The 144,179-nt window shown below is 42.8% G+C and overlaps 2 protein-coding genes across 2 annotated transcripts; both read left to right on the top strand.

Moving 5' to 3' along the window:
• Window positions 1-1,542: 1,542 nt before the first annotated feature.
• On the top strand, window positions 1,543-63,257 carry galnt11 (UDP-N-acetyl-alpha-D-galactosamine:polypeptide N-acetylgalactosaminyltransferase 11 (GalNAc-T11); the record flags this gene model as incomplete). The annotated part of the gene is made up of 9 exons (XM_034165324.1): window positions 1,543-1,709; window positions 1,952-2,077; window positions 2,562-2,811; window positions 4,466-4,583; window positions 18,581-18,733; window positions 18,810-19,031; window positions 19,113-19,217; window positions 20,485-20,622; window positions 62,734-63,257. Coding segments are annotated over 9 exons (1,411 nt in total), but the record flags the coding sequence as incomplete, so codon positions are not given.
• A 15,378-nt stretch (window positions 63,258-78,635) lies between these two features.
• LOC117505785 lies at window positions 78,636-135,065 on the top strand. Its single transcript, XM_034165325.1, has 5 exons — window positions 78,636-78,770; window positions 90,940-91,348; window positions 99,262-99,807; window positions 104,250-104,980; window positions 133,148-135,065. Exons 1-5 carry the CDS (start codon window positions 78,762-78,764, stop codon window positions 133,664-133,666), a joined length of 2,214 nt encoding a protein of 737 aa, XP_034021216.1. The 5' UTR covers window positions 78,636-78,761; the 3' UTR covers window positions 133,667-135,065.
• Window positions 135,066-144,179: the final 9,114 nt, after the last annotated feature.

Genomic DNA, 144,179 nt, shown 5'->3' with positions numbered 1-144,179 from the left:
ATAAATTACCCGCATCGTTGCTTAAGCCGCAGTGTTCAAAGAGTGTGAAAAAAGTAGCGGCTTATAGTTCAGAAATTGCGGTATTTGGAACAGTCTAAAAGGTAATTATTTGTAATGTTTATATTGTAATGGTTTGGTAAAACAGTTGCATGTTCATTCATTCTTATGAGTAGCTGTAAAAGGACATTTATGAAAGATTTAACATCTCATTGCAATCGTTCAGACGAGCTGCGCTGTGATGCACTGACGCATTCACTCGCACTCACATAGTTTTTTTTTAACTGTTTGTGCAATGTTCACATGAAGTTAATGTAATTAATGTGTGATGAAGATTTTGAACATTTAAAAGTTTTCTTTGCACTCTTGCACGAAGCCGCTCAGTTTACGATGAATTTACTCTCTTGATGGCAAAGTGCGTGCAAGTGCGCCGATCAAAGTTGTACAAGTGGCAGGGCACCTTAACTAAGGTATCTGGAATTAATCATTGAAGAGAAGATCTGTCTGTGATATTTGTTGGTGGCGTGATGGTGAAGCTAAGACTCTGATCCAACCTTTTGGTTATGGCCCGGTCACACGGCATACGACGATTCCTGAACGACAAAAAAACAAACAAATAAAAAAAGCCACAAATTGTTGAGAAAAAGTGGACGAATGAGCCGGCACGTCTCCCATCACCGAAAAGCCTGCGAGTGCAGAACGCATAAAAGACCAAACCCAACAAAAGAAAAACGATGCGAACGGCGACCTTGACGCTTTGCACCTGTGAGAGCTAGATATTTTGACAACAGGTTTGTCAGCGTGTGCACATGTACGTTGGAGCCAGAGATGGCAGCAACGTGCGTAAATAGCTAAAGTAGTTGATGAAACGTTCTTGCCGCTATGGGTTCTGTATGAAAACACTGCTTTTCATCCCACACATGGACGAGTCACGTTCAGCTCGTGTGGCCTTTAGTTATTGATCCGATAAATTCCTGGAAAAACACTAGAAGCACTTATGGAATTATGAGACAACTAGACAAAGTTGACTAGTACTGAAAATACACTACAGGACAATAAAGGTCCAAGTCTCAAGGTGCATCCTAACGGGGTGTAAACCTGCGTGACCCCTGATCTACTGTGACAGACATTAGATTCTCCTCTTGCTGCTGTCCTCATGGACATTCTTACCATTTGAAGTGAGCCCACAGCACCAACTGCTGTTCCTAACAGAACCCCAGTAAGTGGGACTTCATGGGTGTTGTTTTCTGTTGAGGGGTCTCCAGTTTGTCCAGAGCCGTCATACAAGTCCCAGACCAGGACTTCACCACATCACCAGCTTTTAGAGTCAGGGTTTAAGAGGAGCAAAAATGGCCACTGCTGCCATGACAGGACCAACACACACACACACACACACACACACGTTTCTTGCTTTATACACATATGTGTGTTTATATAAACGTGTGAATAAGTGGTGCTGAAGTTTTACAATGTCTTTTAACGTGACAAGACCTATGAACTCATGATCACTCTCTCTCTCTGTTTGTCTCTCTGTCTGTCTTTCAGGTGTAGAGATCAGGTGTATCCTCTGGCTCTACCTTCTGCCAGCGTAGTGATCTGTTTCTTTAACGAGGCGTTCTCCGCCCTGCTGAGGACGGTGCACAGCGTGTTGGACCGGACTCCACCCGCTCTGCTGCATGAGATCATCCTGGTGGACGATCACAGCGACCTCGGTGAAGTTACAAATTTTAAATGTTCTACCAGCCAATTGCAGCCCGTGTTTGATTTGGCGCTCTGAAAATAAATATAAATTGTTGTCCCCACAAATCAAACGCCCGTCTCATCCTGTCCATCCAGCCTGTCAGACCTGACAGTTTACTCGTCCCTTCAGTTGACCGACTCCACCGGTGCCCGTTGACTTGTTGATGATTGAAACCTGAGGATTCTTGCTGATGCTGGATGTTGTCTCCTGCAGAAGAGCTGAAGGAGGACTTGGATCGCTACGTCAGGGACGAGCTGCAGGTCAAAGTTCAACTAGTGAGGAACCAGAAGAGGGAAGGACTCATACGAGGACGTATGATAGGAGCCTCCTATGCTACCGGTAAGTCCTCCGTGGAGTCTTCAAAATGATTTACCTTCATGTTCTGCGTCTTTCATTGAGTTCAGTCACATTTAATTCATCGAGCTTCAAATGTATCAGTGGACTTTATGCTGTTTCCAGCATGCAACAATGAGATCTGAGGGATACCAAGATGTTTGACTGCAGCATGAAGACATGTTTGGTTGTCCACTGAATTTAAATTCTTCTCTGGTGATTATATAACCAACAGTGGCCTCTAGTGGCCACCAGCACCCTGTGTTTAGCAGCAGCAGCTTTCATTTTATTTTTTACGGCAAGATTCTGCCTGAGCCAGAATAGGAGGTTCACTGCTCCTCTCCTGGATCCATCAGAACCCAGAGACCTGAATATGCAGCTGGTCTTGTGGATGACAGAAATTTACTGGACCCACAAAGTATCTCCATGAATCCTGTGCAGCTTCAGATGGGGCCTGGACCTGGACTGACTGTCTCTGTATGTGGTGCAGGTGAGGTGCTGGTCTTCCTGGACAGTCACTGTGAGGTGAACCAGGCGTGGCTGCAGCCTCTGCTGGTGCTGATCCAGAAGGACCGGCACACCGTGGTCTGTCCCGTCATCGACATCATCTCTGCTGACACGCTCTCCTACTCGCCCTCTCCCATCGTCCGGGGCGGCTTCAACTGGGGGCTGCACTTCAAGTGGGACCCCGTCCCGCCGTCTGAGCTCAGCGGGCCTGAGGGAGCCATTGGACCAATCAGGTGGGTTGGCACCAGACTGAGGACGTTCTGGACTCGAGTCACCCTGAATTTTAAGGACAGAATTAATACCATCTTTACTAATCTATGAATATTTAAGAAAATAAAATCCACCAAGATGCCTGTGACAGCTCAGGAGGAGCTTCAGGCTTCTGTGGCTGTGACTGGAGAAACTGATGATGTCACAGACAAAAGACACACTCAGTTCGAGTGTGTCTTTTGTCTGTGACATCATCAGTTGTCCAGCTTCATGGTGGAACAGCTCGGGGCTTCCAGGATCTCAGCTTGAGGCGCTCATGTTCCTTCAAGGAAACTAGCAGAAATTTCCCGTCTTCCTTTTCTTCTCTGTTCCACCATGAAGCTGAAGGACAGACTCACAAAAACCAAAGACTTGTCCAAAGACTTGTCCATTTTTTTTAGTGTATTTTTGTTTCACTATTTCAAGGCCTTTTTTCATAACTTAGGATGTTTTATTAAATATTCTGGTACAGAATCTGGGGTCATTCTGTGCCAAGTCGACCAACCAATGGTCCCCATATGACCCCCTCAAAAAAAAACAAAGAAAAAAATTCACTGGTGTTCCCTGACCAGAGAAATGGAATTTCTCCAAATTTTAATGATGTAGCTTTAGAAAATACAGCCATTTCAAAATCACAGCATTTTTTGTTTAAAAAATGTGGTTTTTGGCCAACTTTGGAAAGCTATTTGTCCTGGAGTGTTGAAGCTCCACTCCTGAAACTTGCAGTCCTGGAAAAGATCATATCTGGCTTCAAAACAGTGGTAGCTGGCTTCACGTTTGATCCATCAGGCTTTCAAAACTGCTGAAAATGCAGTTTTTTCAGATTATTACAGAATGGGTGAATAATTCAATTCAATTTATTCATTTTATATCGTGTCGGTTCACAACAGTGTCGCCTCAGATTTTTTTTATCAATTGGACACCTGGTGATTTTTGTGTTCGGTTGTAGGGTATTTTTGTGAAAAACAGAAATTGAGTAATTTGTCTTTTGCCGCACAACCACAATTTTCATTGAACTATAAAACTGAAACATACTAATGTTGCAGTTTGACCGTGAAAGTGTGTACCAGGTAAGAGAAGTTTTTGCATTCATCCATTTTGTCACAGTGCACACCCAAAGTGAGATGTTGTTTTGAAAAGAAAAAAAAAAAAAAATTTTGTCAGTTTTTTGTTGGATCAAACCTGCAGCCAGCTACCACTGTTTTGAAGCCAGTTTTGCCCCTTCCTGTGTGTTTTTACCCACGACTGTGTAGCTTCAACACTCCAGGACAAATAGCTTTCCAAAGCTGGCCAAAAACCACATTTTTCTAAATAAGCAAAAATTTTCTAAAGTATTAAAGCTGCATCATTAAAATTTGGGGAAATTCCATTTCTCTGGTAAGGGAACAACACGTTTTAAAATCTGGTTGATTTGGAATGGAATGACCCTCTGTTCCTCTCTGATTCGTTTCTCAACATATTTTAAATTCTGTATTTAAATTTCAGGAGAAACAATTATACTAAGTGAATAAACCAAATCTCTATGAAATTAAGACATGAATCTCTGTTATTTCCTTATTCATCTGTTGTCTTGTCTCCTTGGGTCTGAACTTGTTTTGTAGTAATGGTTCTTGAATCAGACTCTCTTCTTTCTCTCAGGTCTCCCACGATGGCAGGAGGCCTGTTTGCTATGAACAGGAACTATTTTAATGAGCTTGGACAATACGACGCAGGCATGGACATCTGGGGTGGAGAGAACCTCGAAATCTCTTTCAGGGTGAGAGCAAAAGTCCTAGCCTTCTGCTAGCATGTGTGCGCAGGCGGTCTGGCACCCTGGCCATCTGCTAACGTGTGTACTAGCATGTGTACAACATGTGAATGATGTCAAATAACTTGGATCAGGGACTCATTTCCTCAGAAACAGACTTCAGACTCGGATGTTTTTCTCATGTTAGATGTTGTGAGTCTGAGATGTTTTTGACAAACTGGTCCAGATCTGAGACCTTCTGAGACACTCTGTTGATTTTAAAATGTCTTCTTGGTGATTTGGGTCAAAGTGGACAGCTGAGACACGTCGTCATTCAGTCACGTATCTCTGAGGTGTCCCGCTGAGCGGAGGTCAAAAGGCTCCGCCCACACTGTAGTCCAGTCAGTATATGAGCCAGAACCCACTACAAATTGCAACAGAATATTTTTCTTCACAATGCGTTTTGCAGAGGTTTCCTGAACAACATATAAAAATGTGCCAATATGGCTGCCAAATGACCACGCCCAACCATAATTTGACATGTAATAAGTTCTAAATGAGGTTGTGGAGTGCTCCTAAAGCTGTGATATATAAGTGTTTTTGTCATCTTGAGCCTGTAATGGAGTTTGTTTGGTACTCGTGAATTCAGTATTAATGCCAGAGTTCTGATGACCACATTGCAGATGGTAGTTAATGTCCAGTGGTCAGTAGTCCAGACAGAACTGGCCATTGGAAACTTCATTTGCAAGACATGCTGCCTTATTGGGCAGCTCGTGGACCCAACCTGTACACGAAATAAGTGTATTTGTGCCTTCAGGACATGATTAAACTCCAGGTACAGCACCCAGAGGTGCATACTGATTTTCTACAAGGACACCCTGTGATGCTTCTAAGCAGTAGTTAGTGGGCTGGATTGTCCCTGATGAAGTCAATGAAGACTACAGGAGGATTGACAAGAGGGAGAGATATGTCAGAGGTTCAACGTCCTGAGTGTCTGATGTCACGTCCTGCCTGCTTGGAGATCCACACCACCACGTAGGATTAATAAGTGAACCACACCAGAAGAATGGAAAGGGACCTCCATCCATCCATTCAGTGATGGATCCACATCGCACGACCTCACCACGGGAGGAACAGCCGAGGACAGAGGAACAGCTGATGATGCCATTCAGGTGGAACTACAATTCAGTGGTGGGAAAATGTGTTCTGGATCATTCCTTCAAGACAAAAAGTCAGATTGTAACAATGACCTCAAATAATGTAGTCAAGATAAGTGATGTCATAAATATTGATCCACAGCTGTTTTTCAAAAGACTTGTCACAGCAGGTAGGAGTGTTTCAGTATGAATGTTGAAGCTGCACTGCTGCTTTGACATGAAATATGTCATGAAAGCTGCCAATGAGCCAGTTTTAATGGATGCTGTGAGAAGACAGGCCAAGCTTTTCTGTTATTGATGGAGGTTCACATATGACAGCATGTGCCACAGATATGCCGATTATGTTAAAAAAAACACTATGGAAATCCTGTTGTTGTTTTTGATGGGTCCAGAATTGGACCATCAACAAAGGAAAACAGCCACTTGAGGAGAAACCAGGGACCAATGACACAAGTGCATTTCACAACATCAACAGTTATGAAAGTTGTTTTACCTTCTCATGTGGAATCACCCTGCATTGCTTTCAAACACAAAGACCCAGCCGTCTGTTAGTCACCTGCTGAGCAGAATCCTGGAAGAGGGCGGTTGCCAAACAAAGCATGCCAGCGGTGGTGCCGACGTGCTTAATGTTCAAACAATATCAAACTCCTGTAGAGTCCTTGTTGTTGATGATACTGACCTGCTGATCCTCCTTTGACATCATGCACCGATTGACCCGTTCTATGAAATTTATTTCAGGCCTGAAGCCAACACAGGTCCACACAAGTTACCAAGATGCTGGAACATAAAGCTCCCAAAGTAGATTCTGTGAGAATATCCTTTTTGCCCAAACCTTGTTCAGATGTGACACGACCTCGAGAGTGTTTGGCACCGGCAAAGGTGTTGCTTTAAAGCAACTTAATCTCCAGGCACAGACGTTCAGTTACAGACTGCCTCCACCTGAAGACATTACTACTGGTCAGTCTGTACAGTGGAAACCAAAACAGAGACACGTTGGGCCAATTACAGCTACAAAACCACTGTCAGAAAGTAGGCTCCAGTACACCCAGCGTTCAGCCTCACTCAGTGCCCCCAACATCAGCTGCAGCCTGTTACCACAGCTTCAGAGTTTACCATCAAGTGCAGGCATGGAAAGGAGTTGATCGACCGCCCGCTGACTGGGGCCGGACAGCGTCTGGGCCAAAACTAATTCCAGTAATGACAGACAGACATTGCACCAAAGCCTTTCCTGGACGTCATCAGATACTCGTGCCAGACTGGCTGCTCAACAGTGAGGTGCTCCAGTCGCAAGGCAGATCTTGACTGTTGTCCTGCATGTGGAGAACATTGTGGTGTGTGTGCCAACACAAAAGATGTTGATCAAGAAGACTAATCTGTTGATGATCAGACTGAACAACCTAATTATCTAGAGATGATTCACAGGGTTGAATTGGAGTACAGTTTCAAAGTGTTCAGCAGTGGTGGACTCTGATGATTAGAATAGAATAGATCCTTTATTGTCATTGCGCACACACACACACACATATATATAGATATATTAGGGGTGTAACAATACACAAGTCACGGTTCGGTACTTATCTTGGTTCTGAGGTCATGGTTCGGTTCATTTTCGGTCCAGTATGGGAACAAAATGCAAAACCTAAATTTACTTGTTTTTTAAACCAACAATTTATTTTAACATTATACAAACAGCAAAATAAAATAATTGCAAAGTGCTGCCTGGTAATAAGTTAAATAAAATGTTCTCAAACAAACGACAAATGTATGAAATATTATAAAAAATAAATTCCTAGTAAACAGCTTTAACCCAGTATGCCTGTTGTCGCAAATTTGCAACATAACATTATAACAGTCATTACCAAAATACCAAAATTCCGATTTAGTTTTTGTGCAAAAGTGAAATTAATAATCTCAACATTATTTACCATCTACTTAAAGGCAAAAACACACACAAAACATTTTTTTATATACAGCTATATAAATTCAAGCGTTAAGGGGTTAAACAAAACCTTTCCACAAGTAAAGAGCAGCACAACATTTCCAGCATGAAGCCCTGTTCAATTTTTTATTCACCTTCATATTTTTGCCAGAAAAATTAACTTGTCCAAAACTGTCACACTCTATAAGGGATTTTTAAAAAAGAGAATTAATGTTAAAGAATCCCTTTACTTTTGTACAATTTATTTTATTTTCTGTTTCTTTCTGTTAAAAACAAAAACATTGTGGGAGAGGCAAAAAAGTGAGTAAAACCACCTTAAAAATATTTAGAACCACAAATAAACTTGATTCTTGGTTTGTTTATTTATTGTGCCATTAAAATTGGCCATCACTTATTAAAATAAAATAACTTCTCAAGGTCGGTGCTTCTCAAAGTCTGGGGACTGTTTAATCACAGCGCAACAAACCAGGTCAGTATGGTGTCCGAGTGAGGAGGATTGTAGATATCCCTCTGCTCAGCGCTTTACAGGCTGCTGCAGTGGCGGCGGAGGAGACCCGCTGCCGCTCAGTGACAACAGAGACTCACTTTCAGTCACAAAACATCAGAAAAGTCTCCGGTAATGCCAGGAAAAGTAGTTAGATTTGTCACTAGTCGCTTTTGAAAAAATAAGTCGTCAAGAGGGTTTACAAAGTCGTCAGATTTAGCAAGAAAGTCACTAAGTTGGCAATACTGAATGTAAACACAACGAGAACTCAACTATGAAAAGCCCTGTACCGAACTGAACATCCTGTACCGTACCGAAACGGTTCAATACAAGTACATGTACCATTACACCCTTAAAAAAAAAAAAATATATATATATATATATATATATATATATATATATATATATATATATATATATATATATATATATATATGGAAAAAAACTACAGAAAAAACGCCTGAAAAAAACAGTTATTTAAATTTGAGCTTTTATGGTCTCTGAAAAAAGGTGTAAAAAAAAATTTGGTTTAAAAAAAAAAAACTGAACTGTTTAAATTAAAATTAAAGTGTTCACTCAGATCATATAAGCTAACATTAGCCGATCAATAAACCTTCACAGCAGTTCAGTAAACGTCATGTCTTATTTTAATATTATTCTCACCTCTATAAAGCTGCAGAACTAAACTCCGTTGGTCAAACTGGGACTTCACATATATCCAAAAAGTGGGAGATTTCGGACTGAGTGGGTTTGTTCCATCACCCCGGCTGCCTGCCTCGGTCTGCACAGTGATGATGCCTGAAGGCCGGCTTCTCCGTGCGGGTCGGCCCGCTGTCACAGTTCGATCGATATCCCACCAAGTCGTCAGTCCTCCCTCGGTCAGCGTCACTCCCAAAAGTAGCTGAAAAAAAGCTTCTTCCAGCAGGGTGATGGAGAATCGTTCTACTGCTGTTTTTTAAAGGTTTTTTGTGGTTCAGGCGACACAGATTCAAGATGGCGATCGCTGAACTTTTTTCAGGTTGTGGAAACAGCCAGAGTGTGATGTAGCAATCTCCGCCCCCCTTGCCTCTTCCGAAGCGAAGCTTCTGATGTCACGACGTGTTGGGAAGTTTTGACGCGTTGCGCTGACGCGTTCAATGTGAAAGACCCATAAGACGGCAGACACGCCCCCCATAAAACACAGGTTCTACCAGGACCCTGTGAAATGTGGCACTTAAACCAGGGCGCATGACAAGGCATCCGCTACCAGATTTTCTTTTCTCTTAATATATTTTATGTCCAGATTATATGCCTGAAGGTACAAGGACCAAGGAACCAAATGCAAGTTAGGCACTTTAACCGAGGCCAAAAACGTGAGTGGATTATGATCAGTATACGGTATACAGTAATTTTGGCCCCACCACTCAAATACACCTCAAAATGCTTCAAGGCCAAATTTAACGCAAGTGTCTCTTTTTCCACAGTTGAGTAATTTAGCTGATGTTTATTAAATTTCTTTGAAAAATAGCTAACAGGTCTATCCACACCTGAACTATCCAACTGCATCAGGACCACTCCAGCCAGTTATAATTACAATTGAAATGGTTTGTTTAAACGTGGGGCAGCCAACACTGGATCTGCACAGAGGAGCTTCTTCACACTCTCCAATGCCTGCTGACAAGGAGAAGACCAGACAAATTTAGCATCTTTGCACAACAAGTTGGTTAACGGCGCAACCACTGAGGAAAAGTTCTTACAGAAACAATGATAATAACCGACCAGTCCAAGAAAACGCATAAGTTCTGTTTTAGTACTGGGAACTGGAAATTCCTCCACTGCATGAAGTTAGCTGCAACAGGGCGAACTTCCCCCAGACCAACTACACGACCCAAATAGGTAACAGTCGCCCTTACAAACTCACATTTTGCAAGATTGACAGTCAGCCTCACCCCCGCCAGACGAGTGAAAAGCTCCTCCATGCACTCCAAATGCTCTGCACAACCAGACATGTCGCCCACAACAGCATTCATCAACTGTTGGCATGTAGCCGGCACATTTCTAAGTCCAAACGGCATCACTGTGTAGGAAAACAAGCCTGACGGAGTAATAAACGCAGACACCTCACTAGCACGCTTAGACAATGGCACTTGCCCGTAGCCCTTCAAGAGATCAAATTTATTCACAAACTTGGCAGAACCCACCTGGTCCATGCAATCTTCCATTCTCAGCAAAGGAAAACAATCTGGTTTTGTAACCACATTAAGCTTACGAAAATCAGAACAAACACGCGAGGTATTATCTGACTTAGGAGCCAAAATACATGGAGACGCCTAACTCGACGCGCTTGGCTCCACAATGCCATTCTCCAACATGTAATTTACCTCCGCATCCAGATGCTTGCGTTTATCCAAACTGATTGTGTAAAAGTGCTGCTTAATCGGCCCAGCATCCTCCACATCAGTATCATGCTCAGTAAGATGTGTGCGCCCCGGTATATCCAAAAACAAGCACGGAAAATGATTGATCAAATCACATACTTGTTCAGCCTGACACCGAGCAAGCAACACATCCAAGTTTGACAAAACGTCTGAGTTCTTAAGACGCCCCTGTACAAGAGCACTGTCCAAAGTACCAGCTTCACTGTCACTCCCTGGGTGCACCTGATCCAAAAGGCCTTTTAAAGACACGTCAGCATGTTGCTCCGCCACCAGCTCACTGTGAGACAAAGACACAGGAAAATCTGACAGAGGTACATGAACATTTTTTTCCACATTTCCCCTTCTTAACCTCATTCCGTGCCATAGCCCGAGTAACTGCACACGCAGTGAACACCTGAGGGAACTGTTTACCGCACTCATCAATCTGAGGAAGCAAACAAGGAACTGACTCCACCTCCTTCTGTACAACTGACCCAGCAACGTCCTTCCACAAACGCGCACCAGCAAAACCATTGCCCAGGATGACAGAAACACCTTCCACTGGCAGTGCAGGACGACCAGCCAAAACTGCTTCCCCACTGAACAGTTACAATCAAGTGACACTTTATGCAGCATCATAGAGAACACGTTAAGACCCATCCCTCAATCTGGAACCCGCGTGCCTGTCTCTGACTCCACAGACAGCAGCAACACATCAGCTTGGATAACGAGTCAAACGCCCCTGTGTCACGCAAAATTTTGATATGCACCTTTTTAAAATCTCCCACCAATGAGACAAACCCCTCACAAAAGAAAGGAAAGTACGAGTCACACGTTCAGAGCTCATGTTCTCCACCTTGAGTTTCACAGCGTTACGCACCGGTGCAGCTAAACCTACTCCTTTGGGCTTAAGAGACGTTCTTGACTTTAGCAGAGCACAATCTGCTTTAATGTGCCCGCATCTGTGACAGTAATGACACACCTGATCACTATCACGCCAAACAGAGTTCTTTACATCCCCCTGTTTCACCCAACTGGACTGACCAGAGCCCTCCGAGTGCCCCTCTCTTAGCCCACTGGAACTAAGACTCAAGTTTGAAGTCATATTTTGTGAAAAAAAAAACTACGAGTCAATACGTACTCATCCGTCAACACAGCAGCATCTGAAACATTCACAGCCTTTTGCTCACTAATATAAGTTGCAGTCCTCTGTGGTACACAGTTCCTGAACTCTTCCATCAAAATTAGCTCTCACAGCTGATCCAAATTTTTAACATTTTGCGCAGGGCACCAACGATCAAACAACACAGTTTTGTCGAGAGAGAGAGAGAGAGAGAGAGAGACACTCCCTCCTTTTATAGCTCCCCTAACAGGAAGTCTAATCAGTGCCTCCCAGGTGGCCGAGACCTCAAGACACACAACAGACACATTAAACAACACACAGATACATTAAGACGGCAAGGAACACGACATGAGATACAGTCATATAGTTATTCATGTCGGTGCTGATGATGTCAGAATGAAGCACTCAGAGGTCACAAAAATAAACACAGAGATTAGTTGTGATCTTGCTGGAAAGATGTGTCGGAATCAGTTGGAGGTCTCTGGTCCCCTCCCCTCTCGGGGTGGTGATGAGGCATTTAGCAGGCTGTTTTTGCAGCTGGCTGCCACAGTTTTGTGGACAGCACAGCTTGAGGTTTTTTGATAATTGGCCTTTGTTTTGGGGAGGGTGTGATTTGCTGTTGCCGGACGGCCTCCACCCTGCCGGGGAGGGTGCCACCATCCTGTATGTGAGCATAGATGGAGCTCTACGGGCGGGGTTAACATCAGGAATTTACAGCAGGCCACAGAGCAGGTGATTAGAGACCTTGAACTTCAAGCTATATTGCCTAATATCTTAGCCTCAAGCTTAGGGGATGCCCAATCAGTAGACAGTCTTGTGGATGGTTTGAATTCAGTGCTTAAAACTACATTTGATGTGATTGCACCACCTTCACTAAAACCACACCTTCCCAAAGCATGGTCACCTTGGTTTGACAGAAGGCTCGAGCTCACACAGTTCAAAATTAGAAGTATTCCACCTTGCATGGCGTGATGCTGTCTTAGACTATAAGCATGCTTTAGTGGCTACAAAGTGGACCTATTACTCTGATAAGATCAATAAAAACAAGCATAACTCAAAGTTCTTGTTTGACACGATGGCAACACTTACACATGAACAACCACCTGTAGTTCATTGTCCTTTTACAGCACAAGATTTCTTGGATTACTTTGAGAAGAAAATTTAATATATTAGGTTAAACATATCCCAGCACCAGTGGTGGGCACAGATCTGCTAACCCCTAATTATTGGAGCTAACTTTTTTGTTAGTGGATTAGCTTTTCGGCTAAGTTCAATCAATCAATCAATCAACTTTTTTCTTATATAGCGCCAAATCACAACAAACAGTTGCCCCAAGGCGCTCCATATTGTAAGGCAAGGCCATACAATAATTATAAAAAACCCCAACGGTCAAAACGACCCCCTATGAGCAAGCACTTGGCAACAGTGGGAAGGAAAAACTCCCTTTTAACAGGAAGAAACCTCCAGCAGAACCAGGCTCAGGGAGGGGCAGTCTTCTGCTGAGACTGGTTGGGGCTGAGGGAAAAAACCAGGAAAAAGAGATCGATCACTAATGATTAAATGCAGAGTGATGCATACGGAGCAAAAAGAGAAAGAAACAGTGCATCATGGGAACCCCCCCACAATCTACGTCTAAAGCAGCATAACTAAGGGATGGTCCAGGGTCACCCGATCCAGCCCTAACTATAAGCCTTAGCGAAAAGGAAAGTTTTAAGCCTAATCTTAAAAGTAGAGAGGGTGTCTGTCTCCCTGATCTGAACTGGGAGCTGGTTCCACAGGAGAGGAGCCTGAAAGCTGAAGGCTCTGCCTCCCATTCTACTCTTACAAACCCTAGGAACTACAAGTAAGCCCGCAGTCTGAGAGCGAAGCGCTAAGCGCTTCAGAAACCATCAGCGGACCAATTAGCTTCTGATAAATGTAGTTCCGATAACGTTTTCACCGCTAACATTTTTGTACATAGTAAGGGTGAAAAACATTTAGAAACCTTGTTGGCTCCAGTCTGCTACATATTTTGCAGCAGTGAGGCAGTGAAGGGGAGCTGAGCTCAACTCTACTCCAGCAGGCCAGGCTGCCACAAAAAAAAAGCCATTACCCTTTACAGCATACAACGGGCCAGCCGTAAGGCTGAAGTCCTCAAAAGAAAAGGTTTGACTTATGTTTTTTGATTTATAAACCAAATTAATCTGGATAGTTTAATGATATTAAAGCTGGAATATCGGCAATCTTCAATAGATAAAATGTAGTCAAGTTTAATATATATACAGTGAGGAAAATTGTCAGGACTGGACGAGGGCAGGACACAAATGCAGGCTCGACAAAAGGAAATATACTTAAAGGGTGGTTTATTCAGGCTAGGGATCGTTAACAGCAAGGCAGTCCACGGAGCAAAAATACTTGACAAGGATTAAGCAAAAGACGTGGTCCAAAGAACAAGCAAGGTCTAAACACGAGCAAACAGGTACGTCAGAGCAGAGGCAAAAAAACAGGATCCAGAACACAAATCAGAGTTCAAAAACAAAGCTTGGCAAAACAGGAACGAAACAAGAGGCTGGTACGTGAGGGAGTCAACGAACGAGCGGGGAAGAAGTGAACAGACTCAGGTTAAATAGGGACAGGTGTTAATCAGGAAATGAGGTGCACGTGGAAGAGGAAAGGCCTGGAAAGGGGGGCGTGGTCAGGTGACAGCTAAGAGGCCAATGATGCAGAAGGGCGGTGACAAATGGGCAAGAGAATGACAGATGAAGGGGCGTGGCTGACTGAGAGGACAAAGTGCAGGTGCGGAACAGAGTGCAGTGATCCGGAAAAGACTGTGGAAACACTGAGAGACTGACAAGCAGGAGCAAGAGAAAGGTGATCAGATACAAACATGACAATAAGAGATAGTACAAAGAAAACCATGAACACCACCCTAACTTGAACACAACTGAAAAGCATACAAGAACGTGATAAGTGAATCATGGGAAATAATACAATAAACCTACTAAGAACAGACAGAAGAACTACAAGAAAACAAAACTGAAAACCAAAACCAGAAATACCCAAATACTTAACAGAAGAGAGAACAGTAACATAAGCAAACAAACACTAAATGCTGAAACATAAAAACAGACTGTGGATAAACTAGAATGGAACTAAAACATAGCTGTAAAGTAACAAAGAAAGAAAGTGACAAAGCAATATGAGAACATTGAATAAACGTGAAGAAAGAGGCAATAACAAAACAAGACTAAGACATAACTGAGGTGAAAAGTAACAAAGGAAGAAAGTGACTAAGCAAAAATCAGAACATGGAAAAAAAACCCCACATGAAGAAAAAGGTAATTAACAAAACGAGGCTGATGCCAAAGGAACAGAACTAAATAAAGAAGGGCCATATGGGCTGAAGCCTGGAAACGGCCGGGACATGACAAAAATAAGTATTTGAACACCCTGTAATCTCATTCACATAAAATCTTTGGAAGATTGCCTTGTATCAGTGAGAAGTTGGATGTCTGGTAACTTTCTACTTCTAAATTCTAATAAGACTGAAATTATGGTTCTTGGTCCAGCAAGATATCGGCATCAATTTGTCCAGCTAATGCTTGGTTTAGTTTCATGTGCCGTGCATCATACGGAGAGGGTGAGGAAACTTGGGATGATTTTTACCCTGCGTTGTCCTTTGGTCTTCATGCTAGGGATGTTATGCAAGGTGCCTTTTTTCATTTGCAAAATAATGGCTGATGCCGAGACCCTGATTCATGCTTTTGTTTCGTCCAGATTGGATTATTGTAATGTTCTATTTTCAGGGTTGCTGCAGTCCAGTATCAGGGGTCTCAGGTTAGTTCAGAATGCTGCTGCCAGACTTTTGACATGGAACAGAAAGTTTGACCACATCACACCTGTTCTGGCATCCCTTCATTGGCTACCTGTCTCTGTGAGATCAGATTTTAAGGTTCTGTTGTTAGCCTATAAAGTTGTTCATGGATTGGCACCGACCTATTTAGTTGATCTGTTTAAACCCTATGTACTGTCTTGGGCCTTGCGCTCTCGTGATGCAGGACTGCTTTGTGTTCCAAAGGTAAAACCAAAAGTCTGGGTCAAAGGGCCTTTTTGTATCGTGGAATGATCTCCCAGTGTCGATAAGACAGTCTGATCCTGTGGAGTCCTTCAAGTCAAGATTAAAGACACATTTTTTCTATCAGTGCTATGGGTAATCAATACAGTGTGTTGTATTTTATTCTTTTTAATTCTTTTAAAATTTAGCTTTTTTAATTGTGTTTTTAAACTTGTTTTTAATTCAATTAAAAAAATTTTGAACTGTTTTGTGTGAAGCGCCTTGGGGTGACGTTGTCATGATTTGGCGCTTTTGTAAATTGAAATTGAGTTTTCCATGCCCTAATATCTATCTGTGGTGAAAATTTGGTGAGAGTCCGTGAAGTCGTGTTGATGTAATCCTTCAAAGCCGATATAAAGTGAACCTTTATCCAGAATCCGGATCCGGGTGAGGATCCAGATCACCTCCAAAATTTATTGGAGTCTTCCCTGGCGTAATATGTATCAGTGTTGAAAATTTCGTGAGAATCCGTGTAGTTTTGACGTAATTCTTCAAAGCCAATATAAGTGTGTGTGTTTGCGCACGTGTGCTTTCAACCTAATTGCCCAGCGACCTCCCCCTTGGATCCCCCAGTCACCATACCAAGATTGGTGTCGATTGATTAATTACTGTGGCAGTTCAGCCCAAACACAAACCGTGTCACATACACACGTACATACATACAACCCCAATTCCATTGAAGTTGGGACGTTGTGTAAAATGTAAATAAAAACAGAATACAATGATTTTCAAATCCTCTTCAACCTATATTCAATTGAATACACCACAAAGACAAGATATTTAATGTTCAAACTGATAAACTTTATTGTTTTTGTGCAAATATTTGCTCATTTTGAAATGGACCCTCAGATGAAGAGAGGAGCAGAGCTGTCAACTGATCACAATCTGGCGGTGAGTTGGACCAGAGGGTGGGGGAGGACTTTGGACAGACCTGGTAAGCCCAAACAGATAGTGCGGGTGAACTGGGAACGTCTGGAGGAGCCCACTGTCTGACAGATCTTCAACTCACACCTCCGGCAGAGCTTCTCTAGCATCCCTGTGGAGGTTGGGGGCATTGAACCAAAATGGGCAATGTTCAAAGCTTCCATTGCTGAAGCTGCAGCAGGGAGCTGTGGCCTGAAGGTCTTAGGTGCCTCAAGGGGTGGCAACCCTCGAACACCATGGTGGACATCGGTGATCAGTGAAGCCATCCGACTGAAGAAGGAGTCCTTCCGGGATATGATATCTCAGAGGACTCCAAAGGCAGTTGCAAGGTACCGACAGGCCTGAAGGGCAGCAGCCTCTGCTGTGGGGGAGGCAAAGCAGCAGGTGTGGGAGGAGTTCGGAGTAACCATGGAGAAGGACTTTCAGTCAGCACCAAGGTGCTTCTAGCGAGCCATGAGGCACCTCGGGGGGAACCACCCAAGTTGTCTACAGTAAAGATGGGACTCTGTTGAGCTCAACTGAGAATGTAATCCAGCGCTGGAAGGAACACTTTGAGGAACTCCTGCATCAGACCGGAGCACCCTCTATAGTAGGGGCAGAGCTTGAAGCTGATGGAGGATTTTCATCAATTTCCCTGGTGGAAGTCGCTGAGGTAGTCAAACAACTCCGCAGTGGCAAGGTCCCAGGGGTTCATGAAATTCGTCCAGAAATGCTGAAGGCTCTGGGTGTGGAGGGATTTTCTTGGATGAGATGTCTCTTCAACATTGCGTTGAGGTCTGGGACAGTGCCTAAGGAGTGGCAAACTGGGGTGGTGGTCCCCATATTTAAAAAGGGGGACCAGAGAGTGCGTGCCAATGATGGGCATCACACTACTAAGCCTCCCTGGTAAAGTCTACTCCAGGGTACTGGAAAGGAGGGCTCGGCCGATAGTTGAACCTCTGATTGAAGCGGAACAATGCGGGTTCTGTCCTAGTCGTGGAACAACCTACCAGCACTTTACTCTCACAAGGGTCCTGGAGGGTGCCTGGGAGTATGCCCACCCAGTCTACATGTGTTTTGTGGACTTTGAGAAGGCATGTGATCGGGTACCCCAGGAGATACTGTGGGAGGTGCTGTGGGAGTATGCAGTGAGGGGGTTCCCTTTTCAGGGCCATGCAGTCTCTGTACTCGCAAAGCCTGAGCTGTGTTCGGGTGCTCGACAGTAAATTGGACTCATTTCCGGTGGAGGTTGGCCTCCTTCAGGGCTGGGCCTTGTCACCACCCTGTTTGTGATATTCATGGACAGGATATCGAGACGTAGTCGGGGGGAGGAGGGTTTCCAGTTTGGTGGGCTCAGGGTCTCATGACTGCTTTTTGCAGATGATGTGGCCCTGTTGGCTTCATCGGCCTGTTACCTCCAACACTCACTGGATCGGTTTGCAGCCGAGTGTGAAGCGGCTGGGATGAGGATCAGCACCTCTAAATCTGAGGCCATGGTTCTCAGCAGGAAACTGATGGATTACCTAGTCCGAGTAGCTAATACGGTCTTGCCCCAAGTGAAGGAGTTCCAAGTACCTCCGGGTCTTGTTCATGAGTAAGGGGACAGTGGGGCGTGAGATTGGCCGGAGAATCGGTGCAGCAGGGGTGGTGTTGCATTCACTCTACCGTACTGTTGTGATGAAAAAGGAGCTGAGCCAAAAGGTGAACTCTCAATCTACTGAAGCATTAGGTTAATATATTTTAATTAGGTGTTTTTTTTTTTTGATTGGTCCCCAAAACGTTGAATGTGCCCCGCAGTGAAGATGCTGCGTTCTTTTGCATCAGGACATGTTCACATCTGTGTCCTCGCTCGCCTCAGTGAGCAGTCTGATGGACCACGCTGCCTCCTGGTGGTAGTTTGTGTTGAACATTGTGTGTTTTTTAAATGGTCAGATCTGGATGTGCGGCGGTCAGCTCCTCATTGTCCCGTGCTCCAGAGTTGGACACATCTTCAGGAAGAGGCGGCCCTATGGCTCTCCGGGGGGGCAGGACACAATGGCCCATAATTCCCTGCGGCTGGCGCATGTGTGGATGGATGAGTATAAGGTACCCGCGAGCTTCGAACCGCAAAGCAGTGGCCCCCTCTGCTTCTCGCTGACTTCACTTCCTGTCTGTGATCAAGGAGCAGTATCTGTCTCTGAGGCCGGAGCTGCGCGGGCGGGGCTACGGTGACATCAGCGACCGTGTGGCGTTGAGGAAGCGGCTGCAGTGTCGGTCGTTTCGTTGGTACTTGGACACAGTTTATCCCGAGATGCAGACTGTCGTCAATGGCAACAAGCAGCACCAGCAGCCCGTCTTCTTCAACAAGGGCCTGAAGCGGCCCAAAGTGCTTCAGAGAGGGCGGGTAATTGACCTCTGATCTCTGCATCTTTTTCCACATCATTCTGCAGCAGATTAAACGTCCTGCACCTGTCCTGTCTTTCAGCTGCGTAACCTAGCAACAGGACACTGCCTGGTGGCTCAGGGACGGGCGAGTCAGAAGGGCGGGTCAGTGGTGCTGCGACCGTGTGACCCCGGAGACCCTGAACAGGTGAGCTGACCCCCACTGGTCATGTGACACGTGCATGTTTCAGGCCTGTGAAAACTCCGCAGACCGGCGGATTTCATCATGGTGGGTGTTAGTGTTGTACTCTGTAACTGTGATCATCACTGAGTTTTTAAAATGCCTATCGCAAAGCATTTCCTTTTTTTTTTTTTTTTTACGACACCGTGCAAGTTTTCTAAGTCCGTGGACACTGACCTGTGTGTTACAGATACAAATCAGTGTCCTCTGAGCCTTGGAAAAATCCCAGTCAAAGCATGGCTTTTACGACATTTGTCGTAAGCTGAGACTGACTGGTTGCTACGGCGACACAGTGAGACGCTGTTCTTAAGCTAAACGTAGCATGTGGACATCGCACACTTTTACAGCCATCAAGAAGAATTTTGCAGCATGTCTGTGTGACGCCACGACGTCGGACAGACAGAAGATGGCGAGAAAGACGGTGTGAAAAAGACAAACGGGAAACGCTCACAGCATCTTGTGCCGTCAGGAAACACAGTAAGAATTTTTCTCTCCCTGGAAAGTAAACATTGTGCTGTTCAAAGAGAATTTCAGAGAAGATTATGTGACTTTTTTATTAATACAGACTTTCTTTCATTGAAAAAAAAAGACTGTGAATGTATTTACAGGAATTTACACAAGAATATGTGACTTTTTTACTATAAGGTGTGTTATTGATATTTGAGCCTGATTTTTAAAATATTCTCCAAGCTTTAGCTGTGGCTTCTGAAATACTCTAACAGTCTTTTCAGTCTTCATGAATTCCATGAAGATTAATTGTTCTGAGTTAATGCATAATTTGGTTTACAATTAAAATGAAAAATCATTCCAGGTCCTACTTCCACGTCATATTCTGTTACTTCAACATGATCACTGACGGTTCAAATGAAAGGGTGAATACAGGGTCGTTTAAATATGCACTTCTTTTGAGACTTTTTCTTCCAGGAGATGGTGAAAATGTATAATTTGATACCAAATTAATTTGGTTTCTGAGGTCCCACGGGCCCTAAACCCCGGCTCAAGGGGGGCTGCACCCCCCCAGACCCCCTTCAAATTTTCATCGGATTTCACAATTTTCATTTCACAGGCCTGATGTTTATGTTTTTTTTGTTTTGTTTTGTGTCTGCTTGAGTTCCAGAGTTTGTCTTGAAGGTCAGAGGTCAGACCATTCACACGTTTCTGGTCTCAACGGTAAAGTTTGCTCCTGTGATAGAATGTTGCACCATTTGAAGTGTGACCTTTGCCCTCTGTGTAGCACTGGACGTATGATGACGATGGTCAGCTGGTCCTGGCAGGTCTGCTGTGTCTGGACGTGTCAGAGGTCAGGACCTTTGATCCCCCCAGACTGATGAAGTGTCACGGCTCAGGGGGGTCCCAGCAGTGGGGTCTGGGGGTGAGATGCTAATACACGCTAACACCTCAACGCTAATGTCTCAGAGTCCATATTATAATAATACATAAATGTTCATATGCTAATTTTCTAAATGTGCACGTGGTCAATTGAATGAGTGTTTACCTGCATGATCATGCTAGCATGCTAATGTTAATGTAACATGGCCGTCTTAGTGTGCTGATCTAGTGTTAGCATGCTCTGTTACCGTGTTGGACTCGTAGTACAATGGAAAAATCAAAATGATGTACACGTGCTGATAGGATGTAGGTCTGTCTGCTAGCATGAACGTGGGCATGGCGTTGGGTCATTTTTAAAATGTTAGCATGCAGGAGTGCACAAGCTACACTTCTATTAGTCAACAGCAGGGGTCGCCACTGTGATGGGGATTAGTCCGCACACTTCTTACTGATGTCACGGCGTTCTGAGGCGGCGCTGCTGATCCACAGGAAGCTGCTGCTGCTCGCATCATCAGCATCCTGAAACTATAAAACTGTCTTAAACTGATGCTGCAGGTTTTACTGAGAACCTGAAAACACACCTCTTAAACAAACAAACTCTATATGACTGTCTGAAGCAGATTACAAGTGACATGAACCCGGGTTCAGTGGGTTACAGTTCAATTTCAATTTAATTTATTTCATTTATTTAGCACCAAATCACAACAAAGTTGCCTCAAGGTGCTTCACACAAGTAAGGTCTAACCTTACTAACCTCCAGAGCAAGAACACAGGTGACACTGGTAAGAAAAAACTCCCTCTGATGATTTGAGGAAGAAACCTCCAGCAGACTTAAAGGGGGGACCCTCTGCTTGGGCCATGATCAAATCAAATCAATTTTATTTATATAGCGCCAAATCACAACAAACAGTTGCCCCAAGGCGCTTTATATTGTAAGGCAAGGCCATACAATAATTACAGAAAAACAGAGCAAAAAGAGAAAGAAACACTCAGTGCATCATGGGAACCCCCCAGCAGTCTAAGTCTATAGCAGCATAACTAAGGGCTGGTTCAGGGTCACCTGATCCAGTCCTAACTATAAGCTTTAGCAAAAAGGAAAGTTTTAAGCCTAATCTTAAAAGTAGAGAGGGTGTCTGTCTCCCTGATCTGAATTGGGAGCTGGTTCCACAGGAGAGGAGCCTGAAAGCTGAAGGCTCTGCCTCCCATTCTACTCTTACAAACCCTAGGAACTACAAGTAAGCCTGCAGTCTGAGAGCAAAGCGCTCTATTGGGGTGATATGGTACTATGAGGTCCCTAAGATAAGATGGGACCTGATTATTCAAAACCTTATAGTAAGAAGAAGAATTTTAAATTCTATTCTAGAATTAACAGGAAGCCAATGAAGAGAGGCCAATATGGGTGAGATATGCTCTCTCCTTCTAGTCCCTGTCAGTACTCTAGCTGCAGCATTTTGAATTAACTGAAGGTTTTTCAGGGAACTTTTAGGACAACCTGATAATAATGAATTACAGATTAAGATTTGTGGGGCCAAGTACAATAACTTCAGTTTTATCTGAGTTTAAAAGCAGGAAATTAGAGGTCATCCATGTCTTTATGTCTGTAAGACAATCCTGCAGTTTAGCTAATTGGTGTGTGTCCTCTGGCTTCATGGATAGATAAAGCTAGGTATCATCTGCGTAACAATGAAAATTTAAGCAATACCGTCTAATAATACTGCCTAAGGGAAGCATGTATAAAGTGAATAAAATTGGTCCTAGCACAGAACCTTGTGGAACTCCATAATTAACCTTAGTCTGTGAAGAAGATTCCCCATTTACATGAACAAATTGTAATCTATTAGACAAATATGATTCAAACCACCACAGCGCAGTGCCTTTAATACCTATGGCATGTTCTAATCTCTGTAATTTTATGGTCAACAGTATCAAAAGCAGCACTGAGGTCTAACAGAACAAGCACAGAGATGAGTCCACTGTCTGAGGCCATAAGAAGATCATTTGTAACCTTCACTAATGCTGTTTCTGTACTATGATGAATTCTAAAACCTGACTGAAACTCTTCAAATAGACCATTCCTCTGCAGATGATCAGTTAGCTGTTTTACAACTACCCTTTCAAGAATTTTTGAGAGAAAAGGAAGGTTGGAGATTGGCCTATAATTAGCTAAGATAGCTGGGTCAAGTGATGGCTTTTTAAGTAATGGTTTAATTACTGCCACCTTAAAAGCCTGTGGTACATAGCCAACTAATAAAGATAGATTGATCATATTTAAGATCGAAGCATTAATTAATGGTAGGGCTTCCTTGAGCCACCTGGTAGGAATGGGGTCTAATAGACATGTTGATGGTTTGGATGAAGTAACTAATGAAAATAACTCAGACAGAACAATCGGAGAGAAAGAGTCTTACCAAATACCGGCATCACTGAAAGCAGCCAAAGATAACGATATGTCTTTGGGATGGTTATGAGTAATTTTTTCTCTAATAGTTAAAATTTTATTAGCAAAGAAAGTCATGAAGTCATTACTAGTTAAAGTTAAAGGAATATTCAGCTCAATAGAGCTCTGACTCTTTGTCAGCCTGGCTACAGTGCTGAAAAGAAACCTGGGGTTGTTCTTATTTTCTTCAATTAGTGATGAGTAGTAAGATGTCCTAGCTTTACGGAGGGCTTTTTTATAGAGCAACAGACTCTTTTTCCAGGCTAAGTGAAGATCTTCTAAATTAGTGAGACGCCATTTCCTCTCCAACTTATGGGTTATCTGCTTTAAGCTGCGAGTTTGTGAGTTATACCACGGAGTCAGACACTTCTGATTTAAGGCTCTTTTTTTCAGAGGAGCTACAGCATCCAAAGTTGTCTTCAATGAGGATGTAAAACTATTGACGAGATACTCTATCTCACTTACAGAGTTTTGGTAGCTACTCTGCACTGTGTTGGTATATGGCATTAGAGAACATAAAGAAGGAATCATATCCTTAAACCTAGTTACAGCGCTTTCTGAAAGACTTCTAGTGTAATGAAACTTATTCCCTACTGCAGGGTAGTCCATCAGAGTAAATGTAAATGTTATTAAGAAATGATCAGACAGAAGGGAGTTTTCAGGGAATACTGTTAAGTCTTCAATTTCCATACCATAAGTCAGAACAAGATCTAAGATATGATTAAAGTGGTGGGTGGACTCATTTACATTTTGAGCAAAGCCAATTGAGTCTAACAATAGATTAAATGCAGTGTTGAGGCTGTCATTCTCAGCATCTGTGTGGATGTTAAAATCGCCCACTATAATTATCTTATCTGAGCTAAGCACTAAGTCAGACAAAAGGTCTGAAAATTCACAGAGAAACTCACAGTAACGACCAGGAGGACGATAGATAATAACAAATAAAACTGGTTTTTGGGACTTCCAATTTGGATGGACAAGACTAAGAGTCAAGCTTTCAAATGAATAATCCTGCTAAACTGCAGGATTGTCTTACAGACATAAAGACATGGATGACCTCTAATTTCCTGCTTTTAAACTCAGATAAAACTGAAGTTATTGTTCTTGGCCCCACAAATCTTAGAAACATGGTGTCTAACCAGATCCTTACTCTGGATGGCATTACCCTGACCTCTAGTAATACTGTGAGAAATCTTGGAGTCATTTTTGATCAGGATATGTCATTCAAAGCGCATATTAAACAAATATGTAGGACTGCTTTTTTGCATTTACGCAATATCTCTAAAATCAGAAAGGTCTTGTCTCAGAGTGATGCTGAAAAACTAATTCATGCATTTATTTCCTCTAGGCTGGACTATTGTAATTCATTATTATCAGGTTGTCCTAAAAGTTCCCTAAAAAGCCTTCAGTTAATTCAAAATGCTGCAGCTAGAGTGCTGACGGGGACTAGAAGGAGAGAGCATATCTCACCCATATTGGCCTCTCTTCATTGGCTTCCTGTTAATTCTAGAATAGAATTTAAAATTCTTCTTCTTACTTATAAGGTTTTGAATAATCAGGTCCCATCTTATCTTAGGGACCTCATAGTACCATATCACCCCAATAGAGCGCTTCGCTCTCAGACTGCAGGCTTACTTGTAGTTCCTAGGGTTTGTAAGAGTAGAATGGGAGGCAGAGCCTTCAGCTTTCAGGCTCCTCTCCTGTGGAACCAGCTCCCAATTCAGATCAGGGAGACAGACACCCTCTCTACTTTTAAGATTAGGCTTAAAACTTTCCTTTTTGCTAAAGCTTATAGTTAGGGCTGGATCAGGTGACCCTGAACCATCCCTTAGTTATGCTGCTATAGACGTAGACTGCTGGGGGGTTCCCATGATGCACTGTTTCTTTCTCTTTTTGCTCTGTATGCACCACTCTGCATTTAATCATTAGTGATCGATCTCTGCTCCCCTCCACAGCATGTCTTTTTCCTGGTTCTCTCCCTCAGCCCCAACCAGTCCCAGCAGAAGACTGCCCCTCCCTGAGCCTGGTTCTGCTGGAGGTTTCTTCCTGTTAAAAGGGAGTTTTTCCTTCCCACTGTAGCCAAGTGCTTGCTCACAGGGGGTCGTTTTGACCGTTGGGGTTTTACATCATTATTGTATGGCCTTGCCTTACAATATAAAGCGCCTTGGGGCAACTGTTTGTTGTGATTTGGCGCTATATAAAAAAAAAATTGATTGATTGATTGATTGATATTCATCCTGCTGTAACCAGGTTTCTGTAAGGCAGAATAAATCAATATGTTGATCAATTATTATATCATTTACTAACAGGGACTTAGAAGAGAGAGACCTAATGTTTAATAGACCACATTTAACTGTTTTAGTCTCTGGTGCAGTTGAAGGTGCTATATTATTTTTTCTTTTTGAATTTTTATGCTTAAATAGATTTTTGCTGGTTATTGGTGGTCTGGGAGCAGGCACCGTCTCTACGGGGATGGGGTAATGAGGGGATGGCAGGGGGAGAGAAGCTGCAGAGAGGTGTAAGACTACAACTCTGCTTCCTGGTCCCAACCCTGGATAGTCACGGTTTGGAGGATTTAAGAAAATTGGCCAGATTTCTAGAAATGAGAGCTGCTCCATCCAAAGTGGGATGGATGCCGTCTCTCCTAACAAGACCAGGTTTTCCCCAGAAGCTTTGCCAATTATCTATGAAGCCCACCTCATTTTTTGGACACCACTCAGACAGCCAGCAATTCAAGGAGAACATGCGGCTAAACATGTCACTCCCGGTCCGATTGGGGAGGGGCCCAGAGAAAACTACAGAGTCCGACATTGTTTTTGCAAAGTTACACACTGATACAATGCTAATTTTAGTGACCTCCGATTGGCGTAACCGGGTGTCATTACTGCCAACGTGAATTACAATCTTACCAAATTTATGCTTAGCCTTAGCCAGCAGTTTCAAATTTCCTTCAGTGTCGCCTGCTCTGGCCCCCGGAAGACAATTGACTATGGTTGCTGGTGTCGCTAACTTCACATTTCTCAAAATAGTCGCCAATGACCAGAGTTTGATCCTTGGCGGGTGTGTCGTCGAGTGGGGAAAAACGGTTAGAAATGTGAACGGGTTGGTGGTGTACACGGGGCTTCTGTTTAGAACTACGCTTCCTCCTCACAGTCACCCAGTCGGCCTGCTTTCCCGGCTGCTCGGGATCTGCCAGAGGGAAACTAACGGCGGCTAAGCTACCTTGGTCCGCACCGACTACAGGGGCCTGGCTAGCTGTAGAATTTTCCAAGGTGCGGAGCCGAGTCTCCAATTCACGCAGCCTGGCCTCCAAAGCTACGAACAAGCTACACTTATTACAAGTACCGTTACTGCTAAAGGAGGCCGAGGAATAACTAAACATTTCACACCCAGAGCAGAAAAGTGCAGGAGAGACAGGAGAAGCCGCCATGCTAAATCGGCTAAGATCTAGTAGCTGCGCTAAGCTAGCGGATTCCTAAAAACACACAAAGTGAATAATGTGTAAATAATTTAGAGGTGATTCAGCAGAGGGAGTGCTTTAGTTAAGGCACGTGAAGATTACACTGTGAAACAAATCGTTATCTAGTTATCTAGATCAATCTAACTACGCAGATTAAACAGCTAACAGATACAGAAAAACACCGCTGTGCTCATGATACAGACACAAATTACAAAACAATTTACAAAACGAATGTACAGGAAATGTTGCTGGTGCACAGGACCGTTCACTGGGGCTATGGCTGGTTTGGTCCATTTAGGGTCCGGTTTGGTTCAGTTAGGGTCCAGTTTGGTTTGGTTATGTTCTGGTTTGCTCTGGTTCAGTTTGGTTTGGTTAGGGTCCGGTGAGCTGCTTCTCATAGGATCTCTCGGCACTGATCGGCACCGAGCCATGACGCTGAAAAACTGAAGCCAGTGCCAAAGTGCCAAAACCTGCAGTTCCTCTAATGGCCTCTTGGGGCTGGCTCCAAAAGCAAGTCTGTCCACAGAGACGTCCACATTAAAAATTCCAAGTTAAATGCAGAAATAAATGTTTCCCCGTTATGATGGGGAATTTTTAATCCAACTCATCAGCTTAAGCCAGTTTGACACATAACTGGGGGTGTGGTCACCTTGAGTGACAACTTCTGTCCAGTTGGCCTGCGTGAGTGTGACCCCAAAAAATGAGTCCTCATATCAGCTCGTTCTTTTGAGATCCTCTTAATATTCATAACTTGGCGAAGCACCAATTAGCAGGTATCAGTAGCTGGTAGGTCGACAATTAATTTAGTAGTCAACGAGTCATTTATTTTATTCACGTCTTTGTTTTTCTCTCAGTTCATAGTTTTAGGCAGTGAGCCGTCCTGCCGTCATTTGGACGTTCAAATTTTGAAAAAGACAGCCGATTAAAACAGTGGCCGTCTTGTTCAAAGCCGTCTAAAATACACAGGTAGGTGTCTGTCTGTCTGTCTGTCTGTCTGCCTGGAGTCAACCGGCTGCAGACTGTGAGGGAGGGAGATTCCTGAGGCACGAGACGTTACATTCTGCTGAGAACCATCAGTGCATGTGAGACGGCGAGCGCGCAGCAGAGAGAGAGGATTTTAACCCGAGTGAAAATGTTAAAAAAACAAACAAACCGTGGAGCTGCCTTTATTTCTCTGTACCTGTGTGGTTCTGACGGCACCGACCTGTTCACACCATGTGTGCGTCGTATACTGAATTTATGAGATCATGAGCTGAAATAAACGGTCAAATATCATAACAAAAAAAAAATCCTTAAAAAATGAGAATATATAAATGAACTGAGCAAAAATTACACATACATGGGTTAAAAATAAAACCCTGCTGTGGAGAAGCTGCAGTGATGTTCAGAGGCACAGATCACAAAAAGGTGGCGAGAACTCTGAACTTTAACAGCTGTTATTTTCCATAGGTATTTATTTGTTCAGTCTTAAGCCTAATGTCGTGTTCAAGCACAAAACGTGACTGATGAGGAGAAAAAAGGATGACTTCATCACAGTAAAATGAACTGGAGTCAGAATAAAAATACAAAGATTTTTTTTCACTTATTATAAGCTGCAGTGATATGTTTTATTAATTTCAAAATGAGTTACCTCTTATTTTATTCTGGGGAGTCAAATCAGCCTGCATTGTTCTGTTCAGTTTAGATCAAAGTTTTCCTGCACATCTTTGTATTTTTTCCTTCTTTATAAGAGTTTGGTGTTTGCATTTGCTCCACAAAGTTTTTGAACACAATAAAATGTTCACACTTTTCTTTATAGCAAGTCTGTAATTTCAGAAAAGCAACATAAACAACCACAAATCAGAAAAAAGTTGAGACTATATGTAAAATGAAGATGAAACTAAAAATGTTGCACTATTCCCGGTTTCTCCACTCATAGAAACCAAACATTCTTCCAGAGTTGTGTCTTGGTGGCTTCCCTCACTTGTCTCCTTCCAGAATGGACATTTAGTTTTTGAGAACTGCCTACCTGACACAGATTTACTATAAAGTACCACACTGTTTATATTTCTGAATGATTGCTGTAAATGAAGTCTAAGAAATATTCACTGATTTGGAAATGTTCATGTTTTCATCCCCTGACGTTTCTCGGAAAATGCTGCAGGTCTTAAATTAGGAAATTACATCTGATCCGACTAGTCGACTAATCGCAAAAATAATCGTTGACTAGTCGACCATCAAAATAGTTGTTTGTGGCAGCCCTAGTAACTAGGTAGTGTTAGCTGTATGGATAGTACCACAAACAAGACACCGCGCAGTCCACAAAAGTCCACATTAACCGCCTGAATCCAGGCCATGTAGCTTATTAGCCTCAGATAGCTTGGTAACTTTGAAATAGGCGGGTGTGTTTGGACTTCCAGGTCACCCTGGTTGTGCCTACATTGCACCCCTTTATCCATTTATGAGTTGGCCAGGAATTGGATGAAGTAGGGTGCTACCAAGGTGTTGACGTCCAAAACCAATGCACTTCAGCATCAAACCCGTCCTTTACGAAACCTGCAGGTGATGTTAATGTAGCATTTCTCCTTTATATACACAGTCTATGGTGCTGAGATCACGCTAGCTCAGCCTTATATTGTAGAAAGGCTCATGGGCGCTCTCACTATGCCACACATACAACAAGGATGTGCCGCCCTGTAATCCGGTCGACCATTTTGAAAGTGGGCAAAACATTAGTAAAATGCCCACATGTACACACACACAGTTTTTCTTCTTCTTCCTAAGCCTGTCCGGTCCTTGTAGAGCATCGTAGGCCACCGACGAGCTCTCTCCACTTCCTTCTGTCCCTGGACATCCGAACCATGGAGTGCCAGTCTAAGCTGGCTTGTTTCATTTCTGCCTCCCAGGAGTGATGCTAGGTGTTTCTTGCGTGTCCACATCTTCTCTTGCCAGGCGGGTTCCAACACAGGGCATGCCGGTGTTGCAGACTGAAACACCCCCCCCCCCCCCCCCCAAAAAAAAATCGATCCGCCTGCTTTCACTGCGCATGTGTCATGTGGGACCACAGCAGCTCATCTGAGTCTCTTCACCCAAAGCGATCAAATGGATTAATGAGATTATTAGCCATCAAATGACAGTTAAACCTCTTAAATCATTAAATCTAAAGTCAGTTGGGCGATAATCTGTGACCTTTTGAAATGTCCAACATGTAGTGAACGCATCAGCTAGCAGCTCGTGTAGCTGCGGCACTCTGATCGCTTCCTCTGTCTTTTATGATGAAATAATGCTGAATTTATGTGGACATGATTGTTGTAGAAAAGCTTCAGATATCTGAGGCATCTGCCTCCATGGCTGGAGGTAGATGCCTCATGTGCTGCCACAGCATTCAATATCTTCTCCGGCCATCCCATGCCAAGGATTTTGCAGAGACAACAGTTGATAAATGGCTGAATTCTTCTACTGAGGACTACCGTAGTCTTCCAAGTCTCAGCACCATACAAGAGGATAGTCTTCACATTTCAGTTGAAGATGCGCACTTTGGTCTTTTCCCTCATCTCTTTCAAGTCCAGACTTAAGACACATCTACTCTCCCTTTGGTATGACTAGCATACTGGCATAGTATGGTACTATGCTTTCTACTATTTTAAATTCATTTTGTTAGTAAACAGAGCAGGTCTCAGCCTCAACTTTATCTAAATGTTGTTGTGTGGTCATAGTCTGTTTCTGTGTTACTGGGACTACAGATGGAAATTAGCATCCTGCTATAATCCGGCATATGTAACAATGTTCATTGATATGCATTGTCCCACTTCAACTAAACATATATATATATATATATAATATATATACAACCCCTGGCAAAAATGATGGAATCACCGGCCTCGGAGGATGTTCATTCAGTTGTTTAATTTTGTAGAAAAAAAGCAGATCACAGACATGACACAAAACTAAAGTCATTTCAAATGGCAACTTTCTGGCTTTAAGAAACACTATAAGAAATCAAGAAAAAAAATTGTGGCAGTCAGTAACGGTTACTTTTTTAGACCAAGCAGAGGAATAAATTATGGAATCACCCTGTAAATTTTCATCCCCAAAACTAACACCTGCATCATATCACATCTGCTCGTTGACATTGACCCTATGTGTCTTTTTGCAAGGAATGTTTTCACAGTTTTTGCTGTATGGCAAGATGCATTATCTTCTTGAAAAATGATTTCATCATCCTTAAACATCAGAAAAGTGTCCAAAATATCAACATAAACTTGTGCATTTATTGATGATGTAATGACAGCCATCTCCCCAGTGCCTTTACCTGACATGCAGCCCCATATCATCAATGACTGTGGAAATTTACATGTTCTCTTCAGGCAGTCATCTTTATAAATCTCATTGGAACGGCACCAAACAAAAGTTCCAGCATCATCACCTTGCCCAATGCAGATTCGAGATTCATCACTGAATATGACTTTCATCCAGTCATCCACAGTCCACGATTGCTTTTCCTTAGCCCATTGTAACCTTGTTTTTTTCTGTTTAGGTGTTAATGATGGCTTTCATTTAGCTTTTCTGTATGTAAATCCCATTTCCTTTAGGCGGTTTCTTACAGTTCGGTCAAAGACGTTGACTCCAGTTGCCTCCCATTCGTTCCTCATTTGTTTTGTTGTGCATTTTTCGATTTTTGAGACATATTGCTTTAAGTTTTCTGTCTTGACGCTTTGATGTCTTCCTTGGTCTACCAGTATGTTTGCCTTTAACAACCTTCCCATGTTGTTTGTATTTGGTCCAGAGTTTAGACACAGCTGACTGTGAACAACCAACATCTTTTGCAACATTGCATGATGATTTACTCTCTTTTAAGAGTTTGATAATCCTCTCCTTTGTTTCAATTGACATCTCTCGTGTTGGAGCCATGATTCATGTCAGTCCACTTGGTGCAACAGCTCTCCAAGGTGTGATCACTCCTTTTTAGATGCAGACTAACGAGCAGATGTGATTTGATGCAGGTGTTAGTTTTGAGGATGAAAATTTACAGGGTGATTCCATAATTTATTCCTCAGAATTGAGTGATTCCATATTTTTTTCCTCTGCTTGGTGTAAAAAAGTAACCGTTACTGACTGCCACAATCTTTTTTTCCTGATTTCTTATAGTGTTTCTTAAAGCCAGAAAGTTGCCCTTTGAAATGACTTTAGTTTTGTGTCATGTCTGTGATCTGCTTTTTTTCTACAAAATTAAACAACTGAATGAACATCCTCCGAGGCCGGTGATTCCATAATTATTGCCAGGGGTTGTATGTGAAATCTGGGTCTGTTAGTGAAGCTAATGCTGTGTTTACACATAATGACGACAGGACATGAATGACACGAATTATACGCTCTTGGCCACTGATCACAAATGTGATGATTTGGGGCAGAGTCATCAGGAGTCCTCAGGAACTGTTGGAACCTGGTACCACATGTTACAATTAATGGCACATGTCGCTGGTGAATTATCACGAATGAACCAGCTGTTGCATTGTTCCACATGCATTAATAACATTTACATTTACCCTGATGGACTACCCTGCAGTGGGGAATAAGTTTCATTACACTAGAAGTCTTTCAGAAAGCGCTGTAACTAGGTTTAAGGATATGATTCCTTCTTTATGTTCTCTAATGTCATATACCAACACAGTGCAGAGTAGCTACCTAAACTCTGTAAGGGAATTAGAGTATCTCGTCAATAGTTTTACATCCTCTTTGAAGACAACTTTGGATGCTGTAGCTCCTCTGAAAAAGAGAGCTTTAAATCAGAAGTGTCTGACTCCGTGGTATAACTCACAAACTCGTAGCTTAAAGCAGATAACCCGTAAGTTGGAGAGGAAATGGCGTCTCACTAATTTAGAAGATCTTCACTTAGCCTGGAAAAAGAGTTTGTTGCTCTATAAAAAAGCCCTCCGTAAAGCTAGGACATCTTTCTACTCATCACTAATTGAAGAAAATAAGAATAACCTCAGGTTTCTTTTCAGCACTGTAGCCAGGCTGACAAAGAGTCAGAGCTCTGTTGAGCTGAGTATTCCATTAACTTTAACTAGTAATGACTTCATGACTTTCTTTGCTAACAAAATTTTGACTATTAGAGAAAAAATTACTCATAACCATCCCAAAGATGTATCGTTATCTTTGGCTGCTTTCAGTGATGCCGGTATTTGGTTAGACTCTTTCTCTCCGACTGTTCTGTCTGAGTTATTTTCATTAGTTACTTCATCCAAACCATCAACATGTTTATTAGACCCCATTCCTGCCAGGCTGCTCAAGGAAGTCCTACCATTATTTAATGCTTCAATCTTAAATATGATCAATCTATCTTTGTTAGTTGGTTATGTACCACAGGCCTTTAAGGTGGCAGTAATTAAACCATTACTTAAAAAGCCATCACTTGACCCAGCTATCTTAGCTAATTATAGGCCAATCTCCGACCTTCCTTTTCTCTCAAAGATTCTTGAGAGGGTAGTTGTAAAACAGCTAACTGATCACCTGCAGAGGAATGGTCTATTTGAAGAGTTTCAGTCAGGTTTTAGAATTCATCATAGTACAGAAACAGCATTAGTGAAGGTTACAAATGATCTTCTTATGGCCTCGGACAGTGGACTTATCTCTGTGCTTGTTCTGTTGGACCTCAGTGCTGCTTTTGATACTGTTGACCATAAAATTTTATTACAGAGATTAGAGCATGTCATAGGTATTAAAGGCACTGCGCTGCAGTGGTTTGAATCATATTTGTCTAATAGATTACAGTTTGTTCATGTAAATGGGGAATCTTCTTCACAGACTAAAGTTAATTATGGAGTTCCACAAGGTTCTGTGCTAGGACCAATTTTATTCACTTTATACATGCTTCCCTTAGGCAGTATTATTAGACGGTATTGCTTAAATTTTCATTGTTACGCAGATGATACCCAGCTTTATCTATCCATGAAGCCAGAGGATACACACCAATTAGCTAAACTGCAGGATTGTCTTACAGACATAAAGACATGGATGACCTCTAATTTCCTGCTTTTAAACTCAGATAAAACTGAAGTTATTGTACTTGGCCCCACAAATCTTAGAAGCATGGTGTCTAACCAGATCGTTACTCTGGATGGCATTTCCCTGATCTCTAGTAATACTGTGAGAAATCTTGGAGTCATTTTTGATCAGGATATGTCATTCAAAGCGCATATTAAACAAATATGTAGGACTGCCTTTTTGCATTTACGCAATATCTCTAAAATCAGAAAGGTCTTGTCTCAGAGTGATGCTGAAAAACTAATTCATGCATTTATTTCCTCTAGGCTGGACTATTGTAATTCATTATTATCAGGTTGTCCTAAAAGTTCCCTAAAAAGCCTTCAGTTGGTTCAGAATGCTGCAGCTAGAGTACTGACGGTGACTAGCAGGAGAGAGCATATCTCACCCGTGTTGGCCTCTCTTCATTGGCTTCCTGTTAATTCTAGAATAGAATTTAAAATTCTTCTTCTTACTTATAAGGTTTTGAATAATCAGGTCCCATCTTATCTTAGGGACCTCGTAGTACCATATTACCCTCATTAGAGTGCTTCCCTCTCAGACTGCGGGCTTACTTGTAGTTCCTAGGGTTTGTAAGAGTAGAATGGGAGGCAGAGCCTTCAGCTTTCAGGCTCCTCTCCTGTGGAACCAGCTCCCAATTCAGATCAGGGAGACAGATACCCTCTCTACTTTTAAGATTAGGCTTAAAACTTTCCTTTTCGCTAAGGCTTATAGTTAGGGCTGGATCGGGTGACCCTGGACCATCCCTTGGTTATGCTGCTTTAGACGTAGACTGCTGGGGGGTTCCCATGATGCACTGTTTCTTTCTCTTTTTGCTCCGTATGCATCACTCTGCATTTAATCATTAGTGATCAATCTCTGCCCCCCTTCACGGCATGTCTTTTTCCTGTTTTTTTTCCCTCAGCCCCAACCAGTCTCAGCAGAAGACTGCCCCTCCCTGAGCCTGGTTCTGCTGGAGGTTTCTTCCTGTTAAAAGGGAGTTTTTCCTTCCCACTGTGGCCAAGTGCTTGCTCATAGGGGGTCGTTTTGACCGTTGGGGTTTTTCATAATTATTGTATGGCCTTGCCTTGCAGTGTGGAGCGCCTTGGGGCGACTGTTTGTTGTGATTTGGCGCTATATAAGAAAAAAGTTGATTGATTGATTGATTGATTGTTACGTGTAATAACATGCAACAGCGCATCGTTCTGTCACGTTGTGAATCCGGTGAATTGTCTCCACCCACCCCCCATATTCATGCTACCGTCAGCTGCTGAACAGTTTGCTCCAGATTACTCCTCAAAATCCAGATGAATCCACAGCAGAAGAACCTTGTGACTGCATGCTGAGTTGGCCATGGCGTCGTGCAGAAAGAGGAGGAGGAGACAGAGAGAGCCAGATGTCAGGCTGCACACAGCCTGACTCACTCTCCCAAACATCAGGCTCAACAGCAGGTGGAACACCTGCAGGAGCGCGCTGAGGAGCAGGGCAACGAGACTTAGCTGACTTGGCGTCACTGTCCTTCTTGTGGTGCAGCAGGGTTTAATTGTGCTCACGTGAGAGAAGTGATTCGTAGTGGTGCACAGTGAAATGTGACATCATGTTACAATTCCTGTCAAAACTTGACAGGTCTGTGTCAATTCGTAACAAAGCGTGACACTTTAGGCTCCAAGAACCATCACAGGAACAAACGCTGTCACGCTCTCTTAAGGATCACCACTAATCAAGATGGATCAACACACTCAGTTACGACCTCCACAACATGAGGCGAAATGAGGGTGGTGCGCGACATTCGTGGGAGATTTTTTGACAGTCAAAAACATGCTCCACAAAAATAACACGCACTATTAAGAAACCTACTCAGATGTGCTAAGTCACGTTAAGAATGTCAGGAATGTGCCAAGAATGACACAAATACGACATTTGTAACATGTCCTGCCTATGTGTAAACGCGCCATTAGGGCTAGTGGCCAGCGATCACCTTCGTATTTCTTCTGCTTTCCTGTTGCTTTATGCTTTAAGTGTAGTTTTTCTGCCGCCTGATTGTTTTCTTTTTCTCTCTGTCCGAGATGCGGCTGGGACCACGTACTGGGTTAGATGATTTCTGTGGTGGAAGTGGGATGTACTTTGCTGTAGGAACAGATCCGATAAGTGGCTCTATGACCCCCCCCCCCGACAGTGGACTGGGCACCTGCATGAGCGCTCATTAATTGGTGCTGTGTTGTGTTATGTACTGTAAACTTTTTTGATATCATGGCCCAAGCAGAGGGTCACCCCTTTGAGTCTGGTCTGCTTGAGGTTTCTTCCTCCAATCATCAGAGGGAGTTTTTTCTTACCACTGTCGCTTGTGTTCTTGCTCTGGTGGTTGGTAAGGTTAGACATTACTGTCTGTAGCGCCTTGATGCAGCTTTGTTGTGATTTGTTGCTATATAAATGAAAATAAATGGAAATTAAATTTAAATATGTTAACTTTCACACTCAGTGCAGCAACTTGAATGTGGTTCATGCCTTTCCAGTAGGCCAGCGCACTCTCGTTTGAACCCCTGTGTGATATTGCGGGGTTTTGGCCATCAGCCTGCCAGTGCACAACACAAACACAGCATCAGTTGACATGGAAAGATGGTGTACTGTTTTGATTTTGGCTGCAATCGCTGAAGCGTTTTTTTTGTTTTGTTTTTTTTTTCGGTTCCCGGTGGAGATGGGAAGACGAGGCAATGGGAGAGCTTGTGTCTGTATTTTTGGTGAGATTTAATGTGAATAATGATAATGGGACTGCCCCCAGAAGTACAGTTTTTGCTTCATATGCTCTTTCATTTAACCCCTTTATCACCCATCTATCTGATCCTATCGTCTGTGTCCGTTGCGTTTCCGAGGTATGTAAATGCATTAACTTCCTCTTTAGCTCCACTGCTTCTGTTCTTCATGTGTTGATCTTCATAAGCTTGGTCTTCTCCCAGTTGATCCTTGGTCCTAGTTGTGCGGCTGCCTCGTCTAATCTTGCTGTCTTCCTTTGCATCTGTTGGAGAGAATGTGACAGTAGGGCAAGGTCATCAGCAAATTCCAGCTCATGGAGCTGTTGCATCAGGGTCCACTGTGTGCCGTCTCTGTGGCCTTGTGTTTAAGGTTGCAACTGATCCGGTATCAGGATCGGATTCTGATACCGACATAAGTATCGGAAAATACAGATCCAGCCCGTGACATTTTCCGATAAGTGAGGAGCCACCATGAATCCTCTCAACTGCTGTTTGCTCTCTGCTTTGTTTGCTGCCGAGGGAGGTTTTCTGGAGCTGGGCTGTTTGAGAGAGCTCTCTTCTGTAATGTTCTAGTTGTGGGTAGTGGCAAATTTCTGCCCTGCTCTCGGGTTCAAATTGTCTATTCGTCGAGCACAGATTTTCCAAAAAATTAACAGAATTGTTGCTGAGAATGTGTGCTGAAAATTTAGGTGCTTCAGTGTCCTGATGCTGTGAAACGCGTTGAAACTCCAGCTCAGTATGCTGCCGAGGAGGAGGGCGAACAGAGATTCTGTCCACTGAAAGGGAGAAAATCGCCATTAAAAACCCGGCACGTGAGCGATGATGATGATACATTTAGAAATGTACGGATTTACAGTTGAAAGGTTTCATGTTTCCAAAAAGTTCGAAGTTTGCACAGCACGAGCAAGTGAGAGAGAAAGAAGAGAGACCGAGGGAGAGAGAGACAGACAGAGGGAGATGTAGAGAGAGAGGAAGAGAGAGACAGAGGAAGAGAGAGAGAGAAAGACAGAGAGGAAGAGGGAGACTTTGACTTTTTAAAATGCATTTATTTCTGCCAACTACTAGTTAAAGCAGTGACATAAAATCAAGCACCACAACAAGACTTGAAACTACAGATCCAAGTAGTCCATGAGCAGCTGCCCCCCTCTCAGTTTACAGAGTGCTCCCCTGTAACGTCCACATGGCCTCAAACTCCTCCAGCTCCCCCACCAATGAGCTGTATGCAAACTCCAGTCTGAGGCGCGCCCTTATCAGTTGCTTCAGCAGGAGTTCAGGGTCTGTGCAGTCCACTCTCCAGTTCCTCCTTGTTATCCAAAATACTCATCTTGGCCTGTCCCAAGATGAAATTGGTCACTACTATATTCCTGCGCTGCGTTCCTGAGAATTTTGGTCCAAGCACAAAGAGTTTTTCGGTAAAGTCTCGCCCAAGTCTCTGAAACCATTGTTCCAGGACATTAAAAAGAGACGTCAAACGAGGGCAGGTCAGCCACAGGTGCTCCAGGGTCTTCCCTGCTGAGCAGAAGGCACACTGACTGTTTGAGCCTGGGTCAGAGTGGGCCACATGTCTGTTCATAGCACAGCCCCGTGCACCACCCTCCACTGGAGATCAGCACAGTGTTTCTCGATAGGAGGGCAGTACAGGGACCTTCAACTGCCTTTGGGAGACAGCCCCGGGGCCAACACAACCAACCACCCGGACATAGTGGCAGCCAACTCGGCTCTGTGGCGGACTCGGTGGGCATCATGTATATGTCCTTCTTTTCCACTGTAGCCATGTCTGACAGGACTGGGAAAGACAACAGTATTCCCATTGGCTCTGGCTGCGCTCCTACGGCCCGCACAGACAGTGAAGGAAATGGCACAGGGTGGACCAGCGGACGGAGTCTGTGAATTTCCAGGGCTTCTCAGAAGTGTGGCCGGAGACCGCTCTACGCGTAAACTCCCGCAATAGCCATTCCATCACTCGCTGAGACCTGATCCCAGTCTCCTGACTCAGCTGGACAGCACTTTGCCAACCGTCCTCTGCCCTCAGGTCGGCCAGCCTGGTCAGCCCTGCCGCTACAAAGGCTTGTTTCAGCTGAGGAGATTCCAACAGGCTACTGCTAATTACTAGATTGTGAAAAAGTGGCTCTTCTTCTGCACATCCATATGGCACCTCTCATGAAAATGACAGCACCGAACTCCAGGTTTTCAGTACAGAATGGTAAAAACCTGTTGTTCCCACGAGCTCCACACCAGTCAGATCCATCAGAAACAAATGTCTGTAATAACCAAGTCCTCCAACTCTGCGAAGCAGGACGGCCACCATCTCTGTCCACAACTGCTGTGGGCTGTAGAGCAGCCGCTGCACAGTTTGTAAACAAAGGGCCACCACTCGACTGGTGATATCTATCAGCACCTGCCCGCCTTCGTCCACCAGCAAGTGCAGAACAGCCGCCTTTAGCCAGTGGAAACCACCCCAGAAAAAATCCACCAGCTTCCTCTGTATATTCACCAGCACAGAGTCTGGAAGCTGCAGGATGGTGAAACGATGCCACAAACAGGAGGCAGCCAGGGTGTTAACCACCAGAGTCCTCCCCCTGTAAGACAGCTGAGGCTGGACCCAGGTCCAACGAGACAATCGGCACTCACCTTTTCCACAAGGCCCTCATGGTTTTTTGTTTGGAATTGGTCGCTTCCCAGGAACACACCCAGATACTTGAGCCCCTCTGTGCTCCATTACAGTCCTTCTGGAAGGGTCGGTCTTGCCTGATGGTCCCGCTGCTGTTCCATAGGACTGAAGCATGCTCCACTCCCCCTTCCTACCCCCCATCTCACACACACCCCTACTCCGGCTTCTGCTAATGTCATCCCTTCCCTTCTGTGGGGGTGGCGCGGTTATAGCTGCAGCTGGTCCCCCCCCCAAGCTGACGGTGGCGCGACTCAGGGTTGCTGCGAGACCTTCACCCACTTGCCTCAATTCGGATAACGGACTTCTTCAAACTTAGTGCACATAAACAATGTCAAATGTGTATGTGCTGTCTTTAATTCTGATGTGTGCCATTATTACGGTAAACAAGTAATAATTGTGGACTAATTGCTGTCTGAGGTAACTGGAGTGTAAACAGAATTTCTCCACTGTGAGATCAATAAAATATATCTCAATATTACTAAAGCAAACAGAGCTGTGGTATCAGATCGGAAAAGTATCGGTATCTGCAGACATCCTCTTCAGGATTGGATCGGAAGTGAAAAATTGTGGATCGGTGCATCCCTAGTTGTATTGTCTGCTTCATCAGCTAGTCAATGGTGAGGAGAAATGGGAACAGAGACAAGCAGCATCCCTGCTTCACACCAGGCTCTCCTGTGCTTGTTGTGTGACTGATGATGTTGATGTACTCGGCTGGAATTTCATCAGTCTGCATAGGCACTCCCCCTCAGTGGACTGGATAGCACTTTTCCATCTGCATCAGACGCTCAAAGCTCTTTACAAATAATGTCTCACATTCACCCCGATGTCAGGCTGCTGCCATACAAGGCGCAGTCATAGGTTGTCAAGGCTGTCCAATGCCTTTTCAAGTCTACAAAATTTACCAGCGAAGACCTCTTCCACTCTAGGGACTGCTCAATAATGATGGGCAGCGTGGCTGCTTGGTACATGGCCGCTCCTTTCTGAATCCCACTTGGCTGTCCCTCCACTTGGCATCTACTGTGCTCTACATTCTCTCTAGGATGATTCTGTTGCAGATTTTGCTGCCTGTCTGCTGCAGCATGATACCACTGTAGTTCTGGCAGAAGGCTAGATCACCTCTCTTGGCTAACTTCTAGGGATATCCCGAGCCGATCGGTATTGGATGCTGATACTGCTATTTTGTGAGAATCGCTTGGTATCAGATTTGGGAATGGTATCGGGCCAATTCACGTTACTTTTCAGCATCGTTGCACTTTTCAGCATTGTTGATGCAGCACAAATAAGCCAGTTTCAAGTTTTCAGTGCCACAGTGGCTGCTGAATGCATATAACCTGTATTCACCCACCGCCCGAGCTCGGCGGGGTTTTGCATCATATTTTGTAATGCCCACTATTGCATGTTCATATTTAAACCAATACCTGCATGTTGTACCTCTTTAGAATCAGGCAATCTCAAAGAAAATGACCAACTCCAATCTAAGCAAACGAACCACCAGAAAGACCAGTAACTAATAATTTGTCATCGTATCAGAATTCATAATTTTCCGTTCTTACCTCGTCCGGGTCTTTTGGACCTCCAACACAAGTTCATATCCGGCCATAAGTGAGCTCACTTTCATGTTTGTGACACTCCACAGAAAAATAATGTCCAGTTGTATGTCCTATAAAGTAATGTTGTTATATAATCTGTCAAATGAAAAAGTTAAAATATGGCAATAAAAACACATCTTTCCCATGAATAACAACCGGTTTTCGTCAGTTTGGGATTTTCCACATGGCTTGGGCCCGGTCCCACTGGCATTTAGGAAGATTTGCGCATGAATTGTGCACAAACTTGGTTTATAGTCGCTAAACATCTGCAGTATCCATGAAACATGCTTGTATGAGCCGGCTGCCATCCACACATGTCCACAAGTATCCGCGGAGGCACGTTTTTCTGTTGCCAGGAATTATTGAGCTGCACAAAATTTTGGTTGCGGATGACATCCGCCTTACACACTCAATACATACACAATCTATGAGCTGTATGTCCACCGTTATCCACGGATATCCGCAACTGATGGAGTTTTGCAGCTTGTCAGCGGACTGGGACTATGTAAAATGGATATACGAGGTCTGTTAGAAAAGTATCGGACCTTTGGCTGGGAAAAAAAACTGGCATACCTGGAGCGTTGGAAACCTAATCACCCTCAAAGTAGTCTCCTTGGGACTCCACACACTTCTCTCAGTGGTGTCGCCACTGTTGGAAGCATTCCGAAAAAGCCTCTTTTGAAATGGAGTTCAGCTCCGCTGTCGTTGCAGCCATAATGTCCTCTCGTCTCAAATCGCGTTCCTTTCAATGGCATCTTGAGTTTGGGGAACAGCCAGAAGTCGCAAGGGGCCATATCAGGAGAGTAAGGAGCCTGTTGAGCCACTGGAGTCTGGTTTTTTGTCAAAAAAGTCAATTAAGTGCGAGGAATGTGCTGGAGCATTGTCGTGATGGATGCGCCAATTTCCTGTGGCCCACAACTCCGGTCTCTTGCGCCTCACAGCATTACATAGGCGACGTAGGACATCCCTGTAGTACTCCTTGGTGATTGTTTGACCCTGTGGTGCGTACTCGTGGTGTACCACACCGCGGGAGTCAAAGAAAACAGTCAGCATCACCTTGACATTGCTGCGCACTTGGCAAGCCTTCTTTGGTTTTGGTGACGTGGAATGCTTCCACTGGTGACTGGAATTTGGTTTCCGAGTCGTACCCGTACACCCAGGACTCATCACCAGTGATTATGGTGTCCATGAAGTCGGATTCACTCTTTGTGAAGTCCAGCATGTCCTGTGAGACTTCAGCACGAAGTTGCTTTTGCTCTGCTGTCAGCAACTTCGGCACAGATTTCGCCGCAACTCTTTTCATGGCCAAATCTTCTGTCACATTGGAATGTGCCGAGAAAGTGCTGATGTCCACCTCTTCCGCAATTTCTCGGATAGTCACACAGCGTTCACTTTGGAAATGATTTGGTCATTTCGGTATGTTGATGGCCGACCGGAGCGCGGCTTGCTCTCCACCGTTACGCGGCCGTCTTTAAACCGGTTGTACCACTCCTTAATCCATGTGATGCTCATTGCATCATCTCTGGAAGCCGTCTGAATCTTCCGAATGGTTTCCACCTGGCTGTCGCCCAGTTTCTGGCAAAATTTGATGCAGTTGCGCTGCTCTAATCGTTCCGTCATTTTCCTTGTAATAAAAATCCGCCCAGCGCACTCCACACGTCCTCACACAAAGGCTGCTTATCAGGAACTGACGCCATCGACAGGTGGGAAAAAATTCACGCATGCGCACAAAGATTCAAAGTTGGCTCATGCAAGCACACATGATTCAAATCCATCAGGTTTTTGCAAAAAAATAAAAAGGTCCGATACTTTTCTAACAGACCTCGTATTGCGTGCCTATCACGTCCACATCACAAACTAAAATAAGTTGTAGCGAATGCATACAGATTGGCCATGGATAAAGCATTTGTATTACATCTGCTTTGCAACTGATTTGCGGACAATTTGTGAATACACAACAAACACTTCACGTAAACCCAAAGTACTATATAAATGTGGCAGAAATCGACATACCTGCCAGTCAGTGCCAGTCCAACTGTGGAGATGTACAGATGTAATTATGGATCCCCAAAGACGTCGTGTGATAGTTGCTGCCATCCAACAACATACCAGTCAACGTGTCCAAGTCCAGCAGTTGCTCCAGAGGCTGTGGTGTTGGTGTGAATAGTGATGCCAAAAGGCCCGAGTGCGCTGCTTTTATGACCGCAATACAGCCGCTATTTCCGTAACCCGTGTGCAATGCATTCTCAATACATGCGTAATACTTCCGTGATAATTGCAATGCGTCCGATCTGTTTGCTCAATACATGCATTATACATCATGATTGTTTGTCATATATTCACTGTGCATTATTAATATATCCGTAATTCATACTGGGGAATTTGTCATTTTCTGCCAATTTTGTTGCGGACGACAGCGAACGCCCGAAATTTGTATACTCAATTCATGTGTAATTAATCCTCTCCACAGTGGGACCGGGCCTTAAGGTGTTTACTCTCTAAATCCACCGTAAGCTCCATTCTCTGTTTGTGCATTCGTCTGGTGGAGGCGCGTTTGTAGCACGTGCACTCCAAGGCACTTCTGTTTTGAAGGCTTTGCCCAATCAGTCAGCAAACCCAGTGACATATCAAGCCTATGACATATATTTTCTGTTAGCCAATGAGATAAGCTTTCCAGTGCACCATGGGAGTCGTAGTCTTTAACTACAAAGGCGGCCTGCATGAACACACACTGCCCGAAGCTTCTGACTGTGTTGTGGTGTGCGGTCATCACTGCAAGTCCGACCAGTCCCGAACGGTTCGCTCGGTAACTTCCTGCATTTATAAGAGATACATATAGATGAAGCTTATCACAGTCTAGTACTTCTAATATTTTTTATTTTCCTTCTGGCACATGTGTGTTATGGCTGACGTCACCCAGAAAATTGCACACCGGCAGGAAGCTCGTCAACTTGCAAACAAAAATCAGGATATTATCATAAATATAAATAAAGTTGATGACACGCTGAGAACAGTCGTCACTCCACTTGAAAAGTCTCCTGGCTGGTGCAAAACTGATGAGAGCTTAAAACATGTAGGAGTGGTGAGTGTTCTCAGCACGTCAGGGGCTTTATGTTCATCTGTGTCAATATTTTAATTTTGATGATCAATTATATTTTTATTCCTATTTACATTTTTACTTACACTCTGTACATTTGGCCACACTTTCTGTCCGTCATGCAGTGAGTGAACGAATGAAGTCAAATCATGTCTTATTATAGGATATAGTTTTATCTTATTCAGGAGAGAATAAGGAATAATAATGGTTGTGATTTTTAATGCTTTCAAAGTAGGTATCGGTGTTGATAAAGTGAGTACAGACCCACGTTAGGGGGGCGTAAACGAACGGTCAATAGGAATTCCAATAAATAACAATTTACTATGCCAAAAGGTGCAAACAGAGTCCAAATATGCTGAGTCCAGTTAACAATAATGGTGACACGTGGGCAGTCCCGAGGGTAGGAGACGCCCATCCAGAGAAGAGCCGGGACCCACGAAGTTCCACCGCCAGCCGTAGGCCTACAACACACCAGAGCCGCCAAGTCCTGGTACCCCCAGGTGGCCATCGCTCGAGGCTGTCAGACCGGTACTGCTGGCAGGAGCAAAAACAGATTAGATGGGGGTGTGTATGTTGGGTATTTTCTCCTCCAAACATTCTTAAAACCTTTGATAAGACAAACAGAGTCAAGAAACACCAGTGAGACAGAAAGTCAAATTAATCACGCGCGGAGTGCAGTCCAGGCTGTACACCAAGGCTACACTAAAGTCTGGCCTGTGCTCCCACTCTTTTTATTAGAGATGCCCTCATTACATCATAAAACTTGTCCTAAGGGGGGGGGGGGACAACGCGAGACAAGTTTCTTCCCGTAACATAAACACATACGTCAATAAGCGCAGCTGTAAGGAAAAACAGTTTCTTTCTTTTACTCTTATCGTCGGAGGTCAGCACATCTCGTTCGTCTGTTGCAGTTATCAGCTGTTGTGCATCTGCCTGGAGTGTCCTGGTCTTCACACTAAGCATCACATCACAACAGTCAAAACAACCTTCAGGTCTATTACTCCCAGTGTTAGCGGCTACAAAAACAAGTTGTATAATAATAATAAGTACATCCAGCTCTTCATTCCCAGTTCAGATTGACCCCAGCATGCTAAAACAAGGTTGAATAACACGTACATTCTCAGGGTTAGTGCAAACAGCACAACACCGTTCTCATGAGAAAGAAGACAAAGGTCCAAATGTTTAACAGTGATAACATATATACAAAATCTTTAACATTCCCCTCCTGTTTATCGCCTGTTAAACATACAGTAGTAGTTATCACCTAGCTTAGCACTTCTTTTTGAGATTTTCACTAAGAGGTTCATCATGGTATGTTCTATAGGCTTACACCCCAGAGGTGATGTCATCATTGTCACCATCATCGGTGTCTGGGTCATCATACTTCCATTGGTCTGGGTACAGGTCATGGGAGTCATCGTCCTCCTCGGTGTCGTCTTGCCCCAGGAGTTGATATGATGCTGGTCCCCCTCCTGGTCCTGGACTTATTGCTGTGGTTATCATTCTATTTACAAGGCCTCGGAGACATGGAATACAACAACATCCACACAATGTTAGAATTGCAGCAAATACTGCTATAGACACTAATAGTGAAGAAATCAAAGACCTCCATCTTCCCATCCCTTCCAGCCACCAATCCCAGCCTTCGGTGTTTACTCCACTGTGCTCTTTCATCTTCCTGTTCAACGTCCTCAGCCCGTCAATGGCTTGAGTGAGACTGCCGTCTGCAGCCGTGTTGTTGGGAATGAATGTGCAACATTGTTCTCCGAACATGGCACAAACACCTCCTTTCTCCGCCAACAACATATCCAGAGCAATACGATTCTGGAAGGCCATAAGGGACGTGGCTTCTAACTGTGAATGGACAGCCTTAAATCCTTCCTCAGTCCAATTTCCTAATTTCTGTACATTGTAGTGGATGTAGTTTATTCTGTCCACGTTTTTATTAATTGAACACCACCAACAGATGAAAGATTCAAATCCAGCTGCTATTTGATCAACCAGTTTATACTCGTCAGGCACTCCTCTGGGGACTCCTATTGCATCAATATATGTTGGATTTCCTACTCCTTTCCACTCTCTTTTTACTCTATGTCTGGCTATGCCTTTCTGCCAATCTTCAGGAATAAGAGAGGCTGCATATGTCATAACGTCTTCAGGGGTCATGGGTATGGCTTTAACTGGTAACAATAATGATATTAATGCACAATAACCTGACACATTTCGTGGCAGTCTGTCAAAGATTCTGTTATCACCACACCACCACCATACGTCACTCCTACCAACAGGTTTGAATGTGGGAGTACTATGGACCACATTCTTACACCAGGCAGTGTGGCTTAAGCTACCCAAAGTCTTACTTGTCCCTGTCAAGTGTACACATGTATGGTTAGCATGCCCAACTTTGCTTGAAAATAAAGGTTTGATCTTAGTCAATTTGGTCAGTGGATAGATCTTGTCCCACTTAGAACAATAGTTGTTTGCTGCAATGTATGTCTGTGTCATAACAGTCAGCAGACAGTCTTTGGGTAATGCTGCCGGTATCACCTGTAATATAGGTCTGGGTCCCATACATACAACACAGTCCTTCTTTGCTGCTAGTCCTGCTTGTTCTGCCATTAAAAGCCAATTGTTATTTTGTCCACTAATTCCTGTAGTTACTAGGAACCAGTCATCTGCCTTCATGTCTTTTGTGCCTTGTACGGACATCCCCTTTGCTTGTATGGGCACCCCCTTTGCTTGTATGGACACCCCCTTTGCTTGTATGGACACCCCCTTTGACGTACTTAATTCTGTCAATATTGGTTGCTGTACTCTATCTGTTTCACAGAGGAAAAAATGGAAATACGGATCTTTTCCTGGTTTGTATACCCAAAGGAGGAACAACCAACAGTCTCCCTCTATATCAGGTGGGAATATGGTTCCTTTTTCTGTGGTATTCACCACTATAGACAGCTTATCATCTGTTTGATACATTTTGAGAATTTGACTCTGGTACTTAGCCCACTCGGTTTGTGCCCATCTTGGTGTCCATCTACTCCATTCATCGGCTACCAACGTTTCCCATCTCTTATCTTGTTGATCATTGGTCATATACCATGAGAAACTATTTCCGTAATTAGTCCCTCTGTCACCATCCCCACCATCCCATATTCCATGGGTAAGAGCACTATATGGTACAGAGATGACCACAGAAGCTTTTCTAGGAATGCAGGCTTGTATACCAAATCTGTACGCATTGTTCCTATCACAGCTATGTACTGTGGCATTTATTTTCGGACTGGGGTCTTCGTTACTTCTTTTTGGTCTCTGCAATCTGCGGAGGTGATCCTTATCATCATGTCCCGTGCTTATGGCTTTTAATAATAAGCCCAATCCAAAAAAGAAAAGTAGCATAACAAGGACTGTCCATGGGGTCCAGAAACCCTCGTTCTTTAGTTTTTTTTCTTTCGCCATTTCTGCACACTACAGCACACCTATGTTCAGAACAGTGGCTTCTTAATGTCTTCTGCTAGCTTTCGTGTCTAACCTGGATCTTAACACCAAGCTCACACACTATTACTAGTCTTGTCCTACTGTTCTTACTGTTTGTCTGTGTCTGCAGAAATGACTTTCTTACAGTGAGTCAAATGAATCCATGTACTTCTTTCCCCAATTTTCAAGGCTGTGGGTGTTGTGAGTAGTACTTGATGGGGCCCTTCCCATTTAGGTGAATGCCAGTGTTTTCTCTTGATGCTTCTTATCAACACCCAGTCTCCAGGTACCACTTTAGGGTCCTCCTGTGGAGAAATGGGATCATCAGTGTTTGGAACTCTCCCTCGTTGTCCTTCTAACATTTTTCTCATGTAATCCGCCAAATTGGCTTCCTCAGGTACATCCCAAATTTGCCCATAATATGGCAGTCGATATTTTCTGCCAAACAATGTTTCATACGGTGTCAACCCCATGGTACTAGTTATGTTTATATACATTTTTACCAAATCTACACAATGTGTCCATGGTCTGCCTGTTTCCTCCATTGTCTTTCTAAGTCTGTTTTTTACTGTTCCATTCATCCTTTCCACTAATCCGGCGCTTTGTGGATGATAAGCACAATGATTTTTGAGATTGACCTGTAGCGCTTCTCCTACGTATTGCACTATTGTATTAACAAAATGCGCTCCATTATCTGAATAGACTGTTTCTGGTATTCCAAATCGTGGAATGATGCCTTTGCATAATGCCTTAGCCACTGTAAGTGCATCTGCATGTTTGGTAGGGAACAATTCTACCCATTTTGAGAAGGCATCAATTATGACTAAACAAAATTCCTTCCCTTCATGTTTACTCAGCTGTATATAATCCATATGAATCACTTGAAAGGGATATTGTGGTGTTGGAAATTTGCCTCTTTGGGGTCTCAAATTGCCTTGTGAGTTGTGTTTTGCACATATCATGCATGCTCTACAATGCTGTTTTGCATATGCATCGAACCCATAAAGACAAAAAATAGATTGCAATTGCGATATCATACCCCCTGATGAGACATGCGTCACGCCATGGCTCATAATAGCTGCCCATTTAAACATATTTTTTGGCAATATGGGTTTCTTTTGTGGTCATACGTACAAATCATTTGCATACGTAGCCCCTTTAGTTATCCACATTTGTTTTTCTCTGTCAGTTGCCTGCTGTTGCATGTCAGCAAGCAGTGTATGACCTAAATGCAAATCTGGAGTGGTTTCCTGTACAACAAAAATAGAAGAAGCTGCTGCTGCCTCTTTTGCTGCTCTGTCAGCAAAATCATTTCCTTTTGAAATACTGTCAGAGCCCTTGGTGTGAGCCGCACATTTGCATATAGCAATTTGTTTAGGCAATTTCACAGCCTTCAGTAGTGCAGTTAGGAGTGTGGCATGAGTCACTGGCTTTCCAGATGATGTCACCATTCCACGCTCTTCCCACAGATTTGCAAACACATGCACTGTGCTAAAAGCGTACTGGCTGTCTGTATAAATTGATACAGCCGTACCTTTAAACAGATAGCAAGCTGCAGTTAAAGCAACTAATTCAGCTGCTTGTGCTGAAAATGACGATGGCAATGAAGCAGAATCCAATACTTCTGAATTTGTGACAACAGCATATCCAGATTGTGTTTGTCCATAAGCGTTTTTAGTGGAAGAACCATCCACATACACAATTGTACTGTTTGGGATGGGTGTGTCCTGGAGGTCTGGGCGTGCTTTCGTACAGACTGTAGCTACATCAAGACAATTGTGCGGCTCACCATCCTCAGGTAAAGGTATCAATGTGGATGGATTCAATGTTGTACAGCGCTCTACCGTAAGGTGTGGTTGTGATAATAGCAAGGACATGCACAAAAGATGTCTTGCTGGGGACAAAAGGCTCATGTTTGTCTGCAACAGAAGTGCAGAGACTGCATGTGGAACTTTCAATGTCAGCTGATGGAATAGAACAACATTACTGCTACTTTGAACAGCCATAGAGGCTGCAATAACAGCTTGTACACATGGTGGTAGAGCACTTGCTACTGCATCCAATTTAGATGAGTAGTAGGCAACTGGCCTTAATTTTGAGCCATACACTTGAACCAAAACACTAGTCATGAACTTATTCTTACAATCAACTGTTTGAATGAATGGTTTACTATAATCTGGTAGTGCCAAAACTGTGGATGACACTAATGTTTGTTTGACTTTTACAAAGGCTTCCTCAGCATCTTTGTTCCATTCCAACACAGTTGACATTGAAATATCATCCTTGTACATCAAATCAGAAAGTGGACTAGTCAATTCTGCATAGCAGGGAATCCATGCCCTGCAGTAATTAGTCAGTCCAAGAAATGACATCATCTGCTTTTTGGTTTGTGGTTTTGGAGCATGTAAAATTGCTTCCTTCCTGTCAGACAGGATCATGCGCCCTGTGGCTGATAATTCATGTCCTAAATATTTTACTTTATCCCTACACAACTGAACTTTGTTTTTACTCACTTTGTGGCCATTGTCAAATAAGAAACATAATAATGCTACTGTGTCAGTTATGCAGTTTTCTCGTGTGTCAGAGGCAATCAAAATGTCATCAACATACACCAATAGTTGGCTATCTGCCGGTGGAACGAAATTGGCTAAACATGCTGACATGACTTGAGAATAAATAGTTGGACTTTCTGCGTAACCCTGCGGTAATCTGGTGAATGTATATCGTTGTCCTTTAAAGGTAAAGGCAAACCAGAATTGACTATCTGGGTGTACTGGCACAGAGAAAAACGCATTACTTATGTCAATTACTGAGAAACTATTAGAATTTGGTCTCAGCGAATTTAACAAGGTGTGTGGATCTGGAACACATGGTGCTCTTTTAATCACAGCAGCATTTACTGCCTGCAGATCTTGAATCATTCTCCACCCCACTGAGGGCGGAGCCTTTTTTACAGGAAATATGGGTGTGTTACATGGTGAATCTGGACATGGCACTATTACTCCTGCTGTTAATAAATCCTCTATTACTGGCCTGATTCCTTCAATTGCATCAGGTTTCAATGGATACTGTCTTACACATGGTCTGTATTCTGTTTTTGGTCTTATAACTACAGGTTGTGCATTTTTTATCAGTCCTACGTCTGAAGGACCTGTTGTCCACAATCCTGATGGTACTGAAGAGAGAAGATCATCCTCTTCAGGACTCAACTGAAACACTCAGGATTGTGAAGTGGACACATCAATATGTGTTCCAGCTGTCAGCACCAATGAGACATTAACTGGCACTTTGTACAATTTAGTTGATGGACTGAACTCCGTTCGTGGTCCAACTCTGCTCCAATCAGAGGCTGACAAAGCTGTTATGACTGTCAGTCCCAATTCTTGCCATTCTGTCAAATATGGTTTACAAAGTGACACATGTAATGGCATACCTGTGAATCTCAATTTTGAAACATCTTCAGTGGCGCCTGTTACTGTTATGACAGCTGTTGAGTTGCCATCATGAATCAAATCGGTTATTGTCAGCTTCACAGGTGAAACATTTTTCAATTTAGTTTCATAGTCACCATCCGGACCTGGAGGATCTTTATGCCACATTGTGACATGCAGGTCAGGTGGTGACATCTTTTGTTCAGGATTTTTTAGTAGGGCTGTTGCTTGCAAGACGACATCTTTACCCCATCCTGCAGCATCTTCCTTTGAAATGTCAAATGTATAGTAATAGTGGAATGTGGGGCCATCGCTTTCTTCTCTTACCATGTTAACGCCTCCTGTGCGTTCAACAACTAATTTCCCTTGTTCCACAATTATGGACAAGCCCAATGCAGTCAATCCGTCTCGTCCTAAAAGGTTAACTGGACATTGTGGCATGTTCAACACTGACATAGTACATGTCAGGCCAAATGGATCTGCCAACGTTATGGGTTTAGTGATAGGGACGTCTGATGTTTGTCCATTTGCAGCGCGAACCCTAAAGATTTCGTTGCTTAATTGATGGACAGGTATGTTGTCATTACATGTGGTTCTACATGCTCCTGTATCACAAAGGAATGTCACTGGTCGTCCATTTACCAACAAAGTCACTTCGGGTTTTGGTACCGGATTTCCCAGTAAGGCACACAGATCCATATCACAATCAGACTGCCTATCTGATGTGGAATCATGGATTATGGATTCTAGTCATTGTGGATACTGTGGCTGTGGAGGATTATTCCGTTGTGGAATTCCTCCTGCTGCTCCCTCAGTAGGTGGATTCGGACAATTTCTATACATATGTCCCTCTCTCCCACAGTTCCAACAAATCAGGGGACCACGTGGTGGCCCTCCCTGTCTGTGCTGCTGTTGTGGTTGCCATGGTCCTTGACGTTGTGGCTGTCCACCTTGTCTGTTTTGCCATGGCTTTTGGGGGCGTTTGCACTGCTTCTGCTGTTTTAAGTTACCCTGTTGGTAACATATTTCATCATCTCCGTGTGCTACATACACTCCTTTGTTGCTGTTCCCTGTCTTTTTCTGCTTTAAGACTCCCTCTGCATGACAGCAGTGTGTATGTGTTTCTTCCAATGTGCCTGTTGGCAGTCCAATCCAATGTTTCTGTATCCAAGCTTTTATATCCTTATTGGAATGTTGGATCAGAGCGTTTTTCAATTGTTGTTCATACACTGGTGTTCCTGGCAATATGCCACTATGGACCCTAAATACACTCTCAAATCTGCATCTAAACTCTATCCATGGTTCTCCTTCTTTCTGTGTTGTCCTGGTAATTTCAGTGTAATTTATTTTTGGTCCTAACACACCTTTTGCACGTGTAATCATAGCTTCCACTCTTGTTTTCAAGACTGGATCATCATGTGGCAACGGTACGCCATCCTGGTCTGCAGGATTCCAGTCTCCGCGTATCTGACTCCATTTAGGGCCACATGCTTTCATCCACACCTGTTGGACTTCAGGTCCACTAAGGTGGTAAGAACTTCTAATGTTTTCTATATCCTGCATAAATCCCTCAATGTCGACATGTGGCGATGGTATCATGTCGACTGCTGCTTTGATATCATCAGCATTCCATGTTCGATATACGAGCATGGTTGATCGATGTCCTGCTGTTCCTGCACGAGGATTTGGTACTTCTATCATAGGATAGGCACCTCCCTGGTCACTGTGTTCCACCATGGGAGGGGCTGTGGGCACTTTCGCTTGACTGCGTGTTTGTGGTTTTTCTGGTTTTTCTGGTTTTTCTCTTTTTACCTTAGGTTTTACTGCTAAATCATACTGTGGTGGCGGTACATCGTCATCCTCTGGTAGAGGAGATAAAGGTGTTGTTGTCACCGACAATCCAGCCGGCGGTGGTTGTTGAGGCTGTTCTGGTTCTCTGTGCTGAATTATCACATCTTCTTCTGCCTTACCTACAGCTTTCTTTTTCCTTGCTTTCTCTAATCGTCGCTTCTCTGCTCCTTTCTGTCTGTTCTCTGCTTCCTCCTCCCAAAATGCCACTAAATCTGCCCCTACTTTCTGCATCTTTTTCTCATCACCTTTATGTTCCTGTTCTAACCTTTCCTTCAGTTTTTGAATACTAGTCAGGTTTAGTCGTCCGTCAAAGTCATGTTTATTTATCCAGGTCTCCAATTTCTTTGTTGCTTTTGGATTTTTTGCTTCCATAAATTTCCAGTCGTCAGTTGATAAATTTTCCTTATTTTTAGACGTCTTACCCCCCATTTTTATTATCCCTTGTTATAATTTGGACTTCAGACGGGGGCACACCTAGGGTGTTCTACATCTGAAGTTTTCACACTTTCTTTGGACGTGACAATTAATTTGCCGTCGTGTGGTTGATTCCTTTCACCTCCCCGTAGGAAGCGGAATCACTTGCCTCTGCTTCCACACGCACGGTTGTCACTAACGTTGTCCAAAGTATTACACTTTCACACAGTTATTTACACTTACACAAAACACTATTTACACATAGAAACACTTTTAATAATCGTACGCGTATTCTTATGCCAGGGGAGCTCGCCCTCCCGTGAAATTTAACTAATGTCCTGCATTAGGGGACTCCGCCGTCCCTGCCAAATTTAACTGCTTTTTTACAGTGCGCGTATTTCTACCCGGGATTTCCTTTACGTATTAAAACAGAGGAGTCCGTATCCTCCTTCCGGAATTTAACTACGGGCGTCCCTCGCAACCGTAGAGGAGTCCACCCTCCTCGCGGATTTTAACTGCTTTGCATTAACAGACGATTCCACGCCATCGCTTACGGAGTTTAACTGTTTTATGTGATCACTTTTATCCCCTACCGGTACGCGTATATAAACAGAGGAGTCCGCACCCTCCTTACAGAGTTTAACTGTGTTTCATTAACAGACGATTCTGTATCATCGCTTGCGGAATTTAACTGTTTTATGTGATCTGATCACCACTCACTCAGTACTGTTTACAAAGAAATTTTACTCACTGACTCGACTTCCTGTCTGTCTTCTTCGGGAAAATCTCGTCAACCAGACGATGCCAACGGTGGTCGACAATTGCAGACACGATCAATCGATCGGACCTTGGCCAAGGATTTACGTCTGGACTTGACGACCTCCGCTGGACACCTCCGGTATTGTTGAGATCCCGGACGTAGCCCCCAGTCAATGTTGGGTATTTTCTCCTCCAAACATTCTTAAAACCTTTGATAAGACAAACAGAGTCAAGAAACACCAGTGAGACAGAAAGTCAAATTAATCACGCGCGGAGTGCAGTCCAGGCTGTACACCAAGGCTACACTAAAGTCTGGCCTGTGCTCCCGCTCTTTTTATTAGAGATGCCCTCATTACATCATAAAACTTGTCCTAAGGGGGGGGGGGGACAACGCGAGACAAGTTTCTTCCCGTAACATAAACACATACGTCAATAAGCGCAGCTGTAAGGAAAAACAGTTTCTTTCTTTTACTCTTATCGTCGGAGGTCAGCACATCTCGTTCGTCTGTTGCAGTTATCAGCTGTTGTGCATCTGCCTGGAGTGTCCTGGTCTTCACACTAAGCATCACATCACAACAGTCAAAACAACCTTCAGGTCTATTACTCCCAGTGTTAGCGGCTACAAAAACAAGTTGTATAATAATAATAAGTACATCCAGCTCTTCATTCCCAGTTCAGATTGACCCCAGCATGCTAAAACAAGGTTGAATAACACGTACATTCTCAGGGTTAGTGCAAACAGCACAACACCGTTCTCATGAGAAAGAAGACAAAGGTCCAAATGTTTAACAGTGATAACATATATACAAAATCTTTAACAGTGTACACCCAGCAAACAGTCAGCAAAAAACACAGTTCCTCTCCTGAGGGAGAGGAACCAATTTACATTGGTAAATACGGTCAATAGTATTTTCCTGGACAATGTGGAAAAAGATGAAATAAGAAATATTGTAAAAAACTGTGTAAGCAAAAGATCAACTGACCATGAAGATTTAGACATGATGACTGTAAAAAGTATAATAAAAATTGTTATTGAACCATTTACTTATATTTGTAATCTGTCTCTGTCAACTGGGATTTTTCCAGATGAAATGAAAATTGCTAAGGTAGTCCCATTATATAAAAATGGAGACAAACATAATTTTTCTAATTACAGGCCAGTATCATTGCTTCCACAGTTTTCTAAAATTATGGAAAAAGTTTTTGTAACAAGATTGGATAAATTTATTGAGAAACATCATATTTTAAATAATGCTCAGTATGGATTCAGAACAAAACATTCGACAGCTATGGCAATTATGGAACTAATAGAGAAAATATCAACAACAATAGATAATAAGGATTATTTTGTAAGTATTTTTATTGACCTGAAAAAGGCTTTTGATGTTATAGACCACTCAAGATTGCTCCACAAGTTACAACAATACGGAATAAGAGGTGTTGCACATCAGTGGGTAAAAAGCTACTTAGAAAATAGAAAACAGTTTGTTCAGATAAATAATACCAAATCAGAATTGTGTAACATTATTTATGGAGTACCACAAGGATCGGTACTTGGACCCAAACTGTTTATTTTGTATATCAATGATTTTGTGAATGTATCCAATGTGCTTGGCAGCATTTTATTTGCTGATGATACAACGCTGTTTTACTCTGGATCAGATATACAGGAAGTAGCACAAGTGATAAATACAGAGTTGGAAAAAGTTAAACATTGGTTTGATATAAACAGATTGTCACTAAATATTAAGACAAATTTCATATTGTTTAATGATAGAGCGAAAGAAAATAATGTGTCATTACAAATAGATGGAATGGATATACAAAGGGTAAAAGAAATGAAATTTTTAGGAGTCATGATTGATGAAGATCTTACATGGAAGTCACACATAAATTACATAAAAGGAAAAATAGCGAAAGCCATTGCTGTTTTGCATAAAGTAAAATATTCATTAAATAGTTATGGTTTATTAACATTGTACAATTCATTGATTGTCCCATATTTAACTTACTGTGTAGAAATCTGGGGATCAACATATACAACCTATATACAACCTTTATTTATTTTGCAGAAAAGAGCTTTAAAAGTGATTAGTAACAGTGGTTTTAGAGATCCATCTAATCCATTGTTTAAGTATAGGGTACTTAAATTTCATGATTTAGTTGATTTGAAAATATTACAAACGATGTACCAAGTTAATAAAAATACTTTACCAACAAACATTCAAAATATGTTTGAAAAAAGAGTAAGTAGTTATAAATTGAAAGGAATAGAAGTCTTTAAAAAACCAAGATTTAGAACCAAAGTAAAGGAAAGGAGTATTGCAGTAAATGGTGTCAAATTATGGAACAATCTTAATAAAGAAATTAAAGAATTAAGGTCACTTAAATTATTTTAAAAACATATTAAATTAGATGTATTAAGTAAGTATGAAACTATGAAGTAAGTCAGTGGGCTGCAAGAAAGTAAAAAAAAAAAAAAGTAAACTGTTAATAATGTTTGGAGTGTCTTAAGTTTAAATATAACCTGTCAGTGATGTAATCTATTAATTAATGGTCATAATTATGAAATGGGTCAGTGGTATGTGACAAGTTAAAGAAATGCAATCCGTTAAATAATGTTGACTATGATGCTGTATATTGAAAGATTGTATTGTTAAAAGGGGCAGAAATCATAAGACTTGTTCTTCTTTCTGCTCCTTTTCATTCTGGTATTGTGGTGCTTTTGTTTTTTGCTTTTCTGTTTCTTTTAAATGAATGAAATAAATATTAAAAAGAAAAAAAAAAGAAAAATAAGAAGAGTGAGGAGTGGAAACGCCAGCTCCTCCAAATCTCCACAAACCCAGCTCCAAGCTGCAAGTATACTAAAGGATACGACTGCAAAGATTTCAGTAGCAATGAATGTGCGAACGGCACAAAAACGGCTGAGAAAGTTTACCTGTTGGAAAGCTGATAACTCGGCAGAGTTATGGTGTCTCTCCCAGGCTTTTATGGAGTGGATGATGAAGATGAAAAACAGCTGACAGCCTAAATGGTGCGCACCTGGTGGTGCCAACAGAGGCCAACAGACCAAAACGCCCTCTTCTTGGCAAAAAGGTGCCCACATGGCAGGGCGCCATCTGGTGGTGGGCCAGCAGTACCTCCTCTTCAGCGGCCCACACAACAGGACCCCCCCCCCAACGGATGCCTCCTGGCGTCCACCCCGGCTTGTCTGGGTGCTCCCGGTAGAAATCCGCCAGGAGGGTGGGACCCAGAATGAAACTCCTCTTCACCCAGGAGCGCTCTTCTGGGCCATACCCCTCCCAGTCTACCAGATATTGATACCCCCGGCCCCTCTGACGAACATCCAGGAGTTTCTTGACCATCCAGGCCAGTTCCCCATTGATGATTCGGGCAGAAGGTCGCGCCGGTCCAGGGGAGCAGAGGTCCGAAGTGTGATAGGGTTGATACATGACACGTGAAAGACCGGGTGAATCCGCAGAGAGGCCGGGAGTCGAAGCTTCACTGCGGCTGGGCTGATTACTTTGATGATCTTAAACGGTCCAATGAAACGGTCAGTCAACTTGGGAGAGTCTGTTTGCAGGCGGATGTTTTTGGTGGATAGCCAAACCTCCTGCCCGGGCTGGTATGTTGGGGCCAGGGCTCGTCGGCGATCCGCATGGTCCTTAGCCCACGTCCGGGCCTTCAGGAGAGCAGAGCGGGCTTTCTTCCACACCCGACGGCATCTCCTGAGGTGGGCCTGGACCGAGGGCACCTCGACCTCTCCCTCAACTGCTGGAAACAACGGGGGTTGATACCCCAAGCAGACCTGAAACGGGGAGAGGCCGGTTGCGGGTGACACTTGGCTATTATGTGCGTACTCGATCCAGGCCAGGTGTTGGCTCCAGGCCGTCGGGTGCGCAGATGTGACACAACGTAGGGCTTGCTCCAGGTCCTGGTTAGCCCGCTCTGCTTCACCATTGGTTTGAAGGTGGTACCCGGATGACAGGCTCACCGTGGCCCCCAGCTCCTTGCAAAAGCTCTTCCAGACCTGTGAGGAGAACTGAGGACCACTGTCTGAGACGATGTCCGTAGGGATACCGTGGTAGACCAGGAGGTCTGCAGTCTCCTGGGCCGTCAGAAGCTTCGGGAGGGCCACGAAGTGGGCCGCCTTTTAGAACCAGTCCACTATCATCAACACGACAGTCATCCCCTGAGATGCAAGGAGGCCCATGACGAAATCCAGGCCGATGTGGGACCAGGGGCGATGAGGCACGGGCAATGGCTGGAGGAGCCCCTTCTCCGGCTGATTTACTGCCTTGCCCCTGGTGCAGGCTCGGATGTAGTCCCGAGTGTCTGCTTCAACTGACAGCCACCAGAACCGCTGCTGGACCACTGCCACAGTCCTTTGCACCCCTGGATGGCAGGAGAGCTTGGAACCGTAACAGAAGTCCAACACGGCAGTCCAAGCGTCTGGTGGCACGTACAGTCTGTTGTTTGGTCCACCTCCCGGATCCGGGTGTTGGGTCAGGGCCTCCCTGACAACTTCCTCCACGTCCCACGTGAGGGCACCGACGATAGTGGACTCCGGTAAGATGGTGTCCGGTGGGTCCAACAGCCTGTTTTTGTGTCCTCTTCATGCACCCGGGACAGGGTGTCAGACCGGACATTCTTAGTCCCCGGGTGATAGGTGATGGTGAAATTGAAACGTCCAAAAAACAGTGACCACCGGGCCTACCTGGGGTTCAGCCGTTTGGCGGTCTGAATGTACTCCAGGTTCCAGTGGTCGGTGAGAACCACAAACGGGACCACAGCTCCCTCCAATAGATGTTTCCACTCCTCAAGGGCCTCTTTCACAGCTAGGAGTTCCCGATTGCCAACGTCATAGTTCCGTTCAGCGGGGGTCAACCTGCGGGAGAAGTAAGCACAAGGGTGGAGAACACCATCGAACTCCCTGCTCTGGGACAACACGGCTCCTATCCCTGAGTCAGAGGCATCCACTTCAACTATAAACTGGTGGCTAGGATCGGGCTGCACCAGAAGTGGTGCAGTCGAAAACCGGTGTTTCAACTCCCTAAACGCGGCTTCGCACCGATCCGACCAGGTGAAGGGGACTTTGGTGGAGGTCAGGGCCGTAAGGGGGCTAGCTACCTGACTATAGCCCTTAATGAACCTCCTGTAGAAATTAGCAAACCCTAGGAACTGTTGAAGCTTCCTACGGTTCGTCAGTTGGGGCCAATCTCTCACCGCAGCTACCTTAGCCGGATCCGGTGCGACGGAGTTGGAGGAGATTATGAACCGCAAGAAGGACAGAGTGGCGCGATGGAACTCGCACTTCTCTGCCTTCACAAACAGCTAGTTCTCCAATACCCGCTGAAGGACCTGATGGACGTGCCTGACATGGGTCTCAGAGTCCTGAGAGAAGATGAGGATGTCGTCTAGGTAAATGAAGACAAATCGGTGCAGGAAATCCCACAGAACGTCGTTTACCAAGGCTTGGAAAGTAGCGGGGCGTTAGTGAGGCCGAACGGCATGACCAGGTACTCAAAGTGACCTAAGGAGGTGTTAAATGCCGTCTTCCACTCATCTCCCTTCCTGATCCGAACTAGGTGATAGGCATTCCTAAGATCCAATTTAGTGAAAATTTTGGCTCCATGCAGGGGCGTGAACACTGAATCCAATAGAGGTAACGGGTATCGGTTGCGTGATCTTGTTCAGCCCTCTATAATCAATGCATGGACGGAGACCACCATCCTTCTTGCCCACAAAAAAGAAACCTGCACCTAACGGGGATGAAGAATTTTGGATTAGCCCGGCAGCTAATGAGTCCCGGATGTAGGTCTCCATTGATTCGCGTTCAGGATGTGAGAGGTTGTACAGTCTGCTGGATGGATACTCAGCGCCTGGAACCAAATCAATGGCACAATCATACGGTTGGTGCGGGGGCAGGGTGAGTGCCAGATCCTTGCTGAAGACGTCAGCAATGTCATGATACTCAGCTGGCACCTCAGTGAGATTGGGGGGGACTCTGACCTCCTCTTTAACTTCATTGCCAGGTGGCACCGAGGATCTCAAACACTCCCGGTGGCAGGTTTCGCTCCATTGAGCCACAACCCCAGACGGCTAATCAATTCGGGGATTGTGTTTTATCATCCATGGATAACCCAAAATAACTCTGGAGGTAGAAGGTGTTACATAAAACAGAATCTCCTCCCTGTGATTACCAGAGACAAGGTTAAAGGCTGTGTCTGGTGTGTAATTTCTGGTAGTAGGGTGCCATCTAGCGCCCGCACCTTTAATGGTGAAGGAGCGGCCACCAGAGGGAGCCCTACAGCCTTAGCCCACCTACTATCCAGTAGGTTCCCTTCCAATCCTGTGTCAATCAGTGCTGGAGCGGTAAGGGTTAAATCCCCACAAAGGATTGTGACTGGGAGTCGTGCGCATTTGTGTGGGACACCCGTGTGGTTTGTATGGCTCACTCTTGGCCCAGTCTCTATGGTTGAGCTTTGGTGGTTAACCATCTGGGGCCCCTTATTCTGCGCATGCTCATTTGAGCCGCAGTAAACACACTCTCCACGTGCCAGCCTCCTTTGTTTTACTTTCACTCTCGCCCTGCTCGTGTCCATAGCAACGTCAGCAGGGGGAGCTCGTGCAACGCGGAGAGCCCCGGCTTTGGAGCGGGGAGAGAATGGCGCTAACTCGGATCTGGAGGGGAGAGGGACGGCATGCACCCGGCCACGCCCTTCGTCTCGCTCTTGCTTGAATTCCTCAAGCCGATTGTCTAAACGAATAACCAGATCAATAAGCCCATCTAAATCCCACAGCTTATCCTTAGCCACCAGATGCTCCTTTAGGGCCGGAGACGGCCCGTTTACAAAGGCGGCGCGGAGTGAGACTGAATTCCAACCGGACCTCGCTGCCGCGATGCGGAAGTCAATTGCGTAATCAGCTGCACTCTGCCGTCCCTGTCTCATTGACAGCAGCATATTAGAAGCGGTCTCGCCTCTATTGGGATGATCGAACACCAGTCGAAACTCCCTTATAAACTCAGTATAAGTAGAGAGGACCCGTGAATCTCATTCCCAGAGCGCCATAGCCCAGGCGCGTGCTCTGCCCCGAAGTAAATTGATTACCTAAGCCACTCGGCTGTGCTCAGACGCGTACATATCGGGCCATTGTGAAAAAACGAGTGCGCACTGCATCAGAAAGTCCGCGCACCTTTCAACACAACCACCGTACAGTTCTGGGGGACTTATGTAAGCTTCGGGCAACGAGGGGGGGGGGACCTCTGAACGACCATTGGAATAACTCTTTTTGGCAGCAGATCCACTGGAGGGGGAGCGGCTGCAGCCGCACCTGACGTGCGCATGTCTACCTGCGCGGTGAGAGCCTCCACCCTACGGCTGAGGTGAGCGTCCTGCTCAGTTAACAAATCCAACTGAGCAGTGAGGTTAGACAGAATGTGCCACAGTTCACCCAGCGATCCTTCTGGTGGATCCTGCGCAACTTGCACTTCCATTGGTCAGTCATCAGGTGGTAAACGCCCCTCGGAGTCCATGACGTGGCCGAGTTATCCTGTTGAGAAAGTGAGCACAGACCCACGTTAGGGGGGCGTAAACGAACGGTCAATAGGAATTCCAATAAATAACAATTTATTATGCCAAAAGGTGCAAACAGAGTCCAGATATGCTGAGTCCAATTAACAATAATGGTGACACGTGGGCAGGCCCGAGGGTAGGAGACGCCCATCCAGAGAAGAGCCGGGACCCACAAAGTTCCACTGCCAGCCGGAGGCCTGCAACACACCAGAGCCGCCAAGTCCTGGTACTCCCAGGTGGCCACCGCTCGAGGCTGTCGGACCGGTACTGCTGGCAGGAGCAAAAACAGATTAGATGGGTGTGTGTACACCCAGCAACAGTCAGCAGAAAACACAGTTCCTCTCCTGAGGGAAAAATCCACCACTCCCAGAGAGCAGGAAAAACTGAGAACGTGCAGTACTAATAGTTATACTTAGAATAAGAAGAGTGAGGAGTGGAAATGCCAGCTCCTCCAAATCTCCACAAACCCAGCTCCAAGCTGCAAGTATACTAAAGGATACAACTGCAAAGATTTCAGTAGCAGTGAATGTGCGAACGGCACAAAAACGGCTGAGAAAGTTTACCTGTTGGTAAGCTGATAACTCGGCAGAGTTATGGTGTCTCTCCCAGGCTTTTATGGAGTGGATGATGAAGATGAAAAACAGCTGACAGCCTAAATGGTGCACACCTGGTGGTGCCAACAGACCAAAACACCCTCTTCTGGGCAAAAAGGTGCCCACATGGCAGTGCGCCATCTGGTGGTGGGCCAGCAGTACCTCCTCTTCAGCAGCACACACAACAATCGGATCGGTATCGGCAAGACTAATCATTTAAAATGTCTGATCAGAAGCCAAAATATCTGGATCAGGACGTCCCTACTGACATTAGCAGGTCGGCTTGCTTCTAGTCCTCCAGCACTCTGTCCTCCTGACGAATCTTCTTAAAGACCAGGTAGAGGGAGGACCTTGACTGTGGTGTGGAGGTCCACTTTGTAGCACACATGTAACACACACACACAGGTAACACACAGACATGTAACACACACACAGGTAACACACAGACACGTAACACACACACACACACAGGTTTCTCTTTCATTTGCACTTTACAGAAGAAAAAAATTCCTCTTGCGTTTTCTGTGAATTTTTTTCTGTAACTTTAGAGCAGCCGGAGCAGAGAACAGAAAAATAAAAAGCTGCTGAATAAATACCGCAAGTTTGAAAGATTCCTGTTCAGTCTGAAAATTTCAAACTAAATCTGAATTTTCATATTTTTGATTCCACTTTTTTGTTAGCACGGAGTCTTGGTGCGCCCTCTAGCCTTTTCTCAGTATAACGCTATGCACTAGCTACATATAAGGTAATGTTTGCATGCTAACCAGCAGAGCATTAGCATCCGCTGTAGCATCAGTCATTGTCCCACGCTGACATGTTTGCTAATACACTTTTTTAATGCTAATATGAAAATGTGCATGATGTCATCTGTGTGTCGTGTGTTTGCTGATATGTGGAAGTACTGATGTTAGCATAAGTGTGCTAATGTTGCTGTTACTACAGTGGGAGCTAGCATTACAACTACTTCTTCTTTCTAGCAGCAATGTAAGCATTAGCTTACTTTCATACTGAGCTAGAAGCTAACCATTTCATCCTCTCTCCTGTAGAAACCTAACCGGCTGTACCAGGTCTCGGTCGGACTGTGTCTGTCCGTCTCCCAAGCCGTCGGACCCAAGGGTTACGTTTCCATGGCAATATGTGATGTCTCACTGGTGCAGCAGTGGCAGCTGGACAGCTGAAGCTGAGGACAGACTTTGGTTTTTCTTTTAGAGACGATCAGGTTTTACTGCAGATGGCTCGCCTCTCGGGTCCAGGGTCCAGACTCTGGGATCTGGATCCAACCCAAATGAACCAGGGCCATGTGGAGTTTGTTGTCTTCTGTGTGGATCGGGACATGTCAGGCCTCTGGTCGTCCATCAGACTCTCACACCTGCTCCTAATTTTCAGGAAGACAAAAAGATGCCAGGAATGACTTTTATTTTGAAATTTTAAATTCTTTAATATTTACTGACTCATAAAAATGCTGCAGTTCCACTTTTTAATTTGTGGGGTCACTGAACTCTGCAAAACTGACAGGTTATTTTTTTCCTCATTTCACCACATATTCCAGATTAAACAATCAATGAGTGGATGATCAATAGTTAATAGTCATTTACTGTGGTCTGAGTCTTTGTCCTCTCCTTGCTCTCTGATGTGCGTACTCATTCTCCCAAAGTCTCCATGTCTGTCTCACAACCATTACCTTCCTAGCTGTCTCCCTCACCACCTCAAGGGGGCGGTGTTGATGTAGACGACAGAGTTAGAGGTTGTTTTTTTTGTCATGTGCCACACAGTGAAATTTTTACTCTTTTCATTGTCTCTCGAAAATTGCATGTAGAAAGTTCACGTCAGATGATTTTAAAAAAGAACACGTGAGTAAATACACATTATTACACTGAAGAATGTATTACTGCATAAACTAATAGTGTCTGTATTGTGCTCTATTGTGTAGTTTTAAGCAGTATTCCTGCTGTGCAAGAGTCATAAAGTGCATAATTTGTGAGCAAAGCTATTTTAATAAATACTTAGAAGTTGATAGTAATAATGATGAGGTGAAGTAACAGTCAGGTGGAGGGGTCAGTGTGTCAGAGAGTTACTGAGAAGCCTAATGGCCCGTGGGTAGAAGCTGTTCCCTAGCCTAGTAGTCCTGGACTTCAGACTCCTGTAGCGTCTGCTTGATGGTCGGTGTGTGAAGAGTGAGTGTTGGGGGTGTGTACTGTCCCTGACCAGGTTGTGTCCTACGTAGGACTCTGTACTGTGAGAGCCTTCCCCTCTTGGACTGTGCAGTTCCCGTACCAGACTGTGGTGGCATTGGTGAGGACATTCTCAATCTTAGTTACTGATAATTTTGGCTGACAGACCACATTTTCTCTGTGTTCTCTGAAAGTACAGTCTGTGTTGGGACGTCTTGATGATATGTTGGTGTTGTAAGACCAGGTGAGATCACTGATGTGAGTGCCGAGGAATTTGAAGGTCTTCACCCTCTGTCTCATCAATGTATAGTTGGTGTGTGCAGCTCCCCACTCCTCCTTGGATCAGTAACCATCTCTGGTCTTGTCTGCATTGAAGTAAAGATTGTCACAACACCAGGCTACCAGATCTGCCACCTGTTTTCTGTATGCTGTCGTCCCCACCAGTGTTCTGGGAGGCTACACAGTTAAACGTTTGGGTCCCCCTGATAATTTTCATGATTTTCCTTTATAAATCATTGGTTGTCTGGATCAGAAATTTCAGTTAAATATATCATATATATTTGATATGAATCCAAAGCGCGGGCAGGGATTACTGAGCCATATGAGGGTGGGGCCCGGTCCCCACACAAGAGACGAGACCCAATCCCCCGGGCCAGGAAGCACACGGGGCTCCCCCAACACCCACGACTCCCCCAGCACAGGCAGCAGGGACCCCCCAAACTTTCTGCCCAGCAGCCAATCCACACCCCCCACCCCAAACAACAAACCCCAAGATCGGGAGACTGTCCAAGCGAGAGCGGGGCAATACCCCACCCCACAGAGACCAAGGCACCCCAGCCTCCGAGCAGCTGTCCACCCCCCAGTGCCAACACCCGCTCACCACCACAACCACCCACCCCCCAGTGGGCCGCGGGACCCTGGGCCCCACAAACCCCAGAGCTCCAGACATCCACAGCCACCCAGGACCAAACCCCACATGCCACACTCACCCTACCTACCAACCCCACCATACAACCCCTGGCAATAATTATGGAATCACCGGCCTCGGAGGATGTTCATTCAGTTGTTTAATTTCGTAGAAAAAAAGCAGATCACAGACATGACACAAAACTAAAGTCATTTCAAATGGCAACTTTCTGGCTTTAAGAAACACTATAAGAAATCAGGAAAAAAAATTGTAGCAGTCAGTAACGGTTACTTTTTTAGACCAAGCAGAGGGGAAAAAAATATGGAATCACTCAATTCTGAGGAATAAATTATGGAATCATGAAAAACAAAAGAACTCTCCAACACTGTTATATGGCTGGGGGGGCCTGGCTGCCGGTTTGTTTGTCTGTTTGTTTTCCTCCCAGGTGGCGTGCATTTGGGACTGAGTGGCTGTGTTGCTGAGGCTGTCAGGACCTCACCCTGATCACCTGCGACTCGTCAGGACTCACAGCTGAGGTGCATCTGGATGGATTGGAGCATGTTGGCATTTAAGACTGGAGTGCACAGTGTGTATTTGCCAGAGACTCGACCTTGTGACCAGACGGGTGAGATCGTCGTCTCGGGAGCCATCTCATCAGCAGCGGATGCTGAGAAACGTCCAGGTTTGATGTACGGTCTGTGAAAGAGGAGGGGGTGAGGTCTCACGCTCGTCAGCACACTTCCTGAGGTACGTTGGATTTTGTGACTAACAGTTATACAGTCAGTAAATGTGGTGTCCCTCACACCTTATTGTATTGAGCTGTATGTTAGTCATGTATCAGCTTCCACTGCGGTGGAGTTTTGTGAACGGGATGTTCCATGCCTGCAGGTTGGAAGCTGATCAGCAATCAAGCCAGGAAGTGTTTGCTGTTTGTACACCTTTAAGTGTTCTGTGTGTAGAGTGTGGACTCACATAATGGTTCCTTCTTTCACAGACTCGGTTGTTGCGGCCACCTGGGGGGTGTCGGCGGGGTCCTTGGGTCCGAAACAGCTTCTGGCTCCGGACCGTTAGCGCTGCTGGGAGCGCACCACGCCAGACCGCACCTTTCTGTTCTTACATTTTCACTGTTATGTATTAAATTCAGTTAGCCTTTGTACCGTGCTCTGCTTATTTCATACTGGGTCCTTCAAACGCTGGTCGGTTCTCCGAGCTGCGTCCGACACATAACAAACACATCACTTTTTTTAGATTATGTCTCTCACACTGGACATGCACCTAACATGAAAATTTCAGACCCCTCCATGATTTCTAAGTGGCAGAACTTGCAAAACCGCAGGATGTTCAAATACTTATTTTCCTCACTGTGTGTATGTATATGTATATATATATATATATATATATTAAATCAGTTTTATTTATATAGCGCCAAATCACAACAACAGTTGCCCCAAGGCGCTTTATATTGTAAAGGCAAAAGCCATACAATAATTACAGAAAAACCCCAACGGTCAAAACGACCCCCTATGAGCAAGCACTTGGCGACAGTGGGAAGGAAAAACTCTCTTTTAACAGGAAGAAACCTCCAGCAGAACCAGGCTCAGGGAGGGGCAGTCTTCTGCTGGGACTGGTTGGGGCTGAGGGAGAGAACCAGGAAAAAGACATGCTGTGGAGGGGAGCAGAGATCGATCACTAATGATTAAATGCAGAGTGGTGCATACAGAGCAAAAAGAGAAAGAAACACTCAGTGCATCATGGGAACCCCCCAGCAGTCTAAGTCTATAGCAGCATAACTAAGGGATGGTTCAGGGTCACCTGATCCAGCCCTAACTATAAGCTTTAGCAAAAAGGAAAGTTTTAAGCCTAATCTTAAAAGTAGAGAGGGTGTCTGTCTCCCTGATCTGAGTTGGGAGCTGGTTCCACAGGAGAGGAGCCTGAAAGCTGAAGGCTCTGCCTCCCATTCTACTCTTACAAACCCTAGGAACTACAAGTAAGCCTGCAGTCTGAGAGCGAAGCACTCTATTGGGGTGATATGGTACTATGAGGTCCCTAAGATAAGATGGGACCTGATTATTCAAAACCTTATAAGTAAGAAGAAGAATTTTAAATTCCATTGTAGAATTAACAGGAAGCCAATGAAGAGAGGCCAATATGGGTGAAATATGCTCTCTCCTTCTAGTCCCCGTCAGTACTCTAGCTGCAGCATTTTGAATTAACTGAAGGCTTTTCGGGGAACTTTTAGGACAACCTGATAATAATGAATTACAATAGTCCAGCCTAGAGGAAATAAATGCATGAATTAGTTTTTCAGCATCACTCTGAGACAAGACCTTTCTAATTTTAGAGATATTGCGCAAATGTAAAAAAGCAGTCCTACATATTTGTTTAATATGCGCATTGAAGGACATATCCTGATCAAAAATGACTCCAAGATTTCTCACAGTATTACTAGAGGTCAGGGTAATGCCATCCAGAGTAAGGATCTGGTTAGACACCATGTTTCTAAGATTTGTGGGGCCAAGTACAATAACTTCAGTTTTATCTGAGTTTAAAAGCAGGAAATTAGAGGTCATCCATGTCTTTATGTCTGTAAGACAATCCTGCAGTTTAGCTAATTGGTGTGTGTCCTCTGGCTTCATGGATAGATAAAGCTGGGTATCATCTGCGTAACAATGAAAATTTAAGCAATGCTGTCTAATAATACTGCCTAAGGGAAGCATGTATAAAGTGAATAAAATTGGTCCTAGCACAGAACCTTGTGGAACTCCATAATTAACCTTACTCTGTGAAGAACATTCCCTATTTACATGAACAAATTGTAATCTATTAGATAAATATGATTCAAACCACCGCAGCGCAGTGCCTTTAATACCTATGGCATGCTCTAATCTCTGTAATAAAATTTTATTGTCAACAGTATCAAAAGCTGCACTGACGTCTAACAGGACAAGCACAGAGATGAGTCCACTGTCCGAGGCCATAAGAAGATCATTTGTAACCTTCACTAATGCTGTTTCTGTACTATGATGAATTCTAAAACCTGACTGAAACTCTTCAAATAGACCATTCCTCTGCAGATGATCAGTTATCTGTTTTACAACTACCCTTTCACGAATTTTTGAGAGAAAAGGAAGGTTGGAGATTAGCCTATAAATAGCTAAGATAGCTGGGTCAAGTGATGGCTTTTTAAGTAATGGTTTAATTACTGCCACCTTAAAAGCCTGTGGTACATAGCCAACTAATAAAGATAGATTGATCATATTTAAGATTGAAGCATTAATTAATGGTAGGGCTTCCTTGAGGAGCCTGGTAGGAATGGGGTCTCATTAATTAATGGTAGGGCTTCCTTGAGCAGCCTGGTAGGAATGGGGTCTAATAGACATGTTGATGGTTTGGATGAAGTAACTAATGAAAATAACTCAGAACAATCGGAGAGAAAGAGTCTAACCAAATACCAGCATCACTGAAAGCAGCCAAAGATAACGATATGTCTTTGGGATGGTTATGAGTAATTTTTTCTCTAATAGTTAAAATTTTACTGGCAAAGAACGTCATGAAGTCATTACTAGTTAAAGTTAAAGGAATACTCGGCTCAACAGAGCTCTGACTCTTTTTCAGCCTGGCTACAGTGCTGAAAAGAAACCCAGGGTTGTTCTTATTTTCTTCAATTAGTGATGAGTAGTAAGATGTCCTAGCTTTACGGAGGGCTTTTTATAGAGCAACAGACTCTTTCCAGGCTAAGTGAAGATCTTCTTTTAGTGAAATTAGTGAGACGCCATTTCCTCTCCAACTTATGGGTTATCTGCTTTAAGCTGCAAGTTTGTGAGTTATACCACAGAGTCAGGCACTTCTGATTTAAGGCTCTCTTTTTCAGAGGAGCTACAGCATCCAAAGTTGTGCTCAATGAGGATGTAAAACTATTGACGAGATAATCTATCTCACTCACAGAGTTTAGGTAGCTACTCTGCACTGTGTTGGTACAAGTATATGGCATTGGAGAACATAACAAAGAAGGAATCATATCCTTAAACCTAGTTACAGCGCTTTCCGAAAGACTTCTACTGTAATGAAACTTATTCCCCACTGCTGGGTAGTCCATCAGAGTAAATGTAAATGTTATTAAGAAATGATCAGGAAAGCCACCACATCATTTCCTTCCATCTTCTCCAGCATATGAACTAATTGCAGGTTGGATCGACGAGAGCGGTTTTCAAGCTCATCAAGGTTGTTTATGAGGAAAGTCACTTGTTTAACTAGCACCTCTGTTCCGCCTTTCTCAGAGTTGGCTGTGTCTTGAACATTGCTAATGCGCACCTCTGCCTCATTCATGCACGTCAAGAAGTCCTGCATGTCCCTTTTAACGTGTTGAATCGCTTTCAGAACCACATCCATCTTTGAGGTGAAGTCATTCCTGATCCCATTGAGTATCTGAATAACATCCATGCTGTGGGTCACTCCTTCACGTCCTTGTGAAGTGCGTTGCTAGCGTCACCTGTTGAGTTAGCTATGCTGCTAGCATCAGAGATGTCATCTTCCTCACTCAGAGAAGAGTGTGCTTTAGATTTGTTTTGTGCTTTCTTCATTGGCATATTGTCATGGGTATACCACGCAGAATTGCCACAAGCAATAATTATCACTGTTCCCACAGATAAAGGAATATGGCCAGGAGCTCACAAAGAGATGTGTTCTTAGTTCAGCACCATAACTACGCCCCCGTGGAGGCGTCTTTTTGGCAGCGTGCAGCCGACACAGCTCCGTGTTTATGGTGTTTTATGTCAAACATTAAACGCGTGGAAACACCAGGTCAGACACAAATGAATTTGGAGAAATTCACCCATTAGACGAGAGAACTGAGCGTTTTGTGACACATTGATAATGTAGCTGCATTTTCACTGGTTGAAAGACGTTCACACAGTTTTCAGCCAAAAATCAACGTTGAAATGACGTCTTACTGCTGTTAAGAATTTTATATATATATGTTATCACTGTTAAACATTTGTACCTTTTGTCTTCTTTCTGATGAGAACGGTGTTGTGCTGTTTGCACTTAACCCCGAGAATGTACGTGTTATTCAACCTTGTTTTAGCATGCTGGGGTCAATCTGAACTGGGAGTAAAAGAACTGAAGGTTGTTTTGACTGTTGTGATGTGATGCTTAGTGTGAAGACCAGGACACTCCAGGCAGATGCAGAACAGCTGATAACTGCAACAGATGAACGAGATGTGCTGACCTTCGACGAGTAAAAGAAAGAAACTGTTTTTGCTTACAGCTGCACTTATTGACGTGTGTGTTTATGTTACGGGAAGAAACTTGTCTTGCGTCATTCCCCCACCCTTAGGACAAGTTTTTGTTCATGTGATGAGGGATTCACTAATAAAAAGAGCGAAGCGCAGGCCAGACTTTAGTGTAGCCTTGGTGTACAGCCTGACTGCACTCCGCGCGTAAAATTTGACTTTCTGTCTCACTGGTGGTTCTTGACTCTGTTTGTCTTATCAAAGGTTTTAAGAATGTTTGGAGGAGAAAATACCCAACATTGACTGGGGGCTACGTCCGGGATCTCAACAATACCGGAGGTGTCCAGCGGAGGTCGTCAAGTCCAGACGTAAATCCTTGGCCAAGGTCCGATCGATTGATCGTGTCTGCAATTGTCGACCACCGTTGGCATCGTCTGGTTGACGAGATTTTCCCGAAGAAGACAGACAGGAAGTCGAGTCAGTGAGTAGAATTTCTTTGTAAACAGTACTGAGTGAGTGGTGATCAGATCACATAAACAGTTAAATTCCGCAAGCGATGATACAGAATCGCCTGTTAATGAAACACAGTTAAACTCTGTAAGGAGGGTGCGGACTCCTCTGTTTATATACGCGTACCGGTAGGGGATAAAAGTGATCACATAAAACAGTTAAACTCCGTAAGCGATGATACAGAATCGTCTGTTAATGAAACACAGTTAAACTCTGTAAGGAGGGCGGACTCCTCTACGGTTGCGAGGGACGCACGTAGTTAAATTCCGAAGGAGGGTACGGACTCCTCTGTTTTAATACGTAAAGGAAATCCCGGGTAGAAATACGTGCACTGTAAAAAGTAGTTAAATTTGGCAGGGACGGCGGAGTCCCCTAATACAGGACATTAGTTAAATTTCACGGGAGGGCGAGCTCCCCTGGCATAAGAATACGCGTACGATTATTAAAAGTGTTTCTATGTGTAAATAGTGTTTTGTGTAAGTGTAAATAACTGTGTGAAAGTGTAATACTTTGGACAACGTTAGTGACAACCGTGCGTGTGGAAGCAGCAGGCAAGTGATTCCGCTTCCTACGGGGAGGTGAAAGGAATCAACCACACGACGGCAAATTAATTGTCACGTCCAAAGAAAGTGTGAAAACTTCAGATTTAGAACACCCTAGGTGTGCCCCTGTCTGAAGTCCAAATTATAACAAGGGATAATAAAAATGGGGGGTAAGACGTCTAAAAATAAGGGAAATTTATCAACTGACGACTGGAAATTTATGGAAGCAAAAAATCCAAAAGCAACAAAGAAATTGGAGACCTGGATTAATAAACATGACTTTGACGGACGACTGAACCTGATCAGCATACAGAAGCTAAAGAAGGAGTTAGAACAGCAACATAAAGGTGATGAGAAAAAGATGCAGAAAGTAGGGGCAGATTTAGTGGCATTTTGGGAGGAAGAAGCAGAGAACAGACAGAAAGGAGCAGAGAAGCGACGATTAGAGAAAGCAAGGAAAAAGAAAGCTGTAGGTAAGGCAGAAGAAGATGTGATAATTCAGCACAGAGAACCAGAACAGCCTCAACAACCACCGCCGGCTGGATCGTCGGTGACAAAGAGACCTTTATCTCCTCTACCAGAGGATGACGATGTACCGCCACCACAGTATGATTTAGCAGTAAAACCTAAGGTAAAAAGTGAAAAACCAGAAAAACCAGAAAAACCACAAACACGCAGTCAAGCGAAAGTGCCTACAGCCCCTCCCATGGTGGAACACAGTGACCGGGGAGGTGCCTATCCTATGATAGAAGTACCAAATCCTCGTGCAGGAACAGCAGGACATCGATCAACCATGCTCGTATATCGAACATGGAATGCTGATGATATCAAAGCAGCAGTCGACATGATACCATCGCCACATGTCGATATCGAGGGATTTATGCAGGATGTAGAAAACATTAGAAGTTCTTACCACCTTAGTGGACCTGAAGTCCAACAGGTGTGGATGAAAGCATGTGGCCCTAAAATGGAGTCAGATACGCGGAGACTGGAATCCTGCAGACCAGGATGGCGTACCATTGCCACATGATGATCCAGTCTTGAAAACAAGAGTGGAAGCTATGATTACACGTGCAAAAGGTGTGTTAGGACCAAAGATAAATTATACTGAAATTACCAGGACAACTCAGAAAGAAGGAGAGCCATGGACAGAGTTTAGATGCAGATTTGAGAGTGTATTTAGGGTCCATAGTGGCATATTGCCAGGAACACCAGTGTATGAAAACAAATTGAAAAATGTTTCACCTGTGAAGCTGACAATGACCGATTTGATTCATGATGGCAACTCAACAGCCGTCATAACAGTAACAGGTGCCACTGAAGATGTTTTAAAATTGAGATTCACAGGTATGCCATTACATGTGTCACTTTGTAAGCCATATTTGACAGAATGGCAAGAATTGGGACTGACAGTCATAACAGCTTTGTCAGCCACTGATTGGAGCAGAGTTGGACCACGAACGGAGTTCAGTCCATCAACTAAATTGTATAAAGTGCCAGTTAATGTCTCATTGGTGCTGACAGCTGGAACACACATTAATGTGTCCACTTCACAATCCTGAGTGTTTCAGTTGAGTCCTGAAGAGGATGATCTTCTCTCTTCGGTACCATCAGGATTGTGGACAACAGGTCCTTCAGACGTAGGACTGATAAAAAATGCACAACCTGTAGTTATAAGACCAAAAACAGAATACAGACCATGTGTAAGACAGTATCCATTGAAACCTGATGCAATTGAAGGAATCAGGCCAGTAATAGAGGATTTATTAACAGCAGGAGTAATAGTGCCATGTCCAGATTCACCATGTAACACACCCATATTTCCTGTAAAAAAGGCTCCGCCCTCAGTGGGGTGGAGAATGATTCAAGATCTGCAGGCAGTAAATGCTGCTGTGATTAAAAGAGCACCATGTGTACCAGATCCACACACCTTGTTAAATTCGCTGAGACCAAATTCTAATAGTTTCTCAGTAATTGACATGAGTAATGCATTTTTCTCTGTGCCAGTACACCCAGATAGTCAATTCTGGTTTGCTTTTACCTTTAAAGGACAACGATATACATTTACCAGATTACCGCAGGGTTACGCAGAAAGTCCAACTATTTATTCTCAAGTCATGTCAGCATGTTTAGCCAATTTTGTTCAACCGGCAGATAGCCAACTATTAGTGTATGTTGATGACATTTTGATTGCCTCTGACACACGAGAAAACTGCATAACTGACACAGTGGCATTATTATGTTTCTTATTTGATATTTGGAATGGAACAAAGATGCTGAGGAAGCCTTTGTAAAAGTAAAACAAACATTAGTGTCATCCACAGTTTTGGCACTACCAGATTATAGTAAACCATTCATTCAAACAGCTGATTGTAAGAATAAATTCATGACTAGTGTTTTGGTTCAAGTGTATGGCTCAAAATTAAGGCCAGTTGCCTACTACTCATCTAAATTGGATGCAGTAGCAAGTGCTCTACCACCATGTGTACAAGCTGTTATTGCAGCCTCTATGGCTGTTCAAAGTAGCAGTAATGTTGTTCTATTCCATCAGCTGACATTGAAAGTTCCACATGCAGTTTCTGCACTTCTGTTGCAGACAAACATGAGCCTTTTGTCCCCAGCAAGACATCTTTCGTGCATGTCCTTGCTATTATCACAACCACACCTTACGGTAGAGCGCTGTACGACATTGAATCCATCCACATTGATACCTTTACCTGAGGATGGTGAGCCGCACAATTGTCTTGATGTAGCTACGGTCTGTACGAAAGCACGCCCAGACCTCCAGGACACACCCATCCCAAACAGTACAATTGTGTATGTGGATGGTTCTTCCACTAAAAACGCTTATGGACAAACACAATCTGGATATGCTGTTGTCACAAATTCAGAAGTATTGGATTCTGCTTCATTGCCATCGTCATTTTCAGCACAAGCAGCTGAATTAGTTGCTTTAACTGCAGCTTGCTATCTGTTTAAAGGTACGGCTGTATCAATTTATACAGACAGCCAGTACGCTTTCAGTACGCTGTGAAATTGCCTAACCAAATTGCTATATGCAAATGTGCGGCTCACACCAAAGGCTCTGACAGTGTTTCAAAAGGAAATGACGTTGCTGACAAAACCGCAAAGGCGGCAACAGCTCTTTCTATTTTTCTCCTATATGACACCCCTCCGGATATGACCACAAAAGAAACCCATATTGCCAAAAAATATGTTTAAATGGGCAGCTATTATGAGCCATGGCGTGACGCATGTCTCATCAGGGGGTATGATATCGCAATTGCAATCTATTTTTTGTCTTTATGGGTTCGATGCATATGCAAAACAGCATTGTAGAGCATGCATGACATGTGCAAAACACAACTCACAAGGCAATTTGAGACCCCAAAGAGGCAAATTTCCAACACCACAATATCCCTTTCAAGTGATTCATATGGATTATATACAGCTGAGTAAACATGAAGGGAAGGAATTTTGTTTAGTCATAATTGATGCCTTCTCAAATGGGTAGAATTGTTCCCTACAAAACATGCAGGTGCACTTACAGTGGCTAAGGCATTGTGCAAAGACATCATTCCATGATTTGGAATACCAGAAACAGTCTATTCAGATAATGGAGCGCATTTTGTTAATACAATAGTGCAATACGTAGGAGAAGCGCTACAGGTCAATCTCAAAAATCATTGTGCTTATCAACCACACAGTGCCGGATTAGTGGAAAGGACAAAGGGCACATAAAAGGGCGCAATAAAAATAAGATTAAGGAAATGTATAGAAGAGACAAAACAAACCTGGATTGAATGTTGGACCTAGTAAATTGTATATGAGAATAACACCAACACCATCAGGGTTAACACCATTTGAGATACTTTATGGACGACCATATCGTCTACCAATTTTGACATGGATACTAAAACAGCAGATGAGGAACAAACATTAGCAAATTTTATGAAAAAGACATTAACACAGAAAGAGATAACTTAAACACATTTACTGCCGAATAATTTTGATCTTCCACAGGACGGCCTTCCAGTAGTCTAGCCAGGAGACTGGGTGTTCATCAGAGTCCAGTCCTCGTTGGGAAGGTCTATACCAAGTGCTGTTAACAACACCAACTGCAGTAAAGATAGCGGAGAGATCAACGTGGATACATCACTGTAAGATACAGCGTGTGTTGGCTGCCTCCACAGTGGAAGGGGAAGTCTGGCTACAAAGGGAGTCTATTTAATTAGCAATAGATTGTCTCAATGCCAGTGAAGCAGGGAGATCCTTGCACTATTAGGTGAGGTGGTTAACAACACTGTATCCTAGCAATCATGACTGAACTACAGCAGACCCCGGAGCGGCGTGCTCAGCGCCGCCGCTGCCGGACTGTTGGTAGGGCAGCTGGTTGCGTTGTGATCTTAGTGTGTTTTGTGCTCCTCGGATTCCTGGCCTGGTGGTTGACCCAAGAATTGCAGCTCACTGTGGACCGAGCCAGAGAACAACGCAAGCAACGTCAGAAGAGGTTTATTCATAATGTGAACGAGACAGATGGACACCCTCATATATACCATACTAATATGTGGTACAGATATGTTCATTTATTGGCTATGGAATTACGTTACTAATTATTATGTTTGTTCGCAAATACCTATATCCTCAACACACCCAGCTCTGACGGCTAAACCGTACCCTGCTAGGGTGACAGAATGTCTTATCATACGGATGCATAATCAAACTGTATTTCGGGGGCAGCAGTTCTCAGCAAATCTGATAAGATGTAACACCACTTGCCTCAGTGCAACCACTTATATGATAGGGATTTCAACAGAGGACGTACAAGCGTGCCCAAGTGCTGCTCCATTGACTAGACTGAAGGGAAACGCAAAAATATCATCACGTTAAATTGTCATCACAACGGCCATTCCCGATTTGCTTTTACGGGACAGGGAATAAAAATGTAGGCAAAATTAAGAAACGTCTGTGTACCCAAACGTATGTTTTATCAAATAATTTAAGCCTAACCAAAACATAATATGTGGATGGTACTTATCTTCATCACATTGGATGGGGATGTAATTATACAGGCTCCTGTCCATGGGGAACGGATGAATCATGTGCTTATGTTAGTAAGTTTTTGCTACCACCATTAATGAATCATTAAATTCATTAATGATTGAAACTCTGAATTATCGATTGGGTCTGTTCATGAATGTAACTAAAAAAATAGTAGCAGCTCAAAACACTGAAATAGATGCTTTACGTACCATGGTGATGCAAAATCGCATGGTTTTAGACTTGCTTACTGGTTCACAGGGAGGAGTTTGTGTTCTGCTGAACACAACATGCTGTACTTTCATCCCAGACTCCATTCATTCAGTGGATGTGCAGGACGCATTGGAAGAGCTGAATAAACTTCGTGATGCAGTGCATAAAGACACCCTAGCCGTGAACCGGTGGAATCCCTGGTCCTGGTTGACTTCAGGACCATGGTGGCAGTTACTATTGAAAATGGTGACACCAGTTATTATAGTCCTAATTCTGATTGGACTTTGCATGTGTTGTGTGATCCCTTATATCAAAACAATGGTTGGCAAAATGGTGTCAAATACATTTGTACAGTGTAATCTGGCTTTCCAACAAACTATGCCAAAATATGAAGCATTGAAACAGTCAGACCTTAGTGGAGAAAACTGTAATGACTGTACTGAGAATTATGATGATACTGAAAAGCTCACAACTCCAGTTCAAGCTTGAACTGTTGACGTGATGAGTTAACACACTCTTAGCCTATGAAGCTTTAGCTGAAAAAGTAATAAGACAAGTGGTGTAGTCGAATAATACAGAAAAAACAGTTCATTTATACCAGTCGGTAGGAGTGATGTATGGTGGTGGTGTGGTGATAACAGAATCTTTGACAGACTGCCACGAAATGTGTCAGGTTATTGTGCATTAATATCATTATTGTTACCCATGACCCCTGAAGACGTTACGACATATGCAGCCTCTCTTATTCCTGAGGATTGGCAGAAAGGCATAGCCAGACATAGAGTAAAAAGAGATTGGAAAGGAGTAGGAAATCCAACATATATTGACGCAATAGGAGTCCCCAGAGGAGTGCCTGACGAGTATAAACTGGTTGATCAAATAGCAGCTGGATTCGAATCTTCCATCTGTTGGTGGTGTTCAATTAATAAAAACGTGGACAGAATAAACTAAGTTAATAAACTAACTAACTAAGCTGGGTGATGCCTACTGTATGTTTAACAGGTGATAAACAGGTGGGAAATGTTAAGGATTTTATATATATATATATATATATATGTTATCACTGTTAAACATTTGTACCTTTTGTCTTCTTTCTGATGAGAACGGTGTTGTGCTGTTTGCACTTAACCCCGAGAATGTACGTGTTATTCAACCTTGTTTTAGCATGCTGGGGTCAGGCTGAACTGGGAGTAAAAGAACTGAAGGTTGTTTTGACTGTTATGACGTGATGCTTAGTGTGAAGACCAGGACACTCCAGGCAGATGCAGAACAGCTGATAACTGCAACAGATGAACGAGATGTGCTGACCTTCGACGAGTAAAAGAAAGAAACTGTTTTTGCTTACAGCTGCACTTATTGACGTGTGTGTTTATGTTACGGGAAGAAACTTGTCTTGCGTCATTCCCCCACCCTTAGGACAAGTTTTTGTTCATGTGATGAGGGATTCACTAATAAAAAGAGCGAAGCGCAGGCCAGACTTTAGTGTAGCTTTGGTGTACAGCCTGACTGCACTCCGCGCGTAAAATTTGACTTTCTGTCTCACTGGTGGTTCTTGACTCTGTTTGTCTTATCAAAGGTTTTAAGAATGTTTGGAGGAGAAAATACCCAACAACTGCTCACCAGGATGTTTGTAAAATTTGCATTTTTCAGGATAAACTTTTCTGTCTGCAGGAAAGAAAAACGCTTAAGATTGTTATGCGGTTTTGGTTTGAGTGGGGAGGGTGAAACACTAGCGAACGCTCCGGTGGAAACTGTCGATCACGTGACCCTCAGAGCCAATCACACACTTTCACGAGCGCCACTGACTTCATGAGCTAAAAGTGGACGCTCTCGTTTTGGCCGAACTTCTAGGCAGTTTTTGTATATTCTGTGTTAGTACGCGCCTGCGGCCAACGTGCTTGCGCAAAAAGTAGTTCCCAGATAACTTGAGTATATCTCATCTAATTCAATTCTAAAATTTACCAGTAATAAAATTATAAAGATAACTTAAGTTGTAAGAGTGGCTATTATAAATATTTAAGAAACTTAAAGTTTATGAGCAACTTCACCTGTTATTGATCAAGCACATTGTAAAACGTGGAAGAGTTCAGAAAGATACGATTGGAATGCTTTGATGACCATTTACAGTTGGTGATGAAAGACTTGGGTGTTAATTTGGTGTTAAAGTCAGAACAAGAAGCTGCACTGAAAGAGATCAATCTGGGACAAAGAGACACATTCTGTGTTGTCCACGCTGAGCAGAATGAGACAACCATCACAATCAGTTCATTCTCCGCTACACTAGGTGGCGATAATATGAGTTAGTTGTGAAATATCGCTAAGCATTCAAGAAGAAGAAACTGCAAAGTAAAGCTTTGGAACGTTTTCGTTTTATTACATTTTTCGGTTACTATTTCATGTTTTATCTCGTATATCGTTGTAAATATTCGGATGTGAGTGTTGACAGTTTCAACCGTCGTGATGTTTTGGGTGAGTAGAACAAATCATATCAACATGTGAAAAAGTTGGCTAACAAAACAAGTCGCTCGTTTGCGAGGAGTTTTTAATTTACTTTGTGCGATTTTTCTACTCCTAAATAATCAAGTTTTTTTTTAAGTAGATTGGAAATGTTTTTGAAAAATGACCAAAAGAAGTGCTGTACATGTTTAGAAAAAAATTAACGTAGGTATAAAGATAAGATGGGAATTAATAGCTTCTGAGGAAAAAAAAATTAAAATCACTGTTTAGCTATATTATTTTGTGGCATGATAATAGTAATAATACAATTACAAAAACCTATTAAAAATTCATTACATTTTAAGTTAAATCATTAACATCTATCCTGGCCAGGTCTCCCTTGAAAAAGAGATTTTTCATCTCAACGGGATTTTCCTGGTTAAATACATAATAATAATAATAAAATCTGCTGTCAAACTCCCAGATTTAATACAAAGAACTTTTTAGTAAAAGGAAGAAGGGGAAAAAAAGTGGCTAAAAACAAACCAGAGGTTCTTGTGACTCTTGGTGAAAAGTGAAGATGGGAGCCAAAGATTGGACTCGTTGTTGTGCACCATTCGTCAGATTTCGTGTGCTCGGGGTCATGGCAGGTAAAGTCCAGATCCACATGGGGATGTGGTACATTTTCTACACCAGATGCTTTTTCTGATTTAAGTCCAGTTGTACATGAAAAAAACACACAGCTCTTAGTCTTCCAAAACATTCTCCCAGACCTGATCCTGAGACCGGACTAGATCTGGTCCTCAGAACAGACTGGCTGAGCTTTGGACTGGTCATGTTCCATAAATAAAACATCCATCCATCCATCCATTTTCTTCCGCTTTATCCGGAGTCGGGTCGCGGGGGCAGCAGCTCAAGCAAAGCCGCCCAGACCTCCCGATCCACACACACCTCCCCCAGCTCCTCCGGGGGAACCCCAAGGCGTTCCCAAGCCAGCCGAGAGACGTAGTCCCTCCAGCGTGTCCTGGGTCTTCCCTGGGGCCTCCTCCCAATGGGACGTGCCCGGAACACCTCTCCAGCGAGGCGTCCAGGGGGCATCCGGAAAAGATGCCTGAGCCACCTCAACTGACTCCTTTCGACGTGGAGGAGCAGCAGCTTGACTCCGAGCTCCTCACCCTATCTCTAAATAAAACATGGGAAGACCAATCAAAGTAAATAAATTTGCATTGATCAAAGCTGTGACGTAGACGCTGGTTTCAACTTCACAAATTAGTTTTGTTCTTTTACGAAGAAGCAGTTTATGTTTGAAATAAGTGTTTATTGGTTAATTTACCAGATGAATCAGTGAATTCAGTGATCACAACCATCCTGCTCTGTGGTCCTGATCAGGACCTGGCTGAGAGAACATTTGAGAAGACCAGGAGCTGTCTGTGTTCATTCAGGTTCCACTGGATTTGTGTCCGGAAGGGTATCCGGTATAAAGCCTGTGCCTAATCCCGATAAGGATCTGTACCAGACTTGTTGTGGTGAGCCTGAATACCTGGGAGCAGCCAAAAGATCAACAACATCAAAGAATAATAAATCTTGTCTATCACACCCTTCAAAAATAAGGAGTCCATTTTACTTGTTACACCAAAAACAAACAAGTCCAAAAGTATTTAGTTTTCAAATTCAGTTCAATTTATTTTGTTTATATAGCGCCAAATCACAACAAAGTTGCCTCAAGGCACTTCACGCAAGTAAGGTCTAACCTTACTAACCCCCAGAGCAAGAAAGGTGACAATGGTAAGAAAAAAACTCCCGCTGGTGATTTGAGGAAGAAACCTCAAGTAGACCAGACTCAGATGGGGCGGCCCACTGCTTGGGCCATTCTGCCAAAAAGGTTTACAATACAGAACATAGCACAGCAACAATTGACCAGAGTCCATGCAGGAGTCCAGTCCACCTTTGGGGGGTGGGGGAAGAGTCATCAAGCCAGTTGTTGGATCTGTTCCTACAGTAGAGTCCATCACACGTCTGCCACAGCAATCATCCAATCCAGCAGGTGGATCCAGCTGCATCTCGACCAGAGAGAAAAAGAAAACAATTAGTCAGCCAGAAAAATTACACTTAAGGAATAATTCATCAGCGTTAAGTAACAGGAAAACAGAAGAAATACGAAGGTGATTGCTGGCCACTAGCCCTAAGCTTCACTAAAAGACCCAGACTTTAGTTGTTGACTTCAGGTGAAGCTGCGACTTGCTCCGTTTCCTAATAAAATTAATTTAGAAGGGACTTCAGGCGGCATCATGTTCTGAAGTGAACACATAGGGCTTTGATCCCATCAACTTTGTGACAACTTGGCTCTTTTGTACAAACTTATTGAACCCCCTTATTAGATAAGTGCAGAGGAAGGATGACTACAACAAGAAATGTCACCACAAAGCAGCTTGCACTAAAGGAGAATAAAGAAAGAGTGGATTTGGAACAAACTAATGCCAAAGTTAGCAATAGAACGACAACTACCGATTTAAACATGATAGAAATTCTTTGCAAACTTAAAGACTTGAGGCAAGAAAACCAGACGTCTTTCACAGACACCAAGGCCTCGCATGACAGGCTTGAGGACTCGAAGAAAGGTGTGAAAGAGCGATTGAACATACTGGAAACTCGTGCGGAGGAGGCCAAGGGCAGAATTAGCGCAATTGAAGGTGCTAGCCAGCAGAATGAGGGTGCTGCGGTATTTACTATGGAGAGAGGCAACTTTGACCAACAGCTACAATGACCTACAGAATTGACTTCACAGAAAGAATTTGCACATTTACCAGGTCCTGGAGGGAAATGAAAAGGAAGATATGATTGGATTCGTAAAGGAGCTGGTTAAAACCACTCTGGGCTTTTCTGAAGGAGGCATTCGGATTGAAAGAGCACATAGATCCCTCAGGATAAAACCTAATATGGATCCACCACGCTCCATAACTGTTAATTTCCTGGATTCCATGACAAAAGACGCCATTCTGTGGCAAGTTTGGGCACAAAAGCAAGTGATCTTTCATGGCAAGATCATATACTTTGATCAAGACTATTCCCCTGAAGACCAAAAGAAGAGAGCAAGAATATGCGCAGTGATTAAGCAGCTGAACGGAAAAGGTGTGCGGGCCAGATGTCGCTTCCCTGCGCAGCTCCGCATTGACCTGGACAGTGGACCAAAAACCTTCCCAACGCTTATTGAGGCTATTCCAACACTCTGAGAGCTGGGTGTTAATGTACAACCCCTGGCAAAAATTATGGAATCACCGGCCTCGGAGGATGTTCATTCAGTTGTTTAATTTTGTAGAAAAAAAGCAGATCACAGACATGACACAAAACTAAAGTCATTTCAAATGGCAACTTTCTGGCTTTAAGAAACACTATAAGAAATCAAGAAAAAAAAAATTGTGGCAGTCAGTAACGGTTACTTTTTAGACCAAGCAGAGGAAAAAAATATGGAATCACTCAATTCTGAGGAAAAAATTATGGAATCACCCTGTAAATTTTCATCCCCAAAACTAACACCTGCATCAAATCAGATCTGCTCGTTAGTCTGCATCTAAAAAGGAGTGATCACACCTTGGAGAGCTGTTGCACCAAGTGGACTGACATGAATCATGGCTCCAACATGAGAGATGTCAATTGAAACAAAGGAGAGGATTATCAAACTCTTAAGAGGTTAAATCATCACGCAATGTTGCAAAAGATGTTGGTTGTTCACAGTCAGCTGTGTCTAAACAACAATACAAACAACATGGGAAGGTTGTTAAAGGCAAACATACTGCTAGACCAAGGAAGACATCAAAGTAATTATGCTTTGAAAGCCATAAGAGACCATAATATCTGAAATACATAAGGAAGGAAAAGACCAAAAAGAATGTACATCTTACCTTCTAATAAGCCTGTTGGGAAATGATGTAAAGATCCTGGGTTCTGTATTGGCCAAAAGGATGCAGACATACATTGGGAAGTTAATCAAGCCAGACCAAACAGGTTTTGTTGCAGGACGACATGGTTCAAACAATATAAGAAGGGCATTAAATATTCAATCGATAGCTAAGAATTCTGTAGGTGGTCAAAAGAAGGATTTAGGTATCTTGGAGTGATATTAATGGAAGAGTCCTCAAAAGTATATAAATCACATTATGGTAAACTGTTGACACGAGTTAAAAATGACCGAGAAAGATGGCAAATGTTATCTTTATTTGGTAGGATTGAAACTATAAGAATGAATGTGTTGCCACAGTTTCTTTTTCATTCTCTTCCAGTTACAGTTCCTGGCAGCACTTTTAAACATGTAGATAGGCTGATATCCAAATTTATTTGGCAAAACAAACGGACTAGAGTGAGACTTAAAGTTCAATTTGTGACCTGCAGACTTCTTTTTCACCCTAGGGACACAAAGTAGTCCTGCACCCTGAGAACACAGAGCCCAGGTCGGTACGTAGGATTTAATTGGGTCAGCTAGTTAGGGAGGTGCCAATCCGTGAACAGTTTTATAGGTTAGCAGCAGAACTTTAAAATCTGATCTCACTGGGACAGGAAGCCAGTGAAGAGACGCCAAAATGGGTGTAATGTGGTCACACTGTCTGGTTCATGTCAAAAGTTTGGCAGCAGCATTTTGAACCAGTTGGAGACCCCTAATGCTGGACTGCAGTAAACCAGAAAATAGAGCATTGCAGTCGTCCAATGTAGAAGAGACAAACGCATGAATCAGGGTCTCAGCATCAGCCATAGACAGGATGGGACGAATCTTCGCCATATTTCACAAGTGGAAGAAAGCAGTCCTCGTAATATCTCTAATGTGGAGGTCAAAGGACAACGTAGGATCAAAAATTATCCCAAGGTTCCTCACTTTGTCAGTGTGATGTAGACACACAGCCTAGGCTAAGCCTTAACTGGTCAAATTGATGCTGATATCTCACTGGACCAAGAACCATCATTTCAATCTTATCAGAGTTTAAAAGTAGGAAGTTTCTAGTCATCCAGCTTCTCAGTGATGATGCAAGACAATCTTCTAAGGATTTTATGTGGATGAGATGACCAGCAATTATCGGCATGTATAACTGAGTATCATCAGCATAGCATCCATCCATCCATCCATTTTCTTCCGCTTTATCCGGAGTCGGGTCGCGGGGGCAGCAGCTCAAGCAAAGCAGCCCAGACCTCCCGATCCACACACACCTCCCCCAGCTCCTCCAGGGGAACCCCAAGGCGTTTCCAAGCCAGCCGAGAGATGTAGTCCCTCCAGCGTGTCCTGGGTCTTCCCCGGAGGCTCCTCACAATGGGACGTGCCCGGAACACCTCTCCAGCGATGTGTCCAGGGGGCATCCGGAAAAGATGCCCGAGCCACCTCAACTGACTCCTTTCGACATGGAGGAGCCTCCACATCAGCATAGCAATGAAAGGTAATCCCAAAACACCGCAGTATGTGCCCAAGTAGTGCATATAAAGGGAGACAAGCAGGGGGCCTAAGAAAGACCCCTGTGGAACCCCAAAGTTCATGTCACTAAGGTTAGAGGTAGTGTTACTGTACAAAACACAGTGAGAACGACTGGTCAAGTATGACGTCAGCCATGCAAGGGCACTCCAAGTAATCCCAAAATGATTTTCCAGCCTATCAAGTAGAATATGATTCACGGTATCAAATGCAGCACTGAGATCTAACAGCACCAGAACTGTAATGGTGTCTGAATCCATTGTAACCAGATCATTGTTCACCACTTTATTGAGAGCCGTCTCTGTGGAATGATATTTTCTAAAAGCAGACTGCAGTGGCTCAAAGAGATTATTCTCAGTAAGATAGTCCATGAGCTGCCTTGACACCACTTTTTCCAGAATTTTTGAGAAAAATGATAGATTTGATAGATTTGCCTATAGTTTGTCAATACACTAGGGTCAAGATTAGGTTTCTTAAGTAATGGTTTAATCACTGCACATTTAAAACATTTAGGAACAGATCCAGAAGTTAAAGAAAGATTAATAATTTCCAGCACAGTCGGCCCAAGAGTGGACCACAGGTCCTTAAACAGTTTTGTTGGTATAGGATCAAATAAACAGGTTGTGCTTTTTGTTGACGTTATGAGTTTCGTCAGCACATCTAGTGAGATACTATCAAATTCTGTAAATCTAGGTAATACCCCAGTAATGGCGCCCACCTCAATAGCAGGGTGTAGTGGCTGGGATAAGGCATGCTGGGATATGTTCAACCTAATGTCTTCTATTTTCTTCTTGAAGTAATCCACGAAATCTTGTGCTGTAAAAGGAGAGTGAACTACAGGTAGTTGTCCATGAATAAGTGTTGCCACCGTGTCGAACAAGAACTTTGACTTATGCTTGTTTTTGTTGATCAAATCAGAGTAATAGGTCAACTTTGTAGCCAATAATGCATGTTTATAGTCTAAGATAGCATCACGCCATGCAAGGTGGAATACTTCCAGTTTTGAACTACGGCATTTCCGTTCTAGTCCTCTTGCCTTATGCTTGAGGTCACGCAGGTAATCATTGAACCAAGGTGACTGTGTTTTGGGGGCGTGGTTTTAATATAGGCGAGCGATCACGATGACTGTAGTTTTTAGCACTGAATTTAAGCTGTCCAAAAGACTGTCCACTGATTGAGCATCTTCCAAATGTGAAACTAACATATCAGGCAGTCTAGCATCAAGTTCAGTCGTAGTTGAGTTGATGTGTCACTGCAATGATAAATAAGGTTGTTGCTCCACTAAACATGGCAGTGAAACTGTAAACCTAATAAGTGAGTGACCAGAAACCACTGATGCAAGAGGCATGATGTCAGTATTTGTGACAGCAATGTCACGAATGAGGACCAAATCCAGCGTATTTCCACTAATGTGTGTTGAACCCTGAATGCATTGCTGGAATCCTCGTTTATCCATAATGGCCATAAATGATTTGCAGAGGGGGTCCGAAGGCTTATTTATATGAATGTTTAAATCACAGTCAATCAGAATGTTATCTGCACTTGTTGACAAGTTAGAGATAAACTCAACAAATTCATCGAAGAATTCAGAGTGTGGTCCAGGGGGCCTATATATAGTGACAAAGTAATAAGGCTGATTTTTATTCTTCTGACCTTGGCAATACGTAGCATCGTGGGCAGAGTGGAGAATCACATGTTCAAATGAGTTATATTTGTGACCCCCAACCGCTAATAAACTAATCCGAGATTTAGAAATTAGAGCAACATCTCCGCCTTGCTTCGTATCACGAGGGACGCGACTAAATGTATATGCTGGTGGGCAGGCCTCATGTAAGGGGAGGACAGCAGTAAGTTTAAGCCAGGTTTCACATAACCCAATCATATCTAAGTGGTGATTCATAATTAGATCGTTTATCAACAGTGATTTTGAGGACAGTGATCTTATATTAATGAGGCCCAGACTAAGGACCTCAGTGGGGTTGACAGTTGGATTCAATTTTCACACTCAGTTTAAACCTGTTTTCAAATTAATAGTTCACAAACATGGCTTTACATGTACATTTAATGTCATATTGTTTTATATTTTATTACATATCAAATCAAAAATCAATGGGGTTGCTTGTACCTACTGTCACCCTTGCCTTTGGTTCCTATGGTTGTCAAACCAGGAGGTTGATAGGTACAACCTCTGATTGACCGTGAAGTGCTCTCAATGCATCTCAAAATACAGAGGATCCAGAATGTATTCACAACACTTCACTTTTGCCCCATTTTTTTGTTGTACCTTTTTCCGCAGGTGTGGTGGCCAAGTGGTTAATGCGTTTGGTTTCAGTGCAGAAGGTTCCGGATTCAAATCCCACCCCTGCCACATTTCTCCATGTAATGTGGAGTTGCGTCAGGAAGGGCATCCGCGTAAAACCTGTGCCAATTCAACATGCAGATCCACCTTGGATTTGCTGTGGCGACCCCGAGTACAAACGAGGGAGCAGCTGAAGGAAGTTACTGTTAGAGCCTTTTCCAAAATAGATGAAATTAATTTTTTCCCCCAAAATACCCCACAATGACCATGTAAAAAAAATTTTTTTGTTTTGTTTTTAAAGATTTTTGCACATTTATTAAAAAACAAACTAGCAGTTAAACAACAACTAAGAAGTCACTTGTATAAGTATTCACAGTCTTTGTCAAAAAGCTAAAAATTGAGCTGAGGTGCCTCCTGTTTCCACTGATCATCCTTGAGATGTTTCTACAGCTTCGTTGGAGTCCACCTGAGGTAAATTCAGTTGATTGGACATGATTTGGAAAGACACACACCTGTCTACATAGGAGGTCTGTTAGAAAAGTATCGTACCTTTTTATTTTATGCAAAAACTATATGGATTTGATTCATATGTTTTTACGTCAGCCAAGCTTGAACCTTCGTGCGCATGTGTGAGTTTTTCCACGCCTGTCGGTTGCGTCATTCGCCTGTGGCAGGCTTTGAGTGAGCACTGCTCCACCCCTCTCGTCGTTGTTTCATTGCGAGGAAATGGCGGAATGATTTGGGCTTTTTTTCCATCAGAATTTTTTCAGAAACTGTTAGAAACAGGCAGCTGGAAACCATTAGAAAAATGTATCTGGCTTTCGGTGAAAATTTTACGGGCTTCACAGAGAATAAGGAGTGTTACTACAGCTTTAAGGACGGCCCACAATGGCGCACGGCGCGCCGCGCTCCGAGCCGCCATCGAGATGCAGAAACCACCACATCATTTCTAAACGGATGGCTGTGTGGAGCCGGGACCGCCGTGAACAATTTCTCTGGTTATCACAAGAGCTGGACATCAGCCATTTTCTGGCAGATTTCACTTTTAACAAGAGATTTTGTCATGGAAAGCCGCGCGGAGGCTTCGCGCGTCACGACCGATTCGCTGATGAAGCGAGACAAAGGAACACCTCCGTTTTGGAGTGTTAAAGGACAAGTTGGGACATGCCTATCTCGGCTTTCAGTGCTTACCAGTCAAGTGAGTATAAGAGAAATTGTGGAGAGCTGGACATGTCCCAACTTGTCCAGCTTGTCCCATATAGTTTTTTAAAAAAAATAAAAAGGTCCGTTACTTTTCTAACAGACCTTGTATAAGGTCCCACAGTTGACAGTCAGAGTACAGTCTTTATTACCAAGCCAACAGTAGTTAAGAGCCTTTTTTTTTCTTTTTTCTTTTTAGGATTAGGCGGGCTGTGATTCAAGCAAGTCAGATTTCAACTAAACATGGCTCAGAGATGGAAACGAACTTTGAAACGAAAACCAAACGGTGACCTTGCCAGGGGTTATCAAAGCTGAAGGCAAAAATACGCAAAAACTAATATTTCATGGCGCTGAATATAGGGGGCTCTCAAAGTCTGGTCATTTTGCGAAATTGGCTGTATTTAAGGCCCATAACCCTCTGCACCATGAAGACCCCAACCAGATTTCAATGTTATCAACAAATATAGGCCCTGCTTTATCAAATGCAACTGAAAAACATTGGGGTCTTGATGGCGCTGGCCACCAGGGGATATTTGACTTGTCCAATTTTGAGGAAGTTTAGCACCACCTGGTGGCCCACACCATCAGCCTTTTTTAATGAAAAAAGGCCGTGTTAGCTGTGTTTCAGACCATCCCCGGTAACCAGAGGCCGACAGTGTCCTGACACCACTGGAGTTTGTTGGCCATCGGTGTCAGTGATACTGATGGCCGACAAACTCCAGCGGGTGGTAATAATAATAATACATTTTTTTTTGAAGGCGTGTTTCTGGACACTCGAGGTCACCGTCCAGTAAAACTCTCACAGATGCACACATTCATCTTCAATCGCTTAGTCCAATCAAGGGTCGCGGGGGGCTGGAGCCTATCCCAGCAGTCATAGAGTGCGAGGCGGGGTACACCCAGGACAGGGCACCAGGCTGTCACAGGGCCACAAACAGACAAACAAACACATTCACACCCACTTGCACACCTATGGACAATTTAAAAATTCCAGTCCACCTAACCAGTCTTTGGATGTGGGAGGAAACTGGAGCACGCAAACTCCCCAGTAAAACTCAAGATCCAATAAAAATGCAACCCGCAGACCTCTTACTTACCGTAGGGACACAAAGTAGTCCTGCACCCTGAGAACATAAGGCCCAGGCCGGTACGTAAGGTTTAATTAGGTCAGCTAGGTAGGGAGGTGCCAGTCCGTGAACAATTTTATAGGTTAGTAGCAGAACCTTAATTTAAAGGACTTGAGTTGGGTGAACTGGTAGGATGTAAACCAGTCTAATGGAGCGTGAGTCTGCGGGTCACAGAGCTTCCTCTTATCGTGCCCCTGTTCTGTGGAATGATCTCCCTGTGTCAATAAAACAGTCAGATTCTGTAGAGACTTTCAAGTCCAGACTTAAGACTCACTTATTTTCTTTTTCGTATGGCTAGCATACTGGTTTAGTTGCTATGCTTTTTACTCTTTTAATTACTTTTATTAGTAAACGGAGTGTGCCACGGCCTCAACTTTATCTAAATTCTGGGTCTTTTAGTGAAGCTTAGGGCTAGTGGCCGGCGATCACCTTAGTATTTCTCTGTTTTTCTTGTTGTTTAATGCTGACAAATTATACTGTATTTCTTGTTTTTCTGATGCCTGATTCTGTTTTTTTCTCTCTGTTTGAGGTGCAGCTCCATCCAGAGATGGGTGTGGTGTCTATTTCTGAAACCCTCCTGTCCTGTGCACCGGCAACATTTCCAGTATATTCATTTTGTGAATTGTTTTGTAATTTATGTTTGTAGCATGGCCCAAGCAGAGGGTCACCTTTGAGTCTCGTCTGCTTGAGGTTTCTTCCTCAAATCATCAGAGGGAGTTTTTTTCTTACCACTGTTGCCTGTGTTCTTGCTCTGGGGGTTAGTAAGGTTAGACCTTACTGTGTGAAGCACCTTGAGGCAACTTTGTTGTGATTTGGTGCTATATAAATTGAATTGAAAAGTTATGCCAATGAAAGATAACCTGTTGAGGAGAGTGGAATGACAGATGGTATCAAAGCCTGCACTCAGGTGGAGGAGGATGAGTGCAGCCTTGATGATACTCAGTTATACATGCTGATAACTGCTGGTAACCTTACCCATATAAAATCCTTAGAAGATTGCCTTGCATCAGTGAGAAGTTGGTTGTGTAGTAACTTCCTACTCTTAAACTCTGATAAGACTGAAATGATGATTCTTGGTCCAGCCAGACATCCACATCAATTTGACCAGCTGGCGCTTAGCCTAGGCTTGTGTGATACCGTGGATCATCATATTCTACTTGATAGGCTGGAGAATCATTTTGGGATTACTTGGAGTGCCCTTGCATGGTTGACGTCATACTTGACCAGTCGTTCTCACTGTGTTTTGTACAGTAACACTACCTCTAACCTTAGTGACATGAAATTTGGGGTTCCACAGCGGTCTGTCTTAGGCCCCCTGCTTGTCTCCCTTTATATGCACCACTTGGGCACATATTGCAGTGTTTTGGAATTACCTTTCATTGCTATGCTGATGATATTCAGTTATACATGCCGATAACTGCTGGTAATCTCATTCACATAAAATCCTTAGAAGATTGCCTTGCATCAGTGAGAAGTTGGATGTCTAGAAACCTCCTACTTTTCTTGGTCCAGTGAGACATCAGCATCAATTTGACGAGTTAACGCTCAGCCTCAGCTCGTGTGTCATACATCACACTGACAAAGTGAGGAACCTTGGGGTAATTTTTGATCCTACGTTGTCCTTTGACCTCCACATTAGAGATATTACAAGGACTGCTTTCTTCCACCTGTGAAATATAGTGAAGATTTGTCCCATCCTGTCTATGGCTGATGCTGAGACCCTGATCCATGCGTTTATCTCTTCTGGATTGTATTATTGCAATGTTCTATTTTCTGGTTTACTGCAGTGCAGTATTTGGGGTCTGCAATTAGTGCAGAATGCTGCTGCCAGACCTTTGACACGATGCAACACTGTTGGTGCCAAACTGTATCGCTTCTGCGGTTCCTTTGTCCCACCAGTTGTGTGTCTGCATGGGCAACAGCTTGTCCTCCAACTCATCCTATCATCCTGCCCTGGTTTGTGCCCTGGAGAGGCCACTCCAGCTTCACCTTACAGCATTGAATGAATCAAAAAGTTATTTTTATTCTGGAAAATAAACGGTTGAACTCTTCTTCTGTGGTAATGTTGATGATTATGATTGTGTTTTAAAATTATTCATAAGATGACAATGTGTGGATTGTCTGCAGGTTTTCCAGATGCTCCAGGATGGTGAAAAGTACATGAAGACAGGGAAGGAGGCGGGCTGTCAGTGGGAGGCTCCAGTGGAACATGTGAAGGAGGCGGGCTGTCGGTGGGAGGCTCCAATGGGGCACGTAAAGGAGGCGGGCTGTCGGTGGGAGGCTCCAGTGGGGCACGTAAAGGAGGCGGGCTGTCGGTGGGAGGCTCCAGTGGGGCACGTAAAGGAGGCGGGCTGTCAGTGGGAGGCTCCAGTGGGGCACGTAAAGGAGGCTGGCTGTCAGTGGGAGGCTCCAGTGGGGCACGTAAAGGAGGCGGGCTGTCAGTGGGAGGCTCCATTGGTGCACATAAAGGAAGCGGGCTGTCAGAGCAAGGGCATGGTGAAGAGCGATGCCAGTGTCCAGGTGGACCTGGTGACAGGTGAGAGTCTCATTCTACAAAATGTAGCACGAGAAGTTTTCTGGCACAGTTTAATAATGTTGTCCAATTTGTTCCTATTTTTAAGACTTAGACCTCCAAATCAGCAAACCTGAGAAAAAAAGGAGACACCCAAAGAAAAATAAAACATTTCCTTCAATGTCTGATCCACATTAAAGCTCTAACCTTCCTGAAATGTGCAACCATTGATTTGTCATTTTCACAAATGGCCAGTCGTGGGCACAGCTAACTAAAAAGTTAGCTTTGATAACAGCTAACTGAAAAGTTATCTTTTATAAAGCTAAACCGATAAACCACCCAAAAAATTATCGGAAGCTACAGCTAAGTGATAACTGATACCTTTCAGTATTGTCTCTGGTACACTTGTAACTATGAACAAGCTGATTTTGAGTTTTAACACCACGATCGCTTGTGGTAGCATCATAGACGACCACAGACCCAAACAATGAGTCAGCACTTCTGTCTTTGAGCGTCCTGCCCCCTGCTAGAAGCTCCTGTTTACTACATAGCTTCCAGCAGTGAAGCAGTTGAGAGGAGCAGCGAAGCGTAACTCTGTACTCAATAACAGTGTCACCGTGAGGCGGAGGTCTTGGAAAATAAAGCAGTGCTGACTTGTGGTTTGGTTTAAAAATAAAATTAATACAGATAGAATAACTCCATTAATGTCAATTCTGTCATTTGTACAAAGTTAAAATATAACACATATCTTTGAATTTTAAATAATGCACTAATTCTGAAGTTTTGTAACAAACACAGACAGATGCCAAAGGGATTATGGGTAAATGAACCTCCACTAACACTGATTGGTTGACTCATTCATTCTATGTAAAAACCAACACGTTAATGTGACATGTGTGTTGGTATTTAAATGTGCTTTTGTAAAATATGCCATTTTATTTATATGTAAAAAAAAAAAAAAAAGCCATTTGCAAAAGCCAAAACTAAGTCAAGTTGTGATTTGACAAACGTCTGATGTAACAGGGGCCAAAATGCATAGAACACTGCCATCTACTGGCACCCAGATGTTCAGACCCTTATCCATATTCCTTTGCGTACAGGTTTTTTTTTTTTTTTTTTTTTTTTGCGCCAGAGTTCTGTAGTTTAAATAACAGAATCCATGGCGACAATTGTAAATGAACATTATACAACCAAATTGTATATTTTTATTTCTTTAGCTGCATCAAGAGGCTGCAACAACTCTCAGGCGCGCAAAGAATTATAATTTATGGGATTTCTCAATAATTAGGGTGAATACTGCCATGAACACTACTGGCCAGTAGATGGCAGAAGAGACTGTAGAGCAAACAGGAAAATATTGGAGAAGCATAGTAGAGAAGCTTCTTCGACTGGACTGGGTTGCTTGATGCGAGGACGTTTCACTTCAAATCGCAGAATTGCTCTGGAAGTCTGACTTCTGTCTGACTCTTGTAGAGACGAATAAAACAGAAGCCAACAAAAGCTGGAGTTTTAAACCTAACCAGACCCCTCCTACTGAGAGGCAGACTGCTATAGGGTAGTGATTAAACAATGGCTCTAATTAGCAACTATTGTGCACTAGTTAGCACACCTAATGAGAGGACAGCTGTCCCTCTAATGATGGGATGTATGCCTTTCTGATGGCTCCCCTCATGACGTAAATGACTCATTACCATGAACAAAAGACTGAAACTCCTTTGACCTAAGTACCCCATTGTAAACAGGGGAAAAAGCGTGTCTCAGACCCCCTCCCCGGTTAAGGCTGGGTTTCAAACATTTCACAAAGAAAGCCTCCTTGTCCCCTCTCTCAAACCATTTCTTCTCTTTGGCTAATATTTTAACTTCCTTGTCCTCAAACGTGTGGTTAGTGTCTTTAAGGTGGAGATGAACTGCAGACTGAGGTCCACTGGCGCTCTCTCTGCAGTGCTGGTATAGCCTTTTGTGTAAAGGTTGCTTCGTTTCACCAATGTAGTGTTCGTTACAGTTTTCCTGACATCTGATAGAATACACTACATTGCTCTGTTTGTAACTAGGGATCATGTCCTTAGGGTGAACTAATTTCTGTCTCAAGGTGTTAACCGGTTTAAAGTAAACTGGGATTTTGTGCTGTCTGAAGATCCTCTGTAGTTTTTCCCCTACTCCTGCTAAATAAGGGAGAGACACTCCTCTTCTTCTTGTCTCCATTTCCTGTCTGTCTGGTCTCTTTGTTCTCTGGGACTTCTGCACTTTGTCCAGGGACCATCGTAGGTACCCACATACTGTGAGGGCTTTCCGGACACGTTGTTGTTCTTTAGCCCTTCCCTCTGCAGTTGTGGGCACCTTTAGGGCTCTGTGTTGAAGAGTCCTCATCACCCCGAGCTTGTGTTCAAGGGGGTGGTTTGAGCCAAAAAGCAGATATTGGTCAGTGTGAGTGGGTTTTCTGTAAACCCCTGTCTGGAGCTGCCTGTTCTCTCCAATCGTAACATCACAGTCCAAGAAGGCTAAATGGTTGTTTCTGGCATCCTCACGTGTGAACTTGATATTGGCGTCCACCGAGTTGATGTGTTCTGTAAAGTCCTCAACTTGCTGTTGCTTGATTTTAACCCATGTGTCATCAACATATCTGACCCAGTGACTGGGAGAGATGCCCGTGAAAGACGCCAAGGCTGTCTTCTCCACTCGCTCCATGTACAGATTGGCCACAATGGGGGATACCGGAGACCCCATCGCACAACCATGAATCTGCCTGTAGTAATTCCCCCTAAACAGGAAATACGTGGTGTTGAGACAGATCTCCAAGAGTTGGCAGATGTGGTCTGGTGTGAGTTTGGTCCTTTCAAGTAGAGACACATCCTCCAGCAGTCTCTGCCTCACAGCTGAGACGGCCTCAGCGGTGGGGATACAGGTGAACAACGATATGCAGGTGAACGACGATATTTTAAAGGTACACCCAGACAAATTAGTGACAACAGGGAAATTGGGTAAAGAATCTCTCCAACAAGGTTCTTACACAGACAGAAAAGGATGTACTCACTAAAGGACTAAATTTCTCAGTGACCCCTAAACATATACCGACAGTAGATTACATCACTGCAGTAGTCAGCCATTAAACATAACAGTTTGTCACAGTCAGAAGCTGGGGACCTCCGACTAAGAGTCACAGCAGTGTTGAACAGTGCTAAGCCTCCTCCGTCCAACATCACAGGAAAGGAACGGAAAGCTTTGTCAGCACTGCAAAAGGACCAAAGCATCCTTATCTTGCCAGCGGATAAAGGCGGATGCACGGTGGTCCTGAACACATCGGAATACAAGGCCAAGATCAACAACTTGCTCAGTGACTCCAACACATACGAATGTCTGAAAAGAGACCCCAAGAGCGGCTATAAGAAGAAAATCATTAGCTACCTCCAAAACCTGGAGAAAGAGGGACTCATCGACAGGCAGACATACTACAGACTGTACCCTGGGGACGCCACTCCGTGCATCTATGGACTGCCCAAAATCCACAAACAGGACGTGCCACTCAGGCCTATTGTATGTAGCACAGATTCCATCACATACAATTTGGCCAAGTACCTCAAGTGGATTTTGGCTCCTCTAGTGGGTAACTCAGACCACCATGTGGAGAACACACAAGATTTTGTGAACAAGATCAAGGACCTACAGCTGGAGGCAGATGAAACTATGGTGTCATTTAATGTGACAGGCTTTGATGTGAAAGGCTATACCAGCACCGCAGAGAGAGCGCCAGTGGACCTCAGTCTGCGGTTCATCTCCACCTTAAAGACACTAACCACACGTTTGAGGACAAGGAAGTTAAAATATTAGCCAAAGAGAAGAAATGGTTTGAGAGAGGGGTCAAGGAGGCTTTCTTTGTGAAACGTTTGAAACCCAGCCTTAACCGGGGAGGGGGTCTGAGACACGCTTTTTCCCCTGTTTACAATGGGGTACTTAGGTCAAAGGAGTTTCAGTCTTTTGTTCATGGTAATGAGTCATTCACGTCATCAGGGGAGCCATCAGAAAGGCATACATCCCATCATTAGAGGGACAGCTGTCCTGTCGTTAGGTGTGCTAACTAGAGCACAATAGTTGCTAATTAGAGCCATTGTTTAATCACTAGCCTATAGCAGTCTGCCTCTCAGTAGGAGGGGTCTGGTTAGGTTTAAAACTCCAGCTTTTGTTGGCTTCTGTTTTATTCGTCTCTACAAGAGTCAGACAGAAGTCAGACTTCCAGAGCAAGAATTTTAGCTGAGGAAGCTTCTGCGATTTGAAGCGAAACGTCCTCGCGTCAAGCAACCCAGTCCAGTCAAAGATTCAAGCTTCTCTACTATGGAAACCACCTGGACAACTGAGAGCCTACACAGATACATTGGAGAAGCAACCTGAGCTTCTTCTGACATTTAAAACAAACACAATAACAAGTAACAACATCTATAAAGCCAGAGAATATATTCATGAGAGTTTTAGGCATAATTTACAGTTTAATGCTGTTGTCCGTGTGGAGCCTGAACAGAGTGTCTCAAATGCATTTCTCCTGTTGTGAATGTACTGAGATTACGCATAATGCACCTGGACACAGCATGTCCACACTAAAACCTTCAAATTAGTGCAATACTTTAATACTAAAACATATAGCTGATATTTTCACTTTATAAAACTTCAGCTGTGACGTTAATTTAAATAACATGTCTGAAATTAGTTTGGTTAAAATTTTAACCGTAAGTTCAAACTGTGACCAGTTCTCCTCTGACTGCAGAGGATAGAACGATTTCTCCTAAAACCAGCTCTCCTCTGTTTACAGAGGATAGAGCGGTTTTTCTGCTACAAAACCTTTAACAGGTAAGCGCTAAAATCTTTGATATCCGACTTAACAAAGGTTTTTAGCTGTTAATGCTTTATTCACTTCACCTGCAAAAACATATTAGTGATCTAAAAATGATCAGACCAAAATTTATCGGAAGATAATTGGTCCGATGATGCTTTTCATAGTTATCTGAAAAGCTAATCCGATAACGAAAACATTAGCTTCGATAATTAGCAGTTAGCGGATTGGTGGAACTGTGCCCGCCACTGCAAATGGCTCCAGTATGGGCGCTGCGGTGGATTAGTGGAACTGTGCCCACCACTGATTAGTGGTTAACAAAAATCACTGCAAGAAGTTCATGGGATCACTTCCTGCCTGGTCTCTTCTGTGTGGAGTTTGCATGTTCCACCTGATTCATGTTCCACCATATCACCCCAATAGAGCGCTTCGCTCTCAGACTGCAGGCTTACTTGTAGTTCCTAGGGTTTGTAAGAGTAGAATGGGAGGCAGAGCCTTCAGCTTTCAGGCTCCTCTCCTGTGGAACCAGCTCCCAATTCAGATCAGGGAGACAGACACCCTCTCTACTTTTAAGATTAGGCTTAAAACTTTCCTTTTTGCTAAAGCTTATAGTTAGGGCTGGATCAGGTGACCCTGAACCATCCCTTAGTTATGCTGCTATAGACGTAGACTGCTGGGGGGTTCCCATGATGCACTGTTTCTTTCTCTTTTTGCTCTGTATGCACCACTCTGCATTTAATCATTAGTGATCGATCTCTGCTCCCCTCCACAGCATGTCTTTTTCCTGGTTCTCTCCCTCAGCCCCAACCAGTCCCAGCAGAAGACTGCCCCTCCCTGAGCCTGGTTCTGCTGGAGGTTTCTTCCTGTTAAAAGGGAGTTTTTCCTTCCCACTGTAGCCAAGTGCTTGCTCACAGGGGGTCGTTTTGACCGTTGGGGTTTTACATCATTATTGTATGGCCTTGCCTTACAATATAAAGCGCCTTGGGGCAACTGTTTGTTGTGATTTGGCGCTATATAAAAAAAAAAATTGATTGATTGATTGATTGCCTTACAATATAAAGCGCCTTGGGGCAACTGTTTGTTGTGATTTGGCGCTATATAAACAAAAAATTGATTGATTGATTGATTGATGTTCTCCTGTGTTGGCATGGGTTCTCTCCAGGTGCTCTGGCTTTGTCCCACTTACAGAAACATGCAGGTTCAGTGAACTGGTGACTCTAAATTGACCATAGATGTCTGTCTATATGTGGCCCTGTGATGGTCTGGCATCCTGTCCAGTGCCTCGCCCTATGACTGTTGGGCTAGGTTCCAGCCCCTTTGTGACCCTTAATTGGAATAAGATATAGATGGGTATAGAAAATGAATTAATGAATCAGTCAGTCAGTGGTTGTCATCAAAACTGAGATTAGCACAAAGTATGGCACACTGCTGCTACAGGTCTGGGTGAGGATGAGTGGACCTCCTATTTCGGGTCACGTTGGCATCTTAAAACATGTAGTGTATATATATATATATATATATATATACATAATAGAAAACCTTGCCAGAATTTATCTTGAATCTTTATTATCTTTAATTTATCTTTAATCTTTGACATTGACTATGGGGTTAAAAAAAACGCATGGATCAAGAGATCCTTCAAACAGAGTTTTAGAATTAGACCCCCTTCCAACTGGGGTTGGCAGTCTGACTTGAGTGGGATTCTACACAAATGCAAGATCGCCTGAGGCAGCAGCTCAAACTCTTACATCAGCCCTAAAGTATATTTTAAATTGGCTTAACGTATCATGTCTGAAATTAAACATACAGAAAACTGTCTATGTATTTTTCAAAAAAGGCTTCCAATATTGAGCGCCCCAATGTGTACACTGGAGATGATGAACTTCAGTTAGTTAAAGAATTCAAATATTTGGGAGTGTTGCTGGACTTGACACTCTTCTTTAAAAATCATATTAAAATGATAACTAAAATAATCAAACACATTGTGTTTAACTTCAACCAAATAAGGAGCTCAATGACAGATCAGGCTGCTATGATGTTCTTGCACTGTATGATTTTTTTCTCATGTAGGTTACTGCATAAAAAGCTGGTCTCTAACCGGTGTGACACTTCTAAAACCGATTGAAAGGCTTTACAAAAGAGCTTTGAAAATTTTAGATAGAAGACCATTAATGTATCATTGTAAAATTAACAAAGTATAACTTATTTAGTTTTGAAAATTTTATCAAATTTAAAAATGCTTGTCTAATATATAAAATTTTACATGGGTTGGCTCCTCCACCTCTTGCAAATTATATTAAATATAGAACAGTTGGTTCGAGGGTCACCAGGGACGTGAGTAGAGGGGACTGTGAAGTGTCTGTGCGAAAAACAGCTTTTGCACAAAATGTTCTGTCCTACATAGGCAGTGTCCAATGGAATGCTTTGCCAACTACAGTGAGGGAGGCTCCAAGCCTTAAAACTTTCAAAAGTCACTTAAAGGAGGGGCTCAGGTCAAATCAAAAATGTGAGCATTATGAACTCAATTGTAGAAACTAAGAAGAACCGTAGGGAAAGTGCAATGCACTATAGCACTTTATAAATTATTGTTCTTAAAGTTATGGTTTCTAAAAGATAAAAATGTATGAAATTAGACTTGCAATTTTAATTAACTTATTCCAGTTGAATTGTAAATGTAGCAGTTTTTAAAACTGTGTCCTCCTTTGAGTGAGTTTGTGTAAGAATCATGCTCAGATCACGTCAATGTCCTCTTGTCTCCTGTATCTTGTCCAGTCTGTGTCTTGTTGTAGTAGTTAGTGACCCCTATGTAATGTAGTGTGTTGCTGTATTGTCAGCTCCTGTGATATTTGTGTGTTTTTACTGTAAATTGTTTGTTAATTTTTACAGTCTGTCAGGGACGACAGATGGAAATTAGCCCACGCCTACAGTCTGACATATTTCCACTTTATGTGTTCATCAATATGCATTGTACCTTTTAATGAAATGAAATGAAATTCAGGCCAAATTCAGTCTTAGATGTGTAAAATAAACTGAAACAGGAAATTCAATTAGAATTTTCTGGAACGGGTTCTTGTGGAGGAACCTAGTGGTCTCTCACACCGATCTCTGTGCTGCACAGGATTAGCCAGTGTGGAGTGGTTCGTGGTTCCTGTCAGACCAGATGAACAAGAAGGGGGTGCCCTGCTGCAGCACTGCACCGTGCAGAGGACACATCATTGTATGCTGGACACCTTGAATCAGACTAAACCACCAAACCAGAGTCCGAACGACCACTTACAAACCGAAAAGACCGAACCTGCCAGGAACCGTCCTCAGTTTCTGCTGTGGACTGACCACATGCCTCCACTTGAACCCAGCCTCTTGGTGTTGTCTGCACCACTGAAGGGCACGGTGCATCATCATCATCCTTCTGGGCCACTGGCCAATCAGACTTTCTCTTTACCCAGCATGCCTCTGTGTCATCCCCTCTGTGTTGTGCCTCCAGCAAACCTGCAGCATCCTGCTCCATTTCCCAGCATTCCTCAATACCCATTGCCCCCCTGTGCAGGAAGGAGTTATGAGTGTTCTCCCCCCCCTGCTCCTCCTCCTGGACTCATAGCTCCTCTGAGTCCCCAGCTGGCTGAGGATGAGGAGGAGCAGAGAAGCCCTGCTGAAAAAGATACAGGTATGTTTTGGCGCTTGAAAGCTTTGTAATTGTAATGAATTCAATAAATCCAAGAACAAGAAAATTAGCTGCATCTGTTCATCTTAGTCGATATTAGATTAAGTAAATCAGTACTAGCCCAGTTTCTTGAGGAGTGGGTCCATTCCTTTTTGGACTTGGGCTTCATTTCATTCTGTGTGGGAGTTGGCATTTGACCCCGTACCTTCAGCAGGTAAGGTTTCAGTGCATCCCCTTCAGAAGGTTGGGGTTTTGGTGTGGGTCTGTTTTTGTTTAGGTGACCTTGAGTTACTTGAATCTGGTCATGGTGCCCCGTAGGGCTTGGTGCCAAGTTCTGGTATTCCCATCACTGCCACTGCGAACTGTGAATCGGTTCTCCCCCTTGGAATTGCCTGATGTAAATTCTCTGAGCCCTGAAGTGACTTCCACTCCTGTCTCCAGGCCAAAACGCCGGACTTTAATGATAGGGGATTCTATCACCCGCAAAGTCAGGTTACAGACACCGGCTGACGTTAAATGTATTCCTGGGGCCAGAGCTTTGCATCCCATCTTAGGGTGCTGACGCTGCAGAAGGGAAGACAGACTAAGGAGCATGACATGAGATATAGTCACATAGTTATTCACGTCGGCACCAATGATGTCAGGATGAAACACTCAGAGGTCACAAAAATGGACATAGAGAGGACTTGTGACCTTGCCAGAAAGATGTGTCAGCATTGATTAATTGTCTCTGGTCCCCTCCCCTCCCGGGGTACTGATAAGGTGTTCAAGAAGAACTATAAGCATGCATTACTGGCTACAAAGTGAACTTACTACTCTGATTTGATCAACAAAAACAAGCATAACTCAAAGTTCTGGTTCAACACAGTGGCAACACTTATTCATGGACAACCACCTGTAGTTCACTCTCCTTTTACAGCACAAGATTTCCTGGATTACTTTGAGAAGAAAATACAAGACATCAGGTTAAACATATCCCAGCATGCCTTAATCCAGCCACTACACCCTGCTATTGATGTGGGCGCCACTACTGAGGTATTACCTAGATTTACAGAATTTGACAGTATCTCACTAGATGTGCTGACAAAACCCGTAACGTCAACAAAAAGCACAACCTGTTTATTTGATCCTATACCAACAAAACTGTTTAAGGACCTGTGGTCCACTCTTGGGCCGACTGTGCTGGAAATTATTAATCTCTGATTAACTTCTGGATCTGTTCCTAAATGTTTCTAATCTGCAGTGATTAACCATTACTTAAGAAACCTAATCTTGACCCGAGTGTATTGAAAAACTATCGGCTGATATCAAATCTATCATTTTGCTCTGAAATTCTGGAAAAGTGGTGTCACGGCAGCTCATGGACTATCTTACTGAGAATAATCTCTTTGAGCCACTGCAGTCTGCTTTTAGAAAATATCATTCCACAGAGACGGCTCTCACTAAAGTGGTGAATGATCTTCTGCTTACAATGGATTTGGACACCACTATGTTTCTTGTGCTGTTAGATCTCAGTGCTGCATTTGATACAGTGAGACATCAGTATCAATTTGACCAGTTAACACTTAGCCTAGGCTCATGTGTCATACATTACACTGACAAAGTGAGGAACCTTGGGGTAATTTTTGATCCTACATTGTCCTTTGACCTCCACATTAGAAATATTATGGTGGATGCTTTCTTCCACCTGCAAAATATAGTGAAGATTCGTCCCATCCTATATCCCATACGGCACCTCGTAGACTATCTTACTGAGAATAATGTCTTTGAGCCAGCCATCAGCCATCTTTGTACTCCTCATACAACCCCTGGCAAAAATGATGGAATCACCGGCCTCGGAGGATGTTCATTCAGTTGTTTAATTTTGTAGAAAAAAAGCAGATCACAGACATGACAAAACTAAAGTCATTTCAAATGGCAACTTTCTGGCTTTAAGAAACACTATAAGAAATCAAGAAAAAAAGATTGTGGCAGTCAGTAACGGTTACTTTTTAGACCAAGCAGAGGAAAAAATATGGAATCACTCAATTCTGAGGAAAAAATTATGGAATCACCCTGTAAATTTTCATCCCCCCAAATTAACACCTGCATCAAATCAGATCTGCTCATTGACATTGACCCTATGTGTCTTTTTGCAAGGAATGTTTTTGCAGTTTTTGCTCTATGGCAAGATGCATTATCATCTTGAAAAATGATTCATCATCCCCACAACATCCTTTCAATTGTCCAAAATATCAACGTAAACTTGTGCATTATTGATGATGTAATGACAGCCATCTCCCCAGTGCCTTTACCTGACATGCAGCCCATATCATCAATGACTGTGAATTTACATGTTCTCTTCAGGCAGTCATCTTTATAAATCTCATTGGAACGGCACCAAACAAAAGTTCCAGCATCATCACCTTGCCCAGTGCAGATTCGAGATTCATCACTGAATATGACTTTCATCCAGTCATCCACAGTCCACAATTGCTTTTCCTTAGCCCATTGTAACCTTGTTTTTTTCTGTTTAGGTGTTAATGATGCTTTTCGTTTAGCTTTTCTGTATGTAAATCCCATTTCCTTTAGGCGGTTTCTTACAGTTCGGTCACAGACGTTGACTCCAGTTTCCTCCCATTCGTTCCTCATTTGTTTTGTTGTTCGATTTTTGAGACATATTGCTTTAAGTTTTCTGTCTTGACGCTTTGTCTTCCTTGGTCTACCAGTATGTTTGCCTTTAACAACCTTCCCATGTTGTTTGTATTTGGTCCAGAGTTTAGACACAGCTGACTGTGAACAACCAACATCTTTTGCACCATTGCGTGATGATTTACCCTCTTTTAAGAGAATGATAATCCTCTCCTTTTGTTTTCAATTGACATCTCTCATGTTGGAGCCATGATTCATGTCAGTCCACTTGGTGCAACAGCTCTCCAAGGTGTGTTCACTCCTTTTAGATGCAGACTACGAGCAGATCTGATATGATGCAGGTGTTAGTTTTGGGGATGAAAATTTACAGGGTGATTCCATAATTTTCCTCAGAATTGAGTGATTCCATATTTTTTTTCCTCTGCTTGGTCTAAAAAGTAACCGTTACTGACTGCCACAATCTTTTTTTCTTGATTTCCTCTAGTGTTTCTTAAAGCCAGGAAAGTTGCCATTTGAAATGACTTTAGTTTTGTGTCATGTCTGTGATCTGCTTTTTTTCTACAAAATTAAACACACTGAATGAACATCCTCCGAGGCCGGTGTGATTCCATAATTTTGCCAGGGGTTGTAGAAGCTGTGTGATGATGTGCGTAATGTGAGTGTCCAATCGGAATTGGTTCTCCGTCACATGGTTTTACAAAATCCAATCGTAGGGCAGATTTCCCTCATGTGAAAAGCCAAAGATCATTTTCAGGAGTGATGTGTTACTAGTTGGCCCGTTTGAATAGCCCCCCTGGGTGCTCCAACTGAGTACATACTATTAGTACATACTCAGTGCGCCCTGTGCCATTACGCACAGTGATCAGTGAAAGCAGGAGCACACAGAGAGCCTCTGATGACAATCTCACGTGCTCAAACAAAGAGTGTGTAACTATCAGGATTGCTTTGCATGTGAATGTTACTGGATAACTCTTTTGCTTTCTCTGTGTAAAGCACTGTTTACCATATCAATGGACAACAAAACTCACAGACCATTTTGTATATATTCAAAATGTGCATTTGTGTTTGTTTGAACCTTTTTGTTGTACAGTCTTTCACACAAGACCTCAAATTACCTTTATAAAGTGTCAAAACAGTTTATTATAGTTTGCTGTGTGTTTTGAATAAATGTGTGTGGAAAATTATTTTTTGCTTTATTTTTTTCTTGCCTATTTTTGATTGTAAACCTTTATTCCACTTATAAAACACAACAAAAGCATATATATTCTGAAAGCACAGGTTGTCCTGAAAAAAGACATAAAACTTGATTGTGGGATGCAGGGAGAGCTGTTAACAGCAATAATAAAACATTTATGCCAGGCGAGTGAACTGTCCAAAAAAATGCCCTCGGACCCCAGAGAGTTAATGTTGACAAATTATACTGTATTTGTTGTCTTTCTGATGCCTGATTCTGTTTTTTTTTTTTTTTTTTTTCTCTCTCTGTTTAAGGTGCAGCTCCATCCAGAGATGGGTGTGGTATTTGTGCTGGAGACCCTCCTGTCCTGTGCACCAACAGCATTTCCTGTATATTTGTTTTGTGAATTGTTCTGTAATTTATGTCTGTATCATGGCCCAAGCAGAGGGTCACCCCTTTGAGTCTGGTTTGCTTGAGGTTTCTTCCTCAGAGAGAGTTTTTCCTTACCACTGTTGTTCTGGGGGTTGGTAAGATTAGACCTTACTGTGTGAAGCGCTTTGAGGTAACTCTGTTGTGATTTGGCTCTATATAAATGAAAATAAATTGAAATTGATTTCTTGTTCTTTCCTTTTATGCGCAGGTCAGTTCTGTTGCAGGAAGAAGAGGTTTCCATTGAAGGAGCACCGCAGTCAGACAAATAATACATGCGCCAAACATCGCAGGTTCAAATCCAGATCAGCATTCCGGCCTAACAGGCGCAATGTAGGAAGGTTTCAATGTATCTCCACTGTGGATAATGTGGCAAAGACCAGCAACAAGACACTTAAGCGCCACGCCAAGTGCCTCTTTGAAGTGGGACGACTGGGAGGGAAAATAGAATATGTTCACACTAACGATAACCAAAATAAGGATGTGGGTGAAGGAAGACAACTGGAGGAGAAGAGGAGCAGAAATGAAGGAGAACCAGTTGCAAAAATGATAAAGAAGGATGAAAATGAGCCTTTTGTGAGGACATGGAGTGGAGAGAATGATAGTGGAACCAAGCCAGTCATGAAGAATCCAGAAAACACAGAGCTGTCAGGGCGGCCAAGGAGGAAGACCGTGGGTCCTCCCATCAGATACCTGCTAGAGTGTGAGGATTGGACACATGGTATGACAGCGGCCAGTCACAGCAGACCAAAGACGGTGACCGTGAGAAGGAAAGTTGGGAGGCCACAGAAGATTCTGCTCCAAACCAAAGAGGAGGAGGCAGTGCTGGAGGGTGATGATCCTGGTGAGGGAGGAGCTTATGAGAAGGAGAGCAGTGGGGATTTGGACAGAAAGACAACTGAAGCGGGAGGTGAAAAGGATGAAACGTTCTGCACCGGCCAGGTTTGTTTGGACCATGATCATCCATTCTGCTTGTCCTGTCAGGGTCTACCTTAGCATGTGTTGAGAGGAAGTGAGGTTACACCCTGACCAAGGTTGTAAACATTGATCAGAAGGTCTGCAGAAGCTGCCAAACAAAGTCCAGTCAGGTTTTCAGGTAGCCCCAAAAGTCCAAATCTAGTTTCCACTTGACCAACAGCAGTTAGGTAGGTGGAAGGTGATGAGTGAACATGCTGAGATGGTTCCTGTCTTCCTGAGTTTGGTCTACATTGTGCAGAGGTGTAGTACTGACATGTTGATAGGCCTCATTTAAATTTTATTTATTTGTGCCTAAGCTCCAGTTCCACTCAGCCTGGATCTCGTGGTCAGATAGTTCTGGCAGGGAAATGCAAAATAAGTCTGGTCTTGGTCTTTTGAATCAGGGTTCTCCAGTAATGCCACATGTTGGGACAGTGTCATGTGCTGACAACTTTAGCTGCTACAAAGTGTCCATATGATTCAACACTGAGGTGTAGAATGAAGCCCAAAGCAGATTAGTGACATTTTAGGAACCACCAACCAGTACAGGAAGCATGTAAGTCAGTGGTATCCCTGGGATGGAAAATCACCAGTCCTGAGCTGAACAACAGGTTTGTTCTCATGTCAGTGGCACGGCGACAAGCACATCAGCTTGTGTGAACACAACTGTATCACATCGCACGCCCACACGTGCATCAGAACAGCAGCAAGCGCACCAGCCGGCGCAACTGCAAGGGCTTAAGCCAGCATGAATGAAAGCGCATCAACTAGCATGTCCAAAAGGGCATCGGTGCACCAGCCAGGTGCACTTACCTCAGGAGAGAGGAATGAAAGTGAAGTGCTGCGAGGATCCACTGATCCAACTCTTAGCGTGACCACCAGCTGCTGACTTCACTCTGGTCAGATTTTATTTATTTATTTATTTTTTGGGAACACTGCATTTATTCATTTTAAATTGGCACACATGCAGCTATACATCAGAATTAATTCTCAGCACTGTGAAAAAGGATTAAGAAAACAGAACATTAATAACAAGAACAAAACACAAAACCCACACAACTCCCTCCCCACACACAGCACTTCTGTGTGTACACATTTGTCCAGATAAACAATCAAAATCTCAGTTTCACTTTATGCAGAAAAAAGTCTGGTTTTCAGATTACAGTCACTATTTTACAATTCTTCTTCTTCATTAATATTTGCCAAGTTCACGTTTTTCCACAAATTTTCTAAATGTCCCATATCTCTTCAAACATGGCCAGTTTCTCTTTTCTCAAGGAAAAAACTGAGCATTTGTTTCACCCAGTACGCCAAACTGGGCCTGTTTGTCTTTTTCCAAAATATGCCCATTGATCTTTTAGCTTGCAGGAGACACATGTTGATCATTATTTGTTCATTCTTGGTAAAGTTATGTTTTCCAGGATACATTACCCCAAAAAAAGATCAGGATTTATTGGTATGTTCTTTGATATAATCGTTTCTGTCGCTTTTTTAACCTCCTCCCAGAAAAGTCCAACCTTAGTACGTTGCCACATGCAGTGGTACAAAGTCTCTTTATCCTCATTGCACTTTGTACAAACATCTGCTATGTTACTATTATACCTGTTCAATTGTACCGCTGTGATGTAAAAGCTCATGAGCCATTTACACTGTATGAGCCTAAATTGGGTATTAAGTGATTGTCCACTTTATTTATGTAGCACATTTAACAAGACGTTCCAAAGTGCTGCACATAGATTCACAATAGATAAAACCCCAACAGTCAAGAAATAAATAAAAAATAAGTAAAATAACAATAAAAATAAATAAAACATGCAAAGATAAAAAAAACCTAATAAAATCAACCTAGATTAAAAACGTTTCTGTGTAGGCTCTCAGTTGTCCAGGTGGTTTCCATAGTAGAGAAGCTTGAATCTTCGACTGGACTGGGATGTAGTGTATTATATCAGATGTCAGGAAAACTGTAATGAACACTACATAGGTGAGACTAAGCAACCTTTAAACAAGAGGCTATACCAGCACCACAGAGAGGTCGCCAGTGGACCTCAGTCTGCGGTTCATCTCCACCTTAAAGACACTAACCACACGTTTGAGGACAAGGAAGTTAAAATATTAGCCAAAGAGAAGAAATGGTTTGAGAGAGGTGTCAAGGAAGCATTCTTTGTAAAACAGTTGAAACCCAGCCTCAGACACAGGTCTCAGACACGCTTTGTCCCCTGTTTACAATGGGGTACTCAGGTCAAAGCAGTTTCAGTCTTTTGTTCATGGTAATGAGTCATTCACGTCATCAGGAGAGTCGTCAAGGGAGCCATCAGGGGAGGCTTCCATCCCATCATTAGGAGAGTGCTAACTAGAGCACAATAGGTGCTAATTAGAGCTATTGTTTAGTCACTAGCCTATAGCAGTCAGCCTCTCTGTAGGAGGGGTCTGGTTAGGTTAAAAAAACTCCAGCTTTTGTTGGCTTCTGGTTTATTCTTCTCTACAAGAGTCAAGACAGAAGTCAGACTACCAGAGCAAGAATTTTAGCTGAGGAAGCTTCTGTGATTTGAAGCGAAACTTCCTCACGTCAAGCAACCCAGTCCAGTCGAAGATTCAAGCTTCTCTACTAGATTAAAAACAAACAAACAATAAAACAGAGGACCACACAACTCAGGCAGTGTTAAAAGTGACAGAATAAAAGTGGGTCTTCAGACGAGACTTAAAACACTCCACTGTGGGGGATGTTTGGACATGGAGGGGCAGAGTGTTCCAGAGTCTGGGACCAGCCACAGAGGACTTGTTCAAAAAGGTTAAACGATAAAAATGGTTTTACCTTTGATAAAAGACAGAGTTCATAAAAACACGATTTCAGAACACCATTAATTTGTTTATCAAGTTTAACATCGCTGTCTATGGTGACGCCAAGGCTGGCATCTTTGGGACATACAAAATCCTTGAGAGGTCCCAAGTCAACGAGGGCACTTCCAAACAACATAACCTCTGTCTTGCCCTCATTAAGTTTTAAAAAATTCTGTCACAACCAAGCCCTGACATCACACAGACAGTCGAGTAGGGGTGTCAGGGGCAGAGGCTGAGGCTGTTTTTAGTGATAGGCATGTAGATTTGACAATCATCAGCATAAAAATGGTAGGCCATGCCATGTTTTTTAAAAAGCTGAAGACGAGGTGGAGTCCCCCAGCCTGAGGGAGAAAGACCTCTCCAACAGGTAGGACCTAAACCACTCCAGAACAGTTGCCCTGACACCCACACAGTCTCTCAGGTGGTCTAAAAGAATTGCGTGGTCGACTGTGTCAAAAGCTGCAGTGAGGTCTAAAAGCACTAAAATGGCTAAACTGCCAGAATCAGTTGTTAAAAGGAGATCATTAAAAACCTTTAAAAGTGCAGACTCAGTGCTGTGAAATGCCTTGTACCCTGATTGAAATGGATCCAATGTGCCGTTTGTATCTAAAAAAAGGCTGCAACTGTGCAAAGACGCATTTCTCTAAAATTTTCGACACAAGCGGTAACTTAGAGATAGGTCGATAATTTGAAAAAGCCGTGGGATCCACGATAGCTTTTTTACATAAGGAAGGCACAATTCCACAAGATACACTACTACAACCCCTGGCAAAAATTTTGGAATCACCGTCCTCGGAGGATGTTCATTCAGTTATTTAATTTTGTAGAAAAAAAGCAGATCACAGACACGACACAAAACTAAAGTCATTTCAAATGGCAACTTTCTGGCTTTAAGAAACACTATAAGAAATCAGGAAAAAAAAATTGTGGCAGTCAGTAACGGTTACTTTTTTAGACCAAGCAGAGGGAAAAAATATGGAATCACTCAATTCTGAGGAAAAATGACGGAATCATGAAAAACAAAAGAACGCTCCAACACATCACTAGTATTTTGTTGCACCACCTCTGGCTTTTATAACAGCTTGCAGTCTCTGAGGCACGGACTTAATGAGTGACAAACAGTACTCTTCATCAGTCTGGCTCCAACTTTCTCTGATTGCTGTTGCCAGATCAGCTTTGCAGGTTGGAGCCTTGTCATGGACCATTTTCTTCAACTTCCACCAAAGATTTTCAATTGGATTAAGATCCGGACTATTTGCAGGCCATGACATTGACCCTATGTGTCTTTTTGCAAGGAATGTTTTCACAGTTTTTGCTCTATGGCAAGATGCATTATCATGTTGAAAAATGATTTCATCATCCCCAAACATCCTTTCAATTGATGGGATAAGAAAAGTGTCCAAAATATCAACATAAACTTGTGCATTTATTGATGATGTAATGACAGCCATCTCCCCAGTGCCTTTACCTGACATGCAGCCCCATATCATCAATGACTGTGGAAATTTACATGTTCTCTTCAGGCAGTCATCTTTATAAATCTCATTGGAACGGCACCAAACAAAAGTTCCAGCATCATCACCTTGCCCAATGCAGATTCGAGATTCATCACTGAATATGACTTTCATCCAGTCATCCACAGTCCACGATTGCTTTTCCTTAGCCCATTTTAACCTTGTTTTTTTCTGTTTAGGTGTTAATGACACCCTCTCTACTTTTAAGATTAGGCTTAAAACTTTCCTTTTTGCTAAAGCTTATAGTTAGGGCTGGATCAGGTGACCCTGAACCATCCCTTAGTTATGCTGCTATAGACTTAGACTGCTGGGGGGTTCCCATGATGCACTGTTTCTTTCTCTTTTTGCTCTGTATGCACCACTCTGCATTTAATCATTAGTGATCGATCTCTGCTCCCCTCCACAGCATGTCTTTTTCCTGGTTCTCTCCCTCAGCCCCAACCAGTCCCAGCAGAAGACTGCCCCTCCCTGAGCCTGGTTCTGCTGGAGGTTTCTTCCTGTTAAAAGGGAGTTTTTCCTTCCCACTGTAGCCAAGTGCTTGCTCACAGGGGGTCGTTTTGACCGTTGGGGTTTTACATAATTATTGTATGGCCTTGCCTTACAATATAAAGCGCCTTGGGGCAACTGTTTGTTGTGATTTGGCGCTATATAAAAAATTGATTGATTGATTGAATGATGGCTTTTGTTTAGCTTTTCTGTATGTAAATCCCATTTCCTTTAGGCGGTTTCTTACAGTTCGGTCACAGACGTTGACTCCAGTTTCCTCCCATTCGTTCCTCATTTGTTTTGTTGTACATTTTTCGATTTTTGAGACATATTGCTTTAAGTTTTCTGTCTTGACGCTTTGATGTCTTCCTTGGTCTACCAGTATGTTTGCCTTTAACAACCTTCCCATGTTGTTTGTATTTGGTCCAGAGTTTAGACACAGCTGACTGTGAACAACCAACATCTTTTGCAACATTGCGTGATGATTTACCCTCTTTTAAGAGTTTGATAATCCTCTCCTTTGTTTCAATTGACATCTCTCGTGTTGGAGCCATGATTCATGTCAGTCCACATGGTGCAACAGCTCTCCAAGGTGTGATCACTCCTTTTTAGATGCAGACTAATGAGCAGATCTGATTTGATGCAGGTGTTAGTTTTGGGGATGAAACTTTTCAGGGTGATTCCATAATTTAATCCTCAGAATTGAGTGATTCCATATTTTTTTCCTCTGCTTGGTCTAAAAAAGTAACCGTTACTGACTGCCACAATTTTTTTTCCTGATTTCTTATAGTGTTTCTTAAAGCCAGAAAGTTGCCATTTGAAATGACTTTAGTTTTGTGTCATGTCTGTGATCTGCTTTTTTTCTACAAAATTAAACAACTGAATGAACATCCTCCGAGGCCGGTGATTCCATAATTATTGCCAGGGGTTGTATTAATAATTTCTCCAACAAAAGAGCCAATGGTCAGTGGGACAGGAAGAGGGTTTTAGGTGCCTAACTATTCCTGTCAGCACAGTCATTGACACAGGCTGAAAGTTACTAAAAACACCCGAGCACTGATTTGCTACATAATGACACACCAGGGATGGTGACATAATGACCCTAATGGCATCAACCTTATCAATAATAAAGTGGAGAAATTTTTCACACGTTTCACGATTTCCAGTAAAGTGGACGGACTGGGATTAAAAACAGAATCAGTTGTTTTAAAAAGAATACGAGGCCTGCCAAGATTATTTAAAATCAAGTCTGAAAAATACTTATTTTTTCACCTTTGACCACCCTCTGATAATTATTCCAGCTCTCTTTAAAAATCTGCTTTGAAACCTCCAAACGCTCTGCCCTCCGACAGTCACGCCGAGCTGCACGCGTGATGTCATTAAGCCAGGGCTCTTGCTTAAGCTTAGAACGCATGATTTTACAGGGAGCAACAACATCCAGAACCCGAGAGCAAGTGGAAATAAAAGAGTTCATCTGTTCTGTGCCACATGCAGCAGACTCGTAACAAATTCTGCTCAAATGCACTAAAAAGAGGAATCAAAGCAGCAGCGGTGTCAGGCTTAATAACACGCCCGTGACGCACAACAGGCATCGTCATGTCAGTGTCCAGACTAAACTCAAACACGACGGGGCTGTGGTCAGAGAACACAGCGTCAACCAACAACAACATTTTGGACAGAAAAGCCAAAAGATAAAATAATGTCCAGCGTGTGTCCGTGTGCTTGTGTGCTGACAGCGACATGCTGTGTCAAACTGAACGCTGCAGTCAAGTTCAAAAACTCTCTGGCAAGAGGTTTTGACGGACAACAGACATGTACATTAAAATCCCAGATGATTAAAAATGCTGTCATAACATGTCACCATAGACGCAACAAAGTGAGAGAAGTGTCCTATGAAGTCTCTGTTGTATTTGGGTGGTCTGTATATGACGGCACACAGCACTGGGACAGAGTGTCACAGCTCAAAGCAGCTGAGTTCAGAAGAGGAGAAGGACCACTCCAACATCACTTTGTGATAAATACAGTTCTTTAAAACAGTCGCTGTACCTCCACCACGGCCAGTGGCTCCTGACTGTGCTCATAAAAGACTCTGAAAAAGCAGATATTGATCCAAGTCTCCGTTAAAAACAGTATATCCAAACAGCGCGATGTAAAGAAATCTTGCAGAATAAAAGTCTTGTTCACCACAGATCGTGTATTCACGAGTTTGAGCGTATGAGTTTTGGTACACACTGATTCCCAGTCCTCTTGTGATATACGAGGTCTTTGAGAAAAGTATCCGACCTTTTTATTTTATGCAAGAAATATATGGATTTGATTCATATGTTTTTACGTCAGCCAAGCTTGAACCAAATCATTCCGCCATTTCCTCGCAATGAAAAAACGACGAGAGGGGTGGAGCAGTGCTCACTCAAAGCCTGCCCACAGGTGAATGACACAATCGACAGGCGTGAAAAAACTCACGCATGCGCACGAAGGTTCAAGCTTGGCTGACGTAAAATCATATGAATCAAATCCAAATATTTTTTGCATAAAATAAAAAGGTCGGATAGTTTTCTCACAGACCTCGTATTTATTGCTAAATCCTCATTCCATGCCCTTTGTTTTGAAACAGAATTTTCAGCTGAATTAGACAGTAACAAATTGTACAACTCTGATAGAGCACCATTACTTAGACTGTTTTTGGAAACAATTTTCTCTAAATTAGGTTTTTTTTGGTTTGGTTAAAATATTCTGACTAGCTCTAAAGAAACTTCTAAGCTGAAGAAACTTAAAGTATTTTTATTTATATTGTATTTTCATCTAATTTCCTCAAAGGACATCAAATTCTCGGTGTTAGACATGAATAAATCTTGCATAGTCTTCTTTGAGGCCCATTGTTGAAATCAGGGTCCACCCTCCCTGGGATAAAAGACTGATTTCCCCAAATTGGACTATACAAAGACAGTTTACAGGCTACTTAACATACGTATTTGCGCACCTTAAACCAGATTTTAATCATATTCTTAACTGTTGGATTTGTAGTTTGTTTTACTAAATTAGAAAAATGATCTGAGTAAAAACATTGTGGTAATGGTTTAGACCTTCTGACTCCATTTCTTTCCACTGGGGGGATTTTTTCCCTCAAAATAAAATTTCATTGATCCTAATTGTACCACCCAATAATACCAAAATATGTTTGGACATTTTAACCCTCCTTTATTGTACAGAAAGTGCAACAATGACAATCTCTCCCGAGTTTGACCATTTTTCCAAATAAATCCTATAAATAGCTTTTAAATCTTTGTGAAAAAATCATCAGGTGGTGGCAATGGCACATTCGGAAACAAATATAACATTTTAGGGAGCATATTCATTTTTATAACATTGATTCTACCAATTAAAGAGCAGGGTAATGACATCCACCTATCAATGGATCCCGTTAGTTCACTCATAAAGATTAGCTAATTAGTTAGTACTTTTATTTCGAGCAAGTGCCAAGTGCAGGCCAAACAAAACTGTAACAGAAGGAGTTAAGTCCAAAATTAACTTAAAACTGAACTTAAATCAGACAACACAACAATAGCAATATTACATTTATGCTCGAAATGGAGTGGGGCGAAGTAAAACTTATTAAACCCCACCCCAATTTACAAAATAATACACTCACAGAAAGCAAAAACAACAGTCACTTCCTTATCAAATCATTTCAGAAAACCTCAAAAACAACCAGTCGGAATCTTATGCACATGTGCAAAATCACACATACATAATAACTTGTATCTTATATACAGACATTACCACAGGTAACAATGCCCCCCCCAATGCCAACAATGGTAATGGAAATACCATGAGGGTAAGTAACAGTGTATCTTACCCTTACGGAATACTGTAAGGATAAGTAACACCTAATTTGACACAAACAACATAATACAGTCAGTCCTCACTATCTTTATATTGTGACCAGATATTTTGTTTGTAAAGAAATTTAACCTGATAGATGCTTTAACATTGTTTTAGTTCAAGCCCCAGACTGTTCCACAACTTAACGCTGCATACAGACATAGAAAACCTTCTCCTGGTTGTTTTCACCTGTGGAACTATGAAGTTCCTAAATCCTCTTAAACTGTACGACTGAAAACATATTTTGAATATTGATTGGTAATAAGTGATGAAATGCTTTGAACATGAATTGTACCCTGTATAATTTTACAAGGTCATAAAGTTTTAATAGTTTTAATTTAAGAAAAAGAGGATTTGTATGTTCAAGACACCCAGCTTTGTGAATAGTTCATATGGCCCTTTTTTGTAGTAAGAACAGTGATTGAATTGATTATTTATAATTATTGCCACATACTTCTACACAGTGAGAACAATACAAGATATGTCGTACATTGTGATCAAAACTATGTTTAACTTTATTAATTACTGCAAGGCTTTTGGAGACTTTGGATGATATATGTCTGATGTGTGCCTTCCAACTTAATGTATGGTCTATTGTTAAACCTAGAGAGAAACCAAATGATCCGCACAGCCACAGCGCTCCCAGACAAAAAAAATTTAACAGAAAATAAATGTAACGTTTTGGGCAAGAGCCCTTCGTCAGACAGCATGTTCAGTGTCACACACCTGTCTAATTATTGATTGCCCTCAGCTGAAGACTAATCAAACCAATTAAAAACATCTGGTCATATTATCTGTTGAAAACATCCTCACAAATTAATAGGAGTAAGTAAGTCCCTTCGGCTGCTCCCTTGTTTGCACTCGGGGTCGCCACAGCAAACCCAAGGTGGATCTGCATGTTGAATTGGCACAGGTTTTACGCCGGATGCCCTTCCTGACACAACTCCACATTACATGGAGAAATGTGGCAGATAAATAAACGCCACAGCCGACGATAACATCAAACAAAAGAAAAGAAAACAGAGACACTAATGCAGAGCACGTTGATAAAATAAAATACAAAACAGTACAAAGTGACCAAAATAATGGCAAAAATACAAACCAGACAAATCCTGTAGAAACCAATACATCAGAAGACAACTTCATGGTTAAAAAAAAAAAAAAAAAAGGTTATATGGTGGACAAAGAATCAAGAAAACATATACAGTATGTTATATATTATAAAAACAGTCTCGGATCGAAGTCCTCATTTAGGCCCCTGGTGGAAAGTGTACTGAGAGTGTAAATCCAAAAAGTCTCTCTTTTAAGAAGCACATTATTAACGTCTGCGATTATTAAGTTGTACATGCTCAGGACTCAAGTATCTGAGTAAACTCACATTATGATTTTTCACAGAAAAGTGCATAGCCACAGGACTTTTGCTCTCGTGATTACGAATTTTAGATCTATGCTCCGAAATTCTTGTTTTAAAAGGCCTTGTTTTTCTGATATAGACTAGTCCACACAAACATTTCAACATGTAGATGACATTGGAAGTCTCACGTGATAACTCCCTTGATTTTAAAGCTCTCACCCGTCCTGGGGTGTTGAAAGATTTCTGTTCTCTATGTGAAATTGCACTGACTGCAATGACCACATCTATAGTTGCCTTCTGGTATCTTGGGTAAAGAGCAAGAATCAAAGGCAGCAGATTAGAGCGTACCAACATACTGTTCAGATTAGGTGGCCTCCTGTGTACAGTCCTGGGTGATGAAGAGAATGCTTTTAAACTCTTTAAATGTGGATCAGTTTCAATAATATGACAGTGTTTTTTAAAACTTTGTCGAATTCCCTACTCAACTGTGAATATTGTGTAATACAGTTCAAATTAGTGGTCAAAGTTTTTTGTTTGTACTGCAAACATTCCTTTTGAGTGATGATATCGAATCTATTACGAGCTTCAGTGATCCACAAAGGATTATATTCTCTCTGCTGGAAACGGTGTACGAGATCATCCATTTGTACTAAATAATCAGAATCTGAACTACAAATACAACCTATCCGATTAAATTGTGAAATAGGTCAACTTTTCTCAAGAGACACTGGATGAAATGACTTGCCATGCAAAATAGAATTCCAATCAGTGCTCTTCCTGTACAGGGTAGAGCTCAATCTGTTACCTTGTCTATAGACCAGAATATCTAAAAAATTATTTTATGTGCATCATATGCCATAGTAAATTTCAGATTACAATTATCAATAATACACTTATGAAATTCTAAAAGGTATGTCTCTGTCCCATGCCACACAAAGAAAATATCATCTATATACCTTTTCCGATGTGAAATATGATGTAAATGCGGATTTCGATCTGAGAAAATAATATCCTGTTCAATTAAGCCACAGAACAGTGAGGCAAGACTAGGGGCCATCTTTGACCCATACTGATCCCTGAGATTTGCAGGTAATAATCAGTTTCAAACATTAAAAAAATTAGAAGTCAATACAATACCTGCAAGGTCAACAATGCTCTGGGTACTCTGTGTACAATCAGTCCTCTGATCAAGAAAAAAAATTGATGATGATGATGATGATGAAAACTTTGATTAGCATTCAACCCCTCAAATGAAATACAGTTACATATATACATACATACACATATTCAATAAAAAACATTTCAACAAGGGATGACGCTAATCAAAAATGTATAGGCTGAAGCTCAAGCTTATTATGCCTCACCTTTTTACAAAAACAGATTCAACAAGGTAATATGAATTATAAGAGCAAAAAAGAAAAAAAAAAACCTGAAGCACTTTAGAAAATATATATATATAAATAAATACAATTTCATAATAATAATACAACCAAAAGTTACATTAATTACATTATCATTCTTCATACTTGATTTATATATTTCTGTAATATTTTTGTTTTAAACATGTTTTTAAATAATGAAAATGAAGTACCTTTTTAATTCATTGTCACAGCTATTCCATAAATTAACACCTCTTACAGAAGCACATCTTTGCTTTATATTTGTTCGTATCTTAGATTTTTTGTAAATACTTGTTCCCTTCAAATCATATCAACTCTCTGATTTCAAACAGCTTCTGAGTATTGCAGCAAAGTAAATTATTGTGTACTTTATACATTATCTGTGCCATTTTAAATTCCTCTAAATCATAAAATTTAAGGGCATTACTTCAATAAACAAAGTGTTAGTTGATTCCCTGTAATTTGATCCATTAATAATTCTTATAGCTTTTTTTTTTGCATCCTAAAAATAGGAAGAGTGTTAGTTTTATATGTATTACCCCATATCTCTAGACAATAAGTAATATATGGAAGTAGTAATGAACAATAAAGTATGTATAGTGACTTTTTGTTAAGGACATCCTTTACTTTATAAAGTATAGCAATAGTTTTTGACATTTTAGATTTTACATGATTTATATGAGGTTTCCAACAAAGCTTATGATCGATTGTCACTCCAAGAAACTTATTTTCATACACTCTTCAATTTCAATATTATTAACCCTGATTGCAACCGGGTTTTTAATTTGTCGAGTGGCAAAAACAATAAATTTTGTTTTGTTCAAATTCAGAGATAACTTATTAATGTCAAACCAGTTTTTTAATATATTTAATTCCTTTTCCGCTGTAGTCAGAAGCTGTTCTAGGTTTTTACCAGAACAGTAAAGAGTGGTGTCATCAGCAAATAAAACACACTTTAATAGTTTGGAAACATTACACATATAATTGATATATAATATGAATAATTTCGGACCCAACACAGACCCTTGAGGGACCCCACAAGTTACCTTCATTCATCCATCCATCCATTTTCTTCCGCTTTATCCGGAGTCGGGTCTCGTGGGCAGCAACTCAAGCAAAGCCGCCCAGACCTCCCGATCCACACACACCTCCCAAGGTGTTCCCAAGCCAGTTGAGAGACATAGTCCCTCCAGCATGTCCTGGGTCTTCCTCGGGGCCTCCTCCCGATGGGACGTGCCCATAACACCTCTCCAGCGATGCATCCAGGGGGCATCTGAAAAAGATGCCCGAGCCACCTCAACTGGCTCCTTTCGACATGGAGGAGCAGCGGCTCGACTCCGAGCTCCTCCCGAGTGACCGAGCTCCTCACCCTATCTCTAAGGGAGCTCCCAGCCACCCTGCAGAGGAAACTCATCTTGGCCGCTGGTACTCGCGATCTCGTTCTTTCGGTCATGAGCCAAATCTCATGACCATAGGTGAGGATCGGAACGTAGATCGATCGGTAAATCGAGAGCTTTGCCCCCTACCTCTCTTCACCACGACAGTCCGATACAGCGACCGCATCACTACAGATACTGCACCGATCCGTCTGTCGATCTCGCGCTCCATCCATCCCTCACTCGTGAACAAGACCCCGAGATACTTAAATTCCTCCACTTGAGGCAAGGACACTCCACCGACCTGAAGCGGGCAAAGCACCTTTTTCCGGTCGAGAACCATGGCCTTGGTTTTTGGAGGTGCTGTTTTTCATCCCGGACGCCTCACACTCGGCTGGAAACCGCCCCAGTGCACGCTGAAGGTCCTGATTTCACGAAGCCAATAGAACCACATCGTCCGCAAACAGCAGAAACGAGATTCTGTGTTTCCTTCAACTGATTTGATTTTACATTATTTAGTTGCATATATTGATATCTGTCATCTAAATAACTTTTCATCATGTGTATGCTAACCCTCTTATACCATATCTCTCCAGTTTATTCATCAATATACACTCAACAAAAATATAAATGCAACACTTTTGGTTTTGCTCCCATTTTGTATGAGATGAACTCAAAGATCTAAAACTTTTTCCACATATACAATATCACCATTTCTCTCAAATATTGTTCACAAACCAGTCTAAATCTGTGATAGTGAGCACTTCTCCTTTGCTGAGATAATCCATCCCACCTCACAGGTGTGCCATATCAAGGTGCTGATTAGACACCATGATTAGTGCACAGGTGTACCTTAGACTGCCCACAATAAAAGGCCACTCTGAAAGGTGCAGTTTTGTTTTATTGGGGGGGGATACCAGTCAGTATCTGGTGTGACCACCATTTGCCTCATGCAGTGCAACACATCTCCTTTGCATAGAGTTGATCAGGTTGTCAATTGTGGCCTGTGGAATGTTGGTCCACTCCTCTTCAATGGCTGTGCGAAGTTGCTGGATATTGGCAGGAACTGGTACACGCTGTCGTATACGCCGGTCCAGAGCATCCCAAACATGCTCAATGGGTGACATGTCCGGTGAGTAAGCCGGCCATGCAAGAACTGGGACATTTTCAGCTTCCAAGAATTGTGTACAGATCCTTGCAACATGGGGCCGTGCATTATCCTGCTGCAACATGAGGTGATGTTCTTGGATGTATGGCACAACAATGGGCCTCAGGATCTCGTCACGGTATCTCTGTGCATTCAAAATGCCATCAATAAAATGCACCTGTGTTCTTCGTCCATAACAGACGCCTGCCCATACCATAACCCCACCGCCACCATGGGCCACTCGATCCACAACATTGACATCAGAAACCGCTCACCCACACGACGCCACACACCCTGTCTGCCATCTGCCCTGAACAGTGTGAACCGGGATTCATCCGTGAAGAGAACACCTCTCCAACGTGCCAAACGCCAGCGAATGTGAGCATTTGCCCACTCAAGTCGGTTACGACGACGAACTGGAGTCAGGTTGAGACCCCGATGAGGACGACGAGCATGCAGATGAGCTTCCCTGAGACGGTTTCTGACAGTTTGTGCAGAAATTTCTTATGCAAACCGATTGTTTCAGCAGCTGTCCGAGTGGCTGGTCTCAGACGATCTTGGAGGTGAACATGCTGGATGTGGAGGTCCTGGGCTGGTGTGGTTACACGTGGTCTGCGGTTGTGAGGCTGGTTGGATGTACTGCCAAATTCTCTGAAACGCCTTTGGAGACGGCTTATGGTAGAGAAATGAACATTCAATACACGAGCAACAGCTCTGGTTGACATTCCTGCTGTCAGCATGCCAACTGCACGCTCCCTCAAATCTTGCGACATCTGTGGCATTGTGCTGTGTGATAAAACTGCACCTTTCAGAGTGGCCTTTTATTGTGGGCAGTCTAAGGCACACCTGTGCACTAATCATGGTGTCTAATCAGCATCTTGATATGGCACACCTGTGAGGTGGGATGGATTATCTCAGCAAAGGAGAAGTGCTCACTATCACAGATTTAGACTGGTTTGTGAACAATATTTGAGGGAAATGGTGATATTGTGTATGTGGAAAAAGTTTTAGATCTTTGAGTTCATCTCATACAAAATGGGAGCAAAACCAAAAGTGTTGCGTTTATATTTTTGTTGAGTGTATTATGATCATTAGTATCAAATGGTATCAATTAGTATGTACTTGGCCCCACAAATCTTAGAAACATGGTGTCTAACCAGATCCTTACTCTGGATGGCATTGCCCTGACCTCTAGTAATACTGTGAGAAATCTTGGAGTCATTTATGATCAGGATATTTCATTCAAAGCGCATATTAAACAAATATGTAGGACTGCTTTTTTGCATTTACGCAATATCTCTAAAATCAGAAAGGTCTTGTCTCAGAGTGATGCTGAAAAACTAATTCATCATTTATTTCCTCTAGGCTGCACTATTGTAATTCATTATTATCAGGTTGTCCTAAAGTTCCCTAAAAAGCCTTCATAATTACAAAATGCTGCAGCTAGAGTACGACGGTGGGACTAGAAGGAGAGAGCATATCTCACCCATATGTGGCTCTCTTCATTGCTTCCTGTTAATTCTAGAATAGATGTAAAATTCTTCTTCTTACTTATAAGGTTTGAATAATCAGGTCCCATCTTATCTTAGGGACCTCATAGTACATATCACCCCAATGGAGCGCTTCGCTGCTCAGACTGCAGGCTTACTTGTAGTTCCTAGGGTTTGTAAGAGTAGAATGGGAGGCAGAGCCTTCAGCTTTCAGGCTCCTCTCCTGTGGAACCAGCTCCCAATTCAGATCAGGGAGACAGACACCCTCTCTATTTTAAGATTAGGCTTAAAACTTTCCTTTTTTGCTAAAGCTTATAGTTAGGCTGGATCGGGTGACCCTGAACCAGCCCTTAGTTAGCTGCTATAGACGTAGACTGCTGGGGGGTTCCCATGAGCACTGTTTCTTTCTCTTTTTGCTCTGTATGCACCACTCTGCTTTTAATCATTAGTGATCGATCTCTGCTCCCTCCACAGCATGTCTTTTCCTGGTTCTCTCCCTCACCCCAACCAGTCCAGCAGAAGACTGCCCCTCCCTGAGCCTGGTTCTGCTGGAGGTTTCTTCCTGTAAAAGGGAGTTTTTCCTTCCCACTGTAGCCAGTGCTTGCTCACAGGGGTCGTTTTGACCGTTGGGGTTTTACATAATTATTGTATGGCCTTGCCTTACAATATAAAGCGCCTTGGGCAACTGTTTGTGTGATTTGGCGCTATATAAAAAACAAATTGAATTGAATTGAAATGCCTTTTTTAAATCTATAAAAACACCAACAGTATATTCCTTATTATGCATTGCAGTAGAAATGCCTTCCACGAATTCCATCACTGCCATTGAAGTGGACCTTTTTGCTCTAAAGCCATACTAGTTATCACTTAAGTTATGTTTATCAATATATTTATCAAGTCTATGAACAAATAGTTTTTCTAAAATTTTTGAGAATTGTGGAAGTAATGATATAGGTCTATAATTGGTCAATTTGTATATTTCCCCATTTTTATAAATAGGGATAACTTTTGCTATTTTAATTTTTGAAGGAAAAATACCAGTTCGAAAAGACAAATTGCAAATGCATGTGAATGGTTGTACTATATACTCTATAATACTTTTAACTAATAACATATATTATTTTCATGTCTTGTAATTCCCCTGAATGGGACATTAGTATACAGAGATTCTATATCCATAGTCACCAAAAAACACTGATCTGAGACAGTAATCGTATGTAAGAATTTCAAAAAATCCATCGAATCTTTAATAAAGGCTGAAGAAAATGGTCCACGAAGGCCGAAATCTTTTCTGTTAAAGGACCTATAGCCGATACAATCGGCCGTCCACGTGGCATATCTGTATACTGCTTATGAATCTTAGGAAGGATGTACAAAACAGGAGTTACTCGACGGCTCACCGTCATAAAAGAGTGTTCAGATTTATTAATCTGTAATCTGATGAGTTTCTAACAGATGGTCCAGAGAGTTTTGAATTGTCCCTTTAAATTCTGCTGTAGGATTAAACTGAAGTTTTTTATAAAAAAAACTAAAAATTATCACTGAGCTGTCTGTGTACTTCCTGTACGTACATACTACAGTCCATAGTAACAGTTGCTCTCCTTTATCAGCACTTTAAACTAACTAACTAAATAACCTACTAACTATTAAGTATTTTTAGGCTTAACTATTGTTAAGCCTAAAAATGTTATTTCCGAGACATTTTCAATTTGGATTAAATTCAATTTAATTAGCTTATAATGCACCAAATCACAGCAAAAGCCATCTCACGGTGCCTTACACGGAGCAATTCAACATAAAATGTAAATAAATTAATTAAAAATGAAAAAAAATTAAAATACATAATTAAAAACAGAAGTAAAATAATAAAACAGATATAAAAAAAAACTATTCATAAGAAAGAGAATAAAAATAGGTTTTTAGTCTTGACTTAAAAATGTCCACGGACTCTGACTGCCTCACGGTTGCAGGAAGACTGTTCCACAGGGCATGTGCACGATAAGAAGTCATGGTTGAGACTCCATCTGTCTCAACCATTATAGGTGGGTTTAAGTTATAATTTCCAAACACCATTGCTTTTGTTTTATTTAAATTTAAAGACAATTTGTTACTTTCCATCCATCTTTTAATTTTGCTTAGTTCATTGTTCACTGTACAGTGAGGCAAATAAGTATACAAGATTTGTTAGAAAAGTATCCCACCTTTTTATTTTTTTCAAAAACTATATGGATTTGAATCACGTGCGCTTGCATCAGACAAGCTTGAACCTTCCTGCGCATGCGTGAGTTTTTTCACGCCTGTCGGTTGCGTCATTCCCCTGTGGGCAGGCTTTGAGTGAGCAGTGGTCCACCCCCCTCGTCGGATTTTTATTGTTTAGGAATGGCGGAGCGACTGCCGCTTTGTTCCATGAAAATTTTTTCAGAAACTCTGCCAGACAGCCAGATGGAAACCATTTGGAAGATTCAGATGGCTTTTGGTGAAGATTCTATCGGTATCACACGGATTAAGGACCATTAAAACTGGATTAAAACGGCCCATGGCAGAGGAGGGCGCACCGCGCCCCGAGCGGCCATCGACAGGCTGGAACGAGCAGATCACTTCCAAATTTAAGGCTCTGTTGATGCAGGACGTCGTGTGACTAGCAGAGAAGTTTCAGAAGAGGTCGGGATCACCACGTTATCGGCACATTCCACTGTTAAAGGAGATTTTGTAATGAAAGATGAGCAGAGGGATTCGCGCGTCGGGACGCAGCCGCTCATGGCGCGGGACAAACAACACCTTCGTGTTGGAAGTCTCACAGGACAAGTTGGAACATGCCCAGCTGTTAAACAATTTCTCGGATACTCACTCGACTGAAAAGCCACCAAAAGCCGTCTGAATCTTACGGTTTCCAACACGGAGGTGTTGTTTGTCCCGCGCCATGAGTGGCTGCGTCCCGACGCGCGAATCCCTCCGCACGTTCCAGCCTGTCGATGGCCGCTCGGGGCGCGGTGCACCCTCCGCTGCCGTGGGCCGTTTTTAATCCAGTTTTAATGGTCCTTAATCCATGTGATACCGATAGAATCTTCACCAAAAGCCATCTGAATCTTCCAAATGGTTTCCATCTGGCTGTCTGGCAGAGTTTCTGAAAAAAATTTCATGGAACAAAGCGGCAGTCGCTCCGGCATTCCTAAACAATAAAAATCCGACGAGGGGGGTGGACCAGTGCTCACTCAAAGCCTGCCCACAGGCGAATGACGCAACCGACAGGCGTGAAAAAACTCACACATGCGCACGAAGGTTCAAGCTTGTCTGATGCAAGCGCACATGATTCAAATCCATATAGTTTTTGAAAAAAATTAAAAGGTTGGATAGTTTTCTCACAGACCTTGTATGATCTACTGTCAATTTTGCAGGTTTTCCCACCTACAAAGAATGTAGAGGTCTGTACGTTTTATCGTAGGTTCACTTCAACTGTGAGAGACAGAATCTAAAAAAAAAATCCAGAAAATCACATTGTATGATTTTTAAATAATTAATTTGCATTTTATTGCATGAAATAAGTATTTGATCCAGTAGAAAAACAGACCTTAATATTTTGGTACAGAAACCTTTGTTCAGACGTTTCCTGTAGTTCTTGACCAAGTTTGCACACTACAGCAGGGATTTTGGTCCACTCCTCCATACAGATCTTCTCCAGATCTTTCAGGTTTGGAGTTTCAGGTCCTTCCAAAGATTTTCTATTGAGTTCAGGTCTGGAGACTGGCCAGGCCACTCCAGGACCTTGAAATCCTTCTTATGGAGCCCCTCCTTAGTTGCCCTGGCTGTGTGCTTGGGGTCATTGTCATGCTGAACACCCAGCCATGACCCATCTTCAGTGCTCTTACAGAGGGAAGGAGGTTGTTTGATACATGACCCCATCCATTCTCCTTTCAATATGGTGCAGTCGTCCTGTCCCCTTTGCAGAAGAGCACCCCCAGAGTATGATGTTTCCACCCACATGCTTAACAGTTGGGATGGTTTTCTTGGGGTTGTTCTCATCCTCTAAACATAGTAAGTGGAATTGATTACAAAAAGCTCTATTCTGGTCTCGTCTGACCACATGACCTTCTCCCATGCCTCCTCTGGATCATCCAGATGGTCACTGGTGAACTTCAAACGGGCCTGGACATGTGCTGCCTTGAGCAGGGGGACCTTGCTGCCCTGCAGGATTTTAAACCATGACAGCATCATGTGTTACTAATGTAATCTTTGTGACTGTGGTCCCAGCTCTCTTCAGATCATTGACCAGGTCCTCCTGTGTAGTTCTGAGCTTTCTCAGAATCATCCTTACCCCACAGTGTGAGATCTTGCATGGAATCCCAGACCGAGGGAGATTGACAGTCAGCTTGTGTTTCTTCCATTTTCTAATAATTACTCCAACAGTTGCTGTCTTCTCACCAAGCTGCTTGCCTGTTGTCCTGTAGTCCATCCCAGCGTTGTGCAGGTCTACAGTTTTGTCCCTGTTGTCCTTAGACAGCTCTTTGGTCTTGGCTATGGTGGACAGGTTGGAGTGTAATTGATTGAGTGTGTGAACAGGTGTCTTTTATACAGGTAACAAGTTCAAACAGGTGCAATTAATACAGGTAAAGAGTGCAGAATAAGAGGGCTTCTTAAAGAAAAATTAACAGGTCTGTGAGAGACAGAATTCTTGCTGGTTGGTAGGTGGTCAAATACTTATTTCATCCAATAAAATGCTATTTATTTATTTAAAAGTCAGACAATGTAATTTTCAGAATTGCTTTTTAGATTCTATCTCTTACAGTTGAAGTGTACCTACGATAAAACTTACAGACCTCTCCATTCTTTGTAGGTGAAAACTTTCAAAATTGACAGTGGATCAAATACTTACTTGCCCCACTGCGTTTGTGAGTTGTTCAAAACTGCCATTGCTGTACAACAATATGCATTTTACCAGTTTAGAAACACTAAAAACATCACTGATATACAAATTAAGTAATTTGGGGCCCAACACTGACCCCTGAGGGACGGCACAAGCAATGTCAAGACATCTAGAGCAAGACTCACCCATTTCAACATAATGTTGCTTAAATCCATTTCCCAGCCAACCCCCGTATTCCATAACATTCTAATTTTTTGAGTAGTATTTCATGATTGATCGTGTCAAAAGCTTTTTTGAAAAATTGCATGCAAAAATCCAATGCTTTTGATATTCCTTCTATAGCAACAATTATAGCAAATGAAGTGGATCTACTCCTTCTAAAACCATATTGACTTTTGTTAACTATATTATGTTTTTTATGAATTCTTGTAAATGTCTATCAAACACTTTTTCCAGGATTTTTTGAAAATTGGGGTAGAAGTGAAATAGGTCTGTAATTTGTGAAATTATACTTATTTCCATTTTTGAACAGTGGTATGACCTTAGCAATATTCATTTTCCTTCCTTTCCAAAGTCATAATTAGATCTCATAATCAAATTCAATTTGGGTCTAATTTATATACCTAGGTACATATAATGGTCCACCACTTTAAAACACAGAGTCTCTAGGACTGGATCTTGAATATCTTTCTCATTTAGTAATAGTATGGAGGACTTCGTATTATTAATTCTATATCCTGAAATGTTACTAAAAGCCTTTATCAATTCTAAAATAGACAGAATAGATTTCCTCATTTGAGAAACAAACAAAATAACATCGTCCGCATATAGTGCCACCTTGTGTTCAATATGGTGAACAGGTATTCCAGATATGTTGGTATGTGTTCAATACCGCTCTTGCAAACGTTCTATTGCCAAGGTAAAAAGAGGTGACAAAAGGGCAACCCCTCTCAGCATCCTCTCTTTATCAGAATTGATTTGAATATTTTTATTTGTTGTTATATCTGCTGTTGAATGTAAATACAGCATGAACCCCATTTTAAAAATTTATTCCCATAACCAAACCATTCAGTTATTACTTCTCCATGACCCTTAATAATAGAATTTATTGTTTTCCTCGTTTCTAATTGTTTAATCTGCCACGCCAGCAGTTTCCCGGTCTTTTCTCCTTCTTTGTAAAATGTTTGATTCAGCCTAATGATATCGGCATCTGCCCTATCAGCTGACATTTGATCATATTCTGTTTTCAAAAGAAGCAATTCTTTTTCTGCAGTAGGAGTGTTATTACTGATTACCTGTTCCTGAATGTTTTTTTTTTATTTTCACTTCTAGTCATGGTCTCTTTTTATGGAAGTCTCTAGATTTAGGTCAATCAATCAATCAATCAATTTTTTTATATAGCGCCAAATCACAACAAACAGTTGCCCCAAGACGCTTTATATTGTAAGGCAAGGCCATACAATAATTATGTAAAACCCCAACGGTCAAAACGACCCCCCTGTGAGCAAGCACTTGGCTACAGTGGGAAGGAAAAACTCCCTTTTAACAGGAAGAAACCCTCCAGCAGAACCAGGCTCAGGGAGGGGCAGTCTTCTGCTGGGACTGGTTGGGGCTGAGGGAGAGAACCAGGAAAAAGACATGCTGTGGAGGGGAGCAGAGATCGATCACTAATGATTAAATGCAGAGTGGTGCATACAGAGCAAAAAGAGAAAGAAACAGTGCATCATGGGAACCCCCCAGCAGTCTACGTCTATAGCAGCATAACTAAGGGATGGTTCAGGGTCACCTGATCCAGCCCTAACTATAAGCTTTAGCAAAAAGGAAAGTTTTAAGCCTAATCTTAAAAGTAGAGAGGGTGTCTGTCTCCCTGATCTGAATTGGGAGCTGGTTCCACAGGAGAGGAGCCTGAAAGCTGAAGGCTCTGCCTCCCATTCTACTCTTACAAACCCTAGGAACTACAAGTAAGCCTGCAGTCTGAGAGCGAAGCGCTCTATTGGGGTGATATGGTACTACGAGGTCCCTAAGATAAGATGGGACCTGATTATTCAAAACCTTATAAGTAAGAAGAAGAATTTTAAATTCTATTCTAGAATTAACAGGAAGCCAATGAAGAGAGGCCAATATGGGTGAGATATGCTCTCTCCTTCTAGTCCCCGTCAGTACTCTAGCTGCAGCATTTTGAATTAACTGAAGGCTTTTTAGGGAACTTTTAGGACAACCTGATAATAATGAATTACAATAGTCCAGCCTAGAGGAAATAAATGCATGAATTAGTTTTTCAGCATCACTCTGAGACAAGACCTTTCTGATTTTAGAGATATTGCGTAAATGCAAAAAAGCAGTCCTACATATTTGTTTAATTAGAGGTCATCCATGTCTTTATGTCTGTAAGACAATCCTGCAGTTTAGCTAATTGGTGTGTGTCCTCTGGCTTCATGGATAGATAAAGCTGGGTATCATCTGCGTAACAATGAAAATTTAAGCAATACCGTCTAATAATACTGCCTAAGGGAAGCATGTATAAAGTGAATAAAATTGGTCCTAGCACAGAGCCTTGTGGAACTCCATAATTAACTTTAGTCTGTGAAGAAGATTCCCTATTTACATGAACAAATTGTAATCTATTAGACAAACATGATTCAAACCACCGCAGCGCAGTGCCTTTAATACCTATGGCATGCTCTAATCTCTGTAATAAAATTTTATGGTCAACAGTATCAAAAGCAGCACTGAGGTCTAACAGAACAAGCACAGAGATGAGTCCACTGTCCGAGGCCATAAGAAGATCATTTGTAACCTTCACTAATGCTGTTTCTGTACTATGATGAATTCTAAAACCTGACTGAAACTCTTCAAATAGACCATTCCTCTGCAGATGAACAGTTAGCTGTTTTACAACTACCCTTTCAAGAATTTTTGAGAGAAAAGGAAGGTTGGAGATTGGCCTATAATTAGCTAAGATAGCTGGGTCAAGTGATGGCTTTTTAAGTAATGGTTTAATTACTGCCACCTTAAAAGCCTGTGGTACATAGCCAACTAACAAAGATAGATTGATCATATTAAGATCGAAGCATTAAATAATGGTAGGGCTTCCTTGAGCAGCCTGGTAGGAATGGGGTCTAATAAACATGTTGATGGTTTGGATGAAGTAACTAATGAAAATAACTCAGACAGAACAATCGGAGAGAAAGAGTCTAACCAAATACCGGCATCACTGAAAGCAGCCAAAGATAACGATACGTCTTTGGGATGGTTATGAGTAATTTTTTCTCTAATAGTTAAAATTTTGTTAGCAAAGAAAGTCATGAAGTCATTACTAGTTAAAGTTAAAGGAATACTCAGCTCAATAGAGCTCTGACTCTTTGTCAGCCTGGCTACAGTGCTGAAAAGAAACCTGGGGTTGTTCTTATTTTCTTCAATTAGTGATGAGTAGAAAGATGTCCTAGCTTTACGGAGGGCTTTTTTATAGAGCAACAGACTCTTTTTCCAGGCTAAGTGAAGATCTTCTAAATTAGTGAGACGCCATTTCCTCTCCAACTTACGGGTTATCTGCTTTAAGCTACGAGTTTGTGAGTTATACCATGGAGTCAGGCACTTCTGATTTAAAGCTCTCTTTTTTAGAGGAGCTACAGCATCCAAAGTTGTCTTCAATGAGGATGTAAAACTATTGACGAGATACTCTATCTCACTTACAGAGTTTAGGTAGCTACTCTGCACTGTGTTGGTATATGGCATAGAGAACATAAAGAAGGAATCATATCCTTAAACCTAGTTACAGCGCTTTCTGAAAGACTTCTAGTGTAATGAAACTTATTCCCCACTGCTGGGTAGTCCATCAGAGTAAATGTAAATGTTATTAAGAAATGATCAGACAGAAGGGAGTTTTCAGGGAATACTGTTAAGTCTTCTATTTCCATACCATAAGTCAGAACAAGATCTAAGATATGATTAAAGTGGTGGGTGGACTCATTTACTTTTGAGCAAAGCCAATAGAGTCTAATAATAGATTAAATGCAGTGTTGAGGCTGTCATTCTCAGCATCTGTGTGGATGTTAAAATCGCCCACTATAATTATCTTATCTGAGCTAAGCACTAAGTCAGACAAAAGGTCTGAAAATTCACACGACCAGGTGGACGATAGATAATAACAAATAAAACTGGTTTTTGGGACTTCCAATTTGGATGGACAAGACTAAGAGTCAAGCTTTCAAATGAATTAAAGCTCTGTCTGGGTTTTTGATTAATTAATAAGCTGGAATGGAAGATTGCTGCTAATCCTCCGCCCCGGCCCATGCTACGAGCATTCTGACAGTTAGTGTGACTCGGGAGTGTTGACTCATTTAAACTAACATATTCATCCTGCTGTAACCAGGTTTCTGTAAGGCAGAATAAATCAATATGTTGATCAATTATTATATCATTTACCAACAGGGACTTAGAAGAGAGAGACCTAATGTTTAATAGACCACATTTAACTCTTTTAGTCTGTGGTGCAGTTGAAGGTGCTATATTATTTTTTCTTTTTGAATTTTTATGCTTAAATAGATTTAGGTGTGGTGTAGCTTATTATATGACCTCTCAAAAAAGCCTTAAAGGCTTCCCAATTAATTCCTCCTGTTGTTTGAGTCGTATTTTCTTTGAAATAGGTGTCTATTTCTTTTCCGATATATTTAACAAATTTATCATCTAAAAGCCATTTTTGATTTAAACTCCATCTATGTGGATCTCACGCCAGAGTCTCATCTGTATAAGTAAAGCCACAAGGTCCATGATTGGACAGCAGTATACTGTCATAGAAGCAGTTATTTATTTTGTATATCAATGAAGCTGAAATAAAAAAAATAATCAGTTCGAGAGAATGTCCTGTCTGTACTAGAGTAGCAAGAGAATGTGATATTGTTAGGTTTTAGATGTCTCCAGATATCTATTAAATTCAGTCCTTTAATGAAATGTTTAATAGAGGTCCTACTTTTATTGTGGGTTTGATCTACACCTGGAGATCGATCCTGAACTGGATCTAATGCTGCGTTTACACATAATGGCGACAAGTCACGAATGCCACGAAGTACTCATTCTTGGCCGCTGATCACAAATGTGATGATTCGGGGCAGAGGCGTCAGGTGTCCTCAGGATCTGCTGCAACCTGTTACCACATGTTACGATTAATGGCACGTGTTGCTGGAGAATTATCAGGAACCATTACGCACGGTCAAGAATAATGTTCCACGTTGTTGTGCGCTATTGCGCGTAACAGCGCATCGTTAAGTTCTGTCACGTTGTGAACAAGGTGAATTGTCTCCACACACACACCCATATTCATCCAACCGAATTCAGATCCCTACAGTTTTTCAGAAGAACTTTATGAGTGCATGCATAGTTGGGCTCTGTGCCGTGGAGTGGTGCAGAGAGGAGGAGGAGGACAGAGCCAGAGGGTCTCATCTCGCGCATTTTCCCAAACATCAGGCACATGCAGCAGGTGGAACACCTGCAGAAGCGTGCAGAAGAGCACTGAAATGACACTTTTAGCTGACTTGGTGTCAGCAATCAAACTGAATGCGGTGCAGCAGGGTTTAATTGTGCGCACGCTTCTTCCTCCGCCGGACTGGAGGAGGTGCAGAGATGTCTGGCTGCACGTGAGTCTTCTCTCACTCCTCTGGTTCCTCTGGCTCAGACTCTTTCTCTCGCTCATCGGTTACAACAGCAGGTGGAACACCTGCAGGAGCGTCCTGAGGAGCTTCAGCAGGAACTGTGGAACGACATTTGGAGCTGAGTTTAAGTGTGCGCACGTGACAGAAAACTGATTCGTCGTGGCGCGCAGTGAAACGTGACGCTGCGTTACAAGTCGTGTCAAAACTTGACAGTTTCCGTGTCACTTCATAATAATGCATGACAGTTTGGGCTCCAAGAACCATCACAGGAACCACTACGAACGTTGTCACGTTCTATTAAGCATCAATACTCATCAAGACGGATCAATACACTCAGTTGCGACCTCCACGACGTGAGACGAAATGAGGGTGGTGTGTGACATTCGTGGAAGATTTTTTGACAGACAAAAACATGCTCCACGAATATCAAGAATATCACGCACCAACACGCACTATTAAGAAACATATTCAGAGGCATTAAGTCACGTTAAGAATGTCAGGAATGTGTCAGGAATGACAGAAAAATGACATTTGTAACGCGTCTTGGTTATGTGTAAACGCACCTTAATGTACAGTTCCAGTCACCTGCAATTTTGTATATAGAAGAGAAGACAGAGTGAGGAAGATGTCTGTGAAAAAAAACATTTGGGCCATAAATATTTACTAGATTCATGTTGGCTGTTATTAATGAGCCCTGAGTAATTAAATATCTCCTAAGTTTATCTTCAGTTATTTTAAATATTTGAAAGGGAATTGAATTGTGAATGAGAGTCATAACTGCGCTCACCTGTGAGTTAAATGATGCTGCATGGACAGTTCCTTGCCATGTCCTACGTATCCTTACATGGTCTTCTTTAACAGTATTTGTGCACCCGAATCCTTTAGCTTATTCATAACTTGCTTTATCTTCTTAACCTCCAGGGACAGATCTTAGATCAGTTCCCAGAGGCTTCTCATACAATTATTACAAATCAGATGTAAAAAAAAAAAGGTTCAAAAGAATGTAATACCCTTCTCAACCGTATCTGCAAGTGTGACGTAATCATCCTCTACAGTAGAAAGTCGCGTCTCCGCTTGTACGATTCTTTCAGCACAATCCTTTATCTGAGTTTTTGTTTCTTCCACCACTTTCAAAATCCCGTCACATCTGGATGGATGAGATTTATTGTCATTGTCATTACAGAGTGCAACAACGAGATTATTATTGATTACTTGTTTACCGTAATAATGGCACACATCAGAATTAAGACAACACATATACATTTGACATTGTTTATGTGCACTAAACTTGAAACGGTTCGTTTTCCGAATTGAGGCGATGTGGGTGTGGGGAGCCGCAGCAACATGTAGTCACGCCGCCGCCAGCTTGGGGGGAACGGGGACCTACAGCAGCTAACACTGCGCAGCACCCTGGAGGGGGAAAGGAGTGGCGTGAGCGGGGGCCGGGATGAGGACAGGAGGGGGGAGGTGGGAGTCTCTGTCCATGTGTGAGTCAAATGAGTCAGTTTCTGTCCGTGTGCGAGTTGGAGAAGATAAGAAGGCATCCGAATGTTCACCAAGGCCATAGACATTCTTCTGGAGGAAAACAACGGGGCATTTTGTCCTTCAGAGGCTGATAAGCCTGCTATGTTTATGGTTGAGCAGTGCAAAACACCTTTACAGCGTCACGTGAACAACCAGAACCAAATTATGAATATTCCCTGGTCTCCGACATCTTCCTTTGCAAGGTGTACATTTGCTCCGAGATGTTATCCATTTTGCGTCTGAGTTCTTCTTGGCTATTGTTAGCTTCTTCGGCTGGGTTGGCTTCTTTGCTAACTTTTTGCTCCACATCCGACTGTTGTCGTTTTCCCTTTTTCTTTGCTCATCTTCGTATTCTGCATTTCCCCTCCACAAGACATATCCATCTGTACTGTTAAATCACAAGTCTGCGAACTACGGCAGGATTTTGTAGTAAAACTATATTGTAGCAGGGTTAAGCATGACTGTCTAGGTGGTAGCCATTACCAGAAGTCCCACTCTGGTCATATTTCAGGTGGTGAGTTTGTGGACTGGAGGTGACAGACAGAACCCAGAACCTGAAGAGTCCCAATTGCTTCCTTTACCTGACTTTTTGTTTTGGATTCATTCTGAGCTGATGCTGAATCTTTCCTCAGGTTTGTGGGTTTACCTTCCCCAGCTGGTCTGGTCACGTTGGACATGGCACCCGCAACCTGCACAGCCACGCTTGCCTTTGCCAGGGAGATGATGGTGACGGAGGCAGGGCCAAGGAGGACCTGGAGGATGCTGGCACTGCTGCAAGATCCATATGTGGGAACGACAAGAAAGAGAGTCCAGGAGAGTTTGAAAAAAGAGGAGCTGACTGGGAGGAGCAAAACCATGGTGAAGAGAGGAGCAAAGAGGAGGTCATTAAGGAGGAGGAGAGTGAAACACCTATCCTCTCAGCTCCTACCAGGGCTGCTGACTGGCCCGGCTGTAAAATCCGTGCACGTAAAAATCCCTGGTGCAGGGTCACGGGCGGAACCACAGAGTTAATGACCCAAGACACAGGGGGAAGGCAGACGGATGGAGGGATCAGGGAGAAGAAAAGGAGGTGCATGAATGAAGAAATGCAAGCCAAGGACGCGGCACACAGATTACTGACTGGTGAGGTGACGTGGCACACAGATTACTGACTGGTGAGGTGACATGGAACACAGATTACTGACTGGTGAGGTGAAGCGGCACACAGATTACTGACTGGTGAGGTGAAGCGGCACACAGATTACTGACTGGTGAGGTGAAGCGCAACACAGATTACTGACTGGTGAGGTGAAGCAGAACACAGATTACTGACTGACTGGTGAGGTGAAGCGGCACACAGATTACTGACTGGTGAGGTGACGCGGAACACATTACTGACTGGTGAGGTGACGCGGCACACAGATTACTGACTGGTGAGGTGACGCTGAACACATTACTGACTGGTGAGGTGACGCGGCACACAGATTACTGACTGGTGAGATGACGCGGCACACAGATTACTGACTGGTGAGGTGAAGCGGAACACAGATTACTGACTGGTGAGGTGACGCGGCACACAGATTACTGACTGGTGAGGTGAAGTGCAACACAGATTACTGACTGGTGAGGTGAAGCAGAACACAGATTACTGACTGGTGAGGTGAAGTGCGGCACACAGATTACTGACTGGTGAGGTGAAGCGGCACACAGATTACTGACTGGTGAGGTGACGCGGAACACATTACTGACTGGTGAGGTGACGCGGAACACATATTACTGACTGGTGAGGTGACGCGGAACACAGATTACTGACTGGTGAGGTGACGCGGAACACATATTACTGACTGGTGAGGTGACGCGGAACACAGATTACTGACTGGTGAGGTGACGCGGAACACAGATTACTGACTGGTGAGGTGAAGCGCAACACAGATTACTGACTGATGAGGTGAAGCGCAACACAGATTACTGACTGGTGAGGTGAAGCGCAACACAGATTACTGACTGGTGAGGTGAAGCGGCACACAGATTACTGACTGACTGGTGAGGTGAAGCGGCACACAGATTACTGACTGGTGAGGTGACGCGGCACACAGATTACTGACTGGTGAGGTGAAGCGGAACACAGATTACTGACTGGTGAGGTGACGCGGAACACAGATTACTGACTGGTGAGGTGACGCGGAACACATTACTGACTGGTGAGGTGACGCGGAACACAGATTACTGACTGGTGAGGTGACGCGGAACACAGATTACTGACTGGTGAGGTGACGCGGAACACAGATTACTGACTGGTGAGGTGACGCGGAACACAGATTACTGACTGGTGAGGTGACACGCAACACAGATTACTGACTGGTGAGGTGAAGCGCAACACAGATTACTGACTGGTGAGGTGAAGCGGCACACAGATTACTGACTGGTGAGGTGAAGCGGCACACAGATTACTGACTGACTGGTGAGGTGAAGCGGCACACAGATTACTGACTGGTGAGGTGAAGCGGAACACAGATTACTGACTGGTGAGGTGACGCGGAACACAGATTACTGACTGGTGAGGTGACGCGGCACACAGATTACTGACTGGTGAGGTGAAGTGCAACACAGATTACTGACTGGTGAGGTGAAGTGCAACACAGATTACTGACTGGTGAGGTGACGCGGCACACAGATTACTGACTGGTGAGGTGAAGCGCAACACAGATTACTGACTGGTGAGGTGAAGCGCAACACAGATTACTGACTGGTGAGGTGAAGCGCAACACAGATTACTGACTGGTGAGGTGAAGCGCAACACAGATTACTGACTGGTGAGGTGACGCGCAACACAGATTACTGACTGGTGAGGTGACGCGGAACAGATTACTGACTGGTGAGGTGACGCGGCACACAGATGACTGACTGGTGAGGTGACGCGGTACACAGATTACTGACTGGTGAGGTGAAGCGGCACACAGATTACTGACTGGTGAGGTGAAGCGGAACACAGATTACTGACTGGTGAGGTGAAGCGCAACACAGATTACTGACTGGTGAGGTGAAGTGCGGCACACAGATTACTGACTGGTGAGGTGAAGTGCGGCACACAGATTACTGACTGGTGAGGTGACGCGGCACACAGATTACTGACTGGTGAGGTGACGCGGCACACAGATTACTGACTGGTGAGGTGACGCGGCACACAGATTACTGACTAGTCTAGTTTATGTTTCATTTGTGTGCGTGCTAAGGTCATACTGTTGTCATTAGCAGAGTTAGCATGTCAGCACTATATTATCACACTGGTGTTAGCTTCCTGTTTTGCCGTCTGTGTTACTGAAGTTAGCATGACTCAGGTCAGCCAATGTTTACAGTAAAAATACTCATGAATGAAAGTAAAAAGAACAGTGCCAGTATTGTTAGCTGATAAAGTATAGTTATGGAATAGATCATATTCAACAAAATATTTTAATGAAAATCTGAATACAACACAATTTCTACAATAAAATTTATAAACTGTGTAATAAAAGAAAACCAAAGCGATGGTGGCAGTTTTTAATACAGCACAATAGATATGGATAATAATAACCGCGACGCAGATAAACGGCAGAAAATTGTTGAATGAATCATATAATTTCTACATATTTGTGTCTCACTGGTTTCTTTCCTGGCGGCAGACAGACAACACAATACTTCTAGCTTTTTGTCCAGAATTAAGGGCAATTTAATATTTTCTGTTAAAGTTTTGGAATTTGTACCTTTTTGTAAATTTTGGAAATCTGCTGATACGTGTGAATTGTTAGCATTTTATTAGAAAGTGTGATTTTGTCTCAACAGCTCCTTCGTTATGGTGAAAACACTCTGTCCTCTCTCTGGGGTGGGCTGCTCCGCCCTCTCGTCCTTCCTTGTATATGGTACATCCGTAAAATTTTTACAGCGCTTCACTTTTCTCCACATTTTGTTATGTTACAGCCTTATTTCAAAATTACTGAAATTTTTTCATTTTATTTTTCAAAATTCTACACGCAATATCCCATAATGACAATGTGAAAAAGTTTATATATAGATATATATTTGCAAATTTATTAAAAATAAAAAACTAAGAAATCACATGTCCATAAGTATTCACAGTCTTTGCCATGAAGCTCAAAATTGAGCTCAGGTGCCTCCTGTTTCCACTGATCGTCCTTGACATGTTTTAGCAGCTTAATTGGATTCCACCTGGGGTCAGTTCAGTTGACATGATTTGGAAAGACACACACCTGTCTACATATAAGGTCCCACAGTTGACACAAACCAAGCATGAAGTCAAAGGAATTGTCTGTAGACCTCTGAGACAGGATTGTCTGGAGGCACAAATCTGGGGAAGGGAACAGAAGCATTTCTGCTACTTTGAAGGTCCCAATGAGCACAGTGGCCTCCATCATCCGTAAATGGAAGACGTTCAGATCCACCAGGACTCTTCCTGGAGCTGGTCACCTGTCTAAACTGAGCGATCGGGGGAGAAGGGCCTTAGTCAGGGAGCTGACCAAGAACCCAATGGTCACTCTATTAGAGCTCCAGCATTCCTCTGTGGAGATTTGATTTTTTTTATTTAACCTTTATTTAACCAGGTAAGTTACTAGGAAAAAGCTTCTTATTTACAATAACGACCTGTATGGTAAAGTGACCATCATATTCAAGAAGACTTGAGGCTGGAATTGCTGCCGAAGGTGCATCAACAAAGTATTGAGCAACGCCTGTGAATACTTGCATACTTTATTTTTAATTGCAAAAAAAAAAAAAAAAAACTTCATGTCATTATGGGGTGTTGTGAGTAGAATTTTGTGGGGAAAAAATAAATTTCCTCCATTTTGGAATAACGCTGTAACATAAAGTGCTGTGAAAACTTTCCAGATGTATAGTCGTGTTTTGCAGTCTACTTTGATAATGAGGCAAAAGATCAAAATGGGTTGTTGTTGTTGTTGAGTGTGGCTCTGGACCAGATAGGAGGCCAGAAGAGACTAGATCTGCTTCTTCCTGGGACAGTTGTGTTCCTGTCTGCTCTCCACAGAGGTCGCGTTTTGTGATGGAGGTGTTTGTTCTCTCCGAGGTTTGGTCTCTGTTAGAAGACAGTCATCAGAGTATAAGAAGTCAGGGTTTGTACTTTGGACCAAATCAGTGGGTGTTTGAAGTTTGACTCTTCCAAACAGATGTGCTGTGATTTTAAAAATGAACAACAGAACAAATGTTCAGAGCATTAAAAAAAAAATCTTGTGGATTTTAACAAAGGTCTGGACTATTTTTTTAAAGAATCCTCTGTGCCCTGATCATAACTATGGTCCATGAGAGGAGAGCTCGATGGACTTGGCGTGTCCCCTGCCGCTGCTCCGAGGACCACCTCAGCCCAGGCAGCTCGCCCTGACTGGATCTGGACCCACAGGAGCTGGAAGATGAAATGCGTGGTCCGGGGTCAGAATCAGAATCACATTTATTGTCACTGCACAGTGAAGCAGCACAACGAAATTTACTTGTGCATCCTTAAAAACAGTGCTCGCACTCACATGCAACTCACACACACACACCTCAGTAAAAGAAGTAATAGGAGATTACTCCATTGTAATGGAGTAATCTCCTATTGGAGTAACAGTAATTGTAATGATCTTGGGGCATGGTCCCACTGGCGTTTAGGAAGATATGTGTACGAATTGTGCATAAAAGTGGTTCATATTTGCTAAACATCTGCAATATCCATGAAACATGCTTGTATGAGTCGGCTGACATCCGCACATGTATGCAATTATCTGCAGAGGCATGTTTTTCCGTTGCCAGGATTTTGGAGCTGCACAAAATTTTGATTGCGGATGACAGCCGCCGTACATCCTCAATACATACTCAATCTATGCGCTGTATATCTGCCGTTATCCGCTAATATCCGCAAATAATGGGGCATTGTGGCTTGGCAGTGGACTGGGACAGTGTAAAACGGATATATAGCGTGCCAATCACGTCCACATCACAAACTAAAATAAGTTATGGCGAATGCAGACAGAGTGGCCACAAATAAAGCGTTTGTATTACAGTAGTGTTCAGAATAATAGTAGTGCTATGTGACTAAAAAGATTAATCCAGGTTTTCTTATTGTTACATGGGAAACAAGGTACCAGTAGATTCTCACAAATCCAACAAGACCAAGCATTCATGATATGCACACTCTTAAGGCTATGAAAGTGGGCTATTAGTAAAAAAAAAGTAGAAAAGGGGGTGTTCACAATAATAGTAGTGTGGCATTCAGTCAGTGAGTTCGTCAATTTTGTGGAACAAACAGGTGTGAATCAGGTGTCCCCTATTTAAGGATGAAGCCAGCACCTGTTGAACATGCTTTTCTCTTTGAAAGCCTGAGGAAAATGGGACGTTCAAGACATTGTTCAGAAGAACAGCGTAGTTTGATTAAAAAGTTGATTGGAGAGGGGAAAACTTATACGCAGGTGCAAAAAATTATAGGCTGTTCATCTACAATGATCTCCAATGCTTTAAAATGGACAAAACACCAGAGACGTGTGGAAGAAAATGGAAAACAACCATCAAAATGGATAGAAGAATAACCAGAATGGCAAAGGCTCACCCATTGATCAGCCCCAGGATGATCAAAGACAGTCTGGAGTTACCTGTAAGTGCTGTGACAGTTAGAAGACGCCTGTGTGAAGCTAATTTATTTGCAAGAATCCCCCACAAAGTCCCTCTGTTAAATAAAAGACATGTGCAGAAGAGGTTACAATTTGCCAAAGAACACATCAACTGGCCTAAAGAGGAATGGAGGAATATTTTGTGGACTGATGAGAGTAAAAGACAGACAGACTCTGAATTCAAGCCACAGTTCACAGTGAAGACAGTGAAGCATGGTGGTGCAAGCATCATGATATGGGCATGTTTCTCCTACTATGGTGTTGGGCCTATATATCACATACCAGGTATCATGGATCATGGATGAAGAAATCATGAAAAACTGTGGTTATACAACTAAATACTAGTTTAGTGATTCACAGGATTGCTAAAAAAGCAGTTTGAACATAATAGTTTTGAGTTTGTAGCATCAACAGCAGATGCTACTATTGGGTGATTCTTAGACTACGGGCACTTATTATGTCCTTTGATCATATTGTATGAAAAACAAAAAAGGGGAAATTTCACACTTTTATAATTATCTTTACAATGAAAGTGTGTTAAGAAATTTGTTCTAGTAGTCTATGATGACTTTTTCACCTTTCTTTAGCATCATTATATGCAAATATTGCCGTTTTGTGCTTGTCCCACACCCAGACTTTTGATCTTCAATGATAAAAATGAATGGCAAAGAAACGTTTTTTCTAATGTTTCAAAATATCTCAATAAAATATCAGTAAAATAATCAAAACATAATTGGGGTATTCAGTGTCATACAACTGTTGTGATTTTTTTTTTAAACAAAATGTAGTTGTCCCAAACTATTGCCGTAATTTCCACCACAACACTAATGTCCCTTTAAACAGTTTGTATGAAAGATTGTTTGGGTAGTTTCTATGGAGATAAACAGTGACATCAGAGCACATGTATATAGCGCCAAATCACAACAAACAGTTGCCCCAAGGTGCTTTATATTGTAAGGCAATGGTGTGGTGGAAATTACATTTACAAGGCCAATAGTGCCCGTAGTTAAAGAATCACCCTATTATTGTGAACACCCCCTTTTCTACTTTTTTTTTACTAATAGCCCAATTTCATAGTCTTAAGAGTGTGCATATCATGAATGCTTGGTCTTGTTGGATTTGTGAGAATCTACTGATTCTACTGGTACCTTGTTTCCCATGTAACAATAAGAAATATACTCAAAACCTGGATTAATCTTTTTAGTCACATAGCACTACTATTATTCTGAACACTACTGTATGTCTGCTTTGCAGCTGATTTGCAGACAGTTTGCGAATGCACAACAAACAGAAATCGACATACCTGCCAGTCAGTGCCGGTCCAGCTGTAGAGACGTACAGATGTAGTTATGGATCCCCAAAGACATAGTGTGATAGTTGCTGCCATCCAACAACATACCAGTCAACGTGTCCAAGTCCAGCAATTGCTCCAGAGGCTGTGGTTTTGGTGTGAATAGTGATGCCGAAATGCCAGAGTGCGCGTCATTTATGACTGCAATGCAGATGCTGCGCACGCACAATGCAACCGCTGTTTCCGCAACATGTGCCCAATGCATTCTCAATACATCCATAATACGTCCATGATAATCGCATTGCGTCCGATCTGTTTCCTCAATACATGCGTTATACATCAAATCAAATCAATTTTATTTATATAGTGACCAATCACAACAAACAGTTGCCCCAAGGCGCTTTATATTGTAAGGCAATGCCATACAATAATTACAGAAAAACCCCAACGGTCAAAACGACCCCCTGTGAGCAAGCACTTGGTGACAGCGGGAAGGAAAAACTTCCTTTTAACAGGAAGAAACCTCCAGCAGAACCAGGCTCAGGGAGGGGCAGTCTTCTGCTGGGACTGGTTGGGGCTGAGGGAGAGAACCAGGAAAAAGACATGCTGTGGAGGGGAGCAGAGATCAATCACTAATGATTAAATGCAGAGTGGTGCATACAGAGCAAAAAGAGAAAGAAACACTCAGTGCATCATGGGAACCCCCCAGCAGTCTAAGTCTATAGCAGCATAACTAAGGGATGGTTCAGGGTCACCTGATCCAGCCCTAACTATAAGCTTTAGCAAAAAGGAAAGTTTTAAGCCTAATCTTAAAAGTAGAGAGGGTGTCTGTCTCCCTGATCTGAATTGGGAGCTGGTTCCACAGGAGAGGAGCCTGAAAGCTGAAGGCTCTGCCTCCCATTCTACTCTTACAAACCCTAGGAACTACAAGTAAGCCTGCAGTCTGAGAGCGAAGCGCTCTATTGGGGTGATATGGTACTACGAGGTCCCTAAGATAAGAAGGGACCTGATTATTCAAAACCTTATAAGTAAGAAGAAGAATTTTAAATTCTATTCTAGAATTAACAGGAAGCCAATGAAGAGAGGCCAATATGGGTGAGATATGCTCTCTCCTTCTAGTCCCTGTCAGTACTCTAGCTGCAGCATTTTGAATTAACTGAAGTTAATTCAAAATGCTTGAATCCATGATTGTTTGTCATCTATTCACTATACATTATGAATATATCCATAATTCATACTGAGCCATCTGTCTTTTTTGGCCAATTTTGTTGTGGACAACAACGAAAGCCCGAAATTTGTATACTCAATTCATGCGCAGTTAATCCTCTCTGCCGTTGGGACCGGGCCTTATGTCACATATTGCACATGTCCCCCATTGTGTTCTGGATCTTGGTCGTGTCTGTTCAGTTCTGCAATGGCTCTAGGAAAGAAGCTGTTTTTCAGCCCTGTGGCGGGGCTTTGAAGGACTGATAACGCCTGCAGGATGGAAGAGGGGGTGTGAAGGGTGTGTTCCGTCCAGCAGAATACTGCTTGCTTGATGGAGGCAGCGGGTCCTGAAAATACCATCCAATGAGGGCAGAGGCAGTCCGATGATTTTTTTTCTTTTCTTTCTGCTGTCGTTATTGTTGGGAAAGTGTAGTGACACGGACCCACAACAGGGGGCGTAAATGAATGGACAATGAAAGAGTCGAATATGAACACTTTACTGTTGTGAATGAGCACAACCACAATACAGAGGAATGTGAAATTTTGCAAACAGTCAATCACAAGGGTGATGTGTGGGCAGGCTCGAGGATAGAAGATGTCTGTCCTGAGAAGAACCGGAACCACACAATTTCCTCCGCCACCGAACCCGGAGAATACTGGAGCCGCCAAGTCCCGAGTCCCCAGGTGGCCACCGTCTCCGAATGTCGGATCTGGTACTGCTGGCAAGAAGCAGAAACAACAAGATGTGGGTGTGTGCACACCCAGTAACAACAAGGGTGGAGATTCCACCTCCACCTCTCATCCACACTCGTGCAGCTCCTGTCACACAGCACTTATCTGGTGGGGTGTAAAGCGAAGCTGTCGCCGGTCACGCCAATCTCCAGATAGTGCACTCCACAGGAAAAAACAGCTGCAAAAAATGAGTTTACTAGACACAGTTATTTATACGGCTGAGATTGTTACCTTCACAGGTCGACGATATCTCGGCAACGAGGTGGAGATGACGTCCGGGTTTTATGGAGTAGCGTGATGAAGTGTTGATGGGTGACAGCTGTCATGAGATGATGAGTGACAGCTGTCACCCCCGGCTGTGTCCGCGGCGGCAGCGCCCTCTCGTGCCTGAAGCCCACACTCCAGGCAGGGCGCCATCTGGTGGTGGTGGGCCAGCAGTACCTCCTCTTCAGGCGGCCCACACAACAGTTATGACTCGTCTGATGGATTTCTTACTGTTTTCAGAGCAGTTAGCAGACCATGCTGTGATACAGTAAGTTAAAACATTCTTGATGGAGCAGTGATAAAGGCCTTGAGCAGCTCAGCAGACAGGTTGTTCTTCTTAAGCGTGCATAGATAATAAAGCCTCTGGTGCACCTTTTTGACCACAGCAGATGTGTAAGTAAGTAAATTTTATTTATGTTGTACTTTTCACAGATAAAAAAAATCACAAAGTGCTTCACAATGAAAATATAACATATCACATCGATATAAAACAATAGAATACAGCATAAACCAACAAAACATGTCTGAATAAAAACGTTTTAAGCTGCTTTTTAAAAGAGCAAGTGGAGTTGATACAGCGTAAGGACTGTGGAAGAGAATTCCACAGCCTTTGTGCCACGACCTGAAAGGCCCGACCCCCACGGGTTTTAACCTGCATACGTGGAACCAACAACAACCTTTGGGGGATGAAGAATAAGGTCCCAGCAGGTCAGAGATATACTGAGGATCTTGACCATGTAAGGCCTTAAAAGTTAAAACTAAAATTTTAAAATGAAACCTAAAATTTACTGGCAACCAATGAAGAGAAGCCAAAACTGGAGTGATATGGGATTTTCTATAAAAGCCTTGCTGCAGCACTCTGCACAGACTGAAGGAGATCCAAAGCTGACTTACTGAAACAAGTAAAATAAACAACATTAGAATAATCCAAACAAGAAGAGATAAAAGCATGAAGAATCATCTCAAGTTCAGCCTTTGACACCACTAATCTGAGTTTTGAAATATTTATAGGCAAAGGATCCAAATAAAATAACAGATTAAAATAGATGCCGCTATGGTCACTCACATGCACATCACATGCACATTACATGCACATCCTCCACACATACATCATTTATATTTAAGCCCCGGGAGAAAGCAAAAGGTCCAGTGTGTGGCCCTTTCTGTGTGTGGGGCCAGAAACATGTTATCTAAAGTTAAAAATCTCACTGACAGCAATGAGATCAGCAGCTGTGTTACAGGACGCATCATCAGTGTGAAGGTTAAAATCTCCCAATGTTACGACCTTCTCCAGTTTGATGATGGATGACAGCAGCTCATTAAATTCAGTTAAAAAGACTCCAGCAACACCAGGAGAAAACCAGGGTTTTCTTTCACCAAAACAGATCAAATCCAGGCTGCATCTCAGATCTACCTTCTGGCAAATTGTAGCTCAACTCTTGTTTTTAAAAATATCCTCCTCTGACCCACTTCATCATGAGGCTGGATAACTGGAGATACAAAACTTGCACTGTGCACAGTTTCTCCAATGACAGCCACAGAAGC

Source organism: Thalassophryne amazonica, unplaced genomic scaffold (genome assembly GCF_902500255.1).
Source record: "Thalassophryne amazonica unplaced genomic scaffold, fThaAma1.1, whole genome shotgun sequence".
NCBI lineage: Eukaryota > Metazoa > Chordata > Actinopteri > Batrachoidiformes > Batrachoididae > Thalassophryne > Thalassophryne amazonica.
The sequence above is the reverse complement of the archived record's forward strand: the minus strand, read 5'-3'. Positions and strand labels throughout refer to the sequence as shown.

Excerpts from the sequence above, each read along its gene's own strand:
- LOC117505785 (XM_034165325.1), top strand. Across the intron at positions 91,349-99,261 it reads CCAGGTGGACCTGGTGACAG|GATTAGCCAGTGTGGAGTGG; the intron begins GTGAGAGTCTCA and ends TGTGCTGCACAG. Across the intron at positions 104,981-133,147 it reads AAACGTTCTGCACCGGCCAG|GTTTGTGGGTTTACCTTCCC; the intron begins GTTTGTTTGGAC and ends ATCTTTCCTCAG.